At 41.9% G+C, this 144,179-nt stretch overlaps 2 protein-coding genes and 2 long non-coding RNA genes across 6 annotated transcripts in view; 1 reads left to right on the top strand and 3 right to left on the bottom strand.

Annotated features, from left to right (window-relative positions):
* Window positions 1-27,136, bottom strand: part of LOC111268244 (uncharacterized) — a 61,484-nt gene extending 34,348 nt beyond the window's left edge. Inside the window, exon 1 of the mRNA XM_022847106.2 lies at window positions 25,710-27,136. Within this exon, the coding sequence (XP_022702841.1) occupies window positions 25,710-25,904 (195 nt within the window). The 5' untranslated portion in view covers window positions 25,905-27,136. The remainder of the gene's footprint in view (window positions 1-25,709) is intronic.
* Window positions 27,137-70,907: 43,771 nt separating this feature from the next.
* Window positions 70,908-72,158, bottom strand: LOC147752412 (uncharacterized). The gene is made up of 3 exons (XR_015314126.1): window positions 72,082-72,158; window positions 71,562-71,653; window positions 70,908-71,215 (listed from the first exon to the last, which is right to left on the bottom strand). It is a non-coding gene; the product is annotated as an uncharacterized LOC147752412 (long non-coding RNA).
* Window positions 72,159-83,450: 11,292 nt separating this feature from the next.
* LOC147752411 (uncharacterized) lies at window positions 83,451-103,849 on the bottom strand. Its single transcript, XR_015314127.1, has 3 exons — window positions 98,694-103,849; window positions 94,103-94,220; window positions 83,451-84,034 (listed from the first exon to the last, which is right to left on the bottom strand). It is a non-coding gene; the product is annotated as an uncharacterized LOC147752411 (long non-coding RNA).
* LOC111268243 (uncharacterized) lies at window positions 94,213-143,624 on the top strand. 3 transcript variants are annotated; one of them, XR_002685082.2, is made up of 4 exons: window positions 123,796-125,214; window positions 140,820-141,418; window positions 141,629-143,207; window positions 143,440-143,624. XR_002685082.2 is itself a non-coding variant. In XM_022847102.2 (3 exons), the coding sequence occupies exons 1-3, from the start codon at window positions 94,882-94,884 to the stop codon at window positions 142,404-142,406; spliced, it is 1,503 nt and encodes a 500-aa protein (XP_022702837.1). In that variant the 5' UTR covers window positions 94,213-94,881; the 3' UTR covers window positions 142,407-143,624. The 3 variants fall into 3 exon arrangements, 2 of the variants coding, with proteins under 2 accessions (XP_022702837.1, XP_022702836.1); XM_022847102.2 differs by lacking the exon at window positions 123,796-125,214 and adding an exon at window positions 94,213-95,007 and having other exon boundaries at window positions 141,629-143,624; XM_022847101.2 differs by having other exon boundaries at window positions 141,629-143,624.
* The last annotated feature ends 555 nt before the right edge of the window (window positions 143,625-144,179 follow it).

The raw sequence follows: 144,179 nt of genomic DNA, 5'->3' as shown, positions 1-144,179 counted from the left end.
GTGAGTGGGCAGATTGATGAGTAGTTCTCATCAAACATGAACTTTATTCGCGCAGCTACGGCAGCACAGTCGCGATAGGAGCAGCCATAAGAAGTAAGGCCGAGGTCATTATGAAACAGGCAACAACAGTGGAAGACTGCGAGAGGTGCTAATTTCCGCCTCGTAATAATAGTCAGTATTGCTATTACTGTCATAAGCTTTATTAGCAGAGTAGCGTTAATGTACGAATGCGATATGAATAACACCATTTCCGCATTGCAATTCCCTTTTTCTGCATCGAATGGCTTTCTAAGCACATTTTGTATGATCTCGATGAGATACACAACACTATGTTAACTTCCATGTCTTCCTCTTGCACATATACTAGCGCAATTCGTATGCAATGCGAAACGTGGCTTTTTTTTTTTCTTTAAATAACCGCACCAAGTCGGTAATTCTACATTCCAATACATGCTAACTAATCGGGAATGCTACGGAAATAGAGGGAAGGATAGATGCCGACTCTGTCCGTGTTTTTATAAAGCCTCCTAGCTTGACCTACTCTGCAATATAGAAAGTAAGAAAAATTGCTCTTTTCTCTTGTCGTTAGGAACGAGAGTTCTCTTATTACGTGAGTTCAGGAATAGACTATGTGCTTGCTCGGGGACTCAAGATATATATATCTTCTTGAGGAGAGTCATCGAAGTGGATTTCTTCCAATTAGCGAAATACGGATCTCGCGCCTCCATAGTTACAGATTAGCGACACATGCGTACAAGCGCACAGGATGTCCGAAAACAAACTGAACTACTCGGTACAGAAAACAGTAATGGCCCAGATCACTTCGATATTGACTCTTCTTCTGTCTGCCCCCTTTAGTTCTGCTTCTCAAGTAAGATTATGACCCATCGCTCTGTCTTCGCGGTTGGAGCGCTGCACGAATTTATCAATACCTGCGTTTATAATGTAGGTAGCGAACCGCGACAGGGTGTTGGTATGGTAGATGGGTGGGTACATGTTCTCATCGAAGATGCGCTGTTCGTCAACAGAAATATCTTCCTTCCGCTAGGTAGTTCGTAAAGATAATTTGAGCTCTTGAAACTGAAGATCACTCGACTCTCTAAGTTTGTTAGTCCACATCTTTTCGGCTGATGTTTTAGAAGCAAATATACTATTCTAAATTTTCAGAACCACTGTACGGATGGGCTTCGGATGTCCGAAAAATCTACTACCTTCAATATTAGCGTATTTGTGAACAAAATGTTCAATAATAAAGTAGGCATTCCCTATATAAATGCAATTTCGATAGGCTGCATTCCTTAAGTAGATTCCAGTCGTGCTTAAATTTTGCCCCGTTGACGTTAGCTGTATTGGTTCAATGGAATCATGGATTGGGCCAAAAAAACCTCCCTCTGTGGTGTTGTCAGGTTGTAATTCATAATCCTTTAGACCTGTTCAGAAATCTCAACATCAGTGAAGGTGTTTTAAAAGTTAGTCGGATACCTTTTTTTAACCGAAAATATGCCAAAAGTGTAATATTACCAGTTATAACAACCTATGTATTTTAACGGGTATTCACACATCTTACTCATAGAATTGAGAGGAAATTATACATTAAGAGCCAGCTCCACTGGTATCTAATGAATATCTGATTTTCAAACGATGAAACGTTTAGAACAAATGCTTCGTCTACTATAATTCGCTAATTTGTCAGAGTGTATCACTAAAAACAAAATATAATCAGCAGGTAGACAACATTTCGTGTTCTGTACTTAAGAGTGATTTCCACAATACATTTGAAAAATTAGCTATTTATCATGTAGACATGCGTACGCTTCCAATTCAAGCTGTAAGCACTTTACAATCTTCGGTAGACTTCCAAATACGTGTGGCCAAAAATGATGATGTATAGATCGTCCTGTCCGGTAACCAAGTTGCGTCAGCGTCATAATGCACCTCCTGCGTTGTACAAGATTTAAAAATTTGCCGTCTCAATATCCCTTTTAAATTCACCACACATGAGTTGCAAACGATTTCTTCAACGAAAGGCAAGAATTGAGTAAGTAATTCCGTTAGAAGAAATCTATTGGTAACTTTAAATTATCTAGTGGTATTTAATGGGTACACGTTGAAAGAAACAAATTATTTTTAATTATTTTATTTTACCATAATTAAGGCATCGACTCATACCCTACTCATTAATAAGTTTCTGTCTGATAAGTAAGCTTCCTCAGGTCAATCATTCTCAGTGAGTTTTTTGTAAGTCCATATTTAAGCTTTTTCACTCTTGCAGAAATTGTTAGCGTAATAAAGGCTGGATTCGTGTGTTCGCTCTTTGATCTCCAACGAGACGAAGAAGATTTTACCGGCACAAGCAGAAGTACAAATCGAGAACGAACCCCTAGATGAAGAAACAGCCGCAGCAGCGGCAATTCATAGAACTGCCGGAGCCCCCAGGAATGCAGAAAAAAAAAAAGCAGAAGAACTAACACAAGGTGATGCAGCCGTTCTACGCCACAGGCTGCAGAAGTCACAACATAAGCAGTAACAACAACAGCAAGTTCATCAGGCGTATATCTGTCCGCGGTCCTAGTCCCAGGAGATCTGAACCCATTCCGGGTTCATTTCGACCCGGCCTAACGAGCATAGCCTGGCAGGCTAGCTGCTTGCTTGCTTGTACTCGTTGGAACTTAGCGATACATGTAAGCGCCATCTTGGGTGGTGGACCCTTCTGTGAAGATTGCTATATCAATGGACCTGCATAGGTTTCGGGAGCACGGTTCGGTGTATACTCAAAGGCACACTCAATGGTGTTCACAAACGTTTTTCATCTGCGTGTGTGTGTGTGTATGTACTCTTTCGTACTGAACCCGACAATGTTCGGTCAACGGCTCCGAGATTATGGCTGAACTCGACTGACACTAGGGAGAAGGTGATTGGAGCTTGTTGGGAGTTCTAACAAAGTGCTTAGGACAGATATTTTTGAGACTGGCTTCCAGAAACAGCCTCAATATTTATTTAGATTGTTAAGAGGATGCCGCGATGTGACTTGTGACACCTTCTAGCGGCAGGCAATTCAAGTAGTAAGTAGAGGAATAAGCCGCTGGATACGATGTAGGTGAGGGCAGTAGGCGTGCAGTAGATAGGAGACGGCGAATGTGGGGTGGCGCATCGATGCCACCGAGCAAGTTTTGCTAGACACCTCAAGCTATGGTCTCCCAGCCATTCCAGAGTTGATAACCACTTACTAAATATCTTTTGTTTAATAATGAACTGTCTCCATTTGTTTTCTAGTAGAGTAACTTCTTTAACCGTTTTCACATGACTCCGCTTGATGATCCCGACACACAATGACAATGCTATTTGTTTATTACCTGTCTACGGTTTGTGGTCTAAACATTTTTTGCGGCAGATTAATAGTTATTCAGTCAAAAGGTAATTGCCTTTTGTGCAATAATTAAGGGTACCTGAACTTATGTCAGACTACAGATTGAATTACGCAAAAATTCGCTGAGTTGTTTTTTTCTACTAAAACTCTTTGCCAAACCACATATTGTACATCATCTATCATATATAGAAGCAAATAATCTACCTAGCTTAACTACGAATAAATTATATAAAAAAGTTTTAGATAACGAGTTTGCTCGAAATAATTTTGCCGATTCAACATCGTCGTAGGGTTATTTAGGAAACTCCAATCCAAATATACTTTTACCAAATCGTCCCATGATGATCGTTCTTTCCATTATCTAACGCCATTGAGTTACAACTGAATTATCTAATAATGGCTTTCTGATTTAATTACAATAACCATTATTTATATACGTCTAATAGTTGCTGTTGGATTAGTGGCATCAACTAACACGTTAGCTAAATTACTCTTTGCTTAGCAAACTCATTAAACCGGTACACGTATGCTTGTTATGAGCCGTAGACGTGTTCATCTTGGACAAAAGTTAGGCAATAGGCCAAAAACCCTTTATAATCGAAATTATATTCTACACAAACAATTACCAAACCATTGTCTTTTTGTCCACTAAAGGGCAGCCAGCTTCCCTTCAAACCCCTGTATTTTATAACGACAATATCGTTGCGAGAATGCCACAATCATTCAACTGAGAAACTAAACGTTAAGTGCCTTGAATGAACTTTATTTTTTGTGATTATTAATTTCCTACTCTCGGTTATTATCAGCCTCATCATTCGTCACTCCGTTTAAATCAATGCTACATAATAGCTTGTGACGCTTATCATTACTAGCTAATGTATTACTACATAACAGTTTTTTTTTGTCAGCTTAGCGAAAAACGCTGATGTTGGGGGTGGCTATTTCTTCTTTTGTTGTCGTTGTCACACACACGTTGACTTCTCCATCAGCGGTATATCTTTTGCAGTTGTTATGGTTATTGCTCTTCTAGTGGCTGCTCCTGTTCAGAAAATCGGCCTTTTTTTTGCTTGAGATCTTTTTTGCTGCCGTTGTTGTTGTTGTTCCCGGCAGTTTGGCCGTCCTTACGCTGCAGTGAAAAGGAGAAGGCGGGGCAGATGGAGCCGCCTGAGGTTCACCCGACTGTTTTGTCTAGGGGCTGTTGCGTTCACGTGCCTATTCTTCCTGGATCGGCAGCGATCCAGGCCTTGTTCCGTACTGCCACCAGGGCCCTATGCGGCCTCTGATGCTCTGCTTGGGTAGTATCAGGCGCTGCCGGCTCCAAGCTCACTACTTCCCTCCGTCGTCTCAGGTCGTAATACCTCGTCTTGATGCGCTTGTTGGAGACCGCCACGGAGCAACCCAAATCAACTTGCCAATATATGTCGGCTAAACCGGAATCGGCAACTCTCTTTGTGGCGGGGCTTTCTTTCGTTTTCTCTCTGTCTGCGTGCCATGTGTCTTACCACATCCGGACCCGCATCCGGCTCTGAGGCAGAGGTGTTTGTGCCATCACCGTCCGTCAACCAGCCAAGTTCAGACCTTCGTTGCATCGGCCCTGGTAACTCTCAACTGGCTTTTCTTATACGTTGTTACCGCAACGGGTGATACCACCAATCTTGGCTTGTAAATGGCAATCGTATTGCCGAAAAGGATCCCTTTTAAGAACCGTCATGTTGCCTTCCGTTGAGCAAAGAGCCGTATAACAGTAACACAAAATATGGGTGAAATCGTAGTTGGGTTTTTGCTTAATTCCGTAGCTTTTTTTTAGTTTTCTAAATTGATGGATATAATAATTTTAATAGAAAAAAGTTGCAGTATTTCGTACGAGATCAAACTTCCCGTATATTTGGAACATTCGGCTAGCTCTTTTACGACAGTAATCAATTCCGTCCTTTAGCTAATGTGGAGCTACAAATTTTATTCCGACAACATGCCTTTGGAGATTTCCCCGGCGCCGCGAAATAATGCGTGCAAACAAAAGGAAAAAAAAATACATTTTTCCCTTTTACAAGATTTATATGTACAGAGGTTCAACTTAATCATTACACGTGAAGTTTCAACAAGTCTAGGAAAAAACAAATACCCGATTTTTACATTTTATTATTTTATTTAAGTTGACAGATCTCGATGGAACTCAACATCCTCTTGGGCATCGAGTTAAGTCTAGCGTACAAGCATATCTAATATAATGATGAGGGGCTCCGGATTCATCAGGGGTACGGAAGCATGACGCTGTCAGCCGGATGGAGTCGCTAAGAGAATATAAATACTCCCACTGCTGCTCGATATTGCTTGTCAAGAAAATTCGGTTTATTTAGTGTTTTCCTACTCACTGAACTGTGCGAAGGTGTGAGAACCGTGTTACCGTTAAGCGGATATCGTCTGATTATAACAAAGTCGTTCCGAGTGGCCGCGATTATTGGCGTTCGGGTAATGTTACACTGTAGTAAATACGCAAATTCATCCATCTGTGCTTGACTGCATGTACGTATTCACACCTGGGTAAAGCTCTTGTGAAGTGGCGCTTGCTATAGACGTAGTCGATTACATCCTGTTTCGGAAAACCAAATAATGTTTACCACTCAAACTTAATTGAACATAGGTTAAACGGAACTGTTGCGTCTGGATAGAAACATGATTTATTGTCAGCGGCAGATAGAGAGATGACTACAAGAGGACATAATTGTAGAAAAACAATTGTACTACATGAGTACAAAGTACGTATATGTCAGATTTAAAAGAGGCAGTCCATGTCACTCGTATGTACACGAAAACGGATCGTCCAAACCAAACAGTAATAATGAAAACAAATCACTCTTCAGATTAATACCAGCTAAGAATATTGGTTTCCCGCTAATTGAATAGAGAAGCTAGCATTATGTAGCATATCTTCGGCAAGAAGTAGTGCAGGTGTGACACATTTAGACAACCACTGCAATATTCACAATTCTCTACGACCCAGTTACTTTCGAAACTATAATAGGTTCACTACGAAGATTATTGAGTCCAAACTCAAAATAATGGTTAGTGAAGTCTGATTCATGCAACTGGATGAGGATGTGAGCATTTGCTCCATGATTAATGATGGCAGACGAGGAAAATTAATTATATAAGTATATATAATGGCATGTGTATCACCAATGTTGTGGTTTGTCTCTTCACATTCTTAACAGGCTTGTATTTCATTGTACGTGGTGCCTATACAGGGAGGGGAACGGTGTGAAGTTTTATATAAAATGGTCATTTTGTAGAAAGAGTATATAAGTCGGTATTCACAGGTACGTTATTTATAACACATGCACCATGCACAAATGGAGTAGTCAACAAATTTGATGATGAAGTCGAGTATTATGGCCATGTGCTTATCAGGGCCCTAGCAAGGTAGCGCGCATCGTTAGAAAATTGTTTTCATGTTTGAGATCCAGAGGACAATAGATCGCCACATTTTAAAACAACACTCAAAATTGGTACCGGTCTCAAAATATAAATTTATTTAACGAATCTTAAATTAATTCACCTACATTTGAAGCCTGACTGCATAGGCCTGTTTTGTATCTAAACTGAGCGTGTGTACGACAATACGCAAAAATACGTTTGACTTTATTATTGTCTACAGATAAAGTCTTCCTTAATATTTTTGATTCCATTGAATGTAACATTGCCTTGTTGTTTTATGTAATCCACGCGGTCATTTATTCTTGTATGTAATGAACCCCTGTTTCAGACGATCCAATTTTGCTTACCATTACGATAGCTGACGTGAGTAACTTTAGAGTTTAGGTACTATATGCATGCAACCCACAATTACAATTTACTCAAAGTACAATTTAATTTAATCACAAATTCTTATATTAACATTGCATTCGGAGACCCTTTGCTTATGTTATTTGTTTGATTGTGTTAAAAGTGTACTCAGCGTTCTTTAACTACTTCCGTTTTGAACTAAGGTCACCTTTAGAAGATGTGTATCCCAACGAGTGCTTGCTTCTAAAGGTATGTCAGCTTAAATATCACTGACTGGCCCAAATACTGCTAACACATGTTTCTAGGCGCACACATAGGCGCCGACCTGGGGATTTTCATTTTTTCTTCTTTATTATTATTTCAATAGTTTGGTGTTAGATTTAAAAAAAAAACTAGTAAACAGGAGGAAAACTATAAAGAAAACTTTGCAAATACTCCGTGCTAACCGTTACAGATAGGTGACTTTTGCCGATGGCAAATCTGTATATGTTAGAAACTATGCGATATGCATCTTAAAGGAAAGACAAAGAAAGAAGGAACGAACGGTATCAGATAATAAAAGCATTAGGCGGCCTAGTGAAGTTTTGTTTGTTGAATATCTGGCCAAACGTAGCCATCTACTAAACGAACATACCCCAGCCGCTCCAACTCGTCGCAACCTAATGAGAAGATTTATGATAGCGCGTTTTTATCTATTGGGCCTATTCGGAAGGTCTTGGTTTGTCCAGTTTCTTTTTTTTATTTAACGATTTATCAAAACGGAACCTTTATCGTATATTGACACCTTCACGCGGCCGCCCTCGAATATTCGCTTGTTCACGCGTGAAGGGATATCCGTAAATACACAGAGGATGTACACGAAGCTGGTTTCAGTTGTCTAAAACTTCAGGTCACAAATATTCTCTTGAAAAATCTAACCACCGCGCGCACGCCATAGGTAGCCAAACACTTCTGGAGGTTCTCAGCCTCGGCGTTTACCCCAGGCGGCCCTCGTTTTTAGGTTTCTTTCGATTTTTCGACTGATAGACACATTCTCATGGCCAGCAACAGCATCAGCACGAGCCACTACCGAAACTGTCTGCAGCAACGTTCAACAACAACAACAACAGCAACGATAGGTACCAGACTACAGTAGTGAATAGTCGGCGAAGAAAAGGCTACAGCTATTTATACACATACTCAAGGAACGCTAAGTATCAGCGCCGTATATGAACGACCCTGCTATGGGAAGCAATGGATACCAGGTTTAATGGTATCTAAGGCCGGGCAGGCTTTCCCTCACCCTGTCCAAGAAAAACAGGAAGACCTACATTGGCACAGTCGGCGCCAAGATCCATTATTTTATTTTCCGTACTTCACAGCATGAAAAATAGCGGCAGCATGTCTTATTTTATCCATAGTAGCGTAGTGAACGGCCATAGATATCTTACTTTCAGTGGCGATGAAGCCGTTGAAACTGTTGAGTTGTTATCCAAGATGTACTACTCTTTCAGTTCCATTAGCCCACTGTTCAATGCAGAGTTAATATTAAGCGCGCAGGTTTTTACATAGTGTCCGAGTTTATCAGGGTTTTTACCATTGGGAAAGTTTTTTACTTTGGGGTCTTTAGCCTAACCTTTTGTCTTTGATACTTATTTCTCTTTTGATGTCAAACGAGTAGCGAAGGTGGTATTTTACTATACTTGGGTTGAATTTAAACTGGAAATCAACAATATTGATTGAATGTTAGCAGCTTGGCTTCAAGAACGATAAACTTGTTTGGCGTACTTATGTAATAAGACACAAGAACCAAATCTTCATTGAGTCGCACAATGATGATGATCGATAAACGTAATGACCTCATTGAATAAGCTGAATAGTGAATAGTGAAATGGCATGCCGACGATGGTGCCGCTGATAGAAAGATAGCCATTGTTTACGTCACTAGCGTTATTTTCATAACTGTTCAATGAACGGTAGACGTCCATTAAAATCTTCCGTTGTTCATTCTGTAATAGTTCATTCACGTGGTCGGCATCGACAAGCGGATAGGTAGATGCGATTGACTACAGCTATCGACTGGTTAACACTTTCGCATTGTAGATTACTGCCTTTCGTTTTTTAACACATAAAGCTTTGCACTGAAGTATGCTTTGATGCTCACGAAGCTATGATATGACGTCACGAAGACGTCTTCGGTGCCTATATAATTGTTCACAGAAGCAAACGTTAACGATTTTAGACAATCTTGAAAATGCTTAGCTGCGTACCAGCAACGACAAGCCTTCAAAAATCTCTCTAATTGTTTACTATGAGGCTAAATGATGTGATAGACTAATGTATTCCTCAGGTAAGCGATATTTTCGCGTCGTCATATTTCTACAGTATTGTTAAACTCTCGCTATGCAAATAGCAATTATGTTTAAAATAGTCTTTTCGTTCCTCTAAACAGAAACTACAAAGACAACGGGTATCAAAAACGCGTTGGGATAACAACGCTTATGCAGTGGACTTGAAGTTGTCCTTAGGCAAACCCATTAACTAAAGTCATTGATACTCATCTGTTTTTCTGGAATTGACAATTTCCAGGAGGTCTGTATAAAGAGATTTCACAACACCGATGCTATTATGGAGACAATGCAAATAACATCCAGCTATTTATCAAGATGTAACATCCGTGAATTTACGTTTTGTTTTTAGTATTAAGCTACCTCAGGTATATACCTATTTGCCAGTGTATAAAAAATTCCAATGCATTTTTCACACACATTTGTATATAAACACTTCGGAAAGGTTATCGATAACAGAGTGTGAGCTAGCTCTACTCACACATGTACTGCACTTGAATATAACGCGAGAGTAGTAGAAGTTTTGGAGTCATTAATTCTATCTGCTTGACCTCCAGATCGTACAGAAAATGAAAACGGTAGATCAGGTGAAACTAGCGATTAGATAAACAGATAGAAAATCACGTTATTTTGCATAGTAATAATTATAATAATAACAGAAATCATTTTCATCGCCATTACAGGAGGCCATGCATACTGGTTCCGTTTTCAATACATTCGTACAAACCTTCTTAGCTCCAGTCGATTCTGTAAGACTCGCGTCAAGAGAACTTTGTTTTTAAATCTTAAGATGTGTGCAAATCATTGATGCAAAGTGCATGAGAAAACTGCTATATCAAAAGCTGGTATAACATGTCCCACATGGAGACGGATTTTGCACAGCTGAGGCTTGACAGGGCATGGCTCATTAAAAAATCAATTCCACCTCTGATGTTCGGATCGTTCCCTTGGTAAGAAACTACAACAAACTGACCAATATTTGCGTCGCATACCTTCGACTAAGCCACCACCGCAGTGGTGTATATACTGCTTGTAACAATCGGTGATTCCAGTGTTGGTGAGGTAAAATGATTTTGATGCCTCAAACGTTGCCATTCAGCGTAGATCTGAGCCTGCCAACAGTCGCTAAGCAACTTCGTGAAGAGCATCGGAATCGAGCATTCTATCCCTTATTCTACTATTGACCCCCCTGCCCCTTTCTCGCGCCTTACTCAGCCCTCACTCATTCGTTTGCTCGCACTACTGCCGCTGTTGATCTACCTCCTCCTCCGTAGTCTCCTCAAAAACGCGTTTCCTCTTCCTGTATTCACCCGAACAACTACCTCAGTCGCGCACATTCAGAACTACTGCTTGTCATGGGTAGGTTAGGTCTAACATCTGTACCCTCTTAAGACTCTAGAACTGGTACATATTTTGTGCCCTGGTGTCGATATCCGGCATCGTTACAACATAACGATGTTTTAGTTGAACAGTAAGTTGCGGATTTTGAATATATCTACTCGACGCTTAGCTCGATTCTTCCTGTAGGATCAGTTCCTGCGTCGTGCAGGCTAGCTGTCCGAGTTTGGGCACCTCCCAGTTCTGATGCCCGCCCGCCCGTGTGGCATCAACGGTTTGGCAACATTGCTCGACGACGATAAGTTAGCCCGTTGTTGTAGTCTTTGATATAGATACAAGCCACACTGGCACGGGTGAACCGTTTGGTTCGGCTCAGCTGGGGAATGAACTTCACAACGACCGCGCATCGATGAAGTATTTGAGCGCGAACAAAGAAAAGGGTTGGATGGGTTCATTACCGGCAGACGTCGTCGTCATCTTCGTGGCCTCGGCGCTCAATACAGTTAACTCCCTTTTAACACCATCTAGCGCCGTCACCTTTCATATGCTATGATAAAACTTACGACGATGGAACGGGACAATCGAATACTTCTTAAGTGGCATGAGAATGAAACGCTAAACGAAAGCTGGATGAAACTGCAAAGCTATAATATATTACAATTGTTCAACAAAATTGTAATTTTTAACTAATTATCGCGGTAAGTTTTTCACTTAGCATTAGAATTGATTCTAACTTAAGCCAATAATTACTCAATAAAAAACAGTTACTTGTGATGCACTATAAGGTTGAATTAATAATAATTATAAATAATGAAAACGATGCATATGTGCAATTAACTTGTTAATTAATTTAGAAAAAAATTACTCAACGCCGGGCTGTATTTATTAATGTGCACTTATTAAAATAATAGCAGTTATAAATAAAGTAAGAAGTAGGAGAAAGTAAACGAAATAATTTTTCAGTCTATTACCAAGAAAATCTGATTCGACTGAAAACAAACAGATATCGATGTTAGCGAATAGAAGCCCTGGAAAAGAAAACTGCAACAATTACTTACGCTCGTTGGGTTCGGTCTTATTTTCACCCGTACGTGCAAAAGCAAATGTAGATGGAAAACTGAACGTAAAACTGCATTCCTTAGAATGAAAGCGAAGCCCTGTATGTGCGATGCCCAACGCTTGAGATCGCTTGGGCCCAGTGTTCACTAGCTTTTGGGTTGCTCTGATACGCATCTGATAATGCATATGTTATGTCAAGATAGATCCTAGACAAACATGTGCAGCTCGTCACCATCTTTTCATTGTTCACATAGGACATGTCAGTAACCATATATGACTAATTAATAGCTTATAAAAATATTATGGCGTAATATAACTAAAATGAAGATAGTGTGTAACTTGCTGCTCGGACCTTAATGTGTTATCTGCATTTACCCGCGTAAAACGTATATGGTAGAGGAATTGTTATTATTAGAGCACAGCTGTTTACGTCCATATTGCGCTATTTGACACAGATGTTCGTGCAGATGTGTCATCTAAGCTAAAGCGCTCGGCAGATCAGTTGACTCTGCTCCCTTTCGGCGTGCCCCCTGAGGCAACCGTTAAGGTAGAATAACAAACCCGTATGTGTTGGTTGGTCTCCAAAACCACCTGCGCTCTCTTGAACTACCAAAGCTGAACACGATAAATGGACCGCCACTGGCCGGAACGACAAGCAGTCACAGCAGGTTGAGCTGAGGACATTATCGCAGCGTTTAGGAGAATGTTAAATCATCATTACAATACATGACGGGTGATAGCAGCACTCCTGCTTCTATTATATACAATCAGTGGCCTAAGTGTAACCTATTTTATCCGGTATTAAACCATATAAGCGGCAAAATCCGGTTCGGCGTCAACAATGGCTAATATGGCCAGAGGCATGGTTAGACATACTGTTTACAGCGTTTGGCCCAAATGACTGTCGATTTGTTTCGTTAGTCTCTACTGAGGCCAACTACGATGCCAGCGGCTCTAGGCAAAGCGAAATTAACAGCAAGGATGCGTCTTCTCGCTGTAAAAAACACCTGCCGCAGTTATCCATCTTTTCCCTCAATACTTTAGTTTTTTTTCACCATAATCCTGAAGCACGTTTTCACCGAGTCTATGTTAAAGTAAAATAACATCGCACCTTTGACAGTCTTAGGTAAAGGAAGCATTACATGACACATTCCTGAAAATACAAATACTAACTGGATAATAAGTTTAGTAGTATGAATTAATGAATTGTTTTTCCATCGGGGCGATCTTAGGAAAGAAGTTCGCATAATCTTTGGGATCTCCCTGTTCCGGTTTACTTGGATCTACTATTTGACTGTTTTGCGCGGCCTTAGTGCTGTATATTGAGGCAGCGTTTTCATGCTTTAATGTACTTTATTTATAATCTCTCTGAAGTATTGAACAATCGATAAGAACTAAATGAACCGCTAAATTTAACGGCTGCTGTCAAAGCCGAAGACCGCTGGTGTAATCAAGATTGTTAAGATGTCAGCATCTTCTGGCACTTTTCAGACTGTCAAGCCACTTTTGTTTTTTCATCTCAATGCAGTTACAGGGGTATCCACAAAAACTGATTGCTCATGACTATAAGAAAGGGGCGACTTACGCTCAACGAATATTAGTGCTCATTATTACTTCGACAGTTTTCTTGCGACTTTGCACGATAAAGTATTGCTACGTTTAGCGTTGGTTAGAAAAAAACAAAAAAGCCAGCTGTTATAGATCGAGACGTCGATGAACGTATGGTCAAGTCTCAGTCTCTGTTTAGAGCAAAGTCTTCACTGCCACCCGTGACGGCAACAATTAAAATTCTAATCACGCAATTCGCGATCTTACGGCGAGACGGCTTTTACACTTGCCTAACGTCGCCAAATCCGTTACCTCCTATTGAATATAATAGTTCCTAATTAGTTTCGGTAGTTTTACAGCCATTGGTCGGCCATATGGTTGACGTAACTACATTGATACAGTACTATGCTGTTCTTCGATTTTTAGGCGATAGTCCGCAGATGTCTTAACGAATATGCTCGCACACGTAATGACAAAAAGTTTTGTCCATCAGCACACCAATATACAATGACATCACAGTTATGTGCGACAACAATGCTTTCAAGCGATCTGCTAGTTAAATGGAAGAAGGAAAAACGCGTGCTGAATGCTGTCCAATTATCTGTTGGAAAAAGAGCTAGTTTTTATAGCTAGTCGACGCGCTAAGCCGTTTTCGCTTCGTTGTCTTCCAGGGAGACACCAGCTGGTCGCGTAAGGAAATTCTGTATTCCAGTAGCGCCTGAAGATATATGTCAGAAACTGAAATTGTTTTTGTGTTCCTAAAAATATATATATGCTTAAAAAACCCGAATAACTCAACAAGGTCATGACGGGTGTCAATGGCAAATACTGTGTTAGCTTATCTCGTAAGCACGTAAAGCGTAAAAAGAATGTAGTAAACGCGTTAGAAGTTCCTTAACGGTGACAAATTATTTGGTTCTTAAAGAAAAAAGAAAAACGGTCTGGATGTTATAGAAATTAATGAATAAACTATTACACGACCGCGATTTTACCGGTGAAATTATGATAAAACTTATTAGGTGTATGTTTTCGCTCCTCTCCATCACAAGATTACGTTTTTGTTATGAAGAAATAGACAAATATTAAATTTAATTTATACTTTGGATGTCATATTCAATTGTATTGAGACACAAATGAATTAGTTTGACCTACCTTGAAGTAGAACTTACACACTGTTGTGTTTCCGTATAAACGAACTTTTTAGTGAAACGGAAAAACACCGTACAATACGTTTGAAGATGATCAGCGGAAGCAAAAATAAGTAATTTGAAAAAGAGAGGTACATTATTGTCTCGGGTCTTAGCCACTATACCTATATATAATCAAGCTTTTGACGTTTGTATTAAAGATCGTTAACTATAGTCGAAATAAAAAAGGATGGTCTATGCTACTAATAATTACCAAGTGAGCGGGATAAACTTTATTGCGTCGGTGTTTGCTTTCTCCTTCCTCTGGCCTTATGTGCTCTCTTCTGTTGTTTAGCATTTCATATTTATTTCATCGTAACTTGAGTCGCGATGCGATAAGAGTGAGCGAGCCCGCTGAAGCCACTCCCGCTTTACGCAAACCTCATTGATGCGGAACACAGTTCAGCTGTTCTTGACAGCGCTGATCACTGTCATCACCACTGTCATCACTACCGTCGCCGTCATGATCAAAGTCTTTATGAGCAACAGCAGCAGCAGCAGCAAGAGTAGTTTCGGCCTGAACGGTTGTTTCATGTCCATTGTTGTTTTGACGACGCAAATCGCCCGCTATTGCAAACTAATGCAAATACAACTGCTGCAACTTCTGCTGTGATTGTCGCCAATGCAAATGGATCAACGCAATGACAAGCGACTATTAGCAAAAGCGCCATCATAGCCGCCAACATTATCATCATCCGAGTCAGCATCATCATCCTTGCGTGTCTTCATTTCGTCACCTTTATCGGTGCACTCACATCAATGACGGCGGCGGTGGAAATGATGTGACAGGATCGTCGTGTACTCTTATTGTGTGTAGTTCCTCAGAAGTAGTAGCTGCACTTTAATCACACTGCCATCATTGTACTAACACCAACTAGCCAAGCGACTGACTAACCAATCGTAGTGGTCGCGTTACCCGATACCGCGACGTCGGTGTCAATGAGATAATCGGAGAAACAGGTGGATACAAACAGTTTAATGTCCTTGTATACATCCATAGACGAGCACGCATATACAGCCATACACACACACACATACACACAACCTAAACTGCCTTAAGCAACAGACATAAACTGAGAAGCAGTTTAGCCACTGTCCATCATAATCACCATTATCGTCGTCACCATATTGATACTATAATAGCTTCAACAACCAACCAGCAGAACATGTTGGAGACGAAGCGACGTAGAGAAACAGAGCTGACTTTACCGGTGATGATAACGACAGCGAAGCCAACCAATTGAGTGAGTAACTGTCGTCAACCAACGAGGCCGCAATAATTGACTTCAAGCGAAATAACCATAAAAGCGTTAACGGCAGTGTAGTTCAATGTTGACAGCGGTAGCAACGACTCAACAGCTGTCTTCATTCAACAGTATAAATAGTTGAAGCCTCTTATCGGGCTTTCGCTGCTACTGCCGATTTGCTACTAATTGGCATCTGTTTATCAGTTAATAAGTCATCGGGGAATTTATTTTCGGTTTAACCATATTAGAAGAAGCTGAAGTCAAACGAGGCGGTCAGGCTTCCATGGGGGACAATGCCAAAAATCTATTGAATGGGTTTCATTCTTCGTTGACCGTTCAATGAAGAACAAATTTCACCGATCGCTTCGTCAGCCCGTTCGTCTTTCACGCGCCTGTTCGTTCATTCAAACGTTGTAAAGACAAGACCTTTGCCGACAGCGCGGTGTCAAACCTAACAGTGATTGTATGTATAATACGATATTATATTATGCTGGTCGAACGATGCGATCGTGATCGTGTTCGGTAAAGAACGGTAATGACCTTATACACGTGACTTTGGGCAGCGCGTACGGTGGCGACGATGAATATGATGTCGCAGTCACCACCAGTCTAAACTGAGTGACCGACTAACGAACGAGACAGAAGGGGAGAGCGACCGAGAAGAAAAGGTAGGGGGCATATTAGAAGAACTCTGTTTGTTATAGGGTGAAATAAAAATCAGCCTGATGGAATTTTAAGTGAAATAGATATCGGGAACGAGAGCTATAGACACAAAGCAATTCAATTAGTGCTGTTCCAATGTTCGTTAGCTAACATGCAACTTTTGTGTAGCATGTTTTTACCTAAAGAGTTGGGTTGGAACAAAGGTGGGCATTGAACTGAGACGGGTTTGTGTAGTGACGGGTAGAATTTGCAAAATCTTTTATAGGACCCTAACGGCGCGAGTGTTTAGTCCGACTTGGATAGAAGGTTACTTGATATCAATTCTTAGATTGCAAGCTAAGCATTTTAGTAACCTTTCATTACAGAGGCCGGAGCTGAGCAGGTGACGTCGAAGAAAAACTATATAGGCAAAGGGTATTAATATTAGGACAATTTATTCTTCTCAGCACTAATAGCATTATCAACGATGGCAATTGATGCTTAACCCAATGAGCCAGTATTATTTGACGCCAAGTAGCGACTTTTTCCATAAATTATTACTGGTAAGCTAATGTGGTCCAGTCAAATCAATGTCGTTTTTTAAGAAAAAACTAAAGTCGTAGAACAGGACAAGCTAATAAAAGTAATTAACTAACATGAGTCTTCCACGAACACCGCGCTGATACACGACTAGTGGAGACCTCGGCTAATTTTAATCCTTAACACATCTAAATTTGAACGGTCAACCGCTGGATATCGTCCCTAATGGGCAGCGAACGACGATAGCGCAAGGTTCTAGAAATTTTACCAAACCCTTACCCAAGATGAACTATTAAATTGTGAGATTCACATCTATCGCGTGAATCATTATCACTTTGGGTGGTCACCATTGGGCATTTAATCAAGGTCACGGCCTGCGTGTCGGCGGGTCAGAAATAGACACTTTTTTTAGGGTCAAAATCTCCCGAAACAACGATGTGTAGGTCAGGAGTGTAGCAGCATGGTATCCGTGAAAATATTCAAGTTATATTTTTAATTATGTTCTGATATATCTCATGTTAAGACTTTACCCTCTAACTGTTGTACGGCTAACTCATCGAACTATTTGTGCCTCTTAATAGAATTTTTTTTTACTTTCGGAAGGCTAGCTCAAACGATATTAACTAATCTGGCCTGGAAAACGTTGTAGTTAGCAACCTAGTAGCAAACGTTGTAGTTATCTAGAGGAGCCTGTGTGCCAATAGCATATTTTTCGTCACTGTTTTATAAATAAAACACATTTTGCTCGATCACGCAATGAAAAGCGATCACTGTTGCAAAGACTTTATAGAAAAAAAATATTATAGTCAAATTAATTAGACTTCGTAGTATTTTTGGACCTGTTATAGTAAGTCGCCTCCCGAAGTACCAAGTTGTAGCTGATATCAACAAAAGAAAAATCTGTCTCCACAGTATTTCTTTAATGGATTGTTAACAGAGCGAGTTTCCTATTGTGTTCATTCTGATTTCCTATTTTTTGAATAATTGATATCAACGTGAAAAAGCCTTTATTATTGTTTATTCATGCAATCAACTGGATTTTCAATTTTTTTCCTTTTTTATAGAATCATTGTGTACACAGTATTCTTGATGAACTTTCTATTTAAAACTCAGACAAATATTTTAACACCCAGCCGCATTACAAGCAACAAAAAATTACCCCTCCAACACACACAGAATACGAACATCTGCGTAAAGCAAATCCATATATTCAAACGCCCAACTATGTACAAGGCGCAACAAAAACGACAATTATAGACTAGAACGATAACTACTGATCTGACTATATATATATGTACTCTAGTACGACAAACGTCTAATAGTCTAGCCATTAAAAAAGCCATCCATAATAAACTTCCGCTCTTCAAGTCAGATTGTCACACATTGATATTGGGGCACCGAAGCAGACACGCCGCATACATAAGCGCACGCACTGACGATAACAGGCATGTTAATAATCATAATATGTATCCTTACCGTGGCTACTGTAAAGAAAGTGTCACAAGAGATGCGAGCCAGAGCAGTGGCGAAGATTTACAAACCCTCAACTGCGGCTCTACAACTCTATATGAATTTGATTAGCTAACACCCCCACCCGATATTTCTCGTTTTTCTCTTTTCTTCCTCTGGGTTTTGCGTGCCTATCTATCCGTGTGAAAGCATCACGTGAATTCCGCATAATAATCAAATCTGTATATATTCAGATTTTAATCAATATATATTTAAATTTGATATAAGCAAACAAACAAATAGCAAAAATCATTCGTAAAATCCAGAGCTATGGCGACCGTCCGTTGCCATTTAGAAGTCGGTGCCGAAGAAACGCCTTCATTTCTCGCGACCTTCTGTTCTGTTAATATATATATATATATATATATATATATATATATATATATATATATATATATCTGTTGGCGTGTGTGTTACATGCTATTACTTGTTTTGTGTCTGTTTTGTTTGTCCGTAGGTGCCTTTGTCCTTTGTTTTTTCATGATTAGTCCCTTTGCTTTACGTTCGTTTTTATATTGGGTTCTGATGACGGAATTGTATACGCGAGCATCGACGTTAGCAAGCGATAAACAATTCCTTTCTGTAGACACCGATATGGACAACGACGGATTGGTATCATACAAACCTTATCGTTAAGAATCTTAATCAGCTGTTATTTTCACCATCAGTAATATGGCACAATCATGATGAACAAAATTGACACTGTTGAAGTGGGAATACACAGTAGTAATTGGCGCCCTTAACAGCGTATATTGGGCCCTTTTTTTATAGAACAATTACCGATTTGATTTCCTGTCTTTTTTGCAGTTCATTTGTAGAAGTTTGCAGAAGAAAAATGCGGTTAGGAACTTTGCCACGAGTAGGTATTCATTTGTATCATTTTGATTGAGATGGTCTTTTAGTGCTGCAGTGTTCCGCTGCTTGTACAGAGAGAAAACCAAAGTACTGAACGTGGAAACTGTTTCAATTATATACTGTAAATTAATAATTAATTAAATAAGGTTTTTTATGAACACAAATTTTGAACGTATAACAACAAAAAGCCATTGGTAGTAAATCAAACTGTTATTTTGGTAAATCTTGGTATTTAGACATTTGTGATGAAAGCAGAACACCCTGACATCTATAGATAAACTCTACCATAATAAATATCTGAACTTATATAGTCAAGGGAAAAATCGGAGACAGGCAAATTTGTGCGGAATATGAAAAGTACATATACTTTTCCGGATTTTTAGAAGCGTTTTCCAATGCAACCGATTCTACACATTCAGTTTCTGAGCACAGTATTGCTTACCGCCTAATCAACAACTGCCACTTACAGAAATTACGAGTAATTTTGTCATTAACGATTTCGCTACCATTAAATAATTATCATTCTTGTTTATCATGACATGAATCCGAGCCATTCTTACAAGCCACCAATAATATGTTCAGTCCTTCGCTGGATGTTGAAATATCATTGTGGCTCCTTTATTACTATGAAATGATATATTAGGGCAAACAGCTTTGATTTTGAAAATCTCTAAGATATTATAATATAATCTATCATTTACTAAATAATACCGATTCAGTGATCGAAACGTTGCTTTTGGTGTTCAAATTATAAGTGAGTTATTGAAGATGCTCAAGGCAGAGAACAAATTTTATGCTGCTTACAGCTTTGGTATTAATAACGGATTTATAGAATACCATTGTGGCCCGAAACTCTAACTTCCAACTGCTTTATACTTATTATGCTGTGTTTTCCTCACTATCCCACCACAGTTTTCTGCTGTAATTCTTCCACCATCATCCTGTTTCGGGAAATCCACTGCTGCATTGTTCAAATCTCTTCATTATATTATTGTGCCAGCCCATCATCATTCAGTTTTAGCATTTCGATTGCACATTGCTCCGCGCAACTTCGTTGGCTGATTTCTACTGTCACGAGGTGATTATGTTTTTTCGCACACCATTTTTCTCATACCTATCGTTTGTACCATTTTTTCCTCAGCCAAGACCTGCACGCGAAAAGATTAAAAATCCCTTAAAAAAGCTATTCTGCTGTACGTGTATACATATCCAGTGGCTCTTTCTCATTCAAGAGTATAAGATATGCGTACCCACAGTTAATATAATATCAGAGTTCCCCTACCTTTACAACTGTGGTCTCTTTTCGTCTGTGAGCGGCCATCAGCAACGATAGCAAACAAATTAAATTGTCTTTTCTTATTAAATCTACATGAGCTGACGAAGTTGAATAGGTTGATGGACCCACATGAGAGAACAGGGCTCTAGCTATATGTCTGGACTGTAAAAAAGATATGTTTTCGCGTGGAAGATGTAATTTATTTCTAGTACAATTGTTGTGGCTGCTACCCTTTTTAGGGGACACATACTACACCAGCGCCGGCGAAATAGCTAAAGGTCAAACATGCGAAATAACATTAGCGCAAGTATATGGACAAAGTATTAATCAACCCCTCTGGGCTCTAAGTTCATTTTTCTAGCACTGTTCTTATGCGTAATATGATGAGGCATCTTGGTTGATTAGCTTGAATGGAAGCATGCAGAGAAGTCTGAATTAACTTCGATTATCCCAAAAAACCTAGTCAAACTTGAACTATTTGTTATGTATGAGCATGAAATCAATTTTTGTTTTTGTACCTAGATTGAGCCATCAATATCTGAATCAGCGTAGCGATTTCGCCATTGCAAAAAACAAATTTCTACATCGATGTCACGGCAGATCGGTCTACCCTGCATAGTATTATGAGTTTCTTAAAAACTTTTATCCCAAATCTTTGGGAACTTTTTCTATAAGCAGAGGTAACTTTTCAGAATCAACCGCGTCCTTCCAGAAAGCCTAAAATACAGGAGGCTTAAACATACTGTAATATTTTTCGAGTGACCATTTCACTAAAACTGCACCAATACATTTTTATGCTTCTCTCTGTTTCGATATCCGTTATCGTTCAGCGGTACTTAAGTTAAAATAAAAACTATTTATAATCATCGCGACAGCCATAAATATTGGAATCACTCGTGAAGAGTGTTTTGTATATGAGGAAGGGATCATTATTATTTATGTCATAATCTACAATATCACCTACATTCAGAATTGCATTTGCAAATGGTATTTGATCCTTTACAAAAAAAAGCAGTGGTTATATCAAACAGAAGAAATACGCTGTAGGCATAAAGAAAATTTCTCTCGAAATATACAGAAACAACTCGGGCTGAACGCATTTATAGACGTGTATATCACTACGCAACACTAGCAATATGACTAACGTATATCCAGTACTGCACTGACGCAAAACCTACTGCTTTATAATAGATTTGGCTATCAGTACACCCGCACAGTGACCAGTATGTACGTTGTAACACTATTTCAATAAATCGCTGAATTAAAAGATCAATTACGACGCTTCTGGCTTATAAACGGACTAAAGGGTGCTTGCAGACATCCGTTAGGAAGCTTCTTAGGTAGATAATAGCTAACCATTTGAAGAGTCAAACGACGAGCACCTGTTGATTGCAAATTCAGATAACTTGCTCGTTGTTCTAGCTTGGCTCAAACAATTCGGCAGTGCATATGGACGATCAAAGATCCATGCAAAGTGTTGCTTTACAACATCGGGGATCTTTGCTCGCTCTATCTTATAGTTACTATGTCTACCGTTACCACTTGGCTCAAAACAAGTTGATCAAGACAATGTACGTAATTCTAGCTCTTGATGCTGAGTGCACAACACGACGCTAGCGACATGTGTTTCCTTTTCAGCAGTTGTATCAATATATGTCAAACTTATACATGAATGTATATGGCTAGTAGTTACTGTGAAGATTCGTTGAGCATCGGCTGCCGCAGTAACCATCGCGCCGATTTGCGGTGATGGTGAGGCGAATGTTCGTTGTCGGCTGCCGTCCAACTGACATCGACCCAACGAAGAGTTCGATTTTGGGCTTCTATTACTTCTGCTGTCGCCGCCATGTTCGTCTCTTTTTTTCCGCCTGTTCTCGTCAAGTTGACGTTGAAGATCAAGAGAAAGCCATCGACCCGAAAAGGTTCCTGTCCACCAGTTCGACTTCATGACATCGATACGACTTTGCCAATTTAAACAGTTGTGTGTCTAGGTACGGCCGTAGAAGACGATCACTACTGCTGCGACGACTACCGGTCGCGTTGTTGCTGTTGTTAGAGTTTAGTTGTTGCCGCCGGACCGACCAGAAACAGTCCTCATCCTTTAATTGGGAAACCTCGCTGTACTACGGTTTCCTTCATTGTTCTTTAAGTTCTAGACTTAAATCCACGTCTGTTCTACGTGAATTGCAAAAAGCCTTGTTCATAGAGAAAATGGCTTACTTATAAATAATTTCAACGAGCTCAAGTAGCTGGTGCAATTGGCCGTTCCACGCTTTGTCCCAAGTCGTACAATAGATTAAACTCTACATAAAAACCTGCAAATGCGTCTCCAGTGTCCGAAGACTGAGCTTTTTAGCGTGATGAACAACCGCGGATGATGAATACGTATTAAACTGGTTTCAGATGTAACAGAGACAACAAAGCGTGAGGAAATTATTTTGGTTTGAAGACTTGTTAATTTGAAATTCTAGGTCAAGTCATTTAAAATAACACTAATTTCCTTCAAATATAAAGCTATGGACTACGTACTTTCGAGTAAAAAAGGCAAGGCCTTACGTGAATTTTATTATACAACTACCTTGCTAATCCATTGCTAAAAGATTATTGGCAATGTGTAGCATATTTGTTCTAGTACTACTTGCAGTGTACAGTAATTCCCTACAAGTTAAACAAAATTTTAGCTAAGTAAATGTTAGTTAAGGTTAGGGCAAATCTGTCTCAGACGTAATACTTTTTGCAATGGTCTACTCCATGTGCTCTTTTACTTGATGTAGTGTGTGACGCGTATTGTCAAACTGAAAGACTAACATCCATGCGCAGGGCAAATGACAGTGACAAATTTGATAATGAACAGCTGTAGCATTATAATTCAATAAATAAAAAAATCCCATTAAAAAAATATTCTTTTATAACAAATTAAAAATTTTAAAAATATATTTAAATTTGATACAGCTGTCTAGATGCCGTTCTTGTATGAACAATTATACCATTTTCAAGACCGTTATTGCAGACTGAACATTCATGGGCTGAAAAATTATAAAGTACGGATCCATACATATTCTTATAGTATACGGCCCATTTAATACATAATAGATAAGAGTAGAGTTCGAATATTTTTGACTTCAATGGATGTTTGCGTATATTCTAAGCACACGGAAAGAAATGTATCTGGATTGCATTTCTCTAGATTAACGTCGTCATGATGAGGGTTGGAGAAAAACGATTGGTGGGTTTTATTATTTCGTACCATAAAATAACGTTTAGTTAAATTTGTAATAGCACACATTATAGATTTATGGAGGGTCGCGATTGGCGATGGATCGGTTACGAGATGAATCCTGCCGCGTAACATTACGCGCGTTACCGTTATAATGCTCGCCATCTAACTTTAACTATAGCTGCTGGCATACTGCTACTGTGATACTATATTAGCGCGGTTTCGTCGCGTTCTTTTACATATCCTCTGTTCAGTGACCTCACTGACTGGTTCGTTGTCGTCAGCTTAGTCAACATATTAAAACTAACAACAACATGTCAGCTAATTCCATTGGCTGCTGCTGATGCCGTTGCAGAAGTGGCTCCGTATCGTTCGACCGTTTACCCTGAATGAGGTCAGCGGAGCACTCGCAGCAATACATCGCCACCAACGAAACCATTATTAACGACACTAGTCATCTCCATAAACATCATATAAACATACACACGCACACACGTTCGCCAAACTTATTATTGTTTCTATAACTACAAAACTACTTTGACAGCTACTGTTACAATGAGTACCACTAGTAAAACGGCCAACGCGGTTGCGGTCTCTACTACGTTTACTACTTGGCTGCTAGAAGACAGAACCTGATGGTCCACCAGTAACAAAGGGATCGGGACACATTGCCCGCTTGTTGTTCGTCTGTCGTCAAACTTCACAGACTCACAGAAGAAGAAGAAGAAGAAGAAACCAGCATCAGTGTTCTTGCGCGATTACAAGGAACGACTAGAAGTGCAAATGTGAGTGCAGAATAACGCGAGGGTGAGATACGACGAGGCTAGTGTTGCATATTCGATGTTATGATAAAATAAAGCTTATTCTGTTTGTTAATAGTTGTATTGGAAGGGTATTGCCATTGTCTTAGTAATTCCGCAAAATGGACGGAAATCAGAGACGCTTGAGAATTTTTTTTATCATACAATTTCAGAATAGTCTCGAGTAAATCATATGACTCAGACAGGCAAACTGACAAAGTAGGCAAGTTCTGCCAATCCAACAGTCTTTGGATCCTATTTTTATACAAGTAAAATAGGTCCGAATTTCCGCAAAGCGTTAACCTTATGTTGTTAGACATTGTTAATAACGAACTGACGTCCTTGTCGTTCCTATCTCGATGTATATCCACAGCAGAAAAACCTATGTTTATATTGGTTCAAAAAATCATATTACTATAGATACAGATGTATCTGTCGATGTGGTTTAGTGAAATATAATTCGCCAACTGCTTTGAAAGTAACTTCAATGGCGTCTCATCATATTCCAGGTAATGTTTTCTTATCTTTCCGTTATATTCATGATGCCATAAAACACCCAGAGAATTTAAAGTTACCTCTAAAGAATAAGCAAATACTTATATTTTTCTAGAGAAAATGCTCTGAGAAATGAATAGTGAATGATCCATGCTCTTCTACTATTCGAGATATTCACGTTTCGGCATACAATATATAATTCCTTAATGATATGGTAAGCATTGTAAGTCTACGAAAGATATCTGATGCATAGTCTGTCAATTTCGCTTTAAGAATGATAAACCTAAACAATACAACAATTAATTTTAACACCATTCTCGTTACGAGAATTGAATGGTTTGATTTTGCCTCGTGTCATGCTGTCTTCTCAAATAAATAGCCGATAACAGCAGCAGCAAGTAGACCAGTCTGATCAGTGATTGCTCTCATTGACACCATACGAATACTTTCTAATTAATGTGCCTTCCAATGCTAAAATTTTGCCAAGTCGGTTGCAAGAGGCATGCACTTGCTACTTACCTTGATCGTTTCAATGGCTTTGCTCGAGAGTGATTTGGGCGGCAACTGATACTGAGACATAACGAGCCTTCTTGAGGTCGGCGTAGGTCCGTAGATTACGCAATCCATTGATGAACAAGCAGTTGCCAAACCCATTGTTAATTGATTGCAGGAAACAAGCGTAGGTCTGCACTTACGGCAATTCGTCACATGCATAAATCCGCGTCAGTGCGCTGATCCACGACAGAATATGACTGACTGATGTAAGGTTTATAAATTCAGCTTCAGGCAGGTTCTTGGCTTATACAAAGCACTTGTTGAAACTCACATTGGTTAATAAATCAGCACCCAGAAAATGCGCATTTCAATAAACGTACTCGTTCAAGAAGTCGCACTCGAACGACCAAAATAAATATATGACGATGCACTAATCAACCTCATCCAGCACACGAATTTCTTACGCGAGTCAATTTGCGTGTTTATTGTTGGCGCCTTCTGTTTCGTTTACGCCAAGTCGTAAGTGTTGCTTTTTCCTTCACTGGCCTGATTCTAAAAGCTGCTTTCCCGCGCACGCGACGCTGCGCAATTGGCACACTCGCCCAACTGATACGCCATCATCCGGAGTTCGTAATAGTCCAGTCGTTCACTGTTTTTTCTAAGCAAAACTAACGAGAGAGAACACCAGACTGCGCGGAGCACGTGAAGACGATCGCTCTCATCTGTGATTATTTCTACGTTTAACAGTCGCTAGCAGCGTAACGTCTATCTTGCAGTCGTCGATCCGTTACCTACTCCGATCTGTCACGATTGTGTAGGAGGAACTTGTGCAGCGGTTATTCGACGATCGAGCTGTTGGTTTGTCCGCTGGAGGGTAGCGAGGGGGCTAAAGCTTCTTGAGTGGCGTAGCTGCAAGCCATCGCAACTGACTGACGACTGTTTTATATTGCCGCCACTGCTGCTATTGCCTTTGTTATAGTTGATGCCGTTGGTGGGTGTAGGACACCAGGTACCAATGGAAGCAGCAAACTACTTCTACGGTAGCTTCTATCCCTTATGCGCGCTAGCGAAGATTGACTGCTTCGTGGCGCAGTGACCGGTTGCCTACTTAGCAAGCTGATTTACTTGCTTACCTATGCGGCTGTGAGTACTAACAAGAGCAGATTGTCAACACTTGCTGCGCTGCTATACCGTGCTAATGGTGCTAGCTACGGTCGTGTGTAAGTCTGTTTTTTCAACTATTGGTCGATACGGCCGCAGCTGTCAACACACAGCCCTCACAGGCGGCAGGAGCAGAATAACAGCGGCGACTGACGGTGGAGCTGCATGAAGGGGTCTTCTTGATGTGGGTCCGTCACTCAGCCGATCACAGCCAAGTTGCCTGCTGTTCAATGTCGTATAAATACTAAACGCACTAGCGCCGGTGCTGCTCACTGAAGAACTGAATGAACGGAGTGCCGGTCGGGCGCACGCTGTCTGCACATTCAGTCGAAGCCGCAGTGCCGCTATAGCCGCTGCGCGTGGACGCCCTACCGCTTTAACTTCTACTTTGCTTGTGTCTGCCGCCGCCACGCCATGTTTTTGCTGCTGTTACAGCCGGGGCTAAGGCTGAAGCTGTTATTGCCGCCGTCGCTGCTTTAGTCCGATGGGAAGAGACCTTCCCTCCTCTCCATTCTTCCCAAATGAAGCACCGAAATGAAGAAGCTGGGACATTGGTAGCGCGCACACAGCGTAGAACAGAACAAAATCCCACGTTGGTAAGAGCCGGCTGGCTGAGCCTACATGCGGACCAAAGCCAACAACCAGTTTAAGGCCCTTCCGAAAGAACAGTTGTTCTTCCAATAGAAGCAAAAAAAAACAGTATTATAGAGGTTGAATGCGTTTACCTACTTGTGTAGCAAGGATGATTTAAAATCAAGGACAACATTTATAGGAAGCGCCATAGGCGTTAGAATACAAGCTACACGTCAGCAAGCGGTAAACAAATTAGTACAGTTCAGAATAAACTAACGTAGTTACTATAGAAATACGCCACGGGCTTTGAGTTCGCTGACTGAATTGTGATGATTCTCATAATTATCGGCACAAAAAAGGCAATGAAGTTTTATTGGCTATCTGGGTTAAAATTGAAGAATTTAATTCAATTGAAACAATCAGAGTAACGTTTAAAAAAAATGTAGTTTATATAGCTTAAACATTTTTAATTACAAGTATCAACATATCGCAGAAAATGTAAACAGAAGCAAGTGTTTTTTTAAGAAGCGATACTCTGCATATACAGAGAACGTTGAGAGGCATTTTCTAAAGCCGACAACCCCATAGTTCTGTAGTCTATAGGTTCTAATCGATTGATATGTACAGTGGATAACAATGACAATCACACGAACCTTTTATAACAGTGAACCCTTTAAACATTTCTAATGGCTGTGTGTATATGGGCGTATGTGTTAGTACTTTGATGTATGGTGCTATGTTTTTCTGTAAGACAGCAGCAAGAGTCGTTTCGGGGACACGATCTGTCCCAAAAGCGTACAAGCGGCTATCCTTAACTAGAGTGAATGCTAAATACAATGCATGTATTGTTTTCGTGCATCTACGAAACCGCCAATTGATCCACGTCCAGCTGACATTGCCCTGAACTCTGATAGTCAATTACACAGAAACACAAGTAGAACAGTGAGTGATTTTTTGTCGGCCACGATCACACCTAACGATTTGACTATTTGCCCATTATTTGTTCTTCGTGGCCTTTCTGGCGGTGGAGACGAGACGAGGCGGGGATGGGTGGTTTGGTTAGTTTGACAGTCTTCTGACGACCTGCTGCTGTCGGCGGAAGCGTAAGTCTGCTAAAGCCTCGTCCGTGGCCCAGAGCCATCAGCATTATTTGATGGAGAGATTTCACGTTGCCTCGAAGTGCCCCTCAACGTACGAGTTATATATGTATTAAATATAAAAGTATACTAAAGATTGAATTGCTCGATGACGATTCCCAGCAAGAAGATAAGTTGACATGAACTATGTCGCGATTGGCAATGAACACACTGTAGAAGGGGTAACGATAGGGCGGCGTTAACCGTCACTACGGTGCCGTGACAGACCACCGTGAATCAACTACTGTAGGTGTTACCAGCTATATACAATACAATATAATGCTTTGGTCGGTAATATACCGTTTTCGTGATTTAATGTGAGGCACAATTCTTACGTGCTCGTGTGTGTGTGCACTTTGCATTGCTTTAACAACACCGTAGTAGAATGCATTTCAAGTTACAAGGGGATTATGAGTCGGAACATAGTTATAGTTTGGACATCATTATTTTGAGCCAATGCCCGTGCCCTCCTTGTGCCCCAGCCCGCCCAACACACTTCCAAATTGTCCAAAAAACTTCGATTCATTAACACTTCAATTTGTGTAGCTATTTGAAAGATTTGTGCGAACCCGCTAAACTTGTCAGCAACTGGAATCTTATTAAGAAGTACTGTAATCACAATAATAACATAAAGATTGACACCACAATTACATATTTACGTAGTGTTTCAGAACCTTTGATTGGTTACTCTGTTTTTAATTGAATTTTCCCACGATTGCTTATATATTTTTGCGAAATATTTTTGCTGAAGCCTACATATGACATTAAAGGAGAAGTCCGAAAATAAGTAAGCAACACTAGCGTTTTAACCTAAAGTTCAACTGGACTGTGGTTTTATGGCACGAACCACATGAACACATTGGTCACAACACGTAATAATTATATATGCCATCGTTTGTGCCTTCATTCTAAGTGAAACATAATCAAGCATTCGGCATTACCTGTACGAACTTACATGCCTTGATTCAAAAACGTCGGATGGGAATAAAAAATTCAACACTTATATTAGAAATAGAACATTTTCATTTTATAATGGTTTTAGATTATCTATAAGGCAAAAAATACGGTCAGTTTTATAATTTTTTGTATAGCTATGAATAATATAAAGAAACACAAAAAATGTTTTAGTTCTAGTGTTATAATGCTTCACTCAATCATAATCATCGCTACTTTAAGTCTTACACGCCAGTGAACACGAAAGACATTTCATAGCCGATGGGTGGAGCTTGGCCGTACAGTGTCTCGTTGCTCGAAGCGATTCAACCTCAATTGGCCTCCACAATTGTGGTCTATCTGTTGAAATTTTTCTTGTTTTTCTGCAACGAGATCCAGCAGGACGAGTGCTTCGGTAAAACCGAGGTACAAGCGCGTGCCACCTGGTGATCTGAGAAAACTGCGCATGACGGCAGAAGCCTTGAATTTCAGCAGCGGCAGAAGGCGCAGCAGTATACGCCATCAGACGTGTCTGCTTGTAGAACGCCTGCAGAAAAGAAAGTATATTCCCGTTCTGGATACCCCCACATTGTCCTGAACGATACTTTCAAAGGCTGGGGGTCGGTAAGAGTAGGGGATACACGGTACGATGTGAAATGACAATGACGAGAGATTCATACTCCCCCGTCGACCATATCGAAGCTTTCGATTTGTATCTACCCATCGAATACACATGCACATAAATATACTTTTGTAATAACAGCGGTTATAGTAGGACGCATTATACTACGTATATAGAGGAAAATCCTACAACCCTGTAGCACATCGACACCTGATTGGCAGACATTGCGGCGCAGTCGTTATGGTTGACGACTACTGATCATGGCCTAGCAAAAATTCAGCGTCTACAAATACGTGCGCACTAAGGCGCTTTGCACATGTCCTACATGGTAGGCGTTCTAATACTGTACATCCGGGTGAGGCTTATATCTGTGTTTCGCTAGCGGGTAGCTAATGAGGCAGCACATGATGCATATGGAGGGATAAAAGGCAACCCTACACGATAGGCACTTATCGGGGTCGTCAGAGTTTCTATCACCAACCAACTGAATGTCGTGTGAGGCAATGCAATAAGGACGTCATGTTAGTTAAGTCAGCTTTGCGGCTCCTTACGGCAAAACGAGCATGAAGACTTTGTTCCGCCCTCCTCTGATACCGTCCCCCCCCCCCCCCCCCCCGCTGAATCTATTCTAACGAGGACCAGTCAGGCTTTATGCCAATATGGTACGTACGTATTATAGCATAATTATTCTATGTTACAAATGCTCTGTACGTTGTTGTAATCTGGCATTGGATCGGTCGTTTCTTGTCGTGTCACCAGCGCTGAGGGGGATACTTCTGGGCGAGTGCAGCATCATTCATGCTGCTGACTGGGTTCGCTCACAAGTCTTGGCGAGCACACACAAAATCGACTGCGCAAATGTCTGGCGACCTACGTTGTTGGGAATAGAAATTACCGCTAACCTCATTCGCGTGTGTCTACGTAGTGTGTACGCTGTCGCGATGAATCGGCGGCGATACCGTTCGTTCTGCCATATGGTCTATGACCAAAACAACCACTAGCCAGAAAGACAGGACATAGTCAGAATTCATAGAGGCATAAAAAACTGCAATGGCGTAAAACACCCTTCCCGACGTTGCCGCGTACTCAGGATTAAAATACACGCATAGGAACGCCATAGAAAAGCCGTGCTAGCTGACATAGGTTTACAATGGTTCAAAAAGCAAACATTATGATAATGTTCTATTTTTAAGAATAATGTACTTGATATCGATGTGAAGGCGCAGCAGCCATGGTTGTAGTGACGGTAGCAAACTGTAGACAAACCAACATCGTTCGTACAACAATGATTTGCTATGCGAGCTTCCCACAGGAGGCAAGTCAAAGAAACTTCTACATATTTATAGCCATATATCAAACACAAAGGGCTGAGCAGAGTTCGAGATTCGATTTGCAAAGGAAGCTACGGTCCCGGCGACACGGTTAATCATGGCGGAGAAACGTGATATTAAGCTACATTCTTTCATATTTCGTTTTGGCTTGCCCATCTATTTTTCTTTGTCTATCCTAGCGTCCAGCCGGCGAAGTTTCACGGGCGGAGCTCGCTAGCTATTCCTTAGTTGCTGTTCGCTATCCTCCAACCTATTGCTACGCTGAGCAATAAGCAGCACATGTGTAAGGGGTAAGTCAAATGGTATTATTAGTAGCTAAACTGGCCGTCTCCTAGCATGCAAGTATTCACCGTTGTACAGATATAGTTTGAAATATGTGAATACGTATGGCGGCTTTTGTGTGAAGTAGCCCTGGGCGCCTATGTCAGCAAACTTATGCCTCGAGTGTATGCATGCGTGCATTTCTATGTGTACGTCTATTTGCCCGTCTGTCGTCAAAAAAATACAACAGTAAATTCGAAAGGAACCGACTATACTAGTGTCAACAAAACAGTATATCGATCGGTTCATCCCTGTACGAGTAGTATCATCTTCTAAATCATGTTTACTGTGCAGTTGATTGACTGCTTATCTATTTTGCGCACATGTTATGTGTTCCGTCAGTCATCCTATAAAATCTGAGTCATTTCTTCAATTCAACTATTTTATATATATATATAACTATATATGCATTTGCGTGTTTTCTTTGTTTCGTCTTTCTTCACTGTTGCCTTCGTTTCATCTCGGCTTAAATGTTTTAAGGATGAATGGAAACGCCAAGAAAAAACGTTGCAAGTGCAACAGGTCATTTTGTGGACTCTTCCGCGAAAAAAACAAACAGGCTGATTAAGGGCTTGAATAGAATATTTGTTTTGCAGTTTTTAACTATTGGCGATTCCCTATACAGGTTAAGACGAATTTTTTTTAGCTTAGACCAGTGAGCTAGATATTAACGTGAAGCCAGAATCTTTCCGGTAGGGAAATCGTAGATGAATTCATTTTTTTAATTAAAATATATATTTCTAGCCGGTTTTTAGTTTTAGCTAATATGTAAAAAGGTTCACCCAGTAATCGTTATAGTTCGCGCTTGTTTATTCATACGATTTAAACATTTACTTATTTTTTCGTTGTTATAGGCCGTAAACTGATTGCTTTGAGAACGGCTTGGTCACAACTCACTCAGTTCACGAGTAGAGAATGGTGCGCCAGTAGCATGCATGTGGAAGAGTTCCAGTGTGGAACACGACTCTGTTGATTCTTCATAATCATGGCGATAATTATGATCGGACTAATTCCTTCACAGCAATTGTTAATTTTCCTATTCGGTTTTACTATAATTACTATATTATACAGTATTTCTGCTATAGGAGCAAATAAGGCTATTGCCATCTAACGATACTAACTAAAGAGTGTTGAGCGTGGTAAGAAAGCCTTGAAAGGCAACGCGTATTTATTTATGTAATAGTACCTCGACAAAGACCGGTAATTTCATGTTGGAAAATTGCCAGCCCGTGACTGGTATTGCTAGATAGTTGTGGTCGCTTATTTCTACTAGTCAAATCACATAATTAGCTCAAGACGCTTTGTAATACACGAAGTTTGTATATGTTTAACCTACGTTTGAAGCATCAAACAAAAAGCTAATAGTAAACGTGTTTATTTATTTTAATGCTGATGGTAATAATTACACAATGTACAGTGCGGTGCAACTGGCTTATAAGAAAGCCTCCTGCATCCTATCGTCGGTACTAGAAGTTGCCCTTATTTGCAGTTTCCTAGTTATATGATAAGTCTTTTTTAGCTGACTCAAACCAAAGTGAAAGGTTCGCGACACCTCAGAAACTCTTTGGAAATGAATTATCCCATACCAAATTTTTCTAATCACATAATGAAATAGTTGCATGCTTGTAGTATAATCATCATTGTTAGGGATCTCAAAGGAAGACTCTCGAGGAAAAATATGATCAGTATATCATCATCGTCAGAAAAACGAAATGTGTTAAGAAACAAAATTAACGATCACAGGTTGCCAAGTAAATTGTAACAATATAGTAATAGCTGATTTGCTCAACAGTCGCAGATCAATGGGACTAAATTTAGTAGTGGGCCTAAATCGAATAGTCGGAAATTATATAAGCAAGCAAAGATACCCCGAAAACAAAATCTCATAGTGGTACTAGAAATGAAGCAACCTTCCTTCACGAGCCTAACACAGATTCTCCTTGAATGTTGTGTGAAGTTTCACTGTTTGCCAGTTAGCTTTAGGCCAGTTAGGTACATGCATAGGCAGTGCGATCATACATGTCCTAACATCAAATATTACTTCATGCTATTATTGTTGTCCTAGTAATTCATGTGGCTAGTAAAGCAGATTATCTTAATTTCGTTTGAATTTTATAAATTCCTTGGGGATGACACAATGGCAATATGGCCGCTTATCACATAAGCAACCGTTATGGCGCATATTATTAAAAATAAGAAATCTTTCAGGGTGAACAGGTTATAATCAGTCAACAAAATTATTTGAAATGGGTTTGACTAGTGGCTAAGGATTCTTTTTTTGTCTGGGTTAAATTGGATGAATTTAAAAAAAATGTCCTTTGTTATTTGGCGAAGAAAATTGGTGAAGTTGCCGGAGGTCACTAGCACAATATCCTAAATGGATGACGCGTGAATGCAAAAAAAAAGTTGCAAGTTTCTCAACAAACAAAAGAAGTGTTATAAAAGAAGAAAGGAGCGCAGGAAAGTGTTCGGAACATTATAAAAAGAAATTAAATTTTATATCATTGTGGGTTCTATTTTTGATAGTAAATCAATTCAGGTGTTTTGATTAGTACGCAGAGATCCACCACATAGAGGTGATTATCTTAATAAGTTTTAGCATGGTTCTGATCTATCCACATTCAAACCTGATTGACAAGTGCGAGGACGGATACATGGAGCACAAGAAAAAACCTTAGAGCTGCCTTTATCGTTACTATTTATCTATTTCATTACTATAATTCTTCCCAAAAAGCTTCGCACAACATTATTATTTTTGTTACTGTCAGTGCAGCCCTCAATGTAGTAGCCCCTTGGTCAACTTGGCCCGATAGGGTTAGCAGCAAATTTGTCAGCGACCTTAAGTGACACGAACACACAGCACGGGGTACTCAAACTCATGGTGATCGTGGTTGATGGCGCCTCTCCGTAAACTAACGGACCTTGTGGGTGGGCGCGGCCTCCTGCAGCAGGACACAGTATTTATTGGCGGCCCACTTATCTTTCGTTATGATGTTCATTCGTCAGACAGAGGCGTCCGTCTAGCCAAAAGTCGGTAATGGACGCCGCCGTGTCTTATATGTTGGCAAGCCATTGCATCCAAAAATGGACTATATCTATATTGAGTGAGAGACATTGAGAACTGTGGCTCCAGCTTTTGCGGCTGCTGGTATAGCTACTAGCAAATCGTCGCTGTGTCACTGTGAGCTTTCTTCAAAGCCGACAGTTTTTGTCCTCGTTCCAACTCGTGGTGTCTCGTTTGTTGTCTTCCGCCAGGAACGTGGCTGCGACCACTCATGGCCCGTTTGGTTCTACCTATAGCTTTTGGCAATCCTATGTGAGAGTTTAGATTTTACGCTCTTTGGTGGTCTTGGCTTATGAATGGTCCCACGTTGGGCAACTTGGAGTAGTCGCCTGCATTAGTTTCGTTTTCCTCGATTATCGGAATAGCACACCCGGACGCGGGGGACATTGTCTTAAAGAGCAGAGGTCCCAATAGACACTTTCCTAAAGTCCTATGGCCAACGTTAAACTCGTACCAGGCTGAAATGATCTGCAGGTTAGCTGTGACAGAAAAACAGCTTTAGAAGTATTCCATAGTACAAGCATATATATATATATATATATATATATATAAGCATATATATATATATATATATATATATATATATATATGAAACAATGCAAAATTGATTCGCGCGGACACGAGAAACGAATTTCTATAAGACGATACCGCTAACAAAAGTACTAAAGACATCCGCTACAGTTTTAAAGAGAAGACGGGAAGAAAGCAGGATGTAACCCTTAACCAAGAAGAAGAAAGACAACTGCACCGCTAAACGCCGAATGTCAATCTCCGCGACTGCTTGGATTCTCTGCTATCGATGCATTGACGGTTTTTCTCCACGCTACTTCCTTCCATGGCTGTCGTGTTTCCTGGTGTCATAGTAGCCAAGTCGTTTTCTTTCGGACTAGTTGTGATTTGACTGTCAAATATTGAATTATGTAGTTACGTATATTTCTCTATCCAGATGTTTTACTCTATCTCGGAATGAAATGGAAAAGAATAGAAATCTAGCCTAAATCATTAGTTTTATAAATTGTCTTTATTTGCATCGTTCTTCGACGTGGGAGACCAAACTTGTACTACTTGCAGGCTCACAGAACAGATTAAAAGCATATTGCTTTTACTAGGCCTGGATCGTAATTCTAAAGAGTACAAAAAAAAAGTCGCGACTTAAAATTCGAAAAATTAGGGGTTATGCAACGTGTCGGCATACACTAAGTCGAGCACCAGGCCATTCTACAGGCCCTAGGACAGCTATCACAGTGATTACACGTACCTATCATGCAATTAATCTCTTTAGGTAAAACAATAAATATTTCAATCGGAAAGGGTGTCTAATAACCCGGCTTGAGTAAACCTCGCCAACAGGAAATGCGAAACTCTTCCCACAACAAATCCACCATCGTTTACAAAGTTCAGTTCTTGCGAGACACTCAGTCATCTCAACAGCTTCAAACATATTCATTGTTTGTGAATTCTTTAGCAATTCTTTATAATAATTTAGTATAGTGCCTTTCTGTCGGACAATACTCACGTTCCAATCAGACTAATCAATAAATATTCCTTTCCGCGTCAGTTTCTTTTTTTGACGGCCCTATCCTCCGGCCATGAGTCCCTCCTGCTTCATTAAGCTCTTCTCGACTTCAACGATGGTGACTTGATGCAGCAAGTGTGTGCACTGTCCGTTCAGAGTAGCTAGCGACTTTATTGTGCGTACAAAAATGGGAAACGCAAAAGGAGACCGCATAGGAGATGCACAGCGCACTCAGCAAGAGGTGAATACTGTCGGCGGTTTTGTCAGTATAGATGTCCCTGTCGAAAGGTCTACCGCTAGTGCTGCTGTATTACGCGCGTTGTTGCTTTGGCCTCGTATTGTTCTCGACGAAATAAAAACCGTTGCACTATTTGTCGTTCCTGCCGCTGCTGTTGGAGTTGCCTTCTCCTTTGAGGGGTTTCTTCATTCTCTGCTGGCCTTATGGGGTGTTTACACTAGTACGCACAGACTGATAAATACTTATAAGTTTGGTTTGTCGTGCATTGGCATGTTGGCGTGTTTTTTGCTAACTTGCTCCACTCACAACCGATCTTTAGTTTCAACTCATGCAGTTAGTTTCTTTCTTTCGGCCTACTTTTTCACACACCCTACCCGCGCGCGTGCATTCTATACTCGTATATGTACGCATATATTGTGTGACTCTATACACACGTTTAGTCCTTGCATAGGTACTGTGAAGGCTCGCCTTGACACCCCCACCCCCGCTTACTTGTCAGTCTAAAGGCGCACTGCGCCATCTGTGCAATTGATAGCTGCAAGAAACAGTGACAAGATTGAAACTGGTGATTGTGTATCATTGTCACTAGCACTATATCCGTGATACAATTTGAGGACAAAACTACCAAGATGAAACGGAGCAATGGCGACCTAAAGCTCGATGCTAAGCTCGTAGAAGCTCTGGGCTTGTTCTTCGGCACGGTGTAGTTGTCTTTGCCATAGTATACGCTTCTCTTAGGCGGTGAAGCCATGGTGGGTGGTGGACTCAAGGTTGACATCAGCATCGGTAGCAGTAAAAGTAGGTAGGATGCCACTGACCTTGTTGCTGCTAATGCTAAAGAAGAACTTAGCTATAGTTGTTGTGTCACGTTGTCGGGCGTAAACATCGAAGTTCAATGCAGTCATCATATCCGCTTGGACACGCGGAGTGCCCTTGAGTGTCTCGATATGACGTATCGATCGGGTACGATGTATTGACTGTCTACTAGCCTTGTTTTGCTTTTACAGTTTACTACAACCGACTGACACTAGCATCATGATGAGCTTCTAAATTCAAGGTAGAACTACAGGAATACAAGGAAGACTTACAGTGATTTACGGAATACCGGTAACAAAATTAGGTAGTCTTGTTGGCAATATGATGAAAGAAACATATGAGTAATGCAAGATTTAACTTAGTGAAAAACCTCGATGACTGTTAAATTTACAGCTATATGACTAGATATAAAAGTTCATCGAAATTTTTTTAAGATTTGGAGGGCCATCAAGGAGTGGTTAAGCACGTGCACGTTTGTAATAACTTTACCAAATACTATTTGAGGAAAAATAGCCCTATTCTCCTCTATATTTATTTATCGTTTAGTATAGGTCTATTCGTGATGCTTCGGTTTATTTTCACATAACGTCTTAGCACTTACTACTAAAGGTGTTGTGTTCTCTAAAGGACCACAGACAACGGCAGTAATAACGGCAATCCAAGACTCGATAAGAGATCAATAGAGGTTGCCAGCTGTTCAAGGCAGTAATCGCTTTCGGCCGCTCAAATGGGTGCTACTAGTCGTGTACCTTGAGGTCATTCATCAGAAGCGACGCGGTAGCTGGTACGATGCAAAGCGTTCAACTACAGTCTGATCCCTAAACGGATCTTCGTTTAGTCTAATTTTTAAAGACTCTCTAAACGCCCACGGCATCTGCCTCTGATCCGCTTGCTAAAACGCCCCCTCAGCGAAGTAGAGGCAACAGTTTGAATTCGGTTAAAAAGGCAACTAGCTGAAACATCATCATTATTGTGACTATTATCTATCAAGACGTCAAAGTAAGTCGGAACTCGCTCATTGCTTACGACAAGAAGCAGAAGCTCACAGTTGTGAAAAAAAAACCCGCAAATCTATTTTCTGTCCTCTCTAGGCTAACTTCGGGTACGATTAAGTAGATATTTAGATCCGAATGGTCGCGTGATCATGCAGTAACAGCGACAACAACGGCGGCAATAGCAAAGCGCCACTTTGCTGTCTCCTTCTCTTCCTTTTTCTGTTTCTAGCAATCGCTTTAACTGGCCAGAAAACAAGCAGAGCTCCTTCTGTCCTTCGAGCTAAGGCTGAAGTCAGTCAATCAACGTAGGCAGCCGATGTCTCGTCAGCCTGTTTTGTAAAGCTCTCTTTATCGTAATAACGGATCTGTCGGAAAATAGCCGTTAAGTATACTAGGTCATCAAGCAAATTATCGATTCCGGTGTTATGGGGGCGTTTTCCTGAGGATAACTGTCAGCTCAGATTATCTCCGACGCGCCTGAAATTTGTTGATCCGATGAATTGGCTCAGTACGCGTGTGCCTTGCTGCACAGTGGCTCAAAGCTAATTGGGATCGACGATTACGGAGGAGGGTATATCCAGTGAGGCTCTGTGGTAGTAAGGTGTTCATTTTTGGCAGGCGTCGTCCGCACAGCATTATTTGAGTAAGTTGCTGTAGATGGGCCAAATTGGTGTTGATGACAGAAAAAGTAGTTTACCACTAGTTTCTCCCAGTAGAGCGCACCCAGGAGACATGATCGACAACTGTTGAGTGACTGTAATTGAGTTTGATTTACAATTCACGTAGTTATAGAACTAGAGAGGAATTCAACTGACGTGAATAAACGCTGTCAAAGGTACCTCGGAAATGCTTCTTAATGCTACTTCTCTCAGTAGCAGATTTCGTCTAACGAATTTCCTTTAAACCCTGCTATCGTATGGCTCGTACGAATTAAATTTATTGAAACAAGTCTAAGATACATCGTTAAGTTTGACTTTGCTGACTTTAGCAACCTAAAATCAGTAATTTATGATTTAAAATACCAATTGAGTATGTGCTTTGGACATTCTAACATGTGATACCATGCACAATTGCAATCCGGTAAATTATAAGCTAAATTTAGAACACAAATAGTGTTTTAGAGCTGGTGGACCTAAACTTGGCTATTACTTATGCCGTCCAAAAGCACCGATAGTATTTTTTTATGCTATCCGTTGATGAATTTTTTTTTGCACAAAAAACCAATGCATATTTAGTACTCACCAAAAAAAGACTATGACATTCCCCTGTACTTCATTATATCGTGAGATACATATTTACAGAAAAGTGGCACCGAAATATTAAGATTCTTTGATTTTTTTGGCTCACACGTGCTATAAGTAACGCCCTGGATAGGAATGATTATTCGAAACATTCGTCTCAAAGACAACACTTTGCTTTCTGAGTCTGGCTATCGTTTGTCCGCCGCTTTCTTTGAGTACCAAACACATTCCATTATTACCGTAACTTCACGCGACTCCTCCCACGTAATCTTAATGCTGCTGCTGTTACAACATTCCCATCATCCGCAGTACCGTAAGACAGATACGCACATACACAGCTCAATGGCATCATACCTCATCGCCGTTTTCGTGTTTTCTCTTGTGCGTCAATACTCACGTATGCTATTATTACCAGCACTTCCACTAATGATAGGAAGTAAAAAACTAAATATCTGTTTGACCCTTTCAACTTACGCTTACTATATGTGGTTTGATTCTCCTTAGTCAAAAGCCTCCCCATTCCGAAGAAGATCAAAAGAGCGGAGGTCTTGCGCACTGTTTGGGCCTTGTGTAAAAATTAATAACCCCATTAGCGAAAGCTCAATAGGCTGGATAATTTATCCAATTTATTCTTGACCGCCTACGGTCTAGTCATACGACTTTAATCCCCTCTCTTCATTCCGCTCGTTGCCGAACTCTATTACATCCGTCCCATTTTTCCTGTGTTTACTACCGTCATAATGTATCTGCCTGTCTGCCTATCTACATATGTATGCGCGTATACATATATACCGGTAAGGTTTTCCGCCTTCTACTCTTCTGTGGTGAGCTTGTTGGCTTCATCGGCCGGCTTGGCCCATCGTCCACATCACAGATTCACCTAAAAAAATTGATTACTGCAAAAGGATCGCAGTTTAAGGGCAGTTTAAGGCGCCGACTAACAGACTCAGCTATCGTACGGAGTGGAACAACAACAATACTGCTGAGCAAACGTAAGCGGCGAAGAGACGCGTACGCGAGAACGCGGGTTTGTTCGTCGCACTTGAAAGCCGCACCACCGTCGTGGCGGTATCATAACAACCATTACCATTATTACAGTATCGCGCTGCGTCATATATATTTTCTTTTATCCCTTTTCGCTGTTTGGTAGTCAGTCGAGGATAGAGGTGGATTCTCATTTGGCAACTGAAAAGACATCGCATGGGACGGGGTGGTGGCTGTGGGTCGGAGATAGGCATTATTGTCGAATCGAAATAAGAAGAGAACATTGTGACGGCAGCAGCGACGCGATTCGTATCCATCTGGCCACGCAGCCGTACTGACACCGACAAAATCAGCAGCGTCGACAGAATTATGAAGGTAATACAATGAGCAAGTTTTCGATTTACATTCTCTTTTATCGGCCGGCCAATTCGTTTGTCGAATCATCTTCTTCTGTTCTCAGTGATCTGCGTGCATGTATCTATGTTTATGACTGTCGGTCTGTGCATGCGTATGTGCGAGTGTTTGCAAGCATTTGGCATCGTACCGCATGTCGCTGGTAGATTTACCGGATCGCGAATGAGACAACGAGCAAGGAAATTAGCTATATCTATTTCGACTTTAGTGGTTTGTAGATATGGGTTGGCCAAAGAAAGTGAGAGGAAGAAGGCGAGTGGGCGCCATCGACGTTGACGTTGTTTCTTCGATATCTTCTGTTATCGCTGCCGCTCCCCAAAGGGACTGTCATCGTCATCGTTGTTGTTGTTGTTTATTACTTCGTTTTCTTCTTTATTTTAAGTGGTCCAATGATTGGGCTTCAGTAAAGTAAGCTGACTTCGTTTATCCGCCCTCGCATTTGGGTGGCGGTAACCGCAGTAACGCATGACCGTTTAACATAGTCAAGTATAGCAGCACTATGGCTGCTTGGTAATGTGGAAGGGGGGGGGGGGAGGTGGAAAGAAATGGCTTGGGCTTTGTTATGACGGCCTGCCTCTCTGTCCCGCAGTTACTGTGCGGTCGCTGCCTGTGAGAGTTTTTCGTCTTTCGTTTTGACTTGATTTTCTCTTTGTCTTTAGCGTTGTCTGGCTGCCGCTGCCGACTTGAGGTAGGAGAACGAGTGATACCTCTTCCGCGCTATTCGGCACGATGATCAGTTTTATGAACACAAGCTATGTGCACCAGGGACGATGGAGATCATCACGATTAGAACGATTAGACTTCTTCTTTTTCTTCATGATGGCGGCTGTGGTAATGATGATGATATTTGCTGACTCCACTGTCGTGTGCGGCCTTTTCAGTGTCTTCAACCGGTAACCTTCCATCATGGGATCCTTTAGGCCTCTCTCTCTCTCTCTATAAACGAAAAAAATGTTTTACTTTCATTCTGTTTGGCTTCCCCTAAACACTACCAGCCAACAGCAAAAAAAAATAAGATGAATATCATAATAACATGACATCAGACCCAGTTGTAATAACAAACAGAGTGAAGATGATGTATACAACAAGAACTACACCAATGCAACATACAAAATGTAATCATACCTTTTTAAAGTTCCAACGCCTTGCGGAAGGCAAAATTAGCACTAACGCTAGCGCTAAATTGCCTTCGTAATAACTCGTATAGTTGCAGCGTTAAATAAACTTCTTCAATCTAACTTCGTATATCTGAAAAGAAAATATCACAGAGATAAAATGCGTTCAATATTTTAAATGTACTGAAAACACTTTGCTAATATCACTAACATTTTCGTATGGTGCCAAAAAACAGCTCGACTTCAATACGCCAATTTAGGGCTAAAGGAACCTGACATTCGCACACGAAATTCAGAGTCAGATATGTTCGTCGCTTTCTTACTATGTATAATAACGGCAGCCAATTGTATTGACCAACACATTCTAGCCAGGGTATTATTAAAATTAGCGTCGGATCCTTTAAGTTTCCCAGCCATGCTTATTCCGATATTCATATCATTAACTGAACATAAACCTATAACACACAAAGAATTTAAAAACGTTATTAGACAAAAACCTTTATTTTTGTCTGCCGCTTGATAACCTCAAGGCTTATCTGTAACTTTACTTGTAGTTTTAATCTTTTAAGTAATATCCATTTAAACCAAACAAAACAAACGATGAGGAATCGTGGATTATATTGAGATTTCATGACAGTCGCGTGCTTCGATATTGATTCCCGTATTTAACTCACGTAATTAAGCTCGGAAAAATATATTTTTAGCAAAGGCATTAAATTTTGGCCTCGGAGTATTTCCTTGTAAAGGGGCCAAGGTTCACTTTATTTAATTTTCAGCTATATATATATATATGCGTACTTTTTTCTAATGGCTTTCGTGGCCTCACAAGATATTTCAGAGAATTCGCAACATAACCCTTGCTAAAGTTGCTTCAAAAGAGAGCAAATATAAGCAAGGGTAATGCTTGCCTTCCAAACCGGCTGAAGTCGAGGTTAGTCCATGCTGAAGCTAGATAAATAACAAACGCGAGATTTGCCAAATTCAGCCATAAAATGCAGTTCAGGTCATGAATTCTGCGGTCCCATCTTAATACTTAGTTTAAGCGTAAAAAAAGATTGGGCGAAATTTCCCATGACAAGCTGCAAATAAAACTATATATAGTTGTTCGGACCAACTTCCATCTAGTTTTATTACCATTAGCGGCCATTTCTTTAGAAAACGTTCACTCACTACGAAAGGCCACTGTTTTTTTTATTTGTACATTTAGTAAGCTTTCCAGTGTGTCTGAAAATAAAGCGAACTTTTATAAAGACGATCTGCTAAACAAGCATATATAGCCGTTAATGTTCAAGACAAATGGCTTCTGTAATAGACCTAATGGTCATGATGATAATAATAACATTAAGCATTACACCGCTTTTATATATATATATAAGTACTTGCCATTTTTTAGTTGAGATAAGGATTTGAAGCAGTTCGATCGTACATATTATGAAATAGTTATGTAAATATGCTTAAAAAAGTTAGTAATATCAGATTTTAAAGCATATTTCCTAAGTTTCAAGCTAACATTGACGACTCCATATATAATACAAGGAGCGAGATATTAACAAAATGAATCCACACAGTTGAAGCCTGTTCGAACACTACGCATCAACAATACTATACAACACTACTTCTTAAAACGGTAAGAAATCAAGTAGCATAGGCCGAAATGTAATGTCTGATGGGGTGCCTACGACGATACCGGACATAAAACTCAAGCCATTTAATACAAAATGTGCGGACCAAAAACATAACCATGGTTGACCTAAAACGCCTTCAAGTTTTACATCCTTAGAATCGCCTTAAGGTTCAGATGACTCTCGTGGCTAAATGTATAAGGTAATTATCAAAAAGATGGTTGCGTGATAGGGGCAAATAAGTAGAAAATGCAAAGGTAAAAAAGATAATTTTAGAAACTAGTTGAAATGGTTTACATCGGCAGCCGATTATGTTGACCCCATTTTTTCCCATTGCAACAGTACATGGGCTGTCTTGTGACTTTTCAGTACGATTTCCTAATCTAAAACCCAAAAAATAAACTTAATTTATTAAGCGCCGTAACTTTCGAACGATGTTTTTGTTCGAGAAAGTTACAAGGATTTTCGACAATTTCGGGAAAATAACCTCAAACGCATGAGGACGATAGCATTTGTCAAAAGCTTTCCAATGGCAGATTGATGATCCCTTTGCAGATAATCTCTTGAAAATTACGGCCGAAATTTTTGAGCAGTAATGACCTAAAAGAAGGCGATATTTCTTATTTTGTCGATAGATCGGTAATGAGACTAATGAGCTTACGGGACATTCTTTACTTGAAAAAAGTTGATGTTTACTTCAAGTCAACTCTCAGCCTGTTTACCGTTTTTTCGCAGAATCGCATTATGTAAAGTTTGATTAGTTTTTGTGAATCTATAAGGCATGGCTTCACTCACGACAATATATTTCTATGTCGTGTGGATCTATATGAAAACAGGATTTGTAAGGATGTATATACGCAAAAGAGACTCGGCACGACAACAGCATTAATTTGAGGACACTGGCGCTCAGCATCCATTCATCAGTCCGCCTACAAGTACCAGTAACAGAAGCAATTATTTTAGTGCTGATAATGGTTGTGTTGTAGGACCAACGAAGGCGGCAATATGAACATTGGCAAATTGTTAAAAGGGCATCACGGGTCGCACTGCTCATTGATTAGTCTGAAACTGAAGAAATCTGATACAAAGCCAGGGGAGGCAGCCACTGAATTGACAATCAACATAAGATAATACATTGATGATGTACATCGGCGGTATACAGAACAGCAACCACGATGATAATTGGAGTTGCTATATCGTTAGTAATATCCGATTCACGATATGGGCAAAAAAGGGCGCATGCTGCAGCTGTTGGTCTAACGCCGCGATAGAAAGGAAAAAATCCTTTACAAAGCATAAGCCAACAGAAACCACTGGCTAAAGGCACGATCGAAACGGCACTTAGAGGATTTAGTTAAGCAGCAAAAAGGTCGTGACTCATTTCAGCTGCGGGGGAGGCGATAAAGTTCGTCAGCCATGAGCCTCAATTTTTCTATCTAAAACTACGCTACCTCGACCAAATAGGCAATAGTGTTTAAGTACACTTACGTACCGAATAGCCTTATGTAATCGATCGATCTTGATCGAAATCATACAGCAATTAGAATCAATGGAGATCGATTCTTTGGCTTTGACGGAAAAGGTTCCGCCATTTTCTCTTATTGTTAAAGACCTCGAAAATACTAACTTATATTAAAGTGTTGGCGTCAGCTGTACAAATCTAGATGAGCACACTCAAATGGCTTTGTAGACGAATGTGTGCGTACATGTATCCGAACCTTCTTCTACGTAGTCCTATTTGAAGTCGGTCGCTTGAGAGTGTGGCATTGTAAAAATTATACGCCTACAACTCTGCTCGTACTTAAGTAGATAGCATGTACACAAACAGCTGCACATTGGCGTGCTCTCCTGGTATATCTCCTGCTAGTAAAAAAGATTTTAAAGCTATGCGAGCGTCATACCAAAAAACTACTGGCTTACTGGCTAAGCAGACGCATATCTTCTTAAGCGGTATTATATTATAATAGAACAATCAAGTGTAATCGATCTGCACTCGAACAGAGAAAGCCTTAAATGGTAAACGTTAGAAGATTTCCTTATATCTGGGTATATAGTTAATGTTATGTAATGGGAATTTTTATTTACTCACTACCTAGTTATTATTTATTTAGTTTAGCTATACATACTCGTCTATTTCTTTATAACAAAGTTCATCTCAACACAGCATAATAGATTTCACCTCGACAATGATATTGCCCTATTATCGATGAGCCATTCAAATCCAAGGATCCAATGGTGACTTTGCATTCATGAGCAGTTGGTAACATCTCTTAACCTACTAACCCAATACATGTCCTTCATTGTCATCGAGCCTTGAGCGCACGACACCCCTCAGCTGTCAGCCCATTGCTGATGGTGTTCCAACAGGCGAAAGGACACTCCGGTCTAAGGTAGCCCGTTCTTGCTGTAACCTTGAGATTTGTAAAAACTAACATCGAGATATTGGGTACTCCGTGCCACCGGCTTTACTCTTCATCTTTTCACTTCGACCTACTCGCGTTCACCTCCGCCAACAGACTTCTACTTCAGTCCATTGTGTTCTCCTCTCCTATAGTTCTCGTCGCAACACAGAAGATGGTCTCCTGTTATTGAGGGTAGCAGCAGTTAGCCGCTGAACCCGGGCTCGATTCCTGGCAAACGCACTGCGTCGCAGTTCGAAAATAAGTTCAGGGTCATCCGGGCGTATAGGAGAGACGCCAGAGCTCTGCGAGATTCATTCGATCGTTGAGTTCGGATGGGCTCTTGGAGGGCTCTATGGAAAGCATTGCTTGCTAAGCAGGGTCGTTTCGTAGCCCTAGGCGACATATTATCAAGCAGACATTGCAGCAAAGACCAGTATCATTATTAACATCAGTACTGATGTGGCTGAAGTGGAATTCTGCTTGTGAAAGTAGAGCCCGTAACCGCCACAGAAGAGGAACGGGGTTGACAGTAAGAGTGCCAGGGGAGAAACCATCGGAGTCAAATGATAGGCAAAGGTCGGCCAATAGCAGCTATTGCTCTTTCCGAGTGAACTAGAGTACGAAATCATCTAGAGCTTTATATGTCTACCGAAACACATCTGTTACACTACGCCACACGCCAGTGTCTTTAAAAGAAACAAGTTAACGGGTTTAAATCCGCCAGTTTTGAAGACGATTAACTCTCGTGGCTACCGGCCACTCGCGACTACTGGATTTATTGCTATGGCTACGAATAATCTTGGACGCCATGTCGTTTGCTGTAGGTCGCTGAACGTAGTCTTACTCAGAATAAGAGTGTGCTAATAAGATCGGATGACTGATATCTATAAAAGAAATATTAACTTACGAAATGGTTACAATATTTTCACTTGCTATTGAACGTATTCTTACTAATGGGGTATGAATATTAAAGCAACTGTAATATCTAGCCAATGCAGGAAAATTATTTTTAAGTTTTGTATATAATGTTATTTTAAGTTACCTGACTATCCGCTCTTCCGAAACTTATGGGAGCGTCTTATCTGCCAACCAACAAAAGCGATCGAAAATCCGACACAGAAAGTGAATTCCATCTCTGGAATGACCATTGTACAGACCCAATATCCTCAGAAATCTTAGGATAGATCGAGTAAATTTTCGTACACATATGCACCCGTTTGAGTACAGCGTTAAAAGTGGGCCACGCAGACCGCGAATCTGCAATCGTATGCTTCAACTTTTGCTCGCCTAGCCTTAGTGGCTCAAGGACGAGCGCATAACTACCTGCTGTTTCACCCGTCGATCCACGAAGGTATCCTCTGGAGCAGCTGAACCAGACTGAACTTAGTCGACCCCCAACAGTAGAATCAACACTCGCTATTGGCAGCAACTGTAACAGGGAATGTCCGTTACAACATTGTCGATTTCCTTCTTTGTTATTTGGTTTATTTCCACGAGCGTGCGTGCTCAATTCACGCAGACAAGAATGATAACATTGCCACGCGGCACCAGCCGCAAGCTCGTAAAGGTATCTGACATTTTTCTGCTATATCTGTGTAAGAGTAAGCCAGGTCCCTGGAAATGAGTGGCTGCGATTTTCGATTGTAAAGACGAGCTTTGCGCCTAGCATGTTCTGTTATGTGTATGCGATCTTCTTTTCTATGCACGAGAGCACTCCCATTATAGGAGACAATTCGACGGTTCCGCTAGGGTTTGTTAGTTCGACGCTATTACTGTGAGAGGCCACGAGTAATGAACAGCAACAATACAATAAAAAATTGAGTATTATGCTAACGCGTACTCCATACACACGCGCGTAATGTACTAATAACATATGCAGGTACACTTTTAAGGTACACCTTATAAGCCGTCACCAAATCAACTGCATTACTACGACGATCAAACAAACAATAGAGAAGATGTATTTACGGGTAAAGGACGAAAAGTAGCAGCGGCGTAACGTGATATATGAAGCAAGTCTACATACTAGTTTTTTTCTATGTTATATATGTATTTATATACATATATAGAAGGACCCGAAGTTCGCCTATCAGTTAGATGCTGCCCGTAGCAATCAGGTGTCCGAAAAGATGACGGCCGAACTGGGGATAGATCTTAGTAAATATTCATTCGTTTCTTCTTACAGTAGATATGAGTAATAAGGTTAATGGGCTGCGGTGTTATTTGTACTCTCGTAAAAGGTTCTATTATTTTAATAGCTTTGCCATAACTTTATAACACTGCACGACTGAATAAAAGCGTTTAACACTGCGAGAACTGAGACGGATATCAGCAAAAATAATTATCTGAACCTATGATACGACACATGCAAATTTAGCTACCACTATTTAAGGTAACAAAAATCTGAAATGGACGCCCCGTCGAATCTCGACCACGAGATGCTAAAACGTATCGTAAACTTTAAAATGGAAACCCGCTTACACTGATGCAAATGCGACCACCCTGGTTGGCTACCCGGATATTTTCCTTTTTTCGAAACCAATGATGGCAGAGGCTCCTGAAAACAATGTTTTCATCCTTTTAAAGTACCTCAAAGATGAGCACTGCTGGTGACAGCAACTCATCAAACGACCGAGCAAACTGGATGAGAATGGCGACAAGGATTATATTAGCAGTCTTTCAGTGCAAACCAAATGAAAACGGACAAACATGGATCTTGCGCAAGATTATTATTATTATTATGTCAACATGTAGATGAATAGCTCACACCCGCTACCTTGAAATTAATTTAGAACTTGTAGGAAACATCAACGTAATGGACCTAGAATAAAACGGGAAGAAATGGCACATAGGATTAATTAGGCAATCAGGTCAAAGGTTGACAAACCTATATTTTAAGAAACCAGTTAGCAGACTCCGACTTTACTGCGCTATATATTGAAATATTATACCAATTTTGTATTGAACTAATGCTGCGTGATTTTAAATCACACTACCGATTTTTGCAAAAGTTCTTAAGTTAAGTAGTTGTTGCACAAAACAGTTCCATTTTGGGATAAATTGCGTGGCTTCAAAGATTTGCTTAAACTAATTGTACCAAATGCCAAACCATTGAGTTCAACTGCTCAGTAGAATACTGCGTCAGAATTACCCATATTTATGACGGTAAGCTAGATTTGTGCCCAAATTGCTTTGCCCATTTTTAGAAGGGTTACTAGAGGATTATAAAGTGCCGCAATGCAATACGGTGGATCGTTCGTGTTTATCTGTTGATTACCAGATTGTACACATAGACATAGAGACATTAGCAATAGTTAGCTATAATGGCATACAACTCAGTATACAAATACAAAACAATTCCCGAACATTTTTTCAAACATTAATTTTCAAAATAGAACCATAAGATAAGGTCCGGCTGAGTTTGGGAACAGGCCTAAGCAGCTACTGATGAAACGCGTATGTTCACCTCGACAAAAGCAAACATTCCTTTTTAGATGCGCCTCAGTTGGCCTTGAATAAAAATAGTATATCTAAAGACTAGGTAAAGGAATTGCATTAATTTACAGCTGTTAATTCTTCTCTAAGATTAAATAAAAACACCGAAACTAATTAAACAATTTCGCTTCAAAGGCTATATTCCTTTTTTTGTTCTTTTAATGTGATGGATTTTCATTTGCAACGTCTTGTGTAAAATTTCTAACTGATTGATCACGTAAAGGCGCATGATTAAGCACGTTCGCGCGCGTGATTCCGAGCACGTTAGAAAGACTAAAAACAAAAACTAATGTAATAGAAAAAATAAAAATAAATATATAAGCTGACTCTCAGTATTTTCAATGGCCAAGCAAAACACTGTCGATGTCACCAAAAACAAAACGACTGTGTACATGTCGCCGTATGTTATTACTCAAGTCAATACATGTGAACAGTAATAAGCATGGCTATGACAGTAAACCTAGCTAAGAAAAGGGGACTATGCCAAGATGACCAGCTTTAAATTTACCGGTTCGTAGACAAGCAGAACGTGACAATAATAAACAGAGCAGTTGAACTTACATTTAAATGCTAAAGAAAGAATTTGCTCAGATGAATACTACCGCCAGTTAAATCGTACTGCTTCTTTTACGATGGATTTAACGGTAACACTGGTTTATTTTTGTTTTAGAAATCGCATCTGAATATTTATCAAAGCGATTATCCTGCAATCATCGTTTTTTAGAACTACTTGGAAAGCAATGTGAAAATTTGATTATGTTAGTCTGTCGCTCCGAGCGCGGCCAGCCTTTGGTCGACGCCGCAGCAGCGTAGCAAATGTATATGGGTAATATGGGCTAAAATTTGCTTAACACCATCATTAAAAACAACTAATGCCGAGCGAGAGAATATTAGCAAATTGGTTAAGGACCTCTCTATTATGTAGTCTAGTAAATTCACTGCAATTCATTGTTCTTCATGAAAATATGAGCTGAGGACGCATATGCTGTTGGCCTATATAGTTTCCTAACGTAAAGTTATGTGTATCAGAGATGGGGTAATATGGACCAGCAATGAATTCGTGCAAAGAAGTCGTTCATGAAGCAAAGACAGATGTAAAATGCTTTTCTTTCGAGCGGTCCTTCAAAGCCAAATTGGCTACGCCGTAGTCTGCATGACTGCGGCGGCTATGCGTGATTCCAGTATAAATAACTATCTCTGGCAAAAAACCTGCGATGTGTTGTATATGTAGGCAATATTGTTTTGTCCGAACGATGCGTTAAATGCGTGAATAAAGTCGTCAAAGTATCTTTCGAAAACAGCCACATGTAACACGTAGCTGACGACAACGAGAAGTCGTACGACAAATGCAAAAATACGATGCCTTATATCTATGCTTGAAAACTAGCAGCTCTATTTCGCTCCGGCCAATACAGCCCCCAGAATGCTATATAAATGAAAGTAATGGCTTTCATTACTAACGTAACAGTTTGTTTTTAGAAATGTAGCTTTGGGACGAGCGAAACGGTGCTAGAAAAGGAAGCCAAATTGGTTTTCTGCTCGATAGACTATTTTACTACGCCATGTAACCTTTTTATTTGAAATATGGTCAAAGAACAAAATCCTGTAAAGTCAATTGATTTCTTAATTCACGTATGCCTGGACGTCGACTAGCGCGCTCGGCTTTCTGCTCGCCTCATCGGCTTGACGCGCGAAATTCGAAAAGGAACTCCATTGTTATCGGATATACAGACGGTCGAACACCGATAGTAGCAGTAACATATTGTAAACAAAACAGTAAATCAAAGCATTAACTGTATTGACATTAACACTAAATTATAGTAGGTTGCATCTTAATGATACAAACAACAACATCTGTTTACAAATTCAAGCCTAGTCTAGCATGCCAACAGTAATTCTATAATGATAATGGACCATTGCCGTAAAAAATAGTGCAGCATCTTCGCGAACAATGCTACTGAAAATTCCTAGCTTTAAGTGCATAGTTTCTGTGTCGCGAGTTCGACAATAAGTTACTTAACAGTCGGTATATTTAACTGGCTAATTCAATAATAGAACGCTATATGTAAATGTATTCATTCAAAGGAATTCGACAAGGTCTAAACGTTTCGAATATTCGACTTCTACCATAGAGTCGGCCTACTTTGTAATTCTGATTCAGCTCGTGAGATTTCTTAGCTCAATGACAAGGCATCTTGTGAAAACATACCCGTATATACATTCGCATATATTTAACCCCATACGCAGTATATGCGACTCTATACAAGATAGATGATTATCGCACATTGGGTTGACATCGGGTTGTGTCCACTTATAAACATACGCATCTTGATGGTATGCAACGTCTTGTATCTCGTTGTTTACAAAAACCGAATTGATCGCTTACATACTTGGACGCTCCGACCTGGCTCTCGCCATAACGCTCGTCCCCCTGAGCTAGCCACTAATCGACGGGATCGTCGTCGTCGTAGACTAACTAAGCCAGCCGATCAACAGCTGCTTACGCCGAGTATCAACCCCTTCGTCTTTTCTTCCTCTTGCTGTTATTGTTGCTGCTACTATTCACCATGCGTCTTCCGGATGCACGCTGCTGTATTACCCCCTAAACCTAGATGAAGGGAAGATACCGCAGCTGTACTATGGATGACCTGATTTGCGCGTGGTGTCTAGCCAGTCAGTTGCATAAAGCATATTGAGCAGGCTGCAGAGGCGGTGATCCTCGTTGGCGTATCAGTTGGAATCGTTTCAAGCCTGCGCCTTTTGCACAGTTTCACAATTATTGCTGTTCTAGATAATCCTCATGTACCAAGTGCTCAATAGCAGTCCTGAAAAAGGCTCGTGTGTAGATGAATGTACCCTTTATGGATGCCTCTCCGCACATACAATCTTACGGTACTGATCTCAGGTTCGATCGTACTGACCGGCTAGGATGTTAAGCTACGATCTTGTCTATCTCTACTAATGCTTCGACTGAACACATATTGGTTAGATAACATATTTGCATGTGCCTTGTGATAACTGTTCCATATGCTAGGGTAGAATTCAACTGGGATAACTCCATCTCTCATGTGTGTAGGTAGCCTTCTGGACATAAATGCGTGTTGAAACTATCTAAAATTGCTGTGCCATGTCTTCGGTACATATAAGCAGAACCTCGGTTCAAATTTTTTATACGCTTTTTCTGTGTTTTAGCTTGAGCGCCACTGATTCTTTTAAGTTTTTCAGAATATGCGCAGAAAACCGTGACAAAAAGGTGACGAATCAAGTAAGTGGCAGACGAGCCATATTATTATTATTTCATTCAGATAAAGCTTCACAATACCTCCATGTAACATTTATGCTTTCAGGTTATCCGCTCCGCAAAGGTATGATTTGGTAAGAAGTTTATTGCACCATTGATATCTATATATAGTATACAAAGAGTGCTGTTAAATACGGGGATATATACAACACGGATGAATTCAAAGAAATAACCACAAAATATAACCGTTTTTACAAAAATATGAATTCACTTGACAATCTGTAGTAGAAGCACATAAACGTGACGCGCGTAAAAAGTAAATTTTATCTTTATTTCTCGCTACACAAGTCTGCGTTAGTAAAGAGCTTTGTTAGTGCCACAGTAGACGCACACATTCAGACGCATAGGCAATAAAGCAAATGACCCTCCGACGTAAAGTCACGATTCTATTTAGTAAAATCATCCGTCAATGACTAAAAGAGGAATCCAAAATAAAACACAGTAAAAATTAGGTACTGTGGTCGGATTTCTCACCCCATAGAAACGAAACTGCAATGACCATTAGTTGGGCATCCAAACACCAGAACACCAGACAGCTAAATAACTGAATCCATTAGGATAAATTAAGTTGCGCCTTTTTGTCAGGCATTCGAGATCACATACAACTTCCCATTGTTTAGTTACCTTGCACATTAACGTCAGATGAAATCAAAGCTGTCGATCCGTAGGCCAAAAATGACTAGGTTTACTATCAAAGGTCGTTTAATTTGATAACTAAATATTAACAGAAGATTTTTTCCTATCCAGTAATGTATATTTATGCATTACACCTACTATTCATGTATCAGTAAACTCGCTTGGTTCAAAAAAGAAATACTGCTTCGTCGAATTGTATGGTTGCGCTATGTGTTTGATCTCAACTTTGACTTGACGTCGTAATTTTCACTTTGGACGATTGAAAACACTTACAACATATCAAGGCTTTCGAAATGGACTAAATAGGAAAATCTTAGTCAGCATCATGGTTTAAACGTGCGGATAGTCCTCGTTACTATCACCGTCCATTGAAGTCAACCAACACTGCGGTCATTCGCCTTTGCGAGAAAGGCGAAGGCACACCAATGACGCCCCCTGGAAACGAATTCAGTCGATTTTCTATACAGTGAATTTATTCTTATTGGGCTCTTTTATTATTTTCAGGACATGTGCATATTGTTTATTAGATTTTTATGCGGCGACCAAAACAAACTGATCATTTGGTTTTGTCACTGTCTGCCATGTAAGAGGGTTAAATATGCTGTTTACCTAGATGCAGACACCGCGTCCCCCGTGACAGTTTCACGGGTAACGCATTTGCATAGTTAGCTAACGGACACGTTGCGGTCAAGGTTCGAACCCGGACATAGACAGACATCGTTTCGTACTGGGAATCAGCCGGACATAAAAGTCGAAACAAAAATACCTGTACTCCGATTTCATATTTGGTTCCGATCGACGAGATGCTTTTGTATGGTTTACACTTCGGTAATTTAGCAGTACAACTGATCTTTATGAATAAACATCGGGGGAAGAGGAGATGAAATTGTTTGACGAAAATGTCGCCAATGTCGCGTATATAAACATGCGTAGTTTTTACGAGTCGTAACAATTTAGCTTTTCTGCTTCTTGTTTGTCAAACCGGTATTTTCACCACTTCTTTAGTAAATTGAACTAGCGACAGTATCTGTTCAGCCTACATGGTATTTGTCTCGAAGGAGAGGCACCAATCAATATGATTCACTTGATTGTTATCGTTATATACGCTAGTTTTATGATGAATATGTCCAACAGTTGTGCATCTTTGGTCATCGCTTCTGGGAAGGGTGGATTGAAAAAAATTCTGGTGCAAACAGAAGTTATCTTCTACACGAAGCGATTTTTGCGTATCGCGCTAGGCGGTAACGTTACCAAAAAAGACAAAACTAGTTGAGTAATTCCACTCATCCGGTAATAAGTTTGGATCGATGATTCAAAAATTTATATGCAACAAACGTTCACAATTCATTATGCGGGATATATTAAGACCATCAATTTTGTATTAACAGGGATTCCAAATTCAAATCTTAGGGCACAGTTTAGTGGCAGTTCGGTCGATATTCGTATCGTCAAGTCACCACAGCCTGTGACTATCGTAATGGCGTCATCAGGAATGTGAGCTGGACCGGCGAGCTAGGACGAAAAGCTTCATTTTTGAGCTACCTATCCTACAGGGAGGTTTATTCTGGAGTTTCCGGAACCGGCCTTAGAAATACCTTAATCGTTAGCTGAGATTCTAAAAAAGCATCACTTTCGTTAGGGATTGAATATTTCATTAGAATATCCCCATGGGGATTGCATGTCTACGGTGTCGGAGTGGTTAGGTGAAGCTGCGAACTTAACCCATATTCTCTGCCCAGTAAAAACTTGATACAGTTTTTATCTAAGCACTGCGAAACATACGCGAGGGGAACTGACGTTAAATAGTTTCAGTACCCACAGAAATTTTGAGAAAATCAAACTTCTAATTAGCGTACAAACAGCATTGAATTAGACGATTCAGTTAGGCAAATCTTATCGTTCTATAGTACGTTCTTTTCTATCGCATTATCTTCAATGAAACTACTCCAAAATCTACGAAGCTGGTAACTTTAGTCATTTTAAATTTATTCATTCGTATAATCTTAATCTTGTATATAGCACCTTAATACCTTAGTTATTGAAATATATATGTTTTTAGTGCCAGATGACTGATCCTAATATTACTATACTCAACATTAAAAGAGAATTTTACTTACCAGTGTAAGAACGAAGATAATATGAGTGTTGGCGAACAATCAATTTTTTATTCAGGCAATCACTCATACCAAAGTTTCCTCTCGGCGAATCTTTATTCTCTTAGGCTTGATGGGTTGCATCAAAGCTTGTTATTGTCAAAGCGTCTAGTTACGCTTTTTCTTATTCTCGTCGAAATGTAATGATAATCCATCAAATTGATGCGTGTCTATCCTATTCTAATACATTTAACATCTGCTACCCACTCGCCGGTTATTGTGATCGTTGATTCGTTGGCAGTTTTCACTTAGCCAATCTGAACAGATTTTCTCCATAGCGCCTGTTTTCGGTAGCTGATGGCTATGAATCGCCCTTAGTCGAGTGCAACCATCGTGCGTTCATTCTTGCCTACGACAGGGCTTTAATTCCGATGGAAATTTTTAGCTAGGCTACCTTGAAATTATTTGCATTCCTTCGACAGACATGTTTTAAGAAGAAGAAAACAAAAAGCAAAACTGAGCCTGACGAAAATCGGCCAATTAGAAGTACTTGATAAGTTGAGAGGAACAAGTTACAGAGGCTCCAGGCTTCCCATTTGTGTATTTGCTCTTCGTAGTTATCGCTTCGTAGTTATTATATATAGGGCGTCCCGAGAAACCTTTGAACTACCGACCGCTTTGAACCCTCTCACATTAACTATCTACTATAGAGTTAATGGCCATTATATGCACGAATAAACTGTAAATGGGCGCTGGAAATGCTTTGCTTGTGGTAAATATCCCTTCTTCTAATGTCATTTATTTAATAAAGTTCTTAATGAATAGATTTATTATACGAAGCTTGAGCCTATGTCTCGTGTTCTAAGGAGCATTTTGTACCTTTGAAAATATTTATCGATAGAGAGAAACCTATAGTTTTGTTCTCGCTACTAACTTCGAGCATTGCCAATCATGCAATGCAATCAGATAGATTAAAGTCTCTCACATTTGATCTGTCCATTACACAACTATTCGCAAATTGCCCCATAATGACTTCTGATCGGGCTTGTTGAATATGCGGTTTTAATCAGCGATCGGAAAATATATATATATATATGTATGTATATATATTTCTGCATTAACTACACGCATATGGAGGAATTATCCCGAAAAATGCTTTTCAAATGTTCATATGACAGTGATCCTTTCATTTGTAGAAGTAGAATTAGGTCGTCGACATGTTTTTACAGCATTTCTCGTCGCATGGCAGGATTCAGTGATAAAGTGATCATAAAGAAAATACATCCTATTGTTATCACTTGGTTGTTTTTCTATGACGGTATTAAAATCTCATTATTCTCCATATAATAATGTTATATCGAAGTAAAGCATCATAAAGCTGTTAATCTAGTACAATGAACGGCTTTCCATGGTGCAGCCGTTCCACGTCACTTCATCCATCGCGTTCACCGTTTGCCACACACTGTATTTAGGAGTTCAAAAAAAAAACAACCTATAAGTAGGACAAAACCTCGACGACGCTACCACAATGAAAAACAGCAAAGTCAAAACTGAATATAGTTTCGCAAGCGTTGAGGTATGAGCCTGTCGATAATTTTGCCGAAGACGAGAAAATTGTAACACCATCATCATCTTTCCCTTGGCGGCGACTTTTATATTCACGAACTATAATACTATGTATGTGTACATGCATCAAGCTTTTTCCCCCTTACCTCTATGCGTCTTGGGGCTTTATGATTACGACTGCTCCTGCCATTAGGCACATTGTGTGCGCTTCTTGTTCGCAATATTCATTGTGTTAGTACATATCACTGTATAACCTTGTCTTTGCCACATGCACGCTTTTATGTGTACACGTGTTTGGTTGAGTGCGTTTTTAAACTGTGTTCTACCTTTTTGTCCACCTATCTAAAGTTCGGTACTTTTATGCCTGGCCTTAGACCACGATACTCGTTCCTAAGCTGTAGCGTAACTCGGTTGGTCACTGCCGACGTCTGAACCTTTGGCGTCCTTCGGGCGTAGCCCATATTGCTTTATATGTAGAGTCTCCCATAAGCGATTTCAAGTAACATACGCAGAACTTCGCATGCATTGATCTCAACAGGTCAGTGACACCAGTTGATATAGCAGCAACGGTAAATGAGAAGAAACAACCGGTCCAGTGAAATAAACTTCAGTCGTTCAGTGACATTTTCAATCGTTTGCCTTTGAAAGATGTAGAAGGTGTTAGAAGAGAGGCAGAAGATAAAGAAAGAATTACAGAAGCAATAGCGCAGTCGACTATCAGAATCATCTACTTGATCCAGCGTCCAAGTCCTGGGGACACCATTCGTAAGCGAATCGTGTGCCTTGTTGACTGTGAGAGCGCTAGCGACAACGCTGACAATCGATCCAAACGGAGGTAAGATGGATAAATGAATTTATCGACTGATAGCGTCGACAGCCACAACAACACCAGTACCAGCCATCGTAGATAAGTGTATTAATGTGTTAATTAGTATACGAGAAGCCCACGATAACTACGAAAACTTACGATGGACAACAAAAATACCAGAACATACTGACATGCAGGCAGGCGAAAGGACAAATCGCCAAAGATGCAGAGAAACTTGCGAGACTCAGGAGATGACGAAGAACAAGAAACAGACGAAGGTCGACAAGAAATAGGCACAGCAAGAACTACTGGTGTGGTCGAAGGTTGGCAGAAGTCCAAGCAAAGGCAGCCCGTTTCGGTTACAACACAGTTACCAGATGCCTGTGTTTGCCTAGTGATACATTCAGAGCAGGAATGTGTTTTGTCAATTGGTTGTCTGGCCGCGTTGTAGCCTTGGCTTCTTTCGAGTCCGCACGTGTCGCTTTGTTCGTACCTATATGTGTGCGTTTGCGGAGCGTGGATAGAGAGATGGACCCGCGAAACTGGCAGTTTTGCTCTCAGTCTAAAGACTTCTGATCAATATCAGTATAGCGCGGCCAGCAGCGACGACAGCACCAAGATACGGTACAGCGGATGAGCGCGCGACTTCGACTGGTACTATGACTGTTACTGGTGGCACGCAGAATGCATCGGGTCGATGAATCGCTCCGGTGCCACCGGCACGCACCCATCACAAATGGCGGCTTCGCCGACTGAACGTCAGAACTGCCAGGAGCTAAACATGTCGGTCGCGACGGGCAGATACATGCAGAAACTCACAAAGCGCTAACAAAATACAACCGACGTAAAACAGACAAAGAAACAAGAGGACAAGGACAACTCAGAAGCGCGTTAAAAAGCAACGGCAGAAGCAGCAGTAACCCATCAACTACAGCCTCCGTGGCGTCGCTATTCTAAATGGTTCCCAAAACACAAACATTAAGCTTGTTCTACTAACTGTATGGAATCCATATTTGTACGGGGGTCGACTTCAAGTCGTATTATATCGAATCAATAGCGACATTATTGCAGGAATAATACAACGTTGTTGTAATGCAAGCATGCTGCGCTCGTGTTGTTTGAATGGTCAATATGACTCTCTCGTACAATTGGTACAACCGTACACGTTTCTATTGTCCTGTATCTTCATCATATTATGAAAAAATAATACAAGACAGTGCTTTTTTTTTTGTAAACTACATTTATGAAATGAAGTGTTCTTCAAAATATAGAGCGTTTCGAGAGATACGTTTTGGGAGCGAATCCGGGAAATTGAAAATAGCCTTTTCCGGATGCCCTTATCAGATCGTGCGTATATGAGTTGGAAGCTTATAGAGCCTCATTCGAATACAGAAATATAGCAAAAGTAAGCCTCAAGATAATAGAAGAAATAAACTTATAATCGCCTAAAAAAAGAACGCTTGCAGTTTCCCACACACAGAGAAAGGGCAAACGTATTCAAGTCAATCCTCGACATAGTACTGATTTTTTAAATTTATTACATTTATATTATGGCCCATTTGTCTATTTTGAAAAACAATGAGCTCATATGAACTACGTGACCACGCAGAGAAGAAGCCTAAAAAGAAAGCATACGTGTTTATGATTGATTCACAAGAGAGCGTCAGCTAATCGATAAAATATAACATTTGTGTGCATAAATTGGGCTAACCGTACGCTATAACGTGTCTGTTACTCATCTCCATTTGCCTCGCATTTGGAATGACCCAAGTGGCTACTTAGTGAAATCTATTTGTGTGCGAAAAAGATAGAGACTCACTCACAGACATATATGCAGTGACTATTTCTAAAGATGCCAATCAATTTCTGTTTTGAGTTTAGTGAGGGTGCGGGAACAAAGCAGTCTCAACTATGTTGACCAGATCAATTGCAGCAATAAAGCTCGCACCACTTGCGGACACCTGTGAGCAATTATGCAATTCTGTTCAATCTCGATTGTATACAAGGCATATGAGTCACTGTTACCTGCTTTTTTCTACGTGAATACCAATTAGTCTACTTTGTACACACCTCGGCTCTAATGCGTTACGGAAAGCTTTGTATATGAGCCGAATCCGACGGCACGCTTCCCGAGTTTAGCGCAATTATCCTAACACCTTGAAAATGTTACGTAAATTAAATTCCACAACGTTGTTAGAGTTGAGCTTATGTAGAGAGTCCTTCTCTGCTACTCTGAACAACACGCTTTCTCCTACGGTCTACCCTTGTGGCTCCCAGATCGGGTTTTTCGCACTATATAACCTATAATAAGCTGTAACCTGTTTTCGACATAACGGCAATTTGTTTTATCGTGCTCGACAAGTGTATGTACGGTAGACATGTGACGCCTAGATTTTATGCCCCCAACTCAAGAGATTTCTTCGAATTCTCGAATCTCATCTTCCGCTGTTGTATGAAGTTGAACGTGTCCGGACCAGTTTTGATGCACACATTTGTTTGTTCAATCATTTTCATACGATATTTTGCTCAGAGTGTTCAAGAGCGTTGATGCGCGTGACACATACACATTGACCCAGTGTTGTTGCCTATTACTTAGAACGAAGAAAAGAAAGAGGCGTCGGAGCGCTCAAGCATGCTCTGTCTGACTCGTTGGTTTGTGGGCTCCTAGGCAAGAGTTGGTCTTCATCCCTTCACATGTCGCATCATTCAAAATAGCCTACAAATAGGTGTGTGCAGGCGTTGTGGTAACTATGTCAAGCAAGATCGTCATTGATTAAGGCTATCCGTATCTCTGCCACTGTCAGGTCTAGAAGTGGTATCTCGTGCCATTGTTTAACAGTACAGATCCAGAAGATCGTGGCGTTTTAACAACGGAGGCACGAGACAGTCATAAGAAACAAGCGCGTCGCGAGCAACTAACTTGCATTATATGGCTGTGGACGATCTCTACAGGACAGATTTTTATCATTCGTAAATATCATTACGAAGCATAATACCTCAGGAAAATCCGAATCGCTCAGGATCAACAAACACATCCTTTCTTTATGCGCGCTCAGTCATAGTCGTGCATCTTCGTTACTTTACCGATGCATCATTTTCTTAACTCATCTCCCGCTTGAAAAGATGAATTGAAACTCTGACTACAGTTATTATAAACGCATTTCAGTATAGACATTCGTTTGAGAGATGCAGTAGAAAATGTCAGCGTCTGATTCAATTTACACGTTCACTCCTAGTGTAACTATTACTTTTGATGATTGCATGTACAGTGTATGTGTGTTTGCTGTCTAACTAACTTTGGGCTAGTTTTCAAGTTATAGTTATGGAACACGATATCGATAATTATCTTACTTGAGCATAAGGATAGACACTAAGCCGATTTATCGTTTAGTCATGGTAGAATATGTATGAATATAACGGTTTTTATTATAGGCTTTATAAAGGTTGTTACATTTTTGTCACTTTTCTTCATAAATTGATTCCAATATCATTAACGCATATGTTAATAGTTTGGCCAGCTATAGTTTACAATTCAAATATACCTTTATTATGATAAATCATAGTCAAAATGTGGAGAAATACGTTTATCTAAAGAAATGTGTTGTTTTCTATAGATGTTACGTATCACACATATTTAAATGATTGAATGCTTCTTTTTCAGCATAATTGATTGTGTTCTCAAAAGGCGCACGTTCACGGTTGTTAAGTCTATTACATAAAGATCCAAAGTAGCGGCTTTCCAATATGGCTCTGTGTTAATAAATGCCCTTCTCACAGTACCTAGAGAGAGATTTGCCACTAGCAACTTTTAAAACAAATGATTATACATAATTTTTAGTGCATATATGGTTTTTAAGGATTTAGTGCTAAGGCCATGGTTACATCTAATTGCCAAAGATAGTTTTAACATAAAAGAGAGGTGAAACGATTCGTTGACTGCTTGACATAAGAATGTCTGCGGTAATTTACCTTACATTCGGTGTTTTCGGTTTTCAATAAAGTATTATTACTATGTGTAGTGTACTTAAATTGGCCATTTTCGTTCATCTTTTAATTCATACATTGATGGACACTAATTGCAATAACCTAGTTCTGACAACTGTAGAGAACATAGCAACGGAACCGTTCCGAAGGCATATTTCCCACTCGATCTAATCTGCAGCGATTTTCTAAGCTAAGTGCTTCATGTAAATGAGCTTCTTGAAAAAAAGAAACTAAAGAAGGCCTGTAATAGTCGGCCTAAAGAAGGATGATGATGATCGTTGTGCGATTATCGTTTTAGTTTAGGTACGTTTATGCTTATTCATCGCTATGCACACGGTTCAGCAAAGCCAATAGTAGGTGCGATGATCCAATTGGGTGCAAATGTGTATTTTTAGAGTTGTATACCCCTTCCGCCGCGCACCCTCCCCTTTGTTCATTTTAACGGAGCATTCCCTGTACAGTCTCGTTTTCTAAGACGATCGTCCCAGTTCTTTCTGTTCTTCGTCTTCTTTATTTCTATTTTGCGTCTTTCCTTTGGTTTGCTGCCTAGCCGTCGAGAATAGCGTCAGTCGGCGTCGGAGTTGGATGCGTGAAGCTATTCACTTTGACTAGTCCACAGGCTGCTAAAATCGACCGAGCCTAGCGCTTGCCAGCCGGCACCCACATGCCGTTGTATTTAGAGTCACATCAAAGCGCTACGCTGCTTTAACACATCTCCATGCCACACATCTGGTCACATCTCAAGACCACCACAGATATCTTACTACTTACTACTACTATCAATTCGGGGTCCTTCTTACTTCCCCACTCAAATCCCCCCGTTTTCCCTCGGATTCAAGTAACCTGCGTGCTCCTCTTTTCTCCCTCACGGCGGACTATTCTTTTGGCCTGGAAAGAGAGCACTTTAGATGTCCACTGCTATTGCCAGCGCCCGAAGGGAGGAACATCTGGAAACTCCACGATCGCCATTCTCGTCGGCCAATGGAATAGAGGGCGATTGCTGAGCTTAGCGATTCGATGCAGACGGCTCAATGGAGGAGTCTTAGAGATATAATGCTTCTCTTAAAAAAGAAAAGACAGAAAGAAAGTGAATAGACACACATTTTGGGTTTGTGCCGGTTGTAGCTGTCGACTGGTATCAGCGTCGACCGCAGTGGGGGAGGCAGTGCAAGACGATAGACATTCAACCAGCATGATCATCATCACCGCCATCGCTACAAAGATGACTACGACGAGAAAGATGAAACGCGAGCAGGAAAGGCATCAGCAGAAGTGGCACACTCCAAAGCTATTTTTTCGTCCTTTTCTTGCGCGCACGCTGGCTATCCACGCCAATTCGCCTATTCCTAGTGATGCTCATTGGTGCCGCGCTGTTTTTTAGCTGTTTTAGTATTGCTGCAGTATAAAGCGAAAACTGCCTGAATACCAGTCTCTAAAGAAGCAACAGCGTGCTAGTACTATAGCTCATATCCTTTTCCTCATTTTTTCTTTACCTCCGCTTCAGCGATTCGCCGTGTGCAGGATGTGTCGCTCGCGACTGTCTGCACTATAGCGCATTATGACCCGCCAGTGACAAGCTGCGGTGTGTTGACACAAAAGGGAGCTGTCGAAAAACATATCTAATGGACACATCCAGTGCGGCGCACCCTTACAACTAGCAATAGGCGGTTGGCAGGTAGTCTACGATAAAATCGCGCAGAGGCAGCGGTAACCACTCAGCGTAGCCAAAATGGTATCATATGCAATGATCTCTAGAAAAAGAACAAAAAAAATCAAACTTGGACATTACTAGCTGTCAGCGCAGATTTTGATAGACAGTTACTTTCAGTGATAGGCAGTGGTATTTCACGTACCTATGCTCTATCGCTGAGATTAATCTCTTGGTCGCTCGGCTTCTATTGGTGTAATTGTGACTGCAGTTTAGATTTATCATTAGGCCGAATTTCCGGAAATGTTGGGGTACAAGTCGAATAAAATTTATATATATATATATTTATATATAAAGTTTTTATATGTAGTCAGCAAGAAGATCCCTGTCTTTTTCAGTCCTTAATTATTCACAATTGCGTATGCAATTTTTGGAAATAGGATACGCGGTATGCGGTCACGGTCGTCGTTGATTATTGCGACAGCGTCACTATGGTAAAAGCACGAAATTAGTGCGACACATCGGTTTTCTGTTGTACTCGATACAACGCGTAATAACGAATGGAAGGAAATCCTCCATTCATTATCATCTATCGCGCGAGCCACTCGCGAACAGCGCCTAGGATATTGGACACAGAACGAAACGTTACCGTTGTCATCTTAATACGACTCCCCGCTTATTCTTCTTGACTATAACTTTTTCCAAACGTACAGCAGAAGCTCGTGACCACACCAAGACTCCGAGCGACCTGAGACGGAAGGGGACTTCTCCGAGAAAGCTGGATGTAGTAAGGAATGGTCTGGCGGCTTGGAGAAAAAAGGCTATACTTCGGGCGCAGGATAAGCCAGCACGACCCTGCAAGGCTTGATACTACAGTGTTGTCGATATAGGTAAAGTGGATGTGATATGAATACTTCTTTTCCTAGTCTTAGTCTTTGTGTCTTCTTTTTTTGAGCACAAAGAAATAACTATATTTGTGGATTTCCGGCACGACACGAGGCGGGTGTCGATACTCATCAAGATACACATTCAAACACCTAGAAGGCCACATAAAATGTAGGAAGAGTCGGTGAACGCAAAATCGTCGCCGCTTACTTAGAGGACAAGGAGAAACGCAGCGCACAAAGGCAACGAGGATCGGAAGGGAAAGGAGCGAGCTATCACCACCACCTTTATTACTGCTGTGAAGGAATCAGAGGAAGAAGATAAAAAATCGAATATCTTCTCTCTATCGTCAGCCGAGATGACGTCCGTTGAAAACAAAGAAGATAGAAAAATCCGATTCCGGCAGGAAAGGAGGATACGCGACGAAAAGAATCAGATGGAAACCGGCAGAGACCGAGACAGAAATATGGGTCGAATGGTCATAGCTATGGCAATACCGATGGCGGCTGCGATATTGTCCTGGAGTAGAGTTATGGTAATGCTACTTCTTAGCAGTTGGTATCAAAGTCTACGACAAGGCCTCGCTATGTCTTCGGAAGATCCTTTTTCACTAGTGAGCCAAAAAGAAATGGCAACAAATAGAGATCCACATTCTTTGACAACGCACGGCAGGAACTAAAATTTGCTTTGCTCAAGGAACAGAATTACTGTCGATGACTAATAATGCACCTGGATGTTCCTAACTGTTAGTTGAAATCATATCCATTGGTAATTGAGCATGCAATTATATAATAAACCAATAAGCAAAACAAAGAAGTAAGCAAACAAGAGCTGTCGACGATTATAATATGCGTTCCGAGAATAAACAGCGAACCGGAAATATATGATAACTTGTCGTGTACACCTTATGAAATCCTAAACATTGATAAATCTAGCTATATCGTGTAGCCTAATATAACTAGTTCCGTTTAAAATATTGAACGTGCTCGAACGATAAAAACTCGCTGTGAGCACTCATTGCGGCTCTTATGTTACCATGTCTTATTGAATTTCCGAATATACGTGATATGCTCAGATCATACTTCTTTGATGTAGGTGATTGTTTATTGCCTCGCACGAAACCAAACCATTTCGTTGCTACGAGCATAAAAGCGTACGACTATAGTTGGAATATTTACATATATTTTATAAGAAACCACAGGTCCTTTAACTTAGTCTAAGGTTGATACTGATAGCATTTGAACACACAAGGTGAAGGTGGGCACGTATTTACGAATATATATATATATATATATATATATATATATGTATGTCCTGCTGCGTTCGTTCAGCCTAGATATTATCGCATGCCCTACCTGCGGTGTATTGGAGATTATTTATACCGCATTAGGTTTTTCGCAGAAAAATTGGTGTGCCTAGGTGTCGGTTTTACGAAAAATATAGTAGTAGCTAAGGTGGCCAAGCAATCAATAAATGCACTTGCTTTTTCAAGGGCACGCGCCATTTTTCTTCGTGAATTGAGATCTTTTGTATGTTTCGTAGGAAAAAGAAACACTACACACTGTCACTAAAATATTAAACGCTGCATTTCGAAATATAGTGTAGCAGATGTGTGACAAGGGAAGGCTTCTCGTAGCGCCCAATAGTCTGATCATTCGAGACAGCATCGGATCTGCCTGCACTCACTGTCGCGGCACGGATCATCCGTGGTCTCTTCTTGTGGGATACCATGACGGAACTCCGGACGCAATCGACAGCATTCTTCTTTGCTCTTTTGGAGTTTAATACAGCGTATGTGTGTTCTTTTTTCGATTCCATCCCGTAAGCGCTTCTTCGTTTCTGAACACGTCGTGTACACTAATTTTAACAGCTAGCCATCATAATATTCGCATTACGAGCTGTCCATCCACACGTACTCTACCACATTTCGGCATTTCCTGTTGTTCATAAAGACGTTGCCAGGCGATGTAGGACATTGAAAGCGTAGCCTTAAATATAGCACAAGTGTCCTTTTTTTTCTGAAAACAGAAGCGATGCAGGATACCTTGTCCATAGAATTGTTTTTGCTGTTTCAGCAACACATTCCTTTTACTCTCGTTATATTCTTGATGCAGTTTGTGTCCGTCTATTGCCTTGGGACAACCTATTGGGTAAGAAAAATATTTTCTACTCTCTTTTGGCAGTTTTTAAGCTTTCGAACATTTTATCGTCACCAAACGACCAAAGCGCAATCTCTCTAACCGTCACAACAATGGTTCTGCATAGAAGGTTCGCCCCACTTTAAGTGCAGAGTAGCCTGCATCAACAGCACGCACCCGTTGGATGGTTGTCAAGACTTTGTTAAAACCTTGAACACTTCCGTTTCACTCTTTCAGCGGATCCTGTCAAGTGCCCTGTACCTAAATAGGGATAGCCGTACAGAAAATTAGGGGACTTTTATGTGAGTAATAGATGGCTGAAATAGGTTGAAGCAAATGAGTAGAAAAGGAAGAACATTAACGCCACACGACCAAAGCTTCGTCAGTGGCTTAGAACTCTTTAAAAAAATGTTTGTAATGGTCTATTGCCAAATGAGATTTATACAAGCTAATGTGAAAAATAAACTTTTTGTTCGCTTGCGTTAACACTACTGAAATGCGATTCTTTAGCCTCATTATTTTTAGTCGGTACCCGTTGTCACTTTAATGTATATCAGGGATAATTGTTTGTGTACGGACATTCCATCTTTGAAATTTTTTTATCTTTGGCATCACGCGCTATTGAATCTGAACGAAAATGGTAACCAACTGCATCACGGCTGCTTTAGCTGTTATACCATTGTGTTTTGCTTAAAGTATTTGGTCAGTTTAAGCTATTTGTAGTTGTTACGTGAGGGCTATCGTTCATCAATACCTTCTCAGGAGCACACATTGGAAGCTCAACGATAACAACCATAAGTACGATACATGATAATTGATTTTCCAGAGAGTGGTAATAATTGCGCTGTCAGTAATAAGATTTAATTTTCTATAATATATATATATATATATATATATATATATATATATTCAAGTTTACATAGGTTGCAAATACGTTCTCATATGCTCAGTCGGTCGCGCTTTTTACCGGCTTCTCAAGCATCACAAAATTTAGCTAGTACCTGTCCGGTCTAACATAAAAAAACTCCACCTCTGAGATTGACAGTTCTACAGTTAAATCAACATTAGCACACATTAGCCAACGACACTCAGCGTGTGGGTTCACTCCACTGTGTTCTTCCGGTATGAACATCCGACATGAATCGGAACCCTATATCGAAGACAATTTATATCTAAAATTGAGCAAAACGCAGATACCGGATGATTTCAAATGGCCTGCGCCGTTGTCGCAATACCAGTTCACCACTGCAGTAGTAGAGATTTATTCATTCGTTCATTTACTGAGTTAACCGGTGGCGGCACCCCACATCGCGATGATTGTGTTTTCACACACGATTCGTCCGTCCCTGTTGCTGCTGTCTATCCCTTCAATATAATCTCATTTTCTTGCTCAACCTATCTATTCTCCAGCAGACTTTCGGAACGATCCATGTAGATTCTTGTAGCACACACACTACTCCGGTTCTCCTGATTAAGCAACCTATATACATAGATATTCGAATTCCGGTTGTTGTTACTGCATCTACCGGCCGCCACCCCAGTTGCTACCGCTCTTGGTCGCTATCGGTTGGTAGTAAGGTCAAACAAATAGATAGATAGATGATCTGTGGTGCGAAGGCACTTGCAAGTGTCTTCACGTCTATTTTCGAGGGAATTCTGGCGTGTTTCCGAAGGAAATAGCTCCAGCTAACTCGTCACTTCACTTCGACCCGCGTCGACGTTATCTTTATCACCATCTCCAACAGCAGCAGCTGTAGCAGCAAACGTGAGTGCAAACGATCATCATCAGCTGCGGCAAGAAGTATCTTGAAAATCTGGGCTCGCGCCGGTCGTTCGTTCTACCAAAGTAGACTACCGTAGACTACTTTCATTGTTAACACAACCAAGCGCTCTATACTATGAAACCACGATACTCTCTAAGCGACTACATCTCACAGAGATAGCGCAGTACCTATTGCTAAAGTACCATCAGCAGCAATGCCATTAGAGTCGGAAACGAGATCGTATGGGTTATACGACATTATTTTTTATCTATAGGATAGAAATGAATGGATCTATTTGAATGTGCGACTCTGGGGTAGCTCCATCTACCCGGGGCGTATCGTAGCTTTCGATGTACAAGCATAAAGCTGGCGTTATTGCTGCTGCTTTCCTATTCATCGTTCTTGAGCGACCCTTGTCGTCATTGGCTACTTCAGCCCTACTCTGGTCTTCTTCGCTTCGTAGACCTACTCACCAGCAAAACCCCACGGCTCGCACTACTTCAACAAGGCCCTACTCGAGCTGCCGGTTCAACCAGTGGCTACTACAAGTAGCGGTGATGATGTGGTTCGGTCCAACAGGACAACCTGCATGAGTACAGGACTGCCATGCCAAATGAAGTATCGGCTGTGAAGATGAAGACGACGACAAGCTATGTTCGTGAGATAGTAACGTTATATTTATTCGGATGTAGATCTTATACTATACACAGCATAGCTGAATGTAAGCGTTGATATACCCCGATGGTATGCAGCTTACATATGTGTGAGCTAATGTACGTTGCGTAAACTATATACCTAAGCAGCCAGGCACAAGCGTTAAAACGATGGTGTGGTGAGCGAGCGCTAGTGCGTGAATCGGGCCGAACGGAACGAGTCAGCGAGTCCTCCTCCGGTTGAGATGGTTCCGGCGGAGATGCTCGAGCAAAAAAGTGAACTCTATGGCGACCGCACAGCCGCCTGCAATCTGAGGTGTCAGCTGTGTACAAGGTCATCCTCGACATTTTGCTTGTTCAGGATCAGGGCTGGCCGCACTTTTTAGTTGGTTCTGAATCTTTATATTTGCGCTGCGCTTAGGTAATCAGCTGTAATGATCAATTCCTACAAGGGTAATCCAACTTCTATCTAACGAACTTGTTCTGTCTCCCATAATAGAGCAAAACTGAAATTAATTATGGTCTTTAAATTCAACACTTAAACCTCACATTGGCCCTTTTCATTTCTGAGCTCAAGTCTTACAGTTTAGATACTACTAAAGAGAACAATTTCAGCCCTACGGTTTTGTTTGAATTGTAATTAAAGACATATTATAATACTGCGCATATCTACCATATTATGTTTAGACTGCGCTCTGTCTAATCTTAGGTTTAACCAGATTATACTGCCACGAAGGTTTGTGAGGAGCGAATACTTAGCAGGTTACTGATTTCGCTGAGTCTTTAGAGAATTAAACATAAATTCGATAAAAGAAGGTTACTAGTATTCTAGCTCGGATAGACCTTTAGAGTTTATCGAAGTCCCATCTTCAGTGAAAGAATTTTGAATATTCCATGCTAATTCTTAAAAGCACTTACAACAGCGTAATATTTTTCGTACTACCGTTTCAGTTTTTTTTAAATCTTTATTTGGTTATGTAGAGATTCAAGCAAATCGGCGACCTGCTAACTATTCGCCTCTCACAAAACCTGATTAAACCTAAGATTAGGCGAAGCGCACTTTAAACATGGGATGCAAGTCACTGCAGGAAAAAATAGCGCTACAATAATGCAGTCAGTAATTAATAGCTGTTCCACAAAAAAGCTTGACTGGTTGACACGGGATGGCTCTAACGACAAAGACGTGTTCCGCTGCCATGAGCAAGGACCTTTCTTGTCGTCTGTCTACCAGCAACAGGTGACATTGATGAAAGCATTATGGTATGAGACCTCTCGAATACGCGGTAAATGGAGACGTAGGTGCAGCAGATATCTGGGGAAATAGTCACGACCCAACTTTCTCTCTCACTACTTATGTGTTTTTCTTCCTTTTCCTTTATTTCTTCTTCCTTATTTTCGACTTGATGAACTGCAACACTCGGCTTTCGCTAGTCGACCCTGCAGAAGCCCTGCTAGACATATGGAAGAGGAGAATACCATTGTTGTTATACTAGTAATAGTAGCGGTACGAGAGAGAGATACAATCTTTCCCGATGACGGCCAAGTGACGACCATCGTTGAATTAGATACTGATCGACTCATCCGAGTCCTCTTTTATTTTTATAGAGAGCAAGCTTGGCTAGATATTAGAGCCTCATAGGTAAATCTTCATTGACAAAATCAACTTTGGATAGATTAAAAGAAGCGTGTATGTGATATCTATGTATCCTATACGCTGTTGATATTCTGTGCATTAATGAGGCGACGGGAAATCATCCCCCGTCTCCAGTGTACGGTAACGAACGCTAATAGCTGTGTTGATGATGTTTACTCCAGAAAAGTCTCGATTCTTCGGGCATTTTAGGTTATCCTTTACTACACAGATACCAGAGAATAGAGTGTATCCGTGATCTTCGCTAACGAGCAGCTCTGTCATCATCGCCATTGGTCATCCTGCAAAGAGACTAGAGCATTCTGCTTAGCCTCCTGCTGCTGCCATTTGTTCATAGTTCATCGAGCGATCTCTTTCGTATGTTTGCTTGTTTCTCGATAGCTGCATAACTGCGTGCTGTTGGACGTGCTCTTACGCGTTCTGCCCTAAAGTAAAACGAGCATTGTATATTTGCCAAACATTGGAAAAATGAATATTTATACGCGCTAGGTATCTATGTATAACCGGTCCAACCACCTAATCGTCAGTAGTAATATTTCATCGCTTGATATTGTCGACCGATACTTCCAAGTCAACAACTATTGCTTATGTTGTCAACGGCAGAGTTTCTTTTTGTTGTCAGAGCTATTTTTTAACTGTTAGCATTGTTGTTCTTTCGACACTGGTTACAAGTAAAATCGCCGTCGAACTGAACAATGAAGGTGCCAAGAATGATGCCTGTACGTTCTTAAACTGTATTGAAAACCTTCTCTCGATATTTGGAGCACTTACTAGTTTTAATCAGCTGTCCGTGTCAGCTCTCGACGCTCACTAACATCTCTCGCTTTAGACCGAGTGCGCCTGCTTGTAACATTATTCATCTGCTGTATGCGAAATAAATATGTAATAAACAGCAAAATTAGATTTCAAAGATCCCGATGGCTTGCGCGCGCCTCATTTTTTTTCAATGGATTTGTTTTTTTTTATTTTATATATAGAAAATTGTAGTAAATATCTAAAAACCTATTCTATTTCTGTCGCATGGACTGTCGCCTTACTAAAACGATTATGCTAAGTGTACCTGAACAGAACATATCCAGAAAACGTGCAAACGTTATTTCCGGAGAGTAACCCTCACGTGCAATTTCAGTCAGTCTTCAATGTGGAAAGGGACTTGTCAAATATATCTATGTTATGTTAAAAGTAGGTACTAAATTCTAGCAGCAGTCAAAACTTAGCTAGAGTGCCACGAAGATTATTAGCAAACTGCCTACGACGTCAAATAGGCATATATCTGTTTTTTTTAACTTACTTCCTTTCTAGTTCAGAAGCTTGACATTGTCTTTGATGGGGCGGTACCAGGTGAAAGCAACCATGGGCGTGGGAGGCGCCACTTTGCCATCCTGAGAATATCGGCCGCTAACAAAGTTAACACCAATCATAAACAACAACAGCTATGAGAGCAATCATAGAAGCAACAGACAGCAGCCAGCCCCTATTCAACAGAGATTAAGAGAAATTCTCGCTCGAGTGATCTCATCTGTTCTCTTCAGAATCCGACGTCTATCTGACGTTTGATGCTGCGGACGTAACATTCATTCAGTCATTCGCTATGCGCGAATAAGTGACCGAGCAGCTTGAATTACGCCTTTTGAAACATGCTGACTTCCTCGTCTCTTGCTTAGGTTCTCTTATTTCTTCTTGTGTATCGAGTGCCTGTTTTTCGTCCACTCAAGTTGGCTAGAGTTTCCTCGATAGAATAATAATAATTATGATCATAATTATGAGCAGCAAAAAGTTAATAGTGACCAAACACGAACGCTGAATTACGCGACATTACAATACGAGAGTTACTGAAGAACTTATTTGTTTCATCGTCAACTTATCGTTTCCTACAAAGAGCGTAACTAATAAACAGTCTCAACGTTATTAGCTGTCAACTGTCACGCTTCAGCATCCCGTAGGCAGTTATCATAGACTACATCGCCACTTCAACTATGTGCAATTTGTACCTCGAAATCGAAGCAATTTATGTGGAAACTTCAATCTATACTTTCGACAACTTGTAATAGGCCTCTAAAATGTCAAAAATAGATAGGACCAACATCAGGGCTAGATGATATATTTGCAATATGTAACGCACTGTTGAAACAAATGGCATTTGATATAATAAATGGAGTTATATTGATGTTTTTATGATGCCGCACTTTTTTGTGCTTTTTTGTCCCTGTCGGCATCTCATAGGTTAAATCCTCGAAAATCACCGAATCACTTTCTTAACGACTCTTGGGAGAGCGTGCAGATAAACTAAAGGCGACCCATTAATTTCGGCCATATTAAAATTGGCGGTTAGTGCTAAATCTCTCCTGCGACGACCAAGTGACTGGAATGACAGAAAGCAAACGAGAACGCCTCAATGCCAAATGGCCAAAAAATAATGATGCTACTATAATTATTCGTATCCACAAAGCATGAAGTAAGCAACTATTCTGTTTCTAAACAAGAGGCCCAGCTTGCCACACACTATACAATCTATATTAGCACCTTCTGTCTCTTCCATATCAGTAGATACCACTTCGTGTGCTTGTTATCGTCACGTGCAAAATTTCGGCTCTACTTCATCGACACTCACCCGATTTACTTCGGTGTTTTCATGCCATCTGCATTTATGTTCACCTTTGCCAATGGTAGAAATAAATTTAAAACGGGACACCGACATCGAAATCGCAATTCTACTAAATTGTTTGCCAACTGTTGTCGTCGCGCTGGACAACATTGTTTTGGCTCCTATATTATGGATTGGAACTTTAGACACATCTAACGTGTTTGTATTATATTATTTGGGAAAGAAATTCATCATTATAGATGGATACTGATATGGCAAACGAACAAAGCTTGAACGCCTCACCTTCCCATACCACGTGCACCATGTACAAACGCACAACTGCTCGTTTGACAGATTCAAGCGAAGTTATAACGCTTTATAGCAAGCCTCTTGCGGTCTAAGTTACACACGAAAACCTCATTTATAATCCTTTAATTATCGTATGCGTAATGCTTAATAGGAGCCATTGTGGTTTGTTGCAAGATGCTCAGCTTCATTGTAAGACGCGTGTTGAACCTAAGTCTATGGTAAATAGTCGATATAAATTGTCTTTAATAAAAATAGATAATGAATGCTATTAGAAATTAGCATTTATGCTTTAGCCATTTAAAATTAGTGTCTGTTATTATATACAATAAGACGGAATAACGTCATCCTATGAACGGAATCAGCGTAATTTTCCGGTTGTTTGGTAGCTTTTTTTTACTCTTTGCTCAAATAGGTAGAACATGCAGTGTTACACCATTTTGCTAGGGGTAGGGCGGTTACATTAATATTCTCATTATTATTTGCCTTAAAGATCGACTACTTGTTTTAAAATATCTAAAATATAACACGACGAAAATGTCTAGCAGCAGTAATTAACCCATCCAGTGTTCACGTGAAGCACATACGTATCGGCAGACTCAATATGACTTAGAGTTAATATTCTAAAATACAAACGCATCGGGCTCGGCATAAGAATAAACATTGTAAAATAAGCGGGCTGTTCTTTCGTTTACCAATTGATCGCTGTTATGGACGATCTAAAACGTAGAGTAAAAAGCAAAAGTGCCAGTAATAACGATACAACGGCATTCTACGTACGGACGAACGAATAAAATAGCAGCAGCACAAAAGATTCGATTGGCGATGAACACACTTCATTTTAGGTTATATTAGCTCCCCATATGCGACTCGATGATACCTAACACCTCTTTTTCGATTTGACTCCGCCACGTTGAGGCTCCGTTGAGGCGCCATCTGGTGTCCGGCTTCATATCAAAAAACGAAGCTGCTTTGGTAATGCAGAAAATAAAAGACACGAAGCCACTGTTGGGGTTACAATAAAACGCTACCGTTGATGTTTGACATTAAACTATGATGTAAGGTACATGTATAATAGGAATATAAGGAAGAGGCTAAGTTGGATAAAAACACATTTTCAGATAAAAAAAAAAATGCTTCTTTTGCTACGCGTCACTTCTACAGTATAACACATAATATGTAGTTGTGAGGACGGAATTCTTTACATTACAAAACATATATATATTCAGCTGTATTATTTTGAAAATAAATAGGAGAGCAACAAAAAATGATCGGAATACTAGCAGTTTAACACGTTTCTTATCAAAAAAAATCGCGTTCTTTCGTCTCAGGATTATGTCTCTGATAAAACTTTTTTGCGTTACTGCTATCTGTATGGTAATGTAGGCTGTTTTAGCATTACTTTTATTCAGTTTACAATTGACAAAGCAGCGTATATTTTGTAGTGGAAATGTTCCTCATGCTGATTTTTTTCGACGTACTGTGTTTTATTGAAGATGCTCGCACCTTTAGTTGAAACATCTCTAAGCATTTTCCAAACGTCATTAGTAAAACGTACGTTGAGCTTTAGCTAGCTCTCGATTCCATAAGGAATGAGTTACTGTGTCTCAACCGTCAGCTAAATAGAAAGGCTTGGTAGCACTGTATGCGCAGATCCGAGGGAATATCATCACTTGCGCTAATGGCTCATCTTAGTTGTTTCATTTTGTATACGTAATTCTATATCTATAAGTTCAGGCGACTGCGCGAACTGCAGAGCATCGCATTGTGCCGCTGAATGAATATAGTGGCGAACTAAATTAGGTAGAAAATTAGGTAAATATATCTTCATTCGGTTAGAACTTAAATGCTGGGATAAGCTTACTCCAAATAATGAGTTGATTATGACTCACACATTACCATTTAAAATTGAGTACGGAAAAACTAACACCTCAGTTTACTAAGTCTCTTACCAAGACCGATAATCTGTTCGAATTGTTTATGCAAACGCCACCTCGGGCCGTTCGAATGAGGATTTCCTTAAACTAGACATGGATTTGGAAAAACTAGAATTCATGTACGATAATGTCGTCTATGTGTGAATCGTAACTGTTATCAGAGATCTGTTCCTTGCAACACTCTTGTAATTTTAATTATACATGATCGTACGTATGTTATGATCGTATGTAAACGATTTAGAGAATTGCTCCGACGCTAACCGTGGCAGCCTTAACTTTTCTAAATGAATCTTAATTACTTGTAACACTATTCAAGTCATATTTTGCCAAAATTTTACAGGGTTTGCGAAAAAACTTACTTACCAAACCGATTCTAGCGGTCAAGTTCATGTTGAGCTTGATCGTAATCATCATAATCATGGCTGATCTTATTACGATCAACAGCTGCAAACCGTTCTTAGCTGAAGCTATTCATAAACGAAAACAAAGAAGGTAAGTTTTTTTAGCTATTATAGAGATATATGTATTAGTACTTGAGTATATGTTTGTGCGATAGTCCTATAAATGTCCTACAAAACAGCTTTACCGGCGTCAGAATTGCACTAAGAGGAATTCATGAAATGCTTCGTGCGCTGGACGTGTCCAATGCTAAACCACCCGCGTTGTTCAAGCATCCAACAAGCAGCTTCATAGTAATGTCCTACTCTTTACGTTTGAAGAAATAGAGTAAGAAGCTGAGTGGATTACTAACCATAAAGACTTGTTGATTAGTGCTACCGTTGTGTGGCAGCGAAATTCAGTTTGTCAGAGTAACCTTACAGTGCTTCCGTAAAAGATCTAGATTAGCAGAAGTACGATACTTATCAGTGGACTAGAGTTTTAACTCTTTTAATATTCTAACGTAATCTAAGGTAATTTGGACTAGCTTACTGAAGCCAGATCTTTTCATTTCTGACATCTGGAACTGTTAGTTACTTTGACCATACGCTACGACAGGCTACCCGGCTCAAAGGATTAATGGGTTACCAGTCCGTTAGAAGAGATAAATAAACAGTACATTTATATTTTCCTATGACCTAAATGTAATTGAAAAGATACGCATTTTGCAGTCTACCCAAAGCGGAGTATCCTCTTGCCATAAATAGATTTAAGCGCTAATTTTAATTCGTGTGATTTGTTTTTCAAGGTATCCTTCAATTGGCAGAGAAATGTTTATCGATTCAAAACGGCCATACCACTTAAATCAGTTGGGTTAACTATTAGCGTAATGGAAGCTATCGGCATGTCAACCACGTGTACAGCAAGCGTCTTAAGAGTAAGATTTAGATTTCGGCAATGACGAGAACCTCAGCAAATGAGTAAACGTTAAAATGTACTACGCCTCGTAAATATCACACGACAGGTTATACACATTATGCACAGGACCTTTTGTTCTATCTTGCAAAGGCTTACATATACACACACGCACACAATAATACGCATAAGGCATATCAGCGTATATCGGCTGCCGGTATCGACGAGTTTTGTGGAGGCCTTCCGTAGTCTACTATCGTATATTTAAGTTGACCTGCTCAGCTGCCACGTGTCCGGATGACCCTTCGAGAGGCACAAACACATGGAGGGAAAAGAGGAAGGGGGTTTTCGATTGCTACCTCTATGTAGGCTTATCGTATATAGAGTTGTAGGAAAAGCTATCGTATGCATCGGACACGGATTTTCAACGCAGCACGAGTGAGTGCCTGGTAGCAGGGTCATCAATTGCTGCTCAGTACACGGCCTCGACGGGTTACTAGACTGGTTACTACTGCAATAGAATGAGGCATGAAGTGGCTCGTGTCTGTGTGCATCTAAAGGAAGATATCGGCAAAAGCTATCCCGCTAAGAACTGCGGTATCAAACCAGCTTGATGCCCGCCATAGCAGCGTTCCTGACGCTTGACTACCAACTAACCCTATCACGATGGATGAACTACAGACTGCCGACGCTCCGCACCAGATGGCGTCTACCGCGCGGCCGTCTGGTCAGTGGGTGATGACCGCTCTGCCACTCGCTTTGATACTCAAACATGTGCATACGCAGATACGTGCTAGTACAAGAAATCTATCAACCAATTCGCTGTTTAGATTCAGAACTAACACTAGTTTTTGGATAAAGAGGAGAATTGCAAGGTGAAAGGGTTAGCGATCGCCATTGATTTGGCCGATTATACAAATTTCTCTTAATTTTCCCATTAGTTAACGCATCTAAGAGAATATCATAGGGGAATTTGACTGACTTTTTATTTAGGACAGCTATATTTTCTGAGTTGTGAACCCAGTATCGTTTCGAAGCTACGGTAATGAATTTTAACAAAAAAAAAACCCAATCAGTTTTAGTCTATTGTTGGCTACATCTATTAGATTTTTAGCGGTACTATCGTATTTAGCGGTTTAGGATTTATAATGTTAGGGTTGAGGAAAGGTAGCCTCCGTATTATCTCAATGCTAGAGAAGACTGAACCAACAGAGCTTGAATGCATCTACGACAAAACTGGAGAGTGAAAATTAAACAACATGCAGTGGTTAGAACAAGGATCCATGTTAACAATACCTTTTACTCAAGTAAGTATTCATCCCTTGGGTATGATCAAATGGGCTCTTCCAGTTTGCTAGACAGTCCTTTAAAGAAGGAAACTTGAACATGGTCTATCCAGATAGTAAGTAGCAGTACTTCCTATGAGCAACGTGCTGAAATCGACTACTATTTTATAAGACAACTAGCCCCAAGTTGCACGTAGTCTCAATCATCAAGATGAGAATTGAGGATAGCGCAATAAACCATGCCTTTTTCTATAAACAGCAATTCGTCTAGCAGAAATGTTAAAAAAATAACATTTTTGAGTTAACTTTTAACAACATGATTATATATATATATTAAGCACATTATAGATCCCTGAATGGCTTTTTATGATCGTTACCGCAGGAAGTGATAGCCAGCTGGATTAAGTATCAATGTCCCATATCTGACCTTCCGAACAATTCTGTGCCCTCCTGTGCAACGGATATTCCAGCTGTTTGTCTACTGTTCGATCAGCAGGTCTCATCTTGCACGGTTATAATGCATATGGCAAAAGCGCTGTCAATGCTTCTTCGAAAGGCATTTACTCAGCTTGTTAGCCAATACGATGACCAACAAGCTTTTTGATGCTCATCAATGTAATTTGATGCAGCTATATTGAATATATCAATCAACGAATTGACGATGACTGTTCGCTTGAGCTGACGCTACACGTAGTCCGGGCATCATGGTAGCTCATAGTAGAAGAGGTTTTGTTATGAGTTCGCCTCAAATTGTAAATCATCTGGTCGACTGCTACGCGCTAAACTGATAACCAAGAGAATGAGCTTCCCCTTGCTCTTTTGATCCCAATAGGGGACTATGGGGGTCATGAGTGACCAGCTGTAATAAAATCTCAGCAGTTATCTAATATGTGTGCGATAGTAAAACACTTTCGTATAACCCTTTGAATGGCAGATAATAACTAGGGGAACTTGTTACCTGTACCGATAAAATTGACCAGAAAAGTGCCCAAATTATAAGAAGCCTTGAATTCTCGTTACTACCTGTGCATTGTGCAAGTGTGCTGATTTTAGACAGGCTTGCTGCAATTAAAAAATATATTGCTTTCTTTTAGCGTAGCATCCCATTTCGTAGAAGCATTCTGGATCCCGACCTATTGCATAGCATTTACTTCAAAGTTGCTAGTGCACATTGTATTTTTTTCAACACTTTGCTTAGTCCAAAAATTTACATCGGTGGTATCGTATTATATTTTTTAAAGTGCGTCAATGGACAGTATCTATTGTACTGGCCAAAGTGGTTGGTTGTCGTTGCTAACTCCAGTCTCTGGTAGCTTTACCGTTTCAACCTCCTTAGATTTTTTTGTGTGAATTTTTTTTGTTGTGCGAGAATATGTTCATCTGTTTTGAGTAATTCAAGCTGTAAAGTCTCATCGATGTTTTGTAGAAGACATGGCTGAACATGTAGAATCAAGGCTTGATGAGCTACATACCTAAAAATTCGTTATCCGAAGTGCCTGGTTGTGGCGCGGGTTGAATGGCACGAACGTCAAACAGAGGCTTCGGTAACGTTTGGTTAAATGGTTGTAAGTGTACAATGTCTTGTAAAAATAAGTAGACCGGTCCATTCTATCGCCCCTATTTCTTTCCTCCTTCAATCTACTTCTTCCTTTGTAGAAGGGTAGAACGCGACGCAATGCCGGTATATGTGCGCCTGCCTGCCTGTCTGTTTATCTGCCTGACTCCCTGTCCTCTCCAGAAGGTAAACGGCTGTTACGTGTACTTGCTTACATATGTGTGAGCAAGTATATAGATAGATATATGTATAGCAAGTACCACTGTTACACGCGTTCCGTCCGGCCACATGAAAAGAACAGCCGGTTAGCGGGCGCTATTGAGCTCAGGCTGCTGCTGTCGCTTCTGTCCCGGGTGCTAGTGTTTCGAGTCCAAAGGAAAGTTGGACTTCTTGCAGCTGCCGCTCGAGACCCGGATGCCCATTGACGGTTCGCTGGCTGAGACGTGTGCCAGGCTCATCTGCAGAACAAGACATCTCCACCCTCCTTGAATGGCTGCGCTTCACGAACAGAGAATAAGTCATTGATCAAAACGAGCAAACCAATCGTCAACTGCCGCATATGGCCACTGCACTGCCTTTATGAAATTTGACTGAAAGGGTGATTTGTAGTACCTGAGTAGATGCATCCATACATGTCCTTAACGATTTGTCCCATAATTTCTGACCAACCCATTAGGTTGGTCAGAATGTAATTTTTTAACATGCTATTGGCATATTTTGTTTCTCGGTAGACTCTGTTTAAGAATTACTACGCGTATGTTTTGTCGCTTACATGCTTACTGGGCTCATTTGTATTGGTTTTCTTCGTGACAGAATTTTGTAGGGAGAAAGTGTATAATGGAAGGTGCTTTTTTAGCACATCCGAGCTGCGAGAAGTGCAACTGTTAGAACATGTATTGCTTACGGGTTTCAATGGATCTTTTATTGTGTTCGATAACACTTACTGAAACTTGTTTCGAAACACTGAAACTATCGACTTCGCTTTAAACTACAAATAACGCTCCATAGGGCTGCAGGAGGCAGACGATGATGAACTGCCGGCTCTATGGCCTAAAATTCAATCAACCAAATTTTATTTATTTAACTTTTGTCAAAAATTTAATATATACGATCAACAACGCAATTTTCCAATACTAGAGAAAATATATAAAACCTTTTAGAACATTTTGCGTCACATGGGTTACACAAGTCTTGTTGATTTTATAAAAGTAGTTTGAGAATTGCCGGCTGTCCTAAATATGGCACCAGGGGGCAACGAGCGACACTATATCGGTCACAGTTTCCTCCGCGCTTGGAGCACCTATCTAGCCTCGAGAAAACCTGATCTCCTGCAAAATTTATATTGGAACTTATGCACGGTGAGCATGAGTGGCTATATGTCGGTTTAGCCAGTTCCATTCCTCCCAGTCACATCCGAAATAAAGAAATCCTCATCAATTTTCACGAACTGTCGCTCCAAGTTTCTAGGGTTCGTTTTAAAGGTTTCCATTGCTAGAAGCTTAAAGTGATCACATAGGCCTTCGGACACAGTGACAAGATGGACGAACCAATCTTGGATCACTATAAGTAGTTCCAGTGCTTTTTGTGAGAAAGGAAGCCCGCAGGAAGATTCTCTAGTCTTCTCGAACGATGCGTATCCCATACGCTGTATTCGGAGCTATTCTGAGGTCAAACAAACTTAAAATAGTTGCATGAACGATAAGGCGATTCTGTTGCCCATGCGGCCAACACAGCCTTCCCGTATTTTTCGGTGCCGTGCACAATGAAAATTCTGCCGTCTGCGAAGAAGGGCAACCCTACCTACTGAAACGGGTTTACATAGGCAAGAGGCGACGTAGCGAAATACACGGTATCCAGTAATCACTGTCCCACCTTCCTTTCTAAACTTTATCATCTTTGTCTTCGTTAAGTTTAAGGCCAGTACCAAATCTGTGACCACCCAATTTTATTGACGACTTCTCTCTTGTTTACATATAGGCGCTGCTTAGCGTTTGACAGTCTGCGCTGATGTAGCTTGGACTAAGAGATCTTTCGCCATCGGTATGTAAGTGCGAGTACTTGCGTGCTCTAAGAGAGAATGATTTTCACCCTAAAACTTTATCCTGTACCTGGCTACGTTCGTCAAAGGTAACTGAACTTCCTGCATCTTCTGGAAAAACTAGGATCAATGTGGGATCAAAGCGAGTATGTCTTAAAAGGTCGTTGTGTCACTCAAGTTCGACTAATCGATGGTTATAGTACTAGACGGTCGTTAGAATGACCAGAGGAGAGCTAGAGTAAGAAAACTGCGCTTCACGTTTATTGACAAGTTTGTCCACCACTACGTACCTTGATTTCGAATCAGTCGGCTACAGCTAAACTGCTGCGGGACTTAGTCGCTGGCCAAGTAAGGCAGTGACGTTATTCTCTACAAGACTGCCTACTCGACTACACGTCACTCTTGTGGCGTGAGGTAGCTTATCTTATGGTTGTGGAAAACGGTGATGCCCTCACTAGGGCAACCTGGTCTGTTGCTCTCAATTGCAAGGCAGTGCAGAGAGTCGAAACGCCGTAACTTAAGCAAGCTAGCTGCTCAAAACTCCGTCAGCACAAAGATATCTATGCTATCCACGGCTGTCACGGGAGAATAGCGCCAGAGATGCGGCCACCCCACAGTTCCATCATGCAATTCTTGGTTCTCACGGTCTAACATCACTGCAAACTCTGTGATCGTTCTTGTGAACGGCTGCACTGATTCAAGGTCTCGCGTACTGAAGCTAGCCCTGTAGTTCTCAGTGCCGCTAAAGCGTGTTTCTCAAAGCCCTCGATCGTTAAAGTGGGTGGAACTTGTTAGCCGTGGTCCAACCGTTTGGTTAATGCTGCTTTTCCCATCGGCGGTACTTTGACGTTGGCTTCGGTCGACGGCGATTCATATTTTTGGAGTTGACGCAACTGCTGGAATATTCGGTACTAAGGGGTCCGATTGAGCTGGCTGGATTTGCTATTTAAATTTCCTCTTATTGTTGTCATTAGTGGACTTCAAGTGAACATCCTCTGGCTCCTGCCCCTCTCAGTTATTAGGATTCTTACGTCGCAAAAAAGACTTTAGCTTCCTGGCAATGTTGTAGACAATCTTCTGCACCGCTCTAAGGAACAGGATGCTTTGGTATGGATAATGGAAGAGCCGAAAAATTCGCAAATTTTTGACCCACTTATTTCGCAATAATATTACTTGCAGTTTTGCTGTCCCGGCCAAAAAAAAACAGAGAACACATGTACGACATGATTAGAGTCCCTGAAAAACTCTCCACCTTACTGTTATATCTGTCCTTTTCAGGTTGTATGCATTCATGATAATTAGTCCATAAAGCTACTGCAGTTGGCCTATCGGTGCTCTTAATATACTTTTTAGCTTTATACACGACACTGTCAACATCCATTTTTATCGCCACACGAATATTCACTGACATTCTCTTAGAAAGAATCTCTCTCAGCGTGGAACCAAAAAGCTAAACAATGCCCATACTAGTGCTATCTTTTCTAGCGAAAAAGGTTTTCTCAAATATGACTCCTATTCCAGGATGAGGTACGGTCACCGGTGCCGCATGTTTCTGATTCGCGTGCAATTATGACACTAGCTTTTCCACACCATCACTCAATGAAAAAAAAACGCCACGAAACTCTTTAGCATACACATGTATAAACATTCATAAACTTTTCTGTTGACCAGTCTAATGTCGGAACTGAACATAACCTCCAACACCATTTACCTCCGAGGTCGATTTCCGAATTAACCTTATCGTTGATCTTACAAGCGATATGCACTACTCTGTTATCATACAACACTCATAAACGTTGTATTACGTTCTGTCTCGCGCAAACATCCACACTGGCTGGTGGCGATTATATTTGCGATAGGGAATGCAGTCGTCTTCAAGGGTTAACGAGAAATTCTGGCGAATGTAAGCTGGGCAATGCTGCTTTGACTTTCTTGTTGGTGTTGTTGATCTTGCGCCTGTAATGAGGTGACTCTTGCCATCCTATTGTCGAGGGTCTACGCAAAATGGTACGGGTACGTCTTCGTGGCTTGATTGTGCTTAATCGACGAGACCTAAGTCGCAACACTGCCATTCTTTCTTACTGATCCAAGGAAGAAGTACTCTCGCAAAGTCGATCAGCACATTCTCGATAAGAAAATCCGTCAATTCATAACTTCCTGCAAATACCGGGTATTTTCTGTACTTCGCGACATGGGATGAGGTTGGCTGAGTTGGCATTTATCACGCCGAGTTCAGTGGGACTTCCTAAAAACGTACAAAGACCAAGGAACGCGAGCACACAAGAGCACATTGGTCAGCAGTCGTTAAATATATAGTCTAAAAATACAACCTTAAGGGCTCTCTGTAAAAAAAAAAGTAACCTACACTACTGTCTCGCGTCGTATTAGAAAAGGTTTTAAAAGGTCGAAAATAAGAATCATATGAGCTCAGTAAAAACACAATTGCCAAGCGCTAATAATTTGCAAATTATTACTTGCGAAACAAAGAAACAGGGTAATTTTTAGCCAATATCGGTACGCGAGATGAAAATATAGTGCATTCGGGATTCTTTCACACAAGACAAAAGACATAAGGCTCGCGCAATCCTGCATGTTGCGTTAGGCGTTCCGAGGGCCAAGTGATTTTGCTGCATAACAAGGCCAAACACCAATAACTTTGGCGATGCGAAAACTTTTCATAACCCTGGATAAAAAATTCTTTTGTATCCTGACTGAAGCCACGACCTTGCTTATGGGATAGGTAAATGTTCAGATCCATACAGCACGGCTTGCAGGATGTTTACCATGAGAGATCGAAGTCCGAAAATGGGTCAGTGAATCGATTATTTCGTGCCTTCTTATTTTGCTAAGAAGTCCGTGTGCCCGCACCGCGAAGAAAAGTTATGGAAAACCAATAATATTATTCCATCCGGCAAAATCCATTTTTTGTAACAACTGGCGAAACTTGAAGTGAACAGGAAATACTATTTTCTGACCGATCTAAGATAATAGAACACTAAGCCTTATTTTAATAATGAATATAAATGAGCCAGCAAATAACCCCTGCAAAAATAGCAGTAGGTGCTTTAAACATAACATCTATTATTGTCCCCGCATTGGTTATTAATGCCGTACAGGATAATATACTAAATCCAGGATTACAATAGAAGCTTTCATTGATGAAAGAATTTTATAAAAGCTAGCTCGTTTTAGGTACCAAAGTGAATTCACTCTGAACGCTTTTCAGTTTGCGCTGATTTGACTCATACTTGATTCTTGCGCATTATCAAACTGCTCAATTTTGTCTAAACGCTTTCACTTCCTTGTACCCGTTTTTTTCTGCGGGTAGAGTAGCTAGCTATCCTTTTCAATTCTGACCGTCTACCATTGCTGTTGTCGTGGAAATTATCGTTCTTTGGCAGGCACATGTCGCCTTGCTGCAATCGAATCTTCCCAATGAATTGAACCTCCTGCAACATCCATGGTAAAGGACCCCACTCTACACTATATAATATTGATACAGATATTACTGAAGATGAATTAGCAACAACGCGCTTGTCAGCTTTGTTTCCTTATTTGTCACCGGATGACAAGATGATTTCTCGGATTTTGTGTACTTTCTAAATTACTGCCATTCTCCAAGATGATCTAAACACCAGTTCGACAACAGCTATTCTAACGGCAGCACTTATAGGAACATATAATTAAACACAAGAAGGGAAACCCTACAGATGTGTGTTCTGTTTTTTTGCACCGCACTTTAGCAGAAAGCACGGTTACTTTCTACACTTTTAGATGTTGCCTTTTCTATTGCTGCTGCTATATGCAAAAATGCAAGTTGTGCTGAGTGAGTTCCACTGGCCCCGCAAACAATAATTACTATGACTTTATATACTATTGTCACACGCTTAGTAAAATAATCCCTATCTGTGTATCCATGTACACCAGAGATTCTTATTCTTCCTGCTGTCATTGTTCATCTTTGTGTTATCTGGGCTTCCACCAGTGGCATCAAAAGCAGATGCTGCTGCCATCATAACAATAACAACTTCGTTGTTTCTTCAGTTTTCATTCAGTTTCCACGGTGCGGCGGCCGCCGCCGTTGATCTTTTCAAAGCCCACATCTTAGCACCTGCAATAGTTGAGCTACGCATTCATGCACACATATATATATATACTGACAAACTCTTTCCTCTCGTTGACGCGTTGCGGTTTGCTGCGCTCAAAGCGGTACTGTCGCGAGCTTTCTTACGTATGTACTTAGTACCAGCAATAATAACAAACGAACACTCTCTGTTCTTCACGATCAAACCTTTGTTACGGCTGCGGCCTTTTGCGGGGGTGGTTAGTAGCGTCGTGTCCGCCTGTTCTGTCATCTTTTTTTTGTTCCGTCAGTTTCTCGTTGGTTTTTCGCCCTTAACTCCATAGCGCAGCCGCCAGAGACGCCACCAACGTGGGCAAAACAACGCGCGATGGATATTGAAGGGCCTCACGGAATGTATGTGGCGACGCTGAATCTGTGGTTGCGACTGTGTGTATTTATGTGCTACCTCAAAACCTGCTAGCTTCCCCGGTTCTTGGATTCGGCCTGCAGTCGCACCATTAACGGCAAGCGACAATAATAGCGAAATCGACAACAAGAACAAGTCGTATACAGAAGATATGGTATTTAGGCACAATAGCTTCCCCACCTACACAACCACTTTCAGTTTAGCGGTTAGTATCACTACGACTTCGAAGGATATCAAAACCATTGCCTTTTCTTTTTCTATCTTCGTTTCCCCTATTCGCTCGAAGTCTGATCACTCCCAAAAACAGAATGAAGACTCCTTTAAGCTTCCACTAGTACAACTCACTGACAGGAGAACTACCGCGGTTTCTACCACTTCTCTGACTTAAATCTCCATTGCCCCGTTCGTCTCAGAGCAGAACACTTACTCAGGTCACTGCTGCTTATTCTCCTACACTCTCTACGCCATTTGTCAGACAGACTGTCGGTGTGTTTTTCTGTCCGAACCTACGTCCAGGCATTATGTAGAGATTACACAGACACAAGCTCAGACTTGTTTTTCTCGGTCAGTTATCATCTTCCTTTGGCCACTATAGGCCCAATCGATTCAACGTTCGGTATAACTTCTGGCTGTTGTTAATACTCGCCCACAACCTGATGGCGACAACAACAACAGACGTATGATGATCGGCGCTGTATGAGAGCTAACTCTGCTCTTCGTCGTCGTCGTCGTAGCGGCGTGTCAATGGCGGTTTCATACAGAAAGAGAGAGAAAGAGAGAGAGAAAGAGGGAGGGAAAAAGCTAGCGAAGTTGTTAATGCGTTAGATGCACTACGCGTGCAGTCAAGAACCACAGGTCCATCATTAAGCCCTCGTTCCTTTTCGGTCTCGACTCCTCAGCTCGATCCTCATCCGACGTCTCGTCTCAATCGGTCTCGCCGTGAACCGCGATCCGTAGTCCGCCTTCTCGCGCTCCTCCCCCGCTTCCTGGCATTCGATCTTTCGTAACTGCCGCTATTTTCATTCGAGAAGTTGTGAGGTACCTTTGCGGCACGGCGACGTAGACATTCACTCACACACACATAGACCGATACACAACCACACACAATGTATATATATCTATATGTACAATATTGTTTCAAAAAACGTATATAGCCTCCAATACTGTTCGTTGGTTGCTTCGTCGATGCTACTATAGGGCCACCATTTCTGCTGCGGTCTTTGCTATTCCTCAGGATATCATCGCTCCGCACACATTGGTTTTCGCCGTGCCTATCTTCAACTTCTTATGTTTGTCGAATCTCCCCGTCCTGTTCCACCGATTGGATCGAAGGCATACGCCCCATTTACCTTCGTCCGCTGTCTCACGACTACGTAGCGTCTGCGCCATTGCCGCTGGTCACTGCCGATGCTGATGCCCGATCTTGCTCAATGGCCCCATTTGACGGAGCTGAAGATATTGAGAACGTATAGTTCGTCCAATACGATTCCCTGTGTTAATTACTAATGCTGTAGCCGTTTTTGGCGGCCACCAGCACCATGAGGATAGTCTGAATATTCTCTTCGTCTGCCACGAAACTCTACTGTTTGTTCCGTCTACTACCGCCCTGCCATTGCTGTTTGCATTATGAATACGTCCTAGAAATAAAAGCCCTGCAAAAATCCTGGATACCAGATCGGGTACCCTAAGGTTGAGACTTGTTTGTTGACACAATATTAACCGAAGAAATTTTTTCCTCACTTGAACGCGCCCTTTCTGAGTACGCTATACTACAGTTTTAAGCGCAATAATAGTAACGTGGCGTAATAGTGCTTTGTTTGTTGGTCGAATCATTCATAGTGCTTAACGTCGCTACGACGGCAGTTTCGGAGCGCGGAAACTTATGCCTTTCTTTCTACTGCCGTTACTACTTGTCTGAATCGGCGTTCATTCCTTTTCGATGTTCAGGAACACTGTTCTAACATTTTTTCCTTTCGTCTTCTTTTTATCTCTCCGTTTTCTGCAGCGCTATATCTCTATTCATATACGTGCCATGCGGAACCGAGTGCAGTTCGATTGGCTTTTGGTCTCGGTGCATTTCGTCCTACGGCTGCCCAGGCCACCCTGCCGCTGTAGTCTGCGGCAAACTGACGCCAATCTGTAATGCCTACGCCACAGCAAACAGCAGCAAAAGCAACAACAGCGAGAATCTTCTTGTAACGTGTGTAACCAGCCGCGAATGAGACGCGCACTGGCAATAAACGACCACGTTAGCAGACATCACCGTTCCACTAGCCGCTAAGCGAGTCAGTCAACCAGTCACCCATCCACTGACTAAACGTCACTATAAGAAACAAAGTGAAGCTAGCTCAGTACGACCCAAAGCACTGCGAATAGCTAAAATAAGCTTTCTATTATACTAAGATGAGGAAAAGCCCTTCCATCTTCGACGACATCGTCATCTCCCATCAGTTACGGTTAGCTATGGCAGATATGCTGGTAACGTTCGTCAACAACGATGGCTTGCTCAGGTACAAGTAGTCGTCATAACGTAAACGTCAGCGGCGCCTTTTGGACCTTCGATTGCAGAAAGCTGCTCACTCCGTTGAACCTAACCCAAAGAAAAACAGGGCGATAATATTAAGTGGCTGCTCGCGGTGTCAGCTTCACTTCGGTGGAAGGCTGTGGTGCTTGTGCGTTCGACTCTACTCGATCGACCTGTTTCAGTTGGTGAAGCCCTTCATCGGTTCGTCCACGTATTGCCGTCCACTCACATGCACTATATTTTACACGGGCACACACAAAAGCGCCGCTTGTCTTCTCGCACATTAACTCTTATCGAGTTAGTTGACTGTTTAGCATAACCATGCCTCTTAACCAATGAGCGCATAAAACATGGACCAACGGAACATCGAAGCTATTCCATTCATTTCTTAAGTAGATTGCTCAATCGTTCACGCCCACGTCATTTCACCGTTGTCGTAGATTGCTGGGCACGTCGACCACCAAGCATAACTTTGTTAAAGGCAAATATTCGGGACACAGTGACCTAACCTTAGGCCAAATGGTTCTCTTATATATATATATATATATATATATATATTGCTATGATTTATCTTTGCGGACGAAAAACTCCAAAGGGACCAAACCATTGTCAGCTATATTGAATCAATTTTCTCACTTGTAGTGCTTACACAGATATTAAGCTACCATACTACCTTGAACCTCCTCAATCATATTTACAGTCCATTTGTATATATATATATATATATATCATATTTGGCTGAGAATATAGTATACCGCCATTTATGACTAGCGCAAGAAGGAGGATAATTTTTGGTAGGCGTTTAGAAAATACTAAGCTTGAGGGTCACGTGCTAGTCTGAGCTCGAACCCGAGCGCAAGCGCACTTTGCTTCGTAGTGGGGGCTAGTCATCTGATGGAATGCCGGACGTAAAACGCGAAACATTTAGCTCTAGGTGCCTAGAAAGAGGGTTTTTGTCTGCTATGAATGAGCCTCCCGTGGAGGTCTTCACTATCTTTCGTTTTACATCTTGTGATCGTCAATTGCCCTTTGACTAAGTGGCAACCGTCAGGATCTTGGCGATCCTCGCGCACCTGAACAAAATTTCTTTAAGCCAATGACCACCTGCAAGAACAAGCATCTCATTCATTCACTGTGTCAGCTAATGCCTATGGCAGTGAATATAGGAAAATAGACGACCAAATGGCGTTATACATGCGCATATAGCCATATAAAACGGGCATCGTATAAGGTATCATAAGCCTCAAAGATCTCTTTAAGGTATACGTATGGCACTGTTAGTATGTGCGTGTGCGTGCCTGCCTCGTGTCTGTGCTGAAGGCTGGGTAAGGAGAAGAGGACGACCCGTCATTCTCCAAGCTGCGTTGTATTCCGCCCCCGCGCACTTCGCCAACTCTCCGGTTTTCACCACAATAAAAGATGGGTTGAGATGTATCAGAACGAATGCCTTCCCACTAGTAAAGCAGCTAACAAAGGCAGATGAAACGTCGCAGTAGTGCGTCGATTCTCTTCTGTGCTGAGATCAAGTGAAGCGGTCAATCTACACTGGAGCAATAGGAACGAGTCCAAAAAAAATTCCTCGAATACCTAGCAACCATCGGCTGCCCTTATGTGAGCAACAGCAGCGGCAAAAGCTGTAAACAAGCGGCTAGCCGGGCAAACAGGTAGGCAAACATTCAGTAACAACAACAACAACAGCACCAGCACCAGCAAGTGAACAAACCATCTCATTCCACCCGGTTTGTTCGTTTCTGCTCTGGCTCAAGTTTTGTCGGTTGGGTAGGGCTCTCTGTCCAGTCGCGTCGCCGGTTGACCTGGTGCGAGGTCGTTTACAGCTTTGGGAAGCCGCACCAGCATCTACCCGCTATCTACCGCAGTTATTCCGCTTCTTCTGCATTTTGAAAGCCGGTAAAGGAGGAGAAAGTTAGGCGCTTGTTAGCTTCGAACAGGATGACCCAAGCATTTTGTCGGTTTCACCATGCGGTTTAAAAAACGGTTCAAGTCGAGGTTTCTCTCCTGCTCTAAGGCATTTCTTAATATCCAAACGTTTCGCGAACTCAGTAGAAATACAAATGCAAAGAAACTCTAAAGCAAGCATACTTACGTAAATCTCGAAAACTTACTGCGTCGTTAGAGAATAGCAACATTAGCTATCCTTATTAAAGTATCGATAAAAATTAGAATGTATTATCCTAACTGCTTGAGGTTTATGAAAGTGTCATCAAGAGCGACGTACACACACATGCATTACGTTTTGTGTATGGGTATATGTAGTGCGCCTTCAGTGTTGGTGGTTTGTCTGGCGGAACGTTATAACCCTCAATTTGATTGTTGTTCCCCTGACAACGTACACCCAATAGACCAGCAGTCGCTAGAGCCATAAGCTAAGGGTACTGGGAAAGCTACTACTTAATTTAGAAAATCCTGTGTATTTTCGTCATGTGCATGCGCGTTTGGTCGCTTATCTTGCTTCAACGCATGCCAATAGAAACAGAGAGGCGAACGCTATGTCGTCCATGTACTTCACCACCGAGATTGAGGGAGGCAGCAGTTATCGAGCTCCGCTCATCCGGAACAAACGTGGACCGCGACAGACGTCGATCGAGCAACTGTGATGTAGCAAGCGCTGAACGGCAAATAACAAGGCAGCAAAAGAGAACGACTGGCCAAACGACTGACAGAAGTTAGCCATAAATTTCAATAGGAATGGACGTCCAATATGGTATGTCATGGATGTCAACAACACTGTTGCCTGATTGCAAAACAGCACCTATCGTGGCGATTACCTCACAGTAACCGCTTCAGTTGACGATACCTTCTGCTAGAACTTTGGTGCGGGAGAAACCGGCACACGGGCGCGTATCACTAAGGAAGAGATCGAACAAAAATATTAAGGCAAACTGTTCGCGATGATTTTTTAAAAGCAGCCTGAATAGAATAGGCCTGGCAAGAGAGGGGTACCAATCGAATGAACCGGAAGTAGCCTAGGTAGTCGCCAGGCGTCAACAAAGCACAGACAGGGACATACGCTTGCTGCTGTTGTCGCATGCTGCAGAGATTCCGCTCGCGAACTGATGATAACGACATAGCGATGCGTGAGCTTTGTTCGAACCATTTACATGGCTCACAGCTGACTGGGTGCTTCAGACGCATTCAGTCTTACACGGAATATCGACCTGGCCGAATTTCCGTGGAACGGCAGCCATTTGGGGTCCCTACAAAAAAGTGAGAAGCCACAGTAGTATGCTATTCGGTTACATAAGGGAGGGTAGTGCTAAAAGTGCTCCCAAACGAGATCAGTCCTTGCTTCGCACTAAACTTTTTATTGCGTAATGCGGTATCCATATAAAACGATGGACTGCTTACCCATATAATATACGTCCGGTAGAGACAAAGTGCTATAGCAGCTTTATTTATTCTGAACCAGATCGCTCAAACGCATCGCTTACTTGCATGACAATCGTATACGTTTTTGTATTGAACGAACAAAGGATACGATGTCGATATTACTGCACTATTATTTGTGCCGAAATGAAATTACAGAGACGCATTTGAAGTAAGTTTTGTTTAATTAATGCTACAAATGGAAAGAGGTGGACAGAAGACCAATCCGAAAGCACTTCTCGATTGCCTAAACTGCCCTTTTCGGTTTTTGATATACTTTGTCTATTCAATGATCGTTGATTCTGCTGTAGTGCGGGTGTAGCAGCTCGTTGCCCAGCTGCCGTTGGCTATAGTTGCCCCGGCAGCATTTGTCGTCTGCTGAAAAAGAGAGGAGGAGAGTGAGAAGTCTCCGATTTAGCTATTGCTGTCGGTGTAACGTCGTAACCGACTGTTGTCGTTCCTGCTGCTGCTATTGCAGCCGAGCGCTTGTCTATGAGCTGAGCGCTGCAGGGCGTCGCGCGCTAGAGTACTGCTGCTTCTGCCAGTGAGGGGGAGGCGCGGAACAGAACGTAACCAACAGCCAGGTGAGCTAAGTGAAGCAAACTGCAGCTCAGCGCGGAAAGTTCGTTGCCGTTTGCCAGAGCACTATCACGACGACCGTTGTCGGCAACACGTCCACTGGCTGACGGTGCTCCATACGCTCCGCTGGACATCCGTCGTCCGATAGCAGCAACAGCATTAACTGTAAAGAAGCGGCAGGCGTGTGACGTGCTGCCTTGAAGCTCATCCGGCACGGCGATGCAAAACCCTCTTCTAGCACCGTAAACGCCACTAGTACAATTGCCGCTGGTGCTTCTGCTAGCAGAAGCAACCCCTATGATATCATCAATAACAAGCCGATGCTATAGCTAGCATGCCAAGCGAGGGCGCTGGCATCCCTACGGCACACACTGCCACTGTTCGAGGTGCTGCTCGCAGCGTCCTCCTGCGATTTGTGCGTGGCTGACGCGAAACGAAAGGAATTTGTGCCACCCGCAATGGAGTGGTGCCGCTAGCCAACCGAGCAGTCAGCTAGCGTTCGAGTTGCCGCAACTCCGCCTGCGCTCGTTCGGTTTTCTGTTCTGTTCTCTTTGGTGCCGCTCTGTTCAGTTGCTGCTGCTGCCGCGGCGGCGGCCGCGACAAAAGCGATTCCCGTCGTTGTCGGTTCTTCGGTCTGTCAGTCGTTTAGTTCATTCGTTCGTCCAGTGCGTCTTTGTCTACGTGCGTAAAAGGAGAGCCGAGGGTGTGTGTGTGTGTCTGTGTGTGTAAGGGCCCCCTCTTTCTCTTCGCTGGTGGCTGCTGCTGGTGCTGATGGCGGCCGCAGCAACGGCGGCTGCCGCAGCCGCCCATTCAGTGCCGCAAGGACTTCGGCTGGGTCGAACCGAACGGCTATCCCCCTCGCAACAGCTCACTACAGCCACTCACTAGCAGCAATCAGACGAAGCACTGGTAGTACACACACACACATACATGAACAGACTCATACACACGCACAGGACGCCGGACTGGCCCCGGCCTTACCCGTCGACGACGTTCAGTTGGCGCTCCGGTACCGATCAGCAGCACAGACAGACCAGAGGCAGACAGGCAGAAACAGAGGCGGACAACCCATCAACCTGCAACGTCGAAAGAGCAGCGGGGGGAATTTCTGCCGATGTGATTCGCTCGACAGGTTACTTCATCAGATACTGTCGCGTGGATTACCACAACGTACCGCGTTGTTTCAAGGAAGCTGTGAACGCAAAAACGGGAACGCATAGTGCACAATAGTGAGCACTTGTAATAGTTGCAACAGAAAAATCAACCGCTGTACGGATTGTGCGTGGATTGTGTAGGAACGTGATGAAAGTATGCACCCATGTACGGCGTGACTCACCAACTGTGCAACACGCAGAGAACTGCCGTTAATTGGAACGAAGATCCAGACGGTGCTGACCCGCGCATGTCTTTGGGGTCTGGCTCAGCGAAGGATCGGAGGCGAACTTGAGCGTCACCTGTTACGGACGATAATCCAAGATACCGTTAGACTGAATGTCTTTAGAAGAATTGACCGCGCTCGTTCATTAAATGATAGAAGAACATGTGCGACTGGATTTCTTAAAAAAAGAAAGAAAACCAGTTGACCCGTTTGGAGACACTCTTTTTTTTTATAAAGCATTGGGCCTGTCTGTGCCTCTCTGGGTTTATATTTTTACTTGTGCTGTACTCTATTGTGTAACGCTGATAAAAGCACTAAGCGTACTTTGCTTGTAAGTGCTTATTTCCACGCACTGGATGCGATCGTGTGGACGTACGCTGGATGAGGTGGAGTCTTCAGTGGGCTGTGGCGGTCGCGTAGCAACCCCCAACAGGACACAAACCATAATTCGTTGAAGCTAATTTTTGAATAGCGTTCTTATTGTTGGTGTTTGTATCGAACAGGGCTTCTTCTATAGTAGTGTCTGGTGCGCCTTCAATAAACTGGGAAATTCTCAATAAGCATTATTCCCGTTTGTGACGATTTCTCAGTATTTGTCTTAGTGCAGGAACTCTACTTACATCATTGAAGAAAGAACGGAATTTCATTACATAGTTGTTAATTGAGCTATTGTTTATCACCAAGCTTGAAAGCGTTGTTTTGTTTTTTTTATCGTGACATTATACCAACGATTGAATATGAGTGCAACAACGGCGATTGCATCTTCAGTGCCTATGGATTACACGGCTTACGGACCTACGCCTACCTCGCGGCGGCTGATTATGGCACAGTACCAACTACCCCCACAGAAAGCGGTAAACAAGGTAAGTTAGTGAATTTCAGCTATCTAAGGGAAAAGCCATTTTTAATGCCATTTTTTACGATTTTTTTTAGAAACGACAAAATTGCTTTTCATTTTTATACATAACAATCACACCTAGTCACCTCTTAGACCTCGTTTTGATCCTGGAATGTACGAGCACGTGCTGACAAACACTAACTTGTTCGATGGTGCCAAGATAAGGAAGCTCTGTTAGCGGATGGAGTGGCCGTATTCGTCGTAAGACATTCAAATTCGGCCGAATCGAACATTTGTTGACATTTTCGGCGGGCTTGCTGGGCCACAGGGAATCCCACACAGGCGTGCCAGTAATAGCCGTAATAACGCGTGTAATAGTGCATAGAGCGGAACTTCCACAAACAGAAACGGCTTTTGCGCAGACGGATGCGGCACTCATCATCTGCGCGATGTTGCTTTTACTTGTTCAGTTTCTCGTTTGCTCATGCAGCAGCTGCTGCGGCACACATCATCACCGCAATCATCGTCATCGTTGTCGACAACGGCTAGACCACGTTGGGAAGGGGGAACTTCACAGGCGGCGTGTATCTCATTCAAAAAGCCTTTACCGCATCAATCGCATGCTAGCAAGCGGGCGAGCTCGCTGGCTGGCATTTATAACAAATAAACGAGTAAGCGCACATGATGGCTACGAGGCGATCATAGGATCTAACGTCGTCGGTCTCGGCGCTCTGGTCGCCTGATTCGTGTATCGTACGACAACGCCTGACACGCAGCATAAATATAACAACCATGCCGACAAATTCATTCGTCCGCGCATACCTCTGTGTATGTATGCGCATCCATACAGACACCTCTACATTCAAAAAGAACAATTTAAATATTATGGCTTTCTAACACGATCCACCCCCAATGCAGTGAACCCCGTTTTTTGCTTACTTAACTTTCATTCTGATTCCCAATTTCGATGGCTTTGTCACTGATTAGTGTTAGTCAAAATGGCCGTATCAGATCTCAATCGCCGCGGAACAGCCTGGTTAGGGATGTTGCTGTCATGAATCATTACGCAGCCCGTTGTTAATGTTGCTCAACGGTATGTATTGTCTATCCATCGTTATGCCCTTTGCCGCCTGTGTAAGTGATTTTCACTTTTGTGTTGTATTTGTCTGGCATCATTTTCAACCCGCCACGATAATTGGCTTTGCAAAATGATTTCCTGATTATCGGCGTACATTCGCAAACGACGTTTATCCAACTAGGGAGCCCAGCAAGAAACCAGCTCGGGTTTAGTTCAGTGGTAAATGATAGTTGGTTTCTCCAGTTTTCCGCCTTGTTGCTGTTCCCCAAAAAATGATCGAACTCTTCTGTACCGCACTAGCCATGCCGTATACATGTGCTTGCATGTGTGCTGTGCTTCCGACAGCGACCTTTTAACGAGAACCGACGGAAATATCGACTGTAAGTCTGCCAAAATCAGCGATAATTTTCATTGGTAAGGGTGGGGGAACGAGCCAGATGGGGTCATTATGGTCCATATCGACATGAAACAAACACTAGTCATGCTCAAACGCAAAGAACGGAAAACAGATGATTATCAAAATTCTACCTGTCGCTGCTGAAACGATAACAAGTCGTCTATCGTCTGGCGGTAGGTGGCAAAAATAGATGACAGGCGTAACATGACTAACCGAAACCGGAATTCCGTGCTGGTTTCTTGGTCTCGATAGTTGAGCAATATGTGCTAAGGTTCAAATCTTTCGCCCTACTTCGTTTTTCCAGGTGCCCAGACGTCTAAGCGTTGCCTGATCTCCTTCAGTGCATAGCTGATAGCTAGAATTAATGGCAACAGCAGCCACTGGACGCAACACAACCCAAATGGTGGCCGAGATCAACGCACTAAAGAGAAGCATTGCGGTATTCTTCTCAACGAAATCTACGGCTTACATTACTGCGATAGTGGTCTCAACCCGGAGAAAAACGGAAAACATGCGGAATATATTTCGCTGCTTTGGCTCTCTCATTACCTATTTTGTCCAACCGTCTCGTGCTCCGGCGTTCTCTGAACTGCAGAAGTGTTGCCGCGCATTCAAGGTGCACTCAAGTATCGCTAGGCGAATTGGCTGGTGAATCGAAGCACCCCGCTTAAGCTCCTGTCAAACGATTGGATATATTCCTTAGAGAACGTTGCTTATTCGTCTCATAAAGGTGTATTGATAGGGCGGAAATAGCCGAGTCTGTGATGCTCATCCCGTATGCGCACCGTTGAAATCATAGCGTTTACGGTGGCAGTGATAGAAGCCGGTGATGTTACTGGCTTTGGTTTGTCGTGGTCGTCGCACGGCCACACGGTTTAGTGGTTTTTGCTCGTGTATCAGGAGCAACGTACTACAGCATGGTATTCAACTATTTGCCCGATTCAGTCTAAACCAACCACTGTGTCCTCGCTCCTTGTCCTACAAACGGATAAACCTACGCAAAAACAGACTGACTAGCGTACGTATGTGTGTATTAAAATGTGTCGGTTAGCTGTGTGGTCCTTCTTTTGTGTCCGCTTCTTTGGTCCTTTCATGTTTTGGCCTTCTTTTGGCAACTTTTCGTCTTCGACTTTTTGCAGCTAGCTTGTATTCTCCTATTCGAATTGTCCGCCGAGGACGAACGTCGTGAGTGCATGGTTGTTTGTTCGTCTATTTGTGTAGTGTGTCATGTCATCCATGTGTCGTTCCTCCAATGATTTAATAGCTCGCTTGACGCAAACCTAATAATGTTAATATCGATATTATTATTGTGTTATCCATATTGTTATCTGATTTTTCTGTGGCCGCTGTCGAATGGGAACCAGGAAGGGCAGACGAAGGGAATGTAGGGAAATGCGGGGCCATGCGAAGTGAAGTCTGTGCATGAATATGCTGCAAGCATAGTGGCATTAGATAAAGACGGTTGTGGCCAGTATTATGTCGGAATACGACTCATGTAAGCCATGTAGTGTTCTACATGCACATACGTCGACCATGTAACTGCGATGGCCTCAGCCAGTAGCTGCTTTTTCCATCCTCAATGGTACAGATCTTGGCGACGCCATGGAATGACACGAGCGTAGTAAAGTCATATTCTTCGTCCCTTGCTACTATTAGCAGACTATATTTTTACATTATCAATCTTGCAAATGCCCCAATGTTAATGAAGGGGCAACGAATGAATTGGTTCATATAGTCCAAGTGGTACGTCCTACAACTTTAAAATGTAAAAATTCTGAGTGTGTAAGTTGACGGCTTGGACGATTTAGGCACACTTTTTTGTTTTTAAATTTAGTTAAAGCGACGGGTATTATTTTTGCGTTAGTTCTGGCCAAACATTCGTTCTTTTTAGAGATTTTCCAATGGCCTCACAGTGGCAATTTACGCGTTTTCAATGAGCTCAGTTGGGTGATGATGTCAACTGGTTATCAAATCCTTTAAGGTGGGGACATACTTATTCTTCCTCATTGGGCGTTCAGGTCGGGTTGTATTTATCGGCAGGCGTCATAGATATCAAAATAGAGCATGGGGTTTTATTACTTCAAAGGCATGTTATTAGACGCACGCGCGAATATTTCGAATGTAACCATAATCACTACAAATGTTGTTAGATGAAATAGAGAGGACATGATAATTTAAACCCTAAACTAATGTTACATTCTTAGTGTGTCAACTTACATCTGCTGCTTCAACTTACATGTCTCAGTACGATACTCGATCTCCTTATGATGACACAACATCTCCCCTATGAACATAATCGCATCAGCATATGCCTATACAGATAAACTTGTTGAGAAGTGAGAAAACTTAGTGAAAATTGCATTCTAACGCTTCATGCCTACTTCTCTTTAATAAGAATGACCTAACTTCCATGTTGCTTCTTAGGTTCTATCGTTCGAGATATACTGCAGACTTGTTGATAATTATTACATATTCGCTTCATTTAGATATATTAAAACACTAGCAAAATAGATCAACAATCGGTCCTCAAAATTAGATAATTGTGCTTGGCCTAATTATTGACAAGGATACGATTGCGTAGGTTGATTGTTAAAGATGTCAAAGTTGAGGGTGTTTTAATCGCCCTGCCGCGCCCATCTGTAGACGTTTGTGGCGCTCTAATTTAATTGGTTCGATAGCCGACGTTAGAATTACAAACGAACACACTAACTCCCATACATCAAGCCAACTGCGTTTCGGAATATTCCATACGTAAATTATTAAGGAATTCCTTTAATAGCTCGTTAGCAGGTCAGCAGACTATTGGATGATGCCAAGAATGTGGCTGCTAAATCCCCTAGTTCAACGGCAAACAATCACATAGTGGATCTTAGTGATAGAGAAGGCCACGAATTTCCCGTAAACGCCATTTGCTCAGTGATTGGCAGTGATCCAGTAAGAACACAGTGGCGCTACAGTATAATTTCCATTGCACACTTTCAGAGCGGTATACAAAGGCTGGGCAACCAGCTCGAATATTGTTGTCGCTGCTGTCGACATCTCAAGGTGAACTCGCTAAGGACTTTACGTGTCGTAAGGGGACGTGGTCGATATGCTGGGAGAAACATCAAAAGATCGTATCTTTTCAGCCGACTCGCAAAAGCTCTCGCGAACTCTTGAATAAGCGTGCAGTAGAAACGATCGCGTTTGTCCGATGAGAATGAGATTAGGAGAACAATTTTCAGGAATGCGAATGTGGAGTAGAACAAAGAGAAAGAGATCGTGTACGGCTACCTGTCATAGATAAACAGACGAAAAGATTCATCGAACGGAAAATGAGTTGTACTGATATCTTTAAATCCCCGTAACAAAAATCCGCTCGGTTCATTCGGATGCTGCTGCTGCTCGTTAGTCAGCGGTACGCGAGCAGCAGTATGTGCAATCTGCCCCACAGTCACAGTGATTTTGAGAAGTTTTTGCACGCGACTTACGACGGGACGATCCACAGGTTACCGTTGCTGAAGACAAATCGATACACATAAACCTGTCCCCAACCAACGTAGTCAATCCAGCCCGGACCACATATTCTAGGCGACCGTGCAGTTGCTTTTCGTGAAAGTCTTACTTAAATAGGAGACAAGCTATATACAATAGGTCAACTTACAAAAAAAAAGATAAGTAAAACACAGCTTTGACGCGAAACAATATTTTATTATTCCTCATATATATATATATACGCAGTACGGGCGCGTACGGCCTGTCTTCCAAACGCAAGTTAACTCGGGTTTACACGTTGCAAGAGCCATAGAGAAAGCAACGGACAGGTATTTCAATAAATGTAAGGCATACTGCTTGCAGGTCCGTTGTTGCAAAGAAGTGATATTACATTTCTGGTTGGTTTACCCGGAAATTTATCTAGCTAGGTTTTTCTGAGCGAACACGATATTATAGTTTATCACCAGAACGACGTGGGAGTTCCACGTCTCGTTATTTTTGCTTACAAAAATAGTCTTGCTTATTTCAGCTGAAAAACTAAAATCACTCGGTTCTGAACTACATCGTGATATTTTAATATACCGTATGTACTCATCGCGTATCTTTTACGTTCGCTCGTTTGAAGATGCCAACCTGACGTTGTTTTTTTCTTTAGTTTTATGGCGTTTTTTACAGTCGCCGCCTTTCATGTTTCGTAATGATGCATCTGAAGATATATATACACGATGTTTTGATTTCATGAAACTAGTAAAGTCCAGTCACGTACGAAATTAATTACGCTTAGAGAAACTGCTCGTGACCGATGTCTACTGAATTTGCATTTAATTGCGCTCAGTTGATGCACTAGTTGTAAGTTACGTCGTTAACTTTAAAACTGCTGTAAGGTTAGAGGTTCGAGTCCCGACGTTGGAAGTTAGATTATTTTTGTTGTGTTTTTCTGTACAGCCCATTTGGCCTATGTCGTAGTGATCGGTTATTGTCTTGGATATATATCCGAGTGTCTATTTATGAACAGAACTTGCGAAAACTGCTTTGAAGTGATACACTGAGAATATACAATGTGTGTTATAACAAGTAGTGAGATTATCCTTTTTTGTTTGCGCAAAGAAACTTAGCGGGCAGTATAGTCTGCCGGATTATTGTACCGAGTCATATCTATTTAATACCATTTCTAGATTATTTACTAATATATTGTCGCATAAGGAGAAACAGAAACGCATTAATATTATTTGAGCAGGCTATGAGGGGGGATATTATTTTTTCTTCCAAAATACAAAATGCTAGGTGCGGGCGGCTTGTTTAGGATTGACGTTTAAGTAGTTCTTAATGAAGAATTCTGTGATCCTGAAATGCGCATTTCAGAGGAAGGATGCGCAGAGGAAGTTAGGAAGACTATCAGTTTTGTTCATAGAAGAACTGGAAAATAAGTGCACAAAAATGATATAGCTCTTACATCTTTAATGTATGAACTTTTTCTGTACAAATTTCGTCAGAAGCATAATAATAGTAGTGACACTATCCTAAGATACATAGAAAAACGTAAAATAATTATAAATTACACTGGAATGCGCATTTATATTACTGTAAAGTGAGACCTAAATTGGATACTATATATTTGCAGCGATCGCATAAACATCACGAATATATATATATATATAAATACATCACATTCGATCTGATCGCAAAGTGCCCTTATTTGAAAATGACCACAGTCTGCTACCTAATGAAAAAAAAATACACATAAACGAAAAGAAACAAAAAAAAAACGAAAACTAAAAGGCGCGCAGTGAAGCGTTCGAACGAACAAAAAATGCTCATGATCGTAAATTGTTGTGGAGCTTTCACAGAATGATCGCATTGTGTTTTTATATATATATATTATATATATATATATATATATATATATAGCTTTTAACTGCTGACTTTTTGGTCGCCATGTTTGGCGCAGTTCTCCGAGTTGGGATGCTGGGAATAGCAGCTGTTCACAACATGATTCCGTTGTTCCAAACTCACACACTCTCTCTCTCTCTCTCTCTCAGCTAGTACTTTTCGAGCTGCTCACGAACCTCTTTTCTCTCTTGTTTTTATTCGTTTTTCATCGCGTTTCGCCGTTGTTGTTATTGAGTTTCTTATTGATCGTGTGTACGCGGGCCGTTCTTTGTGCGTGCTTAACTGCCGACTATCTCAGTGAAAGAGGAGACTGAGTCATTTTCGTAGGTGATATATATGCTTGTTGCTACTGGTACTGCTAGCCATGGTGATGATGAATATGGGTGAAATGATAGGGGTAACGTTTTGGCAGTTAGGTAGTATCAAAGGATGTTAACGCTGACCAACGAGTGACTCGGGTTCTTGTGCTGCTGCCGTTGCATGTACAGCCATAGCACACAGCCGATAGTTTTGGAGAAGACCGTAGTATACCAACGACAATGTGATAATAACAATAATCCGTCTACCTATATGTCAATGAAATAGCCCAAAAATGACTATTACGTTGTCAGTCAATAGCAGCAATCTTCAGCACATTCGCCGAAGCAGTGTTTGTCTAGATGAGTACTTGTTTCCTGCGCAGACTCTGCGATCATGCGATACGACCACGATGCCCCCGGGAGCAAATCTATAAAAATTACTAGACAGCATAGCCGCTAGAATAAAAAGGCTGACAAAAGATCCCAGCATTAATAGCTCACAAGAGGGATTGCCACAGGCAAACGCACTGAAGCAAGGCAGAGGCAAATAGTAATTGAGTGATTACAGCCGAATGAAATTTTGTAGCACAATTTAATTGTGTGGGCATAGTGGTTCATGGCAATTCTCTATTGAGATAACACAACCAGCTTGTTGCTGTGGCTGCTGTCGTTGTTGTGAGTGGTTACTATTGGTGGCGTTAAGATTGCTACTGTCCAGCCAATGTTATTGATGGACCTCGCGTTGTCGATTCGACTCAGAAGTTGAGGGCTCCTTCGAACTGGCTATTGTTCTATAGGGCATTAATCAAGCAACCTAGGGGTCGCAAAACCACCGTAACCTAAACTGTTACATTACCTTTCCGAACTGGGATGGCAACGACAAAGCCGACAATGATAATGATTACATTTATGGCGATCATGGTAACGGAGACTTGTAACGATATACACACGTATTTACGTGCAAGCATATGGCTGCCTGTCTAACCGGCTGAGTGACTACATCTTCTTGTTGGTGTTGCTCATGTTAATTGGATGGCTGGCTGGCTGGCGCATCGGTAGTTCCCTTCGATGTTGTTGCTAAATCGTCAACCTGCTGCTGCCAGTTTCGTGCGGCGATCCGTTGAGTTGCGCCCCTTTGGGAATGAGTTGCGTCCGTATCGTGTTCTTTGGCTGCTCAGGGTTCACGCGCTGCTCGAACGCATGGCGTCTTCCTGATGTCGTTCTTGCCGTTGCGCTGGTGTGTGACGGCGTACGAATAAGCATCGTCTGCCGAATCCAAAATAACATGGGCGCGAACAGCTAGCTGTTGAGAGCCAGATCTAGCACACGCACACGGCAAACGGGATGTGCAAGCGCAATGCTATCTGCAACGAAATCCCATAACAGCAACTACGATGGAAGGTCAGTTCATGTCTAATTTCGAAAACGGTGGGAAAGATTAGTGCAAGATGTTTTCCACCGATTTTGTTTTACAACCCCTGGTGGGTTAGATCTAACGAATACATAGGTATGCCATATCGAACGTGCGAGTACCATCAACGGCGGTAAAGATGCCGGTAACAACAACAACAACTTAAAACAAAAAAGCCCCTGCACAATAAGGAAATATTACAATGCAATATTGGAAATAGTTCTCAAGCCCTTATGTTGGCTAGTGGATGAATGACAGTGAGCCACATCAGAAGGCCCTGCCGCAGGGCTCGAGCAACGATCAACTAAAAGGTCGATAGAAGTTATGAACTATGCGCAAAAGGTTGTAACCCCGTCATGATAAAGCTGCTAGGCAGACAAACGGCGTGTGGTCGGCGATAGTAGTTGGATCGATGACGCAGGAAAAAACCAAGCTAAAAACAAGTCGTCGTTCGATCTAACATACATTGCCAATACAAATGCTACTCGGTCATCAAATCTCGTTGTCGACCGGCTTCTTCAGTCTGTACAGACTGTGCAAACATACTCGATGTACATCATATGAGACGAGTAACAATTACAGCAAAACCATTTTACCTATTACTAACGTACAATATGAGTAACACAAATTAAGTTCAGAGACGCGAATCGTTTTGCAAGTTTTTTAACGTCGCTAGGCTTGCGGCCAGCAGTGCTTGGGGGCTACAAAAGAAGATTTCTTCCTCTTCCCGGCAGTATCCAGAAGAGCTGTATCTACTGACAGCAACGAAAATAGCTGTATAATGTTGTTGGCTTAGTTATGGTTGTTGCCAATGCTTGAGTTTAAACAGTTTAGGAGATACATTAGCTCCCGTTCAAAGAAGTTTTCCATCACTTTTTTTCTTTTTCCTGTACCCGTGCAGTCTCAACCCTACGTATATCGTAGCGTCTCTCACCTTAATGCCATCCAAATGCCGTCGTTGTTGAGGATGGCGTGCCATCCTACCTTTGTTATATGTAACGTCGTGGGTGTTCGTATATTTACGCATACCCAATGGCACGTATATTTATTGTCGAGCTTACTGCAAAATAGTGTTCGATTATTTCATCAGCTATGAGAGAACATGGGGAATAGAATCTTCAAAAGTATCATAGTCGTCCCGTAATCGTTGCAGCATGGAAGGTGAAAGCCAGGAACGCTTACTAAAGGCCTATACGAGAAAAGAAACAACATCGCATTGATGTATAGCCCTCGCGTGTGTGTGCACGTAGATTCAAGCTTGTAAATCGCTTCATTCTGACGTCGTCCACTTATCGCATCTCATCTTCTTTATCGCCACACGGTGACAGCAATATGGCGGTTACAGGGGTTTGCTTTCGTTTCCTGTGTACCTATCTAGTTGCCTGTTCGTTCGTGCCGTGTTCATTCATTCATACTCACCGACTTAATCGTTGTTTATTATTTTCTGTTGTTAAATATTCTATTCTCCGACTTACCATCTTGGCTGAATTTTTTTTCAATCGGCAAATGTTGTTTGCTCGACGATTTAGAATTTTGACGACGACGATGATGACGTATTAGGCACTATTATTATTATTATGGCTACAACTGCTATATATCGTCCGCGTTCAGTTTCAATTGTCAGGCGTACACGGACATCGGAAAAGCGGGATTTTCCATAGCTGTTGCCTTTTGAACGTCGGCTTAAAATGTTTCGAATAGTAACAAATAACAGTAAAGTTCAATGAAAAACGGCGCAAATGATAGTCGCTGTTGGCTGGCTTCGACTCTGGTTTGCTGTACCAGCTGTGGTTGCTGACTCTTGTCATCCCTGCGTCCGCGACAAAAGATCGTAACGAGGTATGAAGACGAGCTAAATATGTATACGTATCTATCTGTGGTTACGACGTTATGATTATACTTTGAGGCGACATCGACGGTAGCAGCAGACGCAAATGTAGCAGCAAGAGCAGCGTCAATGATATTATGGGTTAGTTTCGTCTTGAACAAGCCTCACCGGCCGAGCAAGCGTTGTAGTTGAAGCGACTCCAGTTATGTTGTCAGTAACAAAACCGGCATAATGACAACAAAGATGATGTTGACAAAGGAAAAGTAATTTGACAATGATTTGTCAAAAAAATATACACTTCATCGCGTCTCGTATTTGACTTGCACGAGACGCTAGAACAGGGGTTGTAAGGGGACATAGGGAGAGTAGGAGGTAATAAAGAAACGACGCAGACGAGTAATACGAAAGAAAAAAAAAAGCTTCTTTTGAGGAATCGAAAAGGACGAACGTTCTCGTGCTTCGCTCATCCGGTTTTCATTATGACGGTAATATTGATACTAGCAACGATGAGGTTGTGTGAAAGGAAACTATGAAGAGGTTACTGACGCTAGGCGGATTTCCAGTTGTTTTGTTACGGGAGCGTTTCGTAATATGTTTTGCACACGCTTGGGATGACTCCGCTAAACGAATTCTCGATCGTACGTTGTGCAAATGAATGCCATTAGCGGTCTAATAGATTAGCCATCAATACGAGCAGAGCAACGGCTACTAATTCTGCCTAAACAAAAATAGTAAAATGCTTTATTTACATGTTCATTGTGTTTGTTGAAAGTTTATGATTATGAAATTAAGAAGTACTGTTCTTTTGGCCTAGCAGAAATGGTGGAACAGTATATTTTGTGTGTTATAGTACTATCTCTGCTGATATATATGTTGTGTCTATTGTCTGTACCTGCATTTACTAAAGCGATCGTTCGCTTCGTTGATTAGGTACGGCCTTCAGCTGGCACATACACTACGATTGACAATTTTCATTGAGTCATTCACTTCGGTTTGTATAATCAGCTATTTTTATTTAGCGATCTTCAGCTTCTAGCCATTTTGGGCACATAATATCGTGCCAACAACAACAACAACAACGATTGCGTCACGTTGACGGTGTGAGAATTGTGTTTTCTGCCATCCTCGAATATCATGAGAGCTCCAGGTAGCTCAGAATGTGCTTGGCCTCACATTTGCTTTTGAAAATTTTGCCTATTATTTTGGTCTCTGTTTATTTTCTTCGTTGCATAATGTAACCCGGAAACAGCCCGCAGCCGTCCATGTCTCCGAAGGTGGCCAAACGTGCAGACGATAAAACAATCCGAAATGATGACATGGAATCTATCCCCCGTGCGAGTATAGGCTCACCATCCTGTGAGTGCTCCCATTGCTAGTCTTTATTGTCACATTAAGCAATCAAGTGCTCTTCAGTCGACGTGTTGCGTATTAATAGTCAGAATCATTACTGTCATCAATATTTACATCATTTCTCTATTTGTTGTCGCAGTGCTATTAAATGATGAACGATGTATCAACTAGTAACAATAATAACACTATTACTTTATCAGCGTTAGTCCGCTATTATGTTGCATCTGCTTCTTCTTATTTCTGTTTTAGTACTCTTGTTGAATTGACTTGATGTCATCTCATGGGGTGGACATAAAAAGTATACGATTCTTTATCGACGGTCTGCTCGTTTCCTTGTCTGCCAAATTGTCGTTCTAATAACATGACTTTATTTTGTCCACATTTTCCGTTATGTATTGTTTCGTATCATTGTAACTCTGTTCAGCGTTCAATAATTTAGATAAAGCCATTATTGCATATGAATGTACAGTAAATATTGAAAAATGAGCGTCGCCAGGTAAATAGTACTCTCATGCGAAAGCAATTCTATCGATCAGGCACAAGCATCGAACGAGTACCGTCAATTTAGTACCCAACTGTGTACCTATAGGTGGCATCCTGATGTTGGCAAGCGTAGATTTGCCGGACACGCGACGAACGACCAAGCGAAAAGGCAGGTGTGCTGATGCTGGCAGATGCCTCCATCGCTATTCGCTATACATTGATCGCCAGAGACGTACGCTTTGGCCGCTAGCAGCACTGTCGCTATTATCAGCGCTTACTATCAGCACCAATACAACTACCGCTTTGTACACTGGCGCCGGAATGGCAGAAGCCACTAACACGTAGTCAATGTCGACTACGATCGACTGACGACTATCTATATCTGTCGCCATGCAAAGCCAGTGAAATCGTCGTATTAGCAGCAGTACAGCAGCTTGCTCGAACAACGGATCCCACAACAATCACTGGAGCATACAGTTGAAAGTAGACTCTGTCTCATTCATAGTGTACCATTGTGTCGTGTCCAAATCGCGCAGCAACGTTCTGGTACTATACACGTACATCCACACATATGTATGCATGTGTGTATGCAGCTATTTATACGTCGTATTGGGACTAACTCAAAAGAGATTGACGAACGTATAGAACACCGAAAGGTGGAAGGAATGCAATGAAAGAAAAATATCGAAGGAAAGGAAAAAAGGACCGATATCGACCAGCAGTGGCATAGTCGATAGAACGCGATACGATCACCGATGGTGCTTTCTGTTGTCGCTGTGTTCGTAGTCGAACACGTTCAATTGGGTGGAGACGTACCTTTTCGCTCGCAGTATCGGTGGGGCTGGCCAACGAACCGCCCCTCGTCCCTGTGTTTACTACTGCCCGGGAGAGCAAAGGACAGAGGCAAACACCTACGAAGGAATCAGTATTTTGATCGGCGTTGCCTGGCGGTGCTGGTATCAGCGTCCTTTGGTGTACCACAGCAGGCCAAAAAAGCTGCTGTTATGCCGTCTCTGTATGTTATGCTCTATGTCGCAGTGAAGTACCGCCTAATCCTACCAACGTCCTGCTACTGAGCAGCGAATCAGAAAGGTAGATAGCTGTGTGTTATGCTGACATCGTACGCGGCACGTTTGACGCTTGCGGACGCATTAGCGGTCAAAATAGTAAGGCGACGAGGTGAGGTAGGGATATTCGGAGCTTCGTTGTTCTAAACGGCGCGATAATGTTAGTGCCCAAAATGAGGCTTAAACGAAGTGAGCGACCAGGCGTGTAGAAGATGCATATCTGCAACTGCGCTTTGTCCTATAGATATATTTGTATGCAGTATATATGTATCTGCGGTACGTAGAGCCTAGTTTATGACTGCTCAAGTGAGTCACTTCGTTCAACGACAGCGGGAATCGCCAACCTAACAACGATTTTTCCAGCTAACTACTGGTATAGCTTTTTTCTACGTAATATCTAATAAGTTGATAGCGACACCGCAGTAAGATATGTTCACTTCTGTATTACAGAGCATATTGACTTTGGAACAGAAAACATTATTTTGTAATTCTGATGTCAGCGATAGAACGTTTCCCGCTACTTTCAAACGTGTTTTTATTTAACCTGTAACAAATAATCTATCCCCGTTGGCCGATGATGTTAATACTCTATCGAACCACTGACCAAAGTAGAATGAAACTTAAGTACGACTATGGTCCACCAGCGCGGATCCGCTCAAGTATGATCTGCTTAAGTATTGTTGACTCTCTCGCGAAAGAAGTGCTTGCGTTCTGTAAGCGCTAGCATGGATCTCAATGACAAACAGAATCATCGACGTAAAACAACAGTCTTTTCTGACTGCATTCGCGTCCGATTGCAAATTTGTCCACTACAACCGTTGAATATATTGACGTACATACAGATTTTCGCATGGCCTCAATGCTGCCTTCAGAATGAGTAATGGAGTGTAACCTCTCAGAACGGCCTATGTTACAACTGACTTGTATTAGATTTATGACCTATCTTGTGAAAAAAAACCGCTTCTACGAACCGGAACTAAAACTAGACGGAATAGAGCAGCCATCACAAATAATCTGTAACAGACGACTTCTACAATGCTTCCCTCTCAACGCCTACTAACGCTCCCGTCTCGACTACAAACTATGTCAGGCTGATTTCTAACCCTTAGGAAACTGCAGCAGGGCGAACTGAAACTTAGGTGAAGATTTACACTAGATATTTTTGCTGAATATTGTTGGTGAGCGCTCCAAAAGCGCATATCCGCTAACGGACCGGTCTCGATCGTCGAACTGGTTAGAAGCAATGGGTAAGATGTTGCCATCCTGCCATAAACGCTACCATGAGATTTCGCAAATTGTAAGTGCAGAATGTCGTCTAACCCTAGGTGTTGTTCGAAGTAATCGTACAAAATACGGACAAAAGATGCGGATCTGTAGAAACGGCGTGATCAAATTCAAAATTTTATGTTTCTACTGCATCTAGTCGGTATTCAAAAATATAAAGAAAGTTGGCAAGTAATTAAAACTTGCAACTCAGTCACGGCTCTAAATACCTAAAAACAAAAGGATGTCCGTTCGAATACCTTTCTACTCGCGTTATTTATCGAAGAATTCATTGCATATATACGTATTGGCTCTATCAGGCACAGAGCAGGAACATCTCATGTTTAATTATTGGTCGAGGCTGGCGCGCGTGAAGGCACATTGAAGGCACAATATCCGCTGTTATGAATAAATCTTTGTGTTTAGAAATTGCCCAACTAGAGCCAAAGGACCAAATTTCGAAAACTCCCATGTCGAACAGCAGTTAGAACAGGGATACTCGCCCCGGGTTTTGGGCATTGATATTGTTGGATGGTGTTTTAGAAGCGATAACCGTCTTCGTGGCAAAGGTCGAAAGCTAAACTTTCTTTTGCCGGGACGCTGTCGCTGCGGCACTGACTCAAATATAACATGAAGCTGAAAACGACTGCAGAAAAATGCCACGTCGAACACCGGAGCACAAAGCCGCTCCTACGTATTAGTTTAACTGTATTATATACGACTCATACTATATGTGGGCCGGTGTTTTATAGAAGTTAGTCAATCTTGTTCGTCTTTGTCAATGCTGCATTTGGGATTACCTGATATAAACTTCTATGCTCTCATCGCAGGGTCGCTGTGTTTCACTGGTCAACTCATATTCGATTAGTCTATAGACTGCTGTTTGTGCCTAAAGTGGCATTTCCCTTGCTATTTCTTCAGACCGACAAATAATTCTAACCATAAAAGCTAAAAAATAGGATTATACATGTATTACCTCATTAGAAAATAAATAGTAGTTCTCAAATCATAGCGTTACGAAAATACCCCTCTTCCATATCATTGTTGGGCGAGCTTAACACCAATAGCACTTCATGAAATAACTGCTTGAGGCGCGTAGAATGCCCTATATCCTTCACAGTTTTTCGAGGTGAAATTTTTTACAATTAAATCAACAGCGTTGAACGCCCGTGGCTACAAATAAGGGATCTTACGTCTAGCAATAATCAACACGAAAAATCGAGATGAACTCTCGACTTTTTGGAACCTTACTTTTTGCTTCGTCGCTGGTAGCGGCGTCCGTTCTTTTAACAAGCGTCACCGTCGATTCGATCCTAGTTCAGGTCAAACTTCGTGTTATTCATGAATGGCAGTAGCCATCGTATCGTCAATACTCCAATGCTACATTCTGTTTTTTTATTGCTCTTTTTCTTCGATTTCCGATCCATGGTTTCACATGTAGTCCCTGATTCAGTATTTCCATCAACACGCGCGCATATTTACCCGGATTAGTAGGCGCAACAAGCTGGACCTGACGACGACGTCGATCTGTTTAAAGTCGCCGAAAAATTTTCCGCAGGTTATTCCAATGATTCGAGTACTAATAACAACAACAGCAACCACAATAACACTTCGAGGATACGAAGAAGCAGAGAATAGGCGATATTCGTTGTCTCAAGTGCTCGATTTAACCGACGGAAGAAACATAGGAACAAGGCTAGTCGACGAATTCGGCTCAAAACTGCGATATTGTTTTCTATAGTATGGGCACATATTTCAATGAAACTGCAGAACTGTATGTTTCTGCATTTTGGCTAAGCGGCTCAAAGGCTTTTTGCTGGCGTAAATATAAAATTCATCTTCTTGGAAATAATTGGATACCTGAAGTTCGCGGAAAATTGCAGTGTTGCAAACTATTGACATTGAAACTATTAAAGTCACAGAAAATATCCGGATACTATTAGAGTAACCGCATAGAGGGTGGTGATTATCAAGTAGATCACTTAAATCTATCCGAGGTGGAGCTTAATCTGGTGCAATGGAAATTAAATTATCCGGACTTTTATGAGCTTTTTCTATAGGTTGCGATTAAAGCGCAACTGTGGTCGAATTATTCTTTTGCGTTCCTTTTACTTCGATGCCGGCAGAGTACGTGGCGCAATTGTGCTAAATTTGAATAATCAAAATCATCCCAAGTCTGTGTTAGCTGAGCAATTTATTAAATCTGACTCGCTGCTTCCCCTGTGCGCAGACCTACAGGTGACTGCAGTCGGGCAACAAACGGAAAAAATATATAAAAAAAAAAGAAACGAATCGTAAAACAATGCCTGTACTACTTTTGTCCGTTATGGTATGATCTATATAATGTCTTAATCGTCCAATAATAATTAGAGCAAAGATCGCCGTTACTTAATACCAAGGCGTGAACGGACAAGTTTCCGTCGTTAAAAAAGGACTGACAAAGAATCAAGGAAATCTATCCTACCTAAGCAAACGTAAATTGCTTGCATCCGAGTCAGTAAATTACAGCAAGCCACGACACGATAGAGTATGAGCACAATAGGAATATTGGTACCAAATCTGTTCTTTCAGAACGCTTAAACTAAAGAAAAGCAACAATCATAAAATAGTAATATTAAACTATAATATTAATAAAGTAAAATAGGGAAACAAAAAATACGAACACCGGTAAAACTTTCAACTTACATCGCAAAGCAGACACGCAGAGATTTAATGGCCACCGGACAACGGGAGAAACGCTCTTCCAGAAGGAGAATAGACAGGGACCACACATGACGGATGAAATGAAAGATGGATAAAAAGCACAGTTACTTCAGAATACAGCAATCAAGACGGCGGATGTTATTATGATCTCTCTCAAGAAAGATGAAGTTCGCGAGTATTCGCTAAAACTGCTCAATAACTTGGTCTAAGTTTTATTAGCATCGTAAAGTGAAGACGTACACGTTAACTAAAACTTGACTCATACACTGAAAACGAACTTGAATTTAGTGCACTACAACAAAAGTGGTTTGCAGATCCTCCCTGACAAAGCCAACCGTATGCGTATTACCTAAAGTTACTACGGCGGCCGATAATATTGTGAACATTACGTTGAGATAGTTTCGAAATAATTTCAAAGTGAATTTCCCAAATTTGCGGCCCAAGCCGAAAACAAACAATACTCGTGAAGTACCTACAGGAACGCGAAGTCACCTGGCTGCCACTGTTTTTTGTTACGTGAGGAGATCAGCATAAGGACGACATCAGGAAATCGATGGCTTGACGGTTATCATCAGATGATAGCGCTGGCAACCGAGTATTGATCTCCAGCCGTCAGTGCTTTTACTTCGTGCCAGGGACACGGACCCAGAACCCATTATTAGTTGCAATTTGTGACGACTTTCCTACCCCATTGCCCACTGAAAGCCAGCTCTTCCATCCGCACGCTCATCTTTTAGAGATAACAGAATTGCAAACTAGTTTTGCTTCGCCCAACAATGCAGTCACTACTGCAACAGTTTTCCCCATCTGCAGCTGATGCCGCGACATCAGCCACTGTTCTTGCTGTAATTGTTGCAAGTACAATGGAATAAAGCAAATCATCGTATGAGCTAAAGGCAGAGATCCAGGTTGACTGTTGCTTTGTAACACTATGATTCTAGTCAAATCGACCGCGAAGCTGCACTAACGAAACAGGCAGAACAAACAACGCACACATGTATACCTGGATAGATACCCGTATAGCACGACAAAATTGGCTAAAGCTAAACAACAAGAGAAGTGTAGAAGTAGAATCGGCATTGATAACCACAACTTCAATAACAACAACAACATAAAAGTCAAAACAACAGTTAAATTACAATAAGTTACTATAAGATTTGCAACCGCAGTAGCGGTGACCAGTATTCTGTTGCTGGTATCAGAAGCAGAGCACAACCAGTCACCATGATTGCCAGCAATCAACATTGTAACCGTCATCATCAAAAAACACAGTCAAATGGAATTGCAAGTCTGCAATATTAGCAGTAGTTGTGCTGGTATACATATAATAGAAAATGGAAGTTCGCCGACGTTAGTCATAGCTTTTTGTTCGGCCCGTCGGTCGACGTAAGTGGTCGATCTGAGTGTGCCATTGCTTATGATGATGGACTATGGAGCCGAGACGGCAGCCGGACCGCTAGTGGCCAGCGGCTAAAAGAGATAATGTGGAGAATATCTAGAAATTCTGTCAGTCATCGCGCGAATTTTGCCTCATTGTATTATAAAAACGGGAAGCGCTTTTAAAATGAACGGAAGTCTTCATAAAGAAGACTAAAGGCTTTTTGCTCGAAGTTGTCGTTAAGCGTTAAAACTGTATGATGATAGTTGGGCCGGTCATAAAAGTAGGCAAGCAATTGTAATTGACAGTAGTTGAAAGAGCATTAAAATGACTCTATGCTGTAAGTCTGAAATATACGCAAGCTTATTTGACCTCAACTTATAAGGAAACGCTTGAGATTTGCTTGCTTTGCTCGCATAGGAGAAAATGAACGACAGGAACCAGGAACGGGCGACAGGAGTCAAACACAAACTGATTCTTAGCCGTGACTTTAAACCTGATGACTGTCCGCCTGGGAGCAGTAAGAAAATTCCCAATTTTACAATGGAGCCTATTCTGCACCGGTCCTTCTTATCAACTAATATCTTGGTACGGATTATATGATTCGATCCTATACAAAAGAAATTTATGCTGGCCACCTTGTGAATATTATAGTTGACTAGCGTATAGGTTATACAAGCTGATATCAGGGTTGGCGGGGATAAACACGACGCACATTCTCATGTGCTTATTAAGTAGCGTCTGCGATTGTGCAGACGCATACGCGCTATAAACGTATCGTACGAGAGCCTAGACAACAGTAAAAACGTGTTCTTCGTAGTGAAAGGATCGACTTGGAAAAATGTTCCCCCAATAAGTGACGTTCGAATTCTTATTTTAGTTTATTAATGAAGCGCATACATTAATACTGCATTACGTATAGTCTTATAATGGTAATAAAACAATGATACTTTAATCTTAATTATTGGCATCATTTTGTAATACTGATTATGCTGCTGGTAGCGACATTACAAGTCAATAATACGGTCACCCAGAAAATATGCACATTCCATATTGATATAAAATTATATAGTTTTCTGTGCTTTTCTACGCCTGATTATAGTCTATGTTTCGTCCGTATAACGGTAGGTGGATGCCAGTTAATAGAATATTTGGCGAACTGCCGTGTGGGTGAACTGAGCCGAGTCAATACGATCGGCTGAAGAAGTCAAGGTTGCTGATCCTCAAGCCGTAGCTGTGGTGAGCATTTATAATAAACCATCAGGTCCGCTCTAATTCAGTCAAAAAAAAACGCTTGGTGTCAGTATAAGTTGAATGTTTCGGCGCAGAAAGAACCCGTTTCTTTACTTGGCGACTTTCCCGCTTCTGACGACACCAACATTCAGTCCTACCTAGTAGAATCTAGAGAGATCTGAAGGGAAGAAAACATTGTTTCAGTTTTCTGTTTCATACACGACTCCAAGAAACCGTACCTTAACAACTCATCGATGAAACTCGTCGCACAAATGTTTATGAAACTGTATCCTCTTATAGGGCGAACGGCTAATCAGTGAAAAGCAAATTGTGTTACGTGCAAACGAATCTGCCTTGGGCAAAGTTAACTTTTACATTTCTAATAACAATTTTTAATAACCTGATGATTGTATCGAACAACGGACACGCATTTGCGGATATCCGAAATGCGGGTTTGCTCACTTGTACCGATGTAGCTGTTTTTTGTACAATTTACTGCCTCTTATGTATCATGAGCTTTTGGTAACACGCAAAACAAGACGGAGAACGCTGTGCTACGATAGTGTGTTTTGGCTATTGGTTCTGCGTCACGCGGTAGCTACGTGCCATCTGCACTGGCAAGGGGACTACTTACATTACACTCTGGCGTTTTTTAGGTGCTTAATAGATGTTTCCAATAGTGTTTGTGTCGTGCGTACATTCGATACACAGCCACATTGGCTTTTCGCCACGCTGAACTTATGAACCGCGCACGTTTTACCTGAGAGACATCATGTTAATACCGTACAGCACCTCCTAGCCAAAGCGCGCTGTAAAGTAAGCATCGTAAAATTACCTGAAGCGAAAGTATCCCTAAGTAGCTACTGTGCGGCACTGTCTATTCTAAGTACACACATACATACATACATACATACATAGTTTCACTTGTACAAGTGCCCATAGGCTATATTTTGTGTATGTACATAATATCACTGGTTGCGTTCTTACTGATTGGCATTGGAAGCGGCCACAGCCGCCACCCCCGCACTCACTTCTCCATTGTATAAGTCTACAGAAACATTTAATGCTAAAAAAACTACCGCACGCCAAGGCTAAAGCCAGGACAAGCCGCTGATTTAGCGTCGCTGGCTGACATAGGCAGATAAATAAATAGCAGGCGTTTTATTAATACTGCTATAATTTGCATGGCTCGACCATAGATGCACATATGGGCAACATTTGTACCAGCACCTTATTCTTTACTACCGATCGTTTCAAAGATTATTCGCCAAACAAACCTTAATAGACGACAATTAAACGAAGCCATATATACTACACTGCTACCCCAAACATGAGGAGGAAGGCTGGTTGGTTGTCGTAAAACGTGGCTGTCCGTTCAGTTATCGACGATACTCGGAGAGAGTGACTTCTCGAGATGCATGACCGCCCGTATTAAGCAGGAAGATGGGTACACACAAGTAGCTGTTTGCCATTATGCATCTAAGGTTTATGAGGTCAACGAAAGTTGTCCGTTAGAGTTTACTCTCACCTAGTCTGTAATAACAGCCTGACCACGCGCATGAAAAATGACAAGCTTAGTGCTGGGGCCTTAGGTCACTGTACTTTAGAGATACCGCCAACGGCTCCACCAACTCTAGGGGACAAAACGTACACTCTCGCCTTCATTATCCGCGTTCATGTCATCAATCTGAAGTCCGAGACTTCCTCATGCGGCCTACACACAAGTGAAAGCTAGTGAGGATCAGAAAACTTCCTGGTTTCCTAGATTAGGGTTCCACCCATACTCGGTCCTTTAGACGCCTGTCGAGACAACTGTCACCATAGTGCACTCAGACAGGACCGTTGCGTTGCAAGCTGCGAAGTGAAGTCGATGACCTTAGTATTTTTCAATATTGGCAGAAAAGCACATCCATGTACATCGATGTGAAAAGATTTTAAACTGAAACGGTCCTTGCCACTTGCTCATCATACCACATCTTTTGACATTGACGTACAAGTATTTGCGTCTATTCTTGGTGAATGTCCTCGAAGAAAAGATTATCATTACTAACTGTGCAGCGAGCACAGTTTGCATGACATAATAGCAACAACACCGACGGTACTGATTCAGTTCATTCTGCCTTGACAAATGAGTAACGTCCGCTGTTTGAGTATCTTTCAGTAATATAATTCGGCACGAGTTATCGTTAAAAAATTGAATGATAATTATAGCAGGCGAGGACAAGGGCGCGCTGAGATATCACCCTCATATGCAAAGTGTATATAACATATAACCTTGAGTACAAAGGTAATTACGCACATCTGAGCTCGCAATCACATGTTATAAAGACAAAGCTTACGGAAGGAGGCATACGGTCGTCTGCAGGCAAGGATCCGCGTAAGATCTCTTGCAGTAATTACTCTGATTATGCTTAATTATATTACTACGCTTTTAAACACATCTATTTAAATAACCACTTGAATGCATGCCTACCAATCATACGGTGGTTGGATTATACCATCATATGACCATCGAATAATATTATCGTACTGATATTTTCCAATGAGCCGCTACGTAGCGTTGAACAATACCACCTGTCTAACGAACAGAAGTGGTTATAACAGATTGTAACCAAAAGATAGTACAAATCGGAAAACGACCCTAAACCCGGTAAGACACTCACGCCGTTTAGGTTTGGTCTTCCCGCATCAGCATCAGTACATTCAATATTATATGTGCATTTAACTGATATATATAAATATGGGGATGGGGTGGTGTTTCTTAGAGATTTTTTCGGCCCTTCTCCGCGAATTGGTGAACTCGAAAAAAGGGTCGCATAGGAGCTTTACAGATGGCCGCCTGGGAATCAATGAGGGGTCGGATGCTGGAATGTGCAACATCATGCTCCAAGTTCGTCTGATAAGTTCGTGTTGCAGGTAACACTTCAGTCCGCTTATAATATCTATGCAGTGGGGCATAGTGATCGTGAAAGATTCAACGAGAACACCCACAGTCGTCAGAGGAACGGAACAAGAGCGATCAGACAGCCACGATAGAGCCTGTAAATTTGTGCGGGAGAAATAATACACTGTGGGGGCTGTTCTGAACTCCGGTGAAACTCTGAATATTGCTGCTCCTGCAAGCCGTCAGCGGCTGGTTAGTTCGCCCATTCAGGTTTATTGTGGGAATCGATTGTAGGTAAGAGTTGTATTTGAAAAGTTTGTATTATCCTTTGAATAGCCCCGCTCCAGTGTCACCGCCAGAGCCGCTCCAGCTCCGTTGTTCAAGACCTATTCTTCAGAATCAGTTACAGACCTAGTTCCCACTCTTTGGCCAATTTTCGACTGGTCGCGTCTATTGCTTTTCTCCGTGCTCGCCATCCGGGCAGCCGGCGCTCAAACGACCAGATGCCTACCTCCATTTCTTCCATGTTGCTCTCCTTTATACTATCCCGGCTGGCAGCTCTCCTTGATCAGACCTTTCAGAGCAGACACGAAAGAAATGTTAAGTGCCGCCGGAGCAAACCGAGATCACATCGTTCTGTGCTTCTTCTTCGCGAAGTCTTCAGTCAACAGACGGGGTGGGCTTAGCAAGAGCCCCTTCATACTTCCGTTCGACAGGCTAAGTCGGTCTGGCCATCGAGTGCGGCGTCTCCAGTCACTATTAAGTGACTGCCAGTATGCTCGTTGGTTGTGTACTACTGGTGTCTGTGAATGTGTGTAGAGACGTGCGTATCAAGCAGCGGCAGCCGCCTCCTCCATTCATCCGTTGGGGCCATGCAATTGTGGCTAGTTGGGTCGAGCAGGCATACTCGGTGCCCCTTCCTGCTGCTTCCCAAGTAGACTGAGAAAATGAGAGCATGACTAGTACACCCGGGTCCGATCCAGATTGGGGCTAGGCCCATCAACCTGCTTCGGTACTGCGCAAGCAAATGGCTTTAACAGACCCTTCATTGAAATCGTCGTTTTCGATCGAAACCGCCGGTTTCTCTCGTGAAGTTCCGAGGCACAACTCGCCCTCTAACTATCTTTTTCTTCTTCTGCTGCAGTATTTGGGTGTCTTCTCAACACCTTATCCCCATCTATCCTATCGCATGGTACTACTCACGCAGTTTCGGTAAGCGCGCACATCTCTGAATCATATAGACCATCTCTTTTTCTTTTTTCTGAAACGCCTTGACTAAGCGCACTTTTTTCTTAAATGCTTTCGGTATTATGTGCATATCGCCGAACAGCATAATAAGCAAGCAGGAATATAAAGATGACACAGTTAAGCGATACAGACGTCTCCCCTTTTTAGCTGCTTATGACAGTAATTTCTCAGTGGTTCACATAATGAATAAAATATACGCTGCCAGGAGTGATTTGTTAGTGGCCAGTCTTTAAGTACATATGCAGAAGTATGAATATATTGACTACCTATGCAAGATTATATAAAAACATTGAAATAAAACAAATCTGTCTTCTGCTAAGTGGGAAGTTCAAGTCGAATTGGAGGCTTATATAACTTATAAGCATCTATTATAGTGAATATGTATACTGTGCGAATGCGTGGTAGGATGGCAACAGAGAGATATGATCTACGATAGTTGACTGATGTCACCTGGCCATTAGGGTCTCCTTATTCAATCCGGGTACCTTTGTGGTCTTCATAGTTCGCCTTTCACTAAATCCATAAACATCCATATGCGTGTATGAAAACGCATCTATGCCCATGCCCCCCCCCCCCCTTCTTTTTTTAAAATTTAATTTAATTACTGTCCTTTTCCTTCTTGTGTTTCCTTTTTTGTCTCATAGGTCACAACGGTTTATAACTTTCAGACAAAGAGTTCAAGTGGATTAAAACAGAAAAAATATCATGGATATGTTTGTGCGAGTCGAATAATAGTACATGGGTTTGAACGAGCATTAACATTGCGCTGGTAGATTAGCGTGATTAGCTAGCAACTCGATTGTCACTTACTCATCTAGGAACAAACTACAACAACACAACAGACGTTGATCATTAGCTGAAGGTGACTATTTTAGCTTATCTATTCCTTGTAAAAGGTACCAAGTTTCGTGCCCCTCTTGTTTTCAAATTATTGTCATATCTAAACTGGTTCAGAGGTAAGAGTTCTCCATGGTGGAAAAGAGAAAAGCGAGACATGGTTTTAAACATGTGTCTTTTATAGAAAGCAATAAACTGATACTGGCGCCCCACACGTTCAGGTGGTTGTGGTGCGGATTGAGTAAGTGATCAGATGTGCGGCAAAGTGGTTCACCTCAGCTTACGATATCTGCTTGAGAAGAAATGATTCAAACAGGACACAGCAGAGAGCTTTGACCCTTTTGAGAATTTTAGTTCAGAGCCTGTCTGATGTAAATAAGTTATATATATATATATATATATAATATTTGTAGGTAAATGCTTAAATTTTCAAATGAGAAAAGTACACTTCAAGTCTTAACAGTCTTGCTAGGTTAGTGAGTATCGCCATTTTAGCACAACTATCGTTGCGGCCCATATACTAGCGAAAAACAAGAAGAATAAGGAAGGGCTATGGTAGGCATTGGTCGTACTTAGCGTTCATTTGATTCGCTTTTGAAGTTGAAATTACCATGCTTTAAAAACATTAGGAGTACCTGTAATCGTAGGAATAGACACGAATACAGCAACCCTGGGTGATAAGACGAATCCAGAAATGCACACGTACGGTGACCGTACAGAGCAGAAGATCCATTTGACGTCAGCGTAGATTCCTCATCGGCTCCACCATGTCTGCAGCATCGTTCCGCGGCCGGCCACCATCGTATCGTTTGCTTGTTTTTCGAACAGACAGAATAGGCCGCCCGTAAAAGGAGGCGGCCCCCGCCGGAGTTGACGCGCTCTCTTCTGTGACGGTACCGACATCGAAGCTTTGTACAGAAGCTCGAGGGGAACAACTGCCTTTGCCTCTCTACCGTTGTCGAATCACTTCTGGGAGAAGACTGTTACCTGTGCCTTGAGCAGATATTGACTGTCCTGGTAGATTCAAACACAATCTTCGAACGGCCGTGAGAACAGCTAGTGTCCAGTCCCTAGGTATTACCATTAACCTTACTTTTCCCAAGTAATCTGATGCTGTTTAGCGTAGAAAAGGCTGATGCCTCTAAATCGAACATCATCTTCGCTGGTGGTAAAAGGTCGTGGCCGTTGATACGCTACTGTCTATACGTACGTATGATAATTCAGTTATCTGGATCACGCAAATAGTACAAGTGATTTCGTCTTAATGCTTGGTTTGAGCATCACGGAGTTAGAGTATAATCAACATTCGTTAGTTAAAATTTCTGCAGTAAGATACAGAATATCCGTTTCAAGCGATGATTGGCAACCGTTGCAAATATAAAAATTATATATACTAATGCATTGAAACAAGTGAGAACTGAGGTGCTACTATCAGCTGAAAAAAGGCTCGCAAGCTAAGGCACAACAGTACTCACTTCATTTCGAATCGTTACATGGGTTTTGCAAGACTTAGTCTGTTGAGAAAACATTAATGGCGGCAAACGTTGTCTGGTGTAATACATGTAAAATATGTACAAGTCGAAACATTTACGCTTTCAGAAGCACTCTGAGTGCCCAGTTATTGCATGTACCCGTTTCTTAACCAAACTCTCTGGAATGGACAGTTCCTATTTTCGCTGTCATGTACTTTGATATAACCGCAGCCAAAACGTCAGACCGACAGACCTCCCAGCAGGTTTTCTGGATCGCGCGTGTTAGCGTTAAAACGGTACCAGATGCCACCATTATCACTGCTGTAACTGAGCCTTTTATTCTCTACAGCCTGTATTCTCCTAGGTTTTCTGAGACACTCAGCTAGAACATGCCTGAATACTAGAGCTACATGATTCGAAACCGTCTAAGAGCAGCTGGCGCTTCGAGCGTCGCGTGTAGACATGAATCAACTGATGAAGCAACTAACTAAAACGTACAGTCTGTTGACACAGAGATCGTAATGTCAAAAAGTGCATCGTACAGATGCCTCTTTGCCCAAAGTGCTCTTTTTGTTGTTTTTGTAAAAACAGCTGTTGTATCTATTGACAGTCTACTGCAATTACGACACTTTTGAAGTATTTAGCCGGAGATCTCGCCCGTACTTATGTATCTAAGTACGGCCATTTTTATGTAACATTTCAGCGTTTTATACAGAGGTTGAGTTCTCATTGAACCCCCTACTTGTGCATTTTCCCAGTGCGTCAGCATCTGTTGGATTTCATGAGGTCTAAAGGACGACCTCATACGAGATACTCATCCACGAGATTGACCAGCCAACATCTCCAACTGCGTCTTGACAAACGCATACAAACGGGAACAATATTAATTTGGTTAGAATTATCTTCATTTATAGAGTGCTATAGAGTGAATATGTATTCTTCATTTGCTCAACTGACACCCTTTGCTTATGGACATTTCTATTTATGTAGGCCTTTGTGTCGGCCGTGCCAGATATACAGCTATAACTTTCGTACCCATTCCCCTACTACTAAATATTTCCCATATCTGATCATCTTGAGGTTGAGAACCGCCATTGTGTCCAGCTCTGTCTAAAAAAACCGACACTTTTACTGTCATCATTGCATGCAACAGAAACAAGACGGCAGCATTAGCATCAACTGGGTAGGAGACTCATGAGGCATAGTTGAAGTCATTCATAGGGCTCCCCGTTTTTAGTTGACATCCCGTTGGCTCAATCTACCTGGACAGAGCTCTATCTTTCACTTCTTTTTCCGTCCAGTGATGATGACGACTTTTTCTTATGTTAGCGTTGGTGGATGCCTCGTCGTACGTTATGGACAGCACCTTCGCGCGGAGCAGCCAGCCACGACGACAGGACTGCCGTCGACGGGTCGTCGCAAACAACAGACAGTAAACAACTGGCTATCGGGCTGCGCAGATAGCAGCAGTATCGACAGCACCAGAAGCTGTAGCGGGAGCTTCGCCACCGTACGCACCAGGAGAAATGAGCTTTCGAAAAAGGAACAGAACGAAGTCTAGACCAGATAATCGTCCGACTTCCATTACCGTATCAGCAACTACCATGACAATAATACGGCATCAATGAAGTACACGCTAGCTATAAGCAACACGCAAGCGGCGACCTCTTGTTACACGATGAGTGGAAGTACTTTTGGTTGGCAAAACGTTTTAGCCACACACAAAGTCGTCTACGTTTTATTTAACTCCAATTTATCCCACTGGTTGCAAATTATTACAGAGCTACGGTGAGAGGCAGAAGTAATAATAATAGGTTAAATTAAACTAAAACTGAGTAGCAGTTTTGATTTTGCTAAGTGCTCAACAACCTTGAAATGAAGCGTCAGAAGACCTTTTCTGGTCGCTCTCACTCTTGCTGCTGCTACTGCTCATCAGGGTAGCTCAAACTGAGCGTTAGTTCTGTATTCGGTATTAGAAAGACGACGACACCGATTCCGGATAAGGTGTATTGAAATAAGAGGCTGTTGTTTGCGTCGACGACTAACTAGCGCGCATTAAGAGCGAACATTCCGAAGGCTTGTAGTTTATCGTATGCAATACAGTTTAAGACGCATTTATTGAGCTTATATGAGATTTCTATTTGTACAAAACTGTTCGATCACTCTTGCAGCGATAAGGCTGCAATACGCTTGTGAAGCATGGAACAACCTTGAGTATTATCGCAGTATATGATTCGACTATAGCTTATATACTGTGCTTTTCTACTAGGTCATAGCAGCTACTAGCGAAATCGATTTAATCAGACTTACTATCTCTACTGGACCATTCAGTCTTCAAACCTTCTTCGATATCTATATGCCGTATGTATAAATACATGCATGTATAGACACACGCTCATATATATTATTACTACCACTGCTTCTAGTAAGGGTTGGCTGGCGAGTCACAGTCGAGGACCCGATCAGGTCGAGGCAACAAGGCTTGCCGGTCTGCTCGAATCCGACAGGCTTGGGCCAACTTGGAAGACCGAATTCGCGCACAAAAGGCCGCAGCTCTTCTGCTGCTGTTGCTGCGCTGCCGCAGCACAGGAGCGACCGAAGCGGCCCAAGTGTCCGTCAGCTGGCGTCTGCGCTGCTGCTACTGCCGCCGTCGATTCGACCCGACCCAAGCGAAGCAAAGCGAGATCTACAGCGACCAGCTACGACCCACCGGAGCACCATCAACAAACCAATAGATGGAGACCAACAGCAGCGGCAACCGTAATAACGAGAGCCACTAACGAATGAGTAACCGGCAGCCGCCTCTTGTTTGTCGCCGCTGCTCAGCTCGAACTCAACCACTCTCCGGCTGCTGTTGTTGTCGGTGCTCCTGATGCCGCAAGCTGCCGACGTTGATACTGTTCATCTTTGCTTGAACTCCGACCCTCTCCGCATCCGGTGCCGCTCTTCCTATTCCGCTCGGGCTGTGCGCAGCAGCGGCCGTGGTTCGGATCTCTGAGCGACCGGGAGGAGAAGCTGCATCACCTTGGTTCAGTGCTTGCTCAGCGCCTAGTCCAGCTCAGTTGAACGTCGGAGCTCAGCGAGAACGCTTCGTCAAAAGGCCAATTCGAGAGCGACGGCAACTTGGTGGGCCAGCTATCACTGTTTGGTCACATAGTGAAACGGCTCTTAAATCAGTAACACGGTAGTGTTCCGACCAAAAAAGAACAGAGATAGGAGTGAAGACTGAAGTGTGCGTGGACAAAGAAAATAAACAGATGTGGTATGATGTGTATTGCATGATAAAAGGATATTAATGCCTGATGCGGGCAGAAGAAGTTAAAGCAGCGCCTTTTTAATAAGGCCTGTGGGCTCTTCTGAGGATTTATTACGTGTGATTTTTCCGCGTAGGCCATCAAGTAACTGTTACAACATGTCGAATTACAACAATTTTAACTTTGCAAGACCGCGCTGTGCAGAGTCCCTACCACGGATACCTTCGTACAACGTGAATGTTCACAGCCAGACGTCGCATTACCCGCAAAAAATGTCAACTGGCGCTGCTTCGGTAGCACCTGTAACGGCTCCGGAATATACCGAGATTACGCTACGGCCGCAGATGCACCCACGGGGCCACTCTGCCGAAGCCAATTCACATACCTTAAGTCGCACTTCAGCTGCTGGAACATTCTTTGGTGTGTACGGTGTATCAAGTGTAACGACCGCTCATTCAGCGCCTTCAATGCCAAACCGAAGTAATACACTCGGGACATACGGTCGAAATGCTGCGAGGTGGTCCAATGTTGCCAAACGTAACTCTTTAGGCCATACCCTGTTGTTGGACAAAGGCGGCAATGCTCTTGATGATTTCTACCGCACCATCGATTCGAAACCCTCGCAGTTCATCGTTGGGCGACAAAATTCTGCACGACCTCATCACGTTTGTTATTCGCTACAAGTGAGTTTCTTGTTTTTTAGTAAAAGCATGTTCCTAGCAAAGTTTATAAAAAAACCAATTTTATTGTACTAATATTTTATGTGAGACAACCAGTTACATTTCTTATAAGTTATAAGCACAATAGGAACTGTTTACAATCTCTAACAAAGATCTAAGGCGATAAGGCCTTGGGAAAGATATTAAAGAATTCTGCATTAGTGTCTATCTAGTAAAAGATAATATGATAAGGCAGCTTTTGGGAAACTTACCTGATTATGTTCACAATAGCATTCTTTTTGTTCTACTTAAACCATAACCAACAAGTAAAAGCGAGCTATTGCACCGCTTATGTATACGAACTTCGATGAAAAAAAACTCAAGAGTCAAGGGAGTATTTTTTAAAAATCCAAGTTTCCTATGGTGCGAAATGGGCAGCCATGTTCTGAAGTGTAGCTTTAGCCGGACACAGTAGTAGATGCTCTGATTCCAACTCCACAATACTTCTATCTTAAGCAGGCAACGGCATAAATTTCTCTAAACAACGCCTTGCATTATCCTTATTACCAACGGCAGGGAAGTTGTTCCGAAGTCATTATAAAAGTAGACATGATGTTTTTTCTAATCCTATCATATATATGGATCTTGTAAGCGTTAACAAACAGAAACAGGCAGGACAGATCTGTACCGCATGCAACCAATCTATTATACAACCTGTAGCGGTGCCAACTCCGTTTCTTGATTAGAATTCCTATTTCTCCTTTGCTTTGGTTCTTCTAGTTAGCTTCGATCCATCTATCCTGCGCAGGTTGCGTGCGGTTCGGCAGACTCAGGTGGGCCGGATTTTTTTTCTTTGATTGCTTGTCCTTCGCGTCTGTTGTCTTTAAATACGGCAATCCTGTTTGGGGGTGGGGCGAGCCTGGTGCTTGTCGATAAGCGAAGAAGAGCTTACAGACGGACCGGGTCTGTCGTCGGCCTAGCATGCCTCTGTCTCTCTCTAGATGCACCATCAACAACCAGTCAGTCAGCATGTATTGGATTATGGTAGGTGCTTACAGTTCACTTACTCCCGAGATGGACGGGAGTCGCTGATGTTGAATGTAGAAGGAGTGCTATCACTAGTTGCATTTGTACTTGAGCTAGAGACTGTTCGTGCATTTCCGTAGCCAGTCAATCCACTTGCCTGAGGCTGCCACTGTTACTGCGGCTGGAGCTACTGTACAGCCCAGATCCCCGGCAATCCCCGGCAAAATTTGTGTATGGGTCCTGCGGTCTCGTCTCTGACACGAGCCTAGCGCCTAACCACTCACACGTAGAGAGATAGAAAGACAAAAAGAGCAACTATTTTGTAAGCTCTCCCCGCTGGCCAGCTATCAGCAACAGGCGACCTGAACACAAACACCATTAACAATGCAAACACTGCATAAAAACGTAGCTACCATCACTCAACTCTGACAAGTACTAACTAGCCCAGCGACAACTATCAATTGCTGTTGATTACATTTGTCGCGCAGTAACACAATGACAATATTATCGACGCTTGTATATCACTCTTACTCTATGTAGGGCGAGGGATCTCTAATCAGGAAAACCATTTGAGAACGACAGTTGCCCTACTGTGATAAGAGCGCTCGAATCGCCATAGAAAATTTTCTACTTTCCTTGACGGACTAGGCCAGAGGAGGGACGAGAAAGCGTGATGTAACCCGTCAGAGATCCTCTTGTGGTGCTGCCCTTGAATAACCACTCAGAAGCAGAAACGATTTCCGGATACATACGTGCGCATATTTATGTTTAGCACAGTCTGTCTATACTGATAACAAATATTATAACCGAATACATACCCGCCTAAATACGGACATATTGATTAATCGAGTGAATTTTGGTCCCGACAAAAGGAGAAGGCTCCAAATCGTACAAGCAAATTGAGAAAAAATCACCGTTAACTTAAAATTATCCGACTGTGAAATTTTTTCAATAATCATCGGACGCTGTTGGGTAGAGAGGCTGAGGTGGTGGTACTCGGCGAATGGAATAGTAGAGAAGTATTTGTTATACGTCAAAGTCTTGGCGAGTTTTTACATTTCTGAAGCTTGGATGTGGCGTAGCGTGGGGTGGCTTGATGTGGGATTTGTCCATTGTGCTTATCTCCTTTACGTCGTTTCTCTGAACGAGTTCGTTAACCCGTAGAGTAATAAAATATAAGAAGACCTTTGCGATAATTCTTAACAGCAGCAGCAATAACAACAGGGCTTATAGTATGACTCGTGTCGTTGCACACCCCTTACAGGAACATTACCGATGTGGCTACACTAACAAGCATCAGCAATAACAGGGACTTGACAGTCGCGAAACTCTTGTCCAGCGATAGAGCAACATCAGAATATTTGAGCTGTACGGCGTTGTTCGTTGGGTCCTCTTCGCTCGTCTATTTTTGCCTTTACCTGAGAAACGTTAAATGACGTAAAGATGTAAGTCTAATTATTACGTCCGCCCTCACCCGCCCAACACTGGCTACGCTTCAACCATGAATGGGCTTCAACTGTGCTGTGGCCGCGCGCGAGGGGTATCTCTATCTGAGCGCCATCAACACCGGCAGTCATGCAGTCCTAAAGAGAAGACTTATGTTGCGGAACAGTGTTGTTATTGTTGTCGTAGACGCAAAGCCAAGGCAGCGAGAACAATCACACAACCAAGACAAGAAGTGTTAGATGATGGCTCCAATCTGGTTCACGGTCCGGATAATGTTCATTCGTTCGCTTGGTACGTCGCTGAATCGACGGTCCGGGCGACCGACCGGATGAAGTACCGTGAACGGCCGCTGCAGCTGTTATCGTTGTTGTTAACGTGGACGTCTTCTGTCGTCCTTTCTGTATCATTCTATTCTCTTTTCTTTACTCGGTTTTCCTCCCCCATCTTCGTTCGCCAAGCAACTCCAGCTTAAGCAAGAATTTGCTTATATTTTCTTTCGCTTCTTCGTCAATTCCTTCGTTTTTTTTTTCTTCTTTTTGTTCGTCTTCATTTAATCATGTTTTATGTTAGATTGCTTTGCGTCGCTATCTTGAGGGCGGCGGTTCAATGTTAAAGCGTAAGTGCTGCCTGGACACAAGCATTCGGATAAGAGCATAATAACTGACTGGTATCTTGATGTGAGGTTGTGTGCGTGCCTATATATATCCCTGAGCTGAGTCGCTCTAAGTGTACGAGTCAATATGAGTGCTTTTCTCAATGTATGCCTCCAGTCTACGTGCGCATGTGGGCGCTTGCCGAAGCGTGACAAGTGCTAACGTTGAGCACTGCTCAATTCCGCCACATGGAGGCGCTCTGTCGGAGCGCTGTTTCTGTCTACTGCGGCAGCGATGTCCGCCTGTCTGACCATCGGAACGTCTTGGACCCGAAGTTCGTCCGTCCTCGGCACCGCCAGCGCCGGCCGAACAGCAACAATATTCGTAGTAGTAGCAGCAGCAACACCACCGCTACCAATGTAGTAGTATATTGCGTGTAGATGGTGTCGTGGCAACATCACTCACCCGATCAACATCTTCCCTAACAACAAACACCCGAAGAATGAATCTAGTCGTTGTCATAGTCATTGTCGACAACAACAACAACAATAATAGCGATAGGTTAGCAACATTATGACTAACAACAACAGCAGCGTGGCTAAAACGCCATTCGTAACGCCAACGGCGGTAGAAAACCATGTGCTGGCCGGACCCCTACTGACGTAGTGTCTCCTCTCTATAACGTAAAACTTACTATCATAGCTCTATTACGCTCTCTTTGATCTCATAGTGCGAGCATTTAACATCACCTTCTACATTTAGTCACTTGCCTATGACTTGTTCAACGCCCAAAGGCAGCCACCCGCTACACTTCAGGCGGACGACAGATCCTCCACGGCTTGTCTGTCTCTGTGTGTTATCGTGCTAGGCACGATTGCTGGTGCTGACGTCGATGCCTTTTCACTACGGGAGGCAGAAGGCAGGCTTACACAGGCTTGTTCCTCCCTAACCGGACCTACCGCTTAAGTGCGAGTATAGGTGGACGAGAAGATTTAGCCACAGCAGAACAGATCAGCGTCACGCTATTCAGACGCTATCGAAGTTGCTCCCCCACCCTGGTCATGGTGGACATCCGGCTGAACTTCCGTTCGAAATGGAGGCGCGATAGCAGCAGGAGTCACACATGACAGCAACAGCGGCAACAAAAGATGCTGAGTAGACAGCGAATCAAGCTCAGTCGAACTGTCGCCATGGGTCGAAGTTTGCCTACATGAGAGATAGCCTCTCTCGTCCGTAATCTTCAACAGTCTTAGTGTTCCCTAAGGGGTCCACCTGTAAGATGAACCTAGAGCAGCGGGTTCGTCAGTCTAAAGCGAACACTTTCATCACTGTGAAATCCCATATACCCAATATTAATACTATAGATACAGAGAAAGCTCCAAGTCAGCTCAAAATGCGTCTCGTTTCTATGTAAAGTTTATATTGATATAAGTCAATGATCAGGCTCTAGTCCAGCTGATTACGATACTGATAATAACGAATCGGTCATCTTACTCACATTTACTTGTTATTGCCAATGGCTGCTAGTCATTATAGCTCTGCGATTAAATGATGAGCTAAATGATCAATGAACTGAGCTGCCATTGGCGAGCCTTGATTACAAATCAGTTTAATGATGGAAAAGCGGGAGGCTCTTGGCGATCGATGCATCTGCGATAACAATTCGCTGTGTGTGAAGGGACAAAGGCTATAATAGTAGACGGAGTTCTGCTACCGTGGTATGGCCTCATTTTCACGCTACTGATTTTTACTCCACATGTAGATCAGTCTATGTGCAATACACAGACGTACATTCAGTAACGGCAATTCGAATCAATAAAGTAAACCAAGTATCGTTAGCTCCAGTAAAACTTTCTTATTATCCGATTGTGACTCCCGTGGAGCAGTTTTAGTTGCCCAGAACGATGTAACAATTAGCCCGTAATCTTACAGTTTCTTGACAACAGTAAATTGCCTGTACCAGATCTTCTCCAACTTTTGCTGGAGGCTTTTGAGCTGTCTTTTGGGGTAGCTATCGAATAACGCTCGTGTGCGTCAGCATAACAAAAGGAACGGAACCCCCCCTGGCGTTAACTTATCTCCTGAGGGAACGTAAGCAAGGGATTGACATGCTATTATCATGTACAATATAGCCGTGTTTGAAGTAGTTTAGGCGGAAAAAATCAATGCGTATATGCTTAGACAGTGACTCGCAAAGGCTGACGGAGCGGAATTACTTTCTTAGTTGTCTTTCGGGGGAATACGGTGCAGATGTGTCAGTTGAAATGATCTGGCAATCACATGAGTGAACACTCGTGAATTATTATTTCATTACTCGGGAAATGGATACAGTTAATATTATATATAACTTCTAAAAATATCGTTGATAAACTAAGATAAGGAGAACGTATTGGCGCTTGAGACAATATAACTGTCAATTGAGCAAGCCCTTTTATCCGCCTGTTAGTTGAAAACGTAAAAAATTATGTGAGTACGCATAAAAACCATTGATCTTAGTCACTTGGCCTGTCATTGCTGGATAGGTAACAGAATTTTATGAAATTATATATGATTAAAAAGATAAGTATCAAAATATAGGTAAATATAATTCAAGGCTGTGATTTTGACCATAACCCGATGACTACTCCACATTGTAATTACATCGCCACTTACGACTCCTGCTACTACTACTACTTATACTTCTGTTCACGACTAGACGAAACTTCGAGGGTTACGATGGAATGATCTTGTTTCATATTGACCTTCAAAAAATGAAGGTGATTCCTCGCTAGCGCCAAACTTGCCAAAGCCCGCTAGAGTCGTTCGTAACTAAGTAAATGCTACGGCGCACCGCGCCCCGTATTGCGCTAGATGGATATCTGTTTGTGGAAGTGTTGCTTCTCTCATGTCGTGATGCAAAGTTTAACTTGAAATCTTGCCGACGCGTATTTAGGTATTTTTAATACGGTTTGCTGCTAAATGACGAACACGGCTAGCTGAGTGACAAGGGATAAAGCAGACGGGCGGCCAGACAGGACGCTATTGCGTCGCTATTAAGGACGGCTGCCACCTGTTGCCATCTGCGCCTGTCTGCCTGCCTGCCTGCCTACCTGCCTGTCTAAGAATGTTCGCGTCTGCTGAATGTTTTTACTGTTATTCCACGTATTCTCATTATTATAACAGCCGGAGTAATAGTAGAAGTGCTAGCGACGATGAGTGGTTGTTTGCCTGCTGTGTGGGTGAAAGGGTGGGTATGTGCGTGTATAAAGCAGGGTGTTGATGGTCGACTTTTATCTTTTGGTAGGTGGGTAGGTGCACCATCAGCATCACAAATCGTCTGTGCGAGTTTTACCAACTATGGCAGCATTTGTTTGTGTTCAAACGTTGCCATATTTAGACAGGCAGCGTTCGGCTTTTCCAACTGGTAATAATGTTATAGTTACTCTTACTGCTTCTAACCGCTGCCGCTAGAAACGTGACATAAGAATAAGCAAGCCAAGTGCCATAAGAGGGATAATTACACGCCGCAAAACAACCACCGACGGATCGTAAACGTAATAAGAAAACAGGAACAAAAATAATCATAATTCTACTAAGTGAAGACAGAGCTCGGCTGAACGCGAAAAAACGAGCGGGAGGGTGAAAAAAAGGGAAAGAGTGAAAAGTCAGACAAAAGCGCCGAGAAGCAACAATTAAAGTAGTACTGGTGCTACAGCACAACTTATCACCACGAGCCTCGGCGTCCAGCATTAGCATATTGGAACGATATCATTACTATCGCCGTTATTAGTATTATCACTAGATATAAGGGGCCTGTTAATGTGCAAGCGTTTCTGCCGATGTGTGTACATTTGCGTCAGCACAAGCTATGTTCGTTGTGAATGGCCGTTAACATTTCCAAGCCGTATCAAGAAAGGCACTGAACGTCGATCGCAACAGCAACGGTGACCACTAGAGTCGTATCCTGGACCATGGGAAGAATTTGAGTAGAAATTCTCATTGATAATAGGCCAACCAGCGATGCTTGCCTTAAATCGCGCCGTCACAGCTATGACCACCAGGTCTAACAGCTACCTGCGCTTGTGCCTGTCTCTTGTAGAAAAGGAGCCGACACAACTAAAGTAATGCTATCCATATACCTACATGGATTGCCCCTTGAATTGTTATTTATCATTATTGTTATATATAACAAGGACAACCATCGACGCGTGAAAAAAGATTGTCTTCGTCATTATGTTCGGCCCCTCTCAAAAAGCGATCGCTCCTTCCCCGAGTTATCGGCCAGCTAATGTCAGTGACTCCAGCTGTAGCAACAATAACAATAAGGAATTTTTCGCTTTGCACCGTCTCGTTATTATTACTGTTGCTAAGCGTATTAAATATTATCACTTATTCCCGACAAGTTTCTCGGAATTAATAATGCTTTTTGGAGTTTCCAGGCCTAAGGAACTCTCTGACGTTAAGCCGATATCGGTGGCAGGCAAATCACAAGCAGTTCTGCCCAACGCTCACGTGTGATTCGCTCAGTGTCAATCGAACGTTTCGCGTAATTTTTAGTAAGCTCAAAGCGATGTCACTATAAATACGACCCGGCAGAAGGCAAGCTTTCAATTTGTCAATGAGGATAAACGAGACTACAAGGCCAAAAATGTGAGCTTAAATTTTTTTAACTCTTCAGTGATATATGTTGCCAGTAGAATGCACGTCCAGATTCCTCGGGACGATAGAAATAAAAACAGCTTTGTTTGTATAGTTGAGACTCGATCCCAAAACCAACATAATAGACCGTCACCGTTGCTACCAGATAAAGAATCATCGCAATCTACGCACCTCTGGCCGCTTGCTGTAAATGTGAAAACAAAATCTATTCAGAGTTGGTTCGCAGTTCCAAAATACACACACACACACACAGATATTCACTCATATAGAAACTAAGTTTGGCGAAACGGGACGCGGACCGCATTGCTTCAGTAGCCGACGCAAAATGATGAGATGCGAAGAAAGACACCGCGCTATTTGCAGCGCACGGCGTCGTGGTCGTTAAAATTGAAAAGTTATGAATAATGGACACACGCACACAGACAACGAGAAAGAGAAAGCTAGATTGCAGAATGACTATTGCCTACAGGAGCAACAATGTGTGCAGATAAATAGTGGATGTATAAGGTCTTCTATATGTTTCGTTGGCCCTTTGCATTACTCGACTCCACATAATGCCTGCGTGCAGTAAGGAGCAAGGCAGGAGTCTTTACTCACGTTTCGAAAAATAGAGCACTCTTGATCGCGCCCCTGTAGCACAGCTCGATAGCACGCCTAATCAAGAGGAGACATTGAGGTGTCTGGGTATTAACGCATTTTCAACGGCTGCAACGCCCCCACCCTGCTTCAGTTCCACAAACTCACCGCCGTCAAAGCTTTTCGGGTTTTGCCTTTGCTGCCGCTAAGCGAAGTCCCTGCCACCTAAAAGCCGCCCTTTATGGTGGAGCTTCTGAATAAAAGGCTGGCTTTTCTATCGCGTCGTGACATTAATAAGTTCGTTCTGTGTTAGAGGCTTTTGAGAATTCATCATTATTACGTAATACTGCCAAGCCTTGAATTGTTAGAACCGCTTCTGCTAGATATCGCCGCATTGTATGTGTCAGCCATAGAGCTAAGTGTGCTATGAGGACAACACGTAGTGTGGTCACACATGAATCACCTTGAAACACTGTCGTTCATTACCGTTATTGCTACTAGACAAATTTTTTACTTTTATTTCCATGTACATAGATTGAGCGGTATGCTATTGAATCATCATGAGTAGTATTGCAAGTTGAATCATAATGTGGTCCCAATTTACTGCATAGCAAGGGGAAAAGGCAGTGACTCACCAATAGTTTTTGTGCTTTATTCGTCGTTTATTCGAAATGATGTGATAATGGCAAGCTATACCAAGCGGTAATGTGCCGACTTTTCCTCTAATTCTACCGTTCCAATTTTTGCTCCTTTTTCTCTAAGGGCGAGTGGGTATTAGTATTAGAGATTTGACATCTTTGTTTTCCCGCTCTGTTATCCCTCCCCCCCCCCCCCCCATTTGAGCCCAGTCTGATACGTTTAATTTTTTTTCACCTTCATCAGTGCTTATTGTAATGACTACATCAGTGGTTGCCACCGGTGTAGTCGTTACAGGATAGCCGGGAAGACTATACACGTTTTCCGTTTCTTCACCGTTGCTGCTAATGCTGCCTAGCTCGCTGTTCTTCTCAGCTTTTTCTCGCCAGGGTCGAGCCTGCTTTTTTACCTTGTACAACTTCGTTTTCTTTACAACCGCCTTCGTCCTCTTGGTATTTCTCTTCTTGTGATGGTCGTCCCTCGTTAGTGTTGTTTCTCACGGGGCATTTGAGAAGAATCGCTTGCTCACCCGCTTCACCCAATTCAGGGGTAGCGATTGCTCGCACTGATTCCGTTACTCTGAACGGAGCTCACTGGCGCAGAACAGCATTGGGTGAGGCAAGCACAGGCAGCAATGGCACGCCCGCCTGCTTTGGCCCTCTGTATATCTTGTCTAGCTGGGTACTTCTTGAATTCGTCATAGCCTACTCCGCTGCATCCCTGCACCGCATTAGGCGCAAATGCAGAGCGACCTTTCTTGACGCCGGCTTCTGTAGGCTTGATCTCAACATTCACAGATATGTGTCCTATTCGCCGCCGAATTCTCATGCTCTCACGCAGTCTTATGCAGCGCTACGATACAGTAAGACAGCACAAAAAGTTGTCGAATGCTTGGCTCCATACTAGTCACATATATTGCCGCTCTCTTGCTAGATACATAGGGGTGTGATGTCTGGCTAGCGAAGACTTCTTTTTTGGACACTGCAGATCACCCCTCGCTTTTCTTAATCATAGCGATGTATTACTGCTAGCGATTATGGACATGTTGATTTAGCAGAGACTGGCTGAACTCGTGAAGGCTATTTTCTACGTTTAAGAATTGAAGGGTGCGGGAATACTACCACGTATATGTATATATATATATATATATATATATATATGGCTCTGCAACCACCAGACCATACCTCTATAAATCTTACCATATTAGTAATACCACGAAACCATAATAGTTATAGTAATAATAACTGTGATAATATAGATAGTTTTTCTTCTATCGATAACAACCGTGTTGTGCATGTCCGCACGGGCATCTAACACGCCCGATCTTTGCCTACATTTTTCCAAACCTGTCGACGGTTCAGCTCTTCTATACCTGTAGAATCTACGTCTGTGAATTGATGCATAGTTGACGCCGCAAACGATGGACTGAACTGGAAAACCGCCTGTTCTGACGTGCAGAGCAGGTTATCACCAAGCTGAGCTCTACCCCTTCAAATGTGTCTCAGTAGGTGTGAATTTGGACTACTGCGGCTTCAGTTACAATATGCTGCCAGTCTTAATCTGAACTGCAACTTCAACCTTCACTGCCTACTATCGAAGCGATTGTTGAGCTGATTATCGCTACAACTTTTGCAATACAATGGAGAGAGGCCTGAGAAATAGTTGCCTGTTGAATTCCCGGACATACGGCCACATCGACACATTATTACCTACATACAGATCGTTTCCTACAAATCGTCTAGGCTATACCGAAGGTGATGGTCGTGTTACAACAACTATGAATACGGCAGAATGAACCAAACCAAAGAAGATTTTATACATATACTGATATGGACGGCGCGGTTACTGTCACTACTGACACTACAATACAATCGGCCTTGAGGCTAAGATCAGGCAGCAGATGAACACGAAGCTTTTTCTGGACCTCAGCAATGAATATCGTCTAAATGAGACGTCTCCCCCACTATCGCACTTGGTGTGTACCACCAGACAGAGTGTATAGTATTATATAATAGATAACTGTGTCCCTGTGTGTGTATTCGTTGCTGATGAAACTCGCCGACAAGGGCGCAATTGCGCTACTGCCGGGTTAAAGGTGTTGTGGTTGTTGTTGTCGTCGTCTGTGCTCAGCCCAGCGTAGTCGTCCACCAATACAAAAATTACACTCTCAAATGCTTTGGCAAAAAAATCAGTTGCAATACGGTGGTACATACTACGATGTTATTCATCTGCAGAGCGACGGTCGCTCAGCAGAACAGCGAAATCAAAGAACAGGCGCACTAGGAAACCCTCTTGGGTGTTGTCAATGTTGGCTCTTTCTTTCGTTGTCGCTCTGCCTACGCTGTGGTCTGATATCAAATGAGAATAAAGTCGCGCTGAACCTCGTTCATTCGTATGGGACGACAATGACGGGCGAGAACGGTCAGCCCTGAACGAATTCCCAAGTTTCAAAAAGTCTTCCTCACGCACTCTTTCTCTCAGGAACGTTTTTGGATGTGTCTACCGTGAGACAAGCAATAACTGGTATGACCCACCTCGAAAACATCACTCGAAGATTGGGCGACGTATCCCGTTTTAATAAGTACCCCCTTAGATGAATGACAGTAGTTAATCCACATTTTTATATTACGGTCATTAAAGCAATTTATATTTAGTAATAGGAAATGAGAGAGATTGAAGGCAAATAAAGCTGTTGTGAATACCAAACAATCATTCGTCACTAGCTCAATACTAGGTTTCTGGGAGTGTATTCGATGTTGAACATTGTTAGTTATAAATTTTTGCTATATGGGTCAAGCGAACCTTGTTGACAGTAACTGGTTGCCTATTGTTTGAATTTCGTTCATGACAGTAGAAGCGATAGTTGCCATAGTTAGCTCTAGAAGAACGTAGCCAAGATAGCCCAGTGCAAACTGGTAGCAGCCGACACGCGACCATTCATGCACCCGTTGACTACTATCGTCTTGTATAGTGATAATAAAAAACGAAATAAACTTTTTCCTATTTTCCAGTCTCGAAATCTCGAAAATAAGCGCGCCGACTAGGGAACAATGAAGAAGAAAGAGGCGCTTATTTCTTCTATAAATTATTTTGGTTCCTTAGACAGAGGCAAGAACAATATTGTTGTCGCTTGTGATGGAACTAGACGCTGCTGCGTGTGATAAAAGCTTGGCCGTGGTGGCTCTTTAACGCAAACGGTACCGAAAGATGGAAAAATAAGCGCACGGAAAGGAAACTTTAAGCTTTTGGCGGCACCCTCCATTTACAACAACAGGTTGCAGCAAAAGTGATTTTCGGCAAAAGGAGAAAGAACCAGAGAGTGATCGGCTTTGCATGTATAAACACGATTTTTTTGCTCTTCGGCGTTTTTTGCATTGCTAGCAATCTATTTTTCCTATTCTGAAAAATTTATTTTTCTTCGTCCTCGTTGATTCTTTCGGCGTTTCGACATAATGATTTGCTAACAAATAAAATAAAAACAAATTTTGGGGAAAACGGCTTCAGTTCTGTTTGAGTACGAGATGTATGCATGCCCGTGTTTAGCTGCCTGGCTAATCGTTGTTTATTGGATAATGCGAGAGAAACAGATAGAGCGGACTGATAGCTAGAAAGGAGACGCAAAGCTAACTAGCGGATAGAACTGGATTGAAAAGCGGTATAAAAAAGCAATAAGTTTTTTCAACTTGATTTTATATTTTTCGTAGATCCTTGCTGGACGATTATCAGCACGATTTACATTTTGTGCACTATAGCAAGCTCTGCTGCTATCATCACAATCGCCTCTTTAAATGACACACTAGGAACACAGGCTGTGCCATGACGGGCATAGATTTTTGCTATCTTGATGTATCATGTAGTGCAAGCCCAACCGTTGCCAGAGAGAAAGAGCAGGCAATACAGATGGGGAGGGGCGAGATGGAATCGTGCGGTCGGCCATTCGTTGGGACGAAGCATGCAAGATAGTTGTTGTGGGCTGTCTACTGCTTTTGCTGTGCATCGCTCATGCCGCACCACTTCGAAATCAAATAAAACTTAAATAGATAGAAATAGAATCAGATGTAGGTGCCACGACGTCAACAAACCATCACGAATTGCCCATATACAACAAACCTACAGACACGAAGCAATGGTGAGCAAGCACAAACAAGTGAACGAGTACCGCTAACGCTTTCGGTACTCATTGCCAACAGTTTCTCGACTCAATCAAATCGTGTTCACCGTGAGCCCAAAATCGGTTTGGCGGGGGCGGCAGGAGGGACTCGAATAACTAGTGAATAGGTGTACAGTTAATGGAGTTGGCAAGGTACATATATGTTTTTCTTACTTCACCGATATATTGCACGATCATCTCGACTTTGTAGGTCGATGCGCCGTGTTTTTGAAAAGGCTCACACAGGCGCAGACAAACCAAGGAGCGCACATACATGTGTGGGTTTTATTGAATAAACATGTTGTTGGCTCGTTCGTTTGACGTACTTTTAGTAAGATGTGACAGCATTTGGGTGGGAATCCACGAATGTAGAAGTAATAGTCGATATTACTGCTCGATGCAGCAGTAGCCGTTAGTATCTTGTTGGAAATCCAAAACATCACAATAATTATCGATCGTCTTTCACGTCCCCAAACAGATCGAAAGAGCATTTATGATGTGAGTTGAAAAAAAAATGCTTACTAAGTGAAACATGCATCGGTACAAATCTCACATCGCTTCGATAGGCCTAAATATTGGTACTTGCTCAAGAAAATGATAATATAAAAAAGAAAGTATCAACATGGAACTTCGTGTAGCACTCAGACGCTTGTGCAGTCTTAAATCTCCTACTTCCTTTTGGGATTTTTGGCACTCAACTGAACTTGAAAAGTTGACTGTTTTCTATCTGAATCCTTCGAAGATACATACTTCTTCGTTCACTGCAGTCTTTTCTTTTGATGAACTTTTAATGAACATAAATTTAAGTTGATATATGCATATCACACAAGATTGGATTAAAGGGGCTGGATACTTGACGCAGCCTTGTATTCATGGCTGTTCATTCTGATTCTCGCTCAACAGTGAATAGACAGAGGTGAATATAGACAAAGACAAAATAATCGGACATTGAAAAAGAGAACAAACTCAAACTTACATCCCGTGGCCGTTGCTATCGTTGTGGTCTAGCTGCGTTGGACCTTTCTAGCTTTCTTTACTGCATTGTTGTGAACGTCATTGTGTTAGGAAGCGGAAAGCCGGTGGACCCGCCGTAAATTTTAGATATAAACATTGTTGCCAGATATTTAGCATCATAGTGACGTGTCGGAATCCGCCTGTAAGTCTGCGTTAGAATTGAGTATTATGGGTCGGTGAATGTACTGCATGTGCAAGCCGCAGAAAATGCAATTATACAACCAGTCTACACCGAAATATGGATGTTCACAAAGACCAGGTCATCAAGTAATCAACGGCATAAAACGTCGATAAAACATAGATAGATTGGCATGTCTGAAGCACGTCCCACCGCTGGTACCGTAGCTTGTTGAATCAATGATTTGGAATATCTACACATTTACTCTACTGATATTCGCATTGACAGCCAGCCCGATCGCTATGTGTGCGGGTGTCTGTCAGACTGGACAAGCAGGTTTATAGCTGGGCTACATACCGCCCCATTTTATTATCCTATGGCGTCAACCTGTAAAAAAGCTATTGCCGCTGAGCCTACAGTGGTTGTTTTCCATACCATCTACGAGCATCTGTTGTTGCAATTATGGTGCAGTACCGTAAGCACAGAGTAGACCATTGGGTCAAGGGGCCGGCGTAAACCAAGGTCTGCACCGCATGAATGAACTGGTTCGGGTTGAGCTTCGATTAGGTGAGTCGCCGAGGCAAAGCGGCTCTAACTGGACTTCACAGAGCGATGGGAGCGTGGTTCTACGGTACGCAGTTTCTCGCGACATCAACGAAACCATGTAACCATATAAAAGCACTGCATATAAACGCAAATACCGGCTTCGTGTCGTCTCCTCTCTAAACAACGTGACGTTTTGTCGGTGTGTACCGATTACACCGTTGACCATCAGGGTCAGCGACTTCATCGTAAAGCTAAGCGGTGCCACATAGTTACTTGTTTATATATATATATGTACTGTGCGTAAGGCCCGCGAGTAGCTATAGTGTACCTTATGAAACAGACAGCAGAACACAAGCGCGGCATGTTCTGTGCAGTTGACGTGAATGCCCTTTCATTGCCAACAGGAGAAACGTCCTAAAGCTGCACAGTGGTACGACTCAAGCCGGTTCGTGCCGTGTCTCCTCCTACAGATGCTTACGACGCATATATAATTAGGCTTTTATGTACATGAAAGTTATTAAATATTGGAGATGCAAAACTATAATTGGAGAAAATTCAATTATAGTGAATCTTTTCGATTAATTTTAAAAATGCATCTGTCTATGCAAAACGTTTTTCAGACTCTCTTGCAAAGGATTTAACACTTAGGAGCACTTAGAGAATCGCATAAAAAAGTTGCTTTCGAAAATTATTTTTCCAAACTAACTTTCCTCTTGAACTTCTCCGTTAGAATCTTAATAACATTAATAATTGAGACCGTTTGATCGCTAAACAATTTAAATAATCATCATGTTAGGGCCGTCTCAACGTTTGCTATTGACCCTTATTATATAAATCTGTTTTTCGGTGTTACTAAATCAGTCTCTCCTATTTGGTTTTTTTTTAGTGCCCATGCCAACCATCGGCGACCCCTTCGTCAGCAATCATGTCCCGTCCGACAGTTACCGCAATTCCCACCATCACCGGTAGTATGATGTCGAATGAAGCAGCAATGCCGCCTTTATCGGCGTACTACCCTCAACAACAAACGCAGACTTCGCATTCTCAGGCTCGAGTTCCGCAGCATACTTCAGTGGCTCCGCCTGACCTCGAACGTTTCCGTCGCCCGGTAGAATCTCCTACACTTAGTGAATCTCGCAGTTCATTGGCTAGCTCACAACAGCAGCAGCAACATCAACAACATCAGCAGCAGCAGCAGTCATTTGGAGCAACTGCACAGCCACAGTTGAATGCTCAAGGACATCATCCGAATGGTTATCAGGACCTGGAAGAGACGTCCTCGGAGGCCAGCTCGACTAGAATCGCCTCTAGGATGAGCGGAGACCCCAACGTTACTACTTCGACAGAAAATGATACCCGCCAGCTTACTAATGGATGCAACCCAGCTAACAATCCTCCACCACCGCCATATTCGCCATATTGCCCAGCGCTAACGACGACAACAACAGTGATTCATCATGCCATTCCACCAAATAAGAAAGAAAGGTATACTGATCAGCAGAACGATTTTTCCATTTTCTTGACCGCTGAATATAGATATATATGATACGTTCACTTTACGTTTGTGTAAAAATATGTGATTCATTTTGTTTACCAAAAAGATTGTACCTTTTTGACTACAGTAAGGAAGCTTAAAAATAATCATTTCTAATGGTCGGCATTCATTATTTGTTCAATACTTTTTTGTTGCAACAGCCTGTACTCGAAACTGCCCTCATCGGTTTCATCCCGCCAGACGTTAATGCGTGCTGTCTACTGTTCGTCCGTACTGATCGCGATGCTGACGGCGCTTTGTATTGTAATACTGGTCCTTTTCGGCGGGCGCACTGAGGGTGGTGCCTCGGCACTGCTCTCAGAAGACATCTTCGGCAATGCGATGGCAACAGGAATAGGCTCCGGAGCGCTCTCTGTTGTTCCCGCACCCACTGATCTTGTCGACCGTTCGCAGGTGATCATCGTTAATCGACGTAATCCCACGCAGTCGGCCGAACAAGCTGCGCAGCTCTCCGACTTGCTAGCATTGGTCGGCGCGTACAATGCTACAGCTAGGGATGCGGCATTCCCGTCCCAGTTAATTCAAACGGTCCAACCCGGGTGCACCGCAGAGGAGCAATTCGGGTATCGGCAAGGCGAGCCGTGTGTGGCAGTCGTTTTGCGTCCCGATCCTGCTTTCGTCCCAGTACCATTGGCTTCATCCGACAGTTCAGATACCACAGATAACGCAGGTAGTAACCTACTTGAGCTCGAGTGCCTTTGCGAGAATCGTCGTAACGTTCGAGTCGCCTATTCTCCATATCGAGGCTTCCCGCTACGATTCTTCCCGCGGTCGGCTCGAGCATCGCCACTGCTTGTTATGCTCCGCTTCGAAGATTTACCGTTGAAAACTGAATTGCGCATTTCGTGTGGTCTTCGAGGTGCCCGTAATATCGACGCTCGCAACGACCGTGTCAATTTCCAGATTATGGTCATCTAAATAAGTCAATCACTGTGTACGAACTATGAAATTATACCGAACAGAAGAGAAACAAAGGAATGAGATGAAGAAAACAACAAACCTCTCAAGCTGTAGCCCCAAAGAATACAAAACCCTTCAGAAGAAGCTGGACCATTTACAGATATTTTGCTGTTCCCTGGAGGGAATCAAACGGTTCAGTTACTGTTGGAACAATAAGCTAAAGATTACCACTGCTTTAGGGTTATTCTGAAGAAATTTGAAACAACCCTCCCCACGTACAAGAGTAGCTCAGCACGATGATCAGCCAACCTCGCACAGAGAGTTCATGTGAATGTAAATTTTTGTAGATAAACTCACAAATTTTTGCAACACGAACACTTGCAATGATCTGACTACGTTCGAATACGGATACGTTCATGTAGTCAAACGAAAATCTGTTAATTACCGACTGTGTGGTGGTGACTCACGCTGGCGTGATGAAGGCGGATAACGTTAGGTTACCTGCTTCGTTCGCCCTGCGTATTATAGGACGCTAATCAGCTATACACATAACGAAAGTCATATGAAGAGATGAAAGGGGAGAAAGAAAGAGTAATATAATGCGTTGAAGGAGACGAGTTTTTCGTACGTCGCGCAAATTCTATTTGCGTGTCAGTGCGAGGAAACTCCAGTGTAAAATCAAAGCATGTAAATATCTAATCTCGATATTCTGCGCGTATCGTGGAATCATGCGTTGTCCGTGGACGACATCTTTAAGACGACAGGCTCAGACTTACTGCGCTATTGCCAGCCGGTACCAGACGAGTTACATTAAAACAAGTAAATAATAAAGAGTAACATGAGTAGTCGTGCTGACCTTTTATACGGTTGCTGACTTAAACTAAATCGAAATAAGCGTATATTATTCACAAGGCTACTCGAAAGATCCAGTCTCCTCGGTGTCTTACTTTGGTTACTGCAGTAATGATGAATGAGATAACATCAATATGACTGTATGTATTAAGATAAAAAGGTAATAATTTATTGATAATGATTTAATTACATTTTCTAGTCTTGTACGATGTCCATGTGAATGGGAGAGAGAAACGTGATGGCGAAAACGAAGACAATTCGAAGAATAAAGAAGTATGGAATGGTACAAACGAACTACAAATGAACGACAAATGGAACAAAGATTTGACGCAGCGTCAAAAACAACAACGATGCACAATAATAAAACAAAGATTAAAATACTTACTCGAGTGATTTTTCTTTAAACTAATTTCATTAATAAGCTTCACACTGGCATTACCATGAGCTACCACGAAATGATGTTGACTGCACTATTTATGATGTGTAAAGAAAAACGTCCGAGTATCGACCCGTTCCTCCTTTTATAAATGCAGGCCTCTGCAGTTATAAAAGGACGAGGTATATTTCCAATCCACTCAAGTCAATTTTGGGGGAATCACGTGGACATGACACAAGTATATTCCTTTCTTTTTATACTAGGCATTTCTATCCGAATCGACATTCGATTGCTTATATTTCGAGTAATCAAATGACCGGACGTCGAAGGACGCTTTCTCGTTGGACGCAGACTGGTTGGAAACCTAGACTTTACGTTCTAAACACTGCGCTTCTATATTTCTCTGCGGTGTAGCTTTTGCACTGCAAACCGCGCCAATTATGCCACTTTGTGTCTGCACACATATAAATTATTTGGGCTCGACGATCTTTTTAAACGTTCTACATCTCTGCGTCGTTTAGAAATTTTACGTGTCAATAAAAGACAGTTTACTAATCCTATCT

This window comes from Varroa jacobsoni, unplaced genomic scaffold, assembly GCF_002532875.2.
Source record: "Varroa jacobsoni isolate VJ856 unplaced genomic scaffold, vjacob_1.0 scaffold_1268, whole genome shotgun sequence".
Classification (NCBI taxonomy): domain Eukaryota; kingdom Metazoa; phylum Arthropoda; class Arachnida; order Mesostigmata; family Varroidae; genus Varroa; species Varroa jacobsoni.
The sequence above is the reverse complement of the archived record's forward strand: the minus strand, read 5'-3'. Positions and strand labels throughout refer to the sequence as shown.

Excerpts from the sequence above, each read along its gene's own strand:
- LOC111268243 (XM_022847101.2), top strand. The coding sequence starts at position 124,690 with ATGTCGAATTACAACAATTTTAACTTTGCAAGACCGCGCTGTGCAGAG. Across the intron at positions 125,215-140,819 it reads ACGTTTGTTATTCGCTACAA|TGCCCATGCCAACCATCGGC; the intron begins GTGAGTTTCTTG and ends GTTTTTTTTTAG. Across the intron at positions 141,419-141,628 it reads CCACCAAATAAGAAAGAAAG|CCTGTACTCGAAACTGCCCT; the intron begins GTATACTGATCA and ends TTGTTGCAACAG.